At 44.6% G+C, this 142800-nt stretch overlaps 3 protein-coding genes across 16 annotated transcripts; 2 read left to right on the top strand and 1 right to left on the bottom strand.

The window, feature by feature from the left end:
• The first annotated feature begins 38256 nt into the window (after positions 1-38256).
• PRDM11 (PR/SET domain 11) lies at positions 38257-87106 on the top strand. 13 transcript variants are annotated; one of them, XM_064714370.1, is made up of 9 exons: positions 38257-38323; positions 56093-56211; positions 56586-56689; positions 57550-57812; positions 58611-58678; positions 69098-69217; positions 73072-73259; positions 76351-77001; positions 77836-87106. In XM_064714370.1, the coding sequence occupies exons 2-9, from the start codon at positions 56096-56098 to the stop codon at positions 79998-80000; spliced, it is 3675 nt and encodes a 1224-aa protein (XP_064570440.1). In that variant the 5' UTR covers positions 38257-38323; positions 56093-56095; the 3' UTR covers positions 80001-87106. The 13 variants fall into 13 exon arrangements, with proteins under 13 accessions (XP_064570440.1, XP_064570435.1, XP_064570441.1 ...); XM_064714365.1 differs by lacking the exon at positions 38257-38323 and adding an exon at positions 38653-38829; XM_064714368.1 differs by lacking the exon at positions 38257-38323 and adding an exon at positions 39241-39515.
• A 3929-nt stretch (positions 87107-91035) lies between these two features.
• SYT13 (synaptotagmin 13) lies at positions 91036-111658 on the bottom strand. Of its 2 annotated transcripts, none has more exons than XM_064714358.1 (6): positions 111138-111658; positions 105917-106139; positions 103856-103996; positions 102019-102332; positions 97624-97753; positions 91036-96900 (listed from the first exon to the last, which is right to left on the bottom strand). In XM_064714358.1, the coding sequence occupies exons 1-6, from the start codon at positions 111318-111320 to the stop codon at positions 96596-96598; spliced, it is 1296 nt and encodes a 431-aa protein (XP_064570428.1). In that variant the 5' UTR covers positions 111321-111658; the 3' UTR covers positions 91036-96595. The 2 variants fall into 2 exon arrangements, with proteins under 2 accessions (XP_064570428.1, XP_064570429.1); XM_064714359.1 differs by having other exon boundaries at positions 103856-103990.
• A 17318-nt stretch (positions 111659-128976) lies between these two features.
• Positions 128977-139284, top strand: LOC135448495 (astacin-like metalloendopeptidase). Its single transcript, XM_064714572.1, has 13 exons — positions 128977-129129; positions 129351-129375; positions 131622-131638; positions 132017-132041; positions 132895-132966; positions 133764-133898; positions 134524-134641; positions 135369-135547; positions 135673-135757; positions 136150-136277; positions 137260-137375; positions 137790-138015; positions 139003-139284. The coding sequence occupies exons 1-13, from the start codon at positions 129061-129063 to the stop codon at positions 139035-139037; spliced, it is 1230 nt and encodes a 409-aa protein (XP_064570642.1). The 5' UTR covers positions 128977-129060; the 3' UTR covers positions 139038-139284.
• Positions 139285-142800: the final 3516 nt, after the last annotated feature.

The following is a 142800-nucleotide window of genomic DNA, read 5'->3' as shown; positions in this document are numbered from 1 at the left end:
CAACATGTGGTGAAGTCTGCTAGCAAATACAATTAAAGCCCACTCTCACCCTTTCCTTTACCAATTTATCTGCTATTTACCAATAGCAGATATTCTGGTCCTCAGTACCTGCACTGGTGATATTGATCATCCCATCAGTCCTCGCAGGAGAGGCAGAGTTACCACTGGCTGAAACTAAGGGTTGTGCCACTGAAATTGGGGAGCAGCTTTGCCTCCCTTTTCAAAGGAGAACAACATTTCACTTTGTCTCTCTAAATTCCTGGTGGATTAATGGATGGATGGGCTTATCCCCACAATGGATCAGCCTTTCAGAAACTTCAGTGATATAGTGCTTACAGGCCTTCTGCAAGACCAAAATGCCTCATCCTCTTTGGACATGGAGGTAGGAACAGAAGGTCTGCAGAAAGTTTCAGAGCAGAAAGTGGAAGGCACCAGTGCCGTTACCAGCACGGCATCCAGCCTCCTCCCAAAATGATGCCTGACCAAGATCACAAGGATGGCATCATTAACAATGTGTTCAAGCAATCTTAGTAGAAAATCATCTTGCACTGACAATATTGTTTGCTGAGCACTTTGTTACTGCAATCCTGAGCATATTTAGAAAAGGTTTCCTGTCATCTGACAGTTGAGCAGGCTCTCATCTGCACCTGAATGCGGGAACAGTTCTTGCAACAAACTGAAGGGAAAAGAAAGCAATCAGAGGTGGTGGATCCTAAACAGATGTTACCCATCTAAAACTGCAATTGCTGGCAAGAAAGTCTGGCCAGCTTGCTAAGATAGGTGGTCAGGATGAATTGCCCAGTGCCTTCTGGGTTTAAAATCTGACTCTATAATTATAGAGCAGAAAACAGTGTCTCTCTCAAAATCAACAACAGTCTGTTTCAAAATAATGTGATAAAATTAATTATTCTTTTTCATATCTTTTCTGCCAGAGTCTAATAAGATTACTTGCCTAAGAAACTGCACAGACACAGGCATGCAGGACCCCACGTTTTATGGCACAATATGCACTCCAGCAGGCATTAGGGCTAGAGCCAAGCACTGTGATTGTTAATGCTGCCTTTACTTTTGCTGGACCTAAGAACCGGTCCAGCTCCAAGAAAAACAAACATGTCAGGGTTCATTTGAGCCCAGGTAAGAGACTGCTTTGACCTCCACTGCTATTTTCTGAAACAAATGACAGCAGATTCCAAAGAGATTTTCTTTGATTGGTCTTGGTTCAGTCCTGTTCAGTCATCTCTCTGCCTTGAGAAACCTCTCCCTGTGAAGCATTTCTTGCTTTATCACCTCAATCTGTTTCTGTTGCTATGGCTCTCCCAAGGCCCGTTGTGCTGCTTCACTCAGCACACTCCCTCTCCTCCTTCTTGATGCACTGTTAACTTGCCATGGTGCATTTCTCCCTCTACTTTCCTCGAGGTCAATGTTATCTTATGTTAATTTCTTTCATCTTTCTTTCAGCTTACCTGGCTCACTGATCTTTGCCATTGCTCCTCTCCAAGGAACATGAGGATTAATGTGTTTGCTGATGGTGCTGTTATGAGCTGCTGTGAAATTTATTATCTTTTTTTAAATCAAGACATAATTTTAATGATCTAATTTTTTTTATCGAAGCACCTTCCAAAATTAATGGTTGCAATCCCCTTGTCCATGCTTGGAGCAACCCAGACAGGGAGGAATTGCCCAGGCTGAGCAAGCAGCAAGCTGACATATGGTACCAAATTTTAAAGTTGCCTCCTTGCAACTCCACCCCAGCTCGCCAATTTGTGTCGCTTCCCACGCCTTGGCAGAATGTTCAGCACAGCCAAGTTGAGGCCTCATTAATCACCTGCTCAGCTGTTGCATCTCCCTGGATGTAAGGAGCTGCTTCAGCACATCTGATCTGCCTGGATTTAAAAATTATGTAGATGATCTCCTCATGCCCCTCCTTTACTCCCACATACACTTATTCCGTGCTCTATTGTATCATCCCTCCTGATGGATGTTGTTAGGACTTACAGGGGAGCCTTGTTCTTATTACACTGGAAGAGTTGTGCAGCTCTGGAAACAAGAAAAAATGCTTGTTATTTTGGGTGCTGTTTCACAAAATCCTCTGAAATTGTTGCTCCTTCTGTGCATGTAGCCAAGATCCTAAGGTCTCCTGAAGTTCAGCAGAATACCTGCCCCATCTGCAACCCACAGATGTGTACAGATGACCTATCCTCTGTGTTCACAGGCTGCCTAAAACTGTTCATCATGAGACAGTTCAGCATCTACTGGCAATTTAAAGAAGAGTCTTGCTTACTGCAACTGCTCTTTGACAGGGGACTTTAAAATGTCACCTTGGGTCTCTCTTGCTGTGGCTCTAATGGTAGGGCCCTTCTGTTGCATAAGAATGAGCTGCTTCTCTTCCTCATGCTGCCAAAAAGATCTTGCCCTTTAGGCAGCCATGCAGTAAACCCCCTCTATGTGTTCCCTCTAGGTCCAAGCAGAAGTTTGGCTGCTGGTGGGGTGAGGAGAAGGATCTGGCCCCAGAGTGCCCCTGGAGCCAGCACAGAATTTGTTTCAAGTTCTTCCCCTCTCCTCCCATTGCTAGTTCTCAAAGGCTGTCAAATGCTCCAGGGCAGGAAGCAGAATTTAAGGAAAATTTTAATTAAGAAACTAAAGAAAACAGGGCTCCTTAGTGGTAACACACACGGAAGGTGCAGGCGATTTTTTCCTAACTACAGTAGCAGTGAGTGCCATTCCTGTAATTATTTTATTCCCATTAAATACAGCATTTGCTGAGCCTGGAGGCTGTGCCCAGGTTGCTGTGCTTATCCAGAGCCAGGCCCTGCTGAGCTCTCCAGCTGAAGCAGGGCCAGCATTGCATTGCTCCAGGTTGACAGGCTTGTGCGTGGCTGCTGCCTCCCTGTGCAGGCTCCTGGCACAGGCAGGGCTGGCAGCAGGCTGCTGGGCTGCCAGGACTGCCCCAGGGAGCCTGGCCTGCTGCGATGCTGTGCTCTGTGGGGCTGGGCAGCTGCTGGCGTGAGCCAGGGCTGCAGCAGAGGCCGTGGGGCTCTCCTGGTTTAGGGGAGCAGAGACGTGAAGAGGAGCGGTGTGGTGGGAGGGTGGGGCTGGTATCTGAATGAAACCTTCTCTGCACAGCACTGAAAAATGCAGGCAATCTCATTGGAATAGGGGTCCAAAAAGACAGGAACATGCCAGAAAGGAGATGAAGCAGAAGCAGCCTCCATAAATGTTTCCACAAAGGGAGTGGGAGAATGGGTCCCCCAGGGCAGGCTGGAGTTGCATTACTGCCTTCCCCCAGGGCAGGGAGATGCATTACTGCCTTCCAAAGCACCAAAGCCAAGGCTGCTGCCCACTCACCCATGGCTCACACTCTGTTCTGCGTGGGTGAAAAAATTCCTCTGCTTTTTCTTACATTTCCTGGGGCCTAGTAAGTCCCTATGTCAGGGAACTTTACCATTGGACAGGAGATTTCATTAAACAAGTTCTCTCAGATCAGGGCATCCAGAAGGGCACAGAGTTACTGAGTACAAAAGAGCAGAAGCCTCAGCTCCAGAGGCTGTATGCGGGAAAGGAGGCCAGCCCCAGTGAGATGGTGTTTTCTAACCTTAATCAAACAAGAGAGAAGAGAAATTCATGCTTAATTCCCAGATATTTAATTCCTCAAAAGTAATGGTGCATATGAGGTTTGTCTGCCTCCTGCACCAGGCACCGTCTTGGTGCAGGAGTACCAAGGCTGAGTGCTTGGAAGCAGCAGCACATCCACCCTGGCCAGCCCTGCTGCAGCAGCCCTGCCTCTGATGGCACGGGCAGAACAGAGGGGGGACATGGTACTCTGGGAGGGAAAGAGATCAAACCTCTCAAGGATCAGCCTAGGGAAGCCAAAGTAAATGACCTGCATTCCTTGGAATGCAAACAACAAAATGGAGGGCAGCAAAAGAGCAATTCCAAGCTGAGCTGCTGAGTCACTCCTGGAAGGATACACCTCCACAGGAGAGCTGGGCCAGAAAAAAATGTTTTGCTTTTTTTCTCTTCCAGCAGGTAGCGGCTAACATTTGCCAGCTAGAAGGCATCCCCCCAGATAATACCACAGCCTGAATTCACACAGAGTGGAAGCCCAGCTGGGTGGTTTCCCTTTGCAGTAGATTTTTTTAGAACATGGATATTTTTTCACCATTATCATCACTGTTTAGCAAATGCCAGATCTGCTGGAAAGCCTCACAGACAGTTTTGATTCACTCAGGGCCCAGCCCTGTTTCCCAGAACTGTAGCTTCTAGGGACAGAAAATTCCATTTTCTCCATCTGTCAGGCCCAGAAGGGCTTTCTTTGCTACAAAGGATATAGTTTCCCAACATTCAATTGCTTTGTTTCACAAGCTTGAGGTGATGAGGATGTCCCTGCTCCCATATGGTCTGCTGCCAACACCAGAGACACATCTGGTTTTGTCTGATCCTAAAGCTGTAGAGGGATAGAACATAAGTAAATAAAGGTAGTATAGAAAGTAATTGTACCCCCTAAAGAGTTGCAGCTGAGCCAATTATTGAGGATTAGGAGCAGGCCTGTGTTAACAGGCCACAGCTGCAGCCAATCAGAAGAGTGTTACAAAAGAGTGGATTGGGTGGTTGAGGGGAACTGGAGTCAGCTGGCTGCTGGGAGGACAAGGAAGAGTCAGTGCTTAGAGGAGCTACCTATGAGGAACATCAAGGAGGTGTGAAACTCTAGTAATATGGGACCCTTGCCGTGTAATGACAATAGAACTCTTGCACTATAATGACAATATAAAGTTTCTGACTTTGGGGATGTTCCTGAGCTCCTTCAACCAGTGCCTCTCTCATCTGGTGCTAACACCTTCAAGTTGTCTATCTCTAATGTTTTTGCATCCACTAAGGCTTTAAAGCATTTTCTGAACTCTAATGTATGAGGATCCCTTGTGGATTGTTAAAATAAAAGGATATCTCAGCTCTTCCACAAAAAACTCTGTTCTGTGTCCTACCTCAATTTCAAAGAAGTGAGGAGGCTAGCCCTGTCTGGTAGGTGCTGAAGCTGATGCATAAAGACACACAATTATTTTCCTGAAACCTCATTTCCTTGTCAAAAGCAGAATCTGAGTCCTCTGAATCCTTTGGTCATGTGCTGTTTCTCTGGCCTCTACCCCCCCCCCCCCCCCCCGCCCCAAGCTTTGGGGAGTCTTCTCATGTTTCGTGCTAGACATTGACACTCCTCCATTTCCTCACTCTGTGACAAATGGTGCTGATCTCTGGCACCACCCTTGCCCATGTCACGCTTAAATTTGTCCCAGCACCAAGCCTGCTGTTTGCACAGGCCATTCATTAGGGATAAATAGAGCAGGGAGCAATGAATGTTGCTAACTGCTAATTACAGATCCAAATGATCTTATACTGCATGTGTGTATCTGTTTATAGGGCAATTACACTGTAATTAGAGTGATCTGTGCTGGAGGGCTGCACTTGTCTCTGGGTGCTGAACTGAATGAACTCCAATTGGGGATGCCATTTCCTTTCACTGGAGTTGCTCCCCAAATCGAGATATTGTCAGGTTCTTCAGTTTCAAGCCTGACCATTGAAGGCAATTTTCACAAGTCTGCCTTGTTCTGCTGCCCCTGTGGCAAGCAGATGTCTCAGTAATGCACTGTTTCTACTAACTATCCCCTTGTCTTAGTTTTCCTTCTGCTGTTTTTCTTCTTTTGGCTGGAGCATATGTACTACTCAGAAACAAATCACAGCTTTGGGTCAGGGTCCTCCTAAACCAGGGTTTTGATGGCAGCCTAAGCAGATGGTGAGTGATTAGGTGATGCCAGGTGTTCACACTTGTTCCGTGCATAAAATGAGTCTGAGTAACGGGTCTTGGTCTGGGCAGGGAAAATCCACAGAGTGTAGCTGTTGTTTCATTGGAAATCTTATGCGAGTGAAAAGTGCTTTACTATCCTGGTCCTGCTTGATGGAATGGAAGAAGTTGTCTATTTCTACAGTGCTCAGCAGCAGGAGCTGCTGGTTGGAGCTCCAAAAATCTGCTTTGGTACAAAAGTTAGGTAACAAGAATAAAGTTGGCAGGGAGTGCTGGGAAGGAAGCATTCCCTGCTGCTGTTTTCTTTTCTCAGTGAGTAAACAAACCTCAAGTCCCCACAGTTGTCAGTGCAGCACTTTTTACCAGAACTGGCATCTTAAGCAATACGGATGATGTTGGGTCAATAAAATCTCTGCTAAGAATAGCTGTGCAAAGAGGGCTTTGGGCTTTCTGTAACATTTACCTGTGAGCTTCTCACATCCTGTCTACAGAGGTTACTCAAACAGGCACATTGTTGAACACAAAACTCTTTTGGAAAGCAAAACTCAAATTCAAGTTGGACTTTGGATGCATCAAAAAAATGTGTCAGACGAACTCTGACTGTGAAAACTTCCTGGCTGTTCCTGAGGTTGGATAAAATCATGATACAGTCTGAAGGGTTTTTGTTTTCCACTCAGAGCTTTTGCTGTATAAATCAGTATCCCAGTTTAGTTTTTAGCACAGTGGTGCTACTGCTGGCAAACTGAGTGGCACTGACATTTGGAAAGCTAACTGTGACAAAAAAAATAAAAAGTCAAGCATCGATAGTTTTCACCCACAGGTTTCTAGTTTCCCAGAGAAGTCTTTGGGTTGTTCAGTGCAGTCACTTTGATATTGCTCGGCACAAACTGTTCTTTCATTTCCTCCATGAGGAGGAGGAGGACTTCCCAGTTTACAACATCCCTTGAGTCAAAACTAGCCTAGAAGGTCATTCAAAACAAAGATCAGAGCTTAAAAGGCCTTTAGGCAGGTCTGTCCCTCACCTCTTTTTCCAAAAATGTGCAATTCATACCAACATGGGCAAAAGGGTGGTGGACATGTAGGTATTGCTGCTTCTTGGGTACATTCATGCTCACCAGGCAAAAGGAGTTCAGAGTTTTAGGTTTTTCAACTTTATACCTTAAAATTAAAAAAAAAAAATCAAATTTTCCCTTGAACCTCTCACCATGCATGAAAGACCTCTGCTCAAGCAACCTGAATGTCCTTCCCTGTCAGTGGCAATGGGAGTGGGACAATGCTGTGCCGATTTCCTTGCGGTGATCTTGTGGAGTCTTCCGCCTTTCCATCTCCCTTCATGGGAAAGCACATGGGAAGGTGAGAGCTTCCAGCCCTGATAATGACTGTCAGACTGACCTGCATTTGGTCTGCTGAGGAAACAAAATGAAAATGCTTGGCAGGGCACACATAGTCACAGAAAAATCCAAGACTGAAGCAAAACAGCTCTTCTGTGAGATATGTGAGTGGTGTCCACCTCATTATTCATTGAAAAAAATACCTGAATTCTGGAGACTTGTCCAAAACCATTTAAAACCCAGAGATGAGCTGCAGAGGTAAGAAGGGCAGGTTGGAGAAGAAAGAGCTGCAGTATGTCTGTGACACTGTTTTCCTCTAAAAAGAGTTCATTCCCTACCATACATTCCTGATGCATTTATCTATTTCCCACAAATATTTGAAGAAAACACATAAAGTAAATCTGGTCTAGATAAAAATGTCATGCAGCTATTTGTGCAGGGCACATTCTCACAGCTCTTCCAAAAACCTTGGAAGGGGTGTTGAGTGATGTGGACATCATGCTTGCCTGGGAAGAAAAACAATAGCACTCCCACATTCCCACAGTGCAAATATTTGAGAGTCATTAATCGCACAGTTAGAGACTGTCCATGTTGAGAGTGTCCATGTCAATATGTTTGCAGGACCATTTGGCAAGCATTTAAAAGCAAGGGGGGGGAAACCTTTAAAATTAAATCCTGCCAGTGAAGGGATATTGTAAATTAGCTTAGGCTGTTCTAAGTCCGTTCAGCTTCCTGGGTTTTTGACACCAGGGGGGTCGGAAATGCCTAAGAGTTTCTCCATTTTGGAGATAACTTAAAGGATGTGGATTTGACAGGAAAGGGCTGAACACAACCATCCTGAAAGTGAAGTCCTGCACAATGAACAAGGGCAGCAGCACTTGCACTGCAGAGCAAGCTTCAGAGCCAGCTCTCTGAGGAGTGAGAAAGGCAGTCCTGTGACACCCAGGAACAGCCCTGCCAGGGGCTCGCATCTGGATAGCAAAACCCCTGCTTAGAAATGACTGGTGAAAACTCCCTCCAGCCGATATCACCTCTTCAAACTATCTTCTCACAGATTTTCCTTTGCCCTGGCACTGGTGCTGGCAATTGATCATGTCCTATCTCTCAAGTGCTGGCCCTTTGATAATTTTAACTCTTTTAGCAGGTCTATAAGTAGTCAAGCAGCTCTGTATTAGAGAGGAAATTGTTTATAATCACTAGAAATAGAATGTGATATGAATATCAGTAGTGGTTTACCAGAAATGAGTAATTGTAACAGGCATCTTATGCCATCCTTGCTTTAGTTAAGCTAAGTGGAATATAGGTGATGGACAAATATTGGAGGTGAGAGAAAGAGATGAGTCAAGATTTTCCGTAGAAAAATGTCAAAAGATCCAGCTTGCTGGCAAGTACCAGCAGACATACTCTTCACATTACTTAGACTAAGGTAAGATGACAGGAACGCACTTAATTAGATCATCTGGAGTTCAAAATTTAGTGTTACTTCTTAAGAACATAAAAAACCCAGTCTCGCATTAAGGCTGAGTTCCTCTGACTGATGTCCCTGAACAGTTTCTCATCTGCAACGTCTGATCCCTTTCTAAAACCTGCTTTCTGAGTTTAACCAAGGCTTTCCTCTTTTGCAAGTATTCACTTTCATGTCTTTACTTGTGATTATTTTCACCTTTCTTATTTTCACTGCTGTGCTGCACAGCCTCCCTCTGTCCTGGTTCCGACGGCCCAGCCCATGAACTGGCTGTGCCCTGCGTGCCCCTCTGCTCCTCAGAGTGCTCTGCTGCTGGGCCATTCACTGATCTTCTACTCACCCGTGTCCATCAAAGCCAGCCCTGCCGGAGGGGGCCCACGTGGACTTCCCTGCCTTTCCAGCTAATGTCTGGGAGTTAACACATCTCTCCTCTTGAATGCCAACTTCCTTGAGGCAGGAGACAGTCTTTAAACACCGAGTCTGAGATGAGCACACAGCTGCATGTCTCTATTCATACAGACATGCCTGTCTGTCAGATACAGATAATTGGATATTTATCCATATATTTGCATGAGAAATCAGAGAAACTGTCTACAGAGGCAGAGCCCTTGCTTTTCAGGGGCTAGCTCAGATCCCTTCTGCCTTTAAAATGTCAGCCTCCAGTAGCTTCCCAGACAGTGGCACTGTACCCAGAGCGGTTACGGCCGCAGGTTTGAGCAAAAAAGTTAATTATAAACAATAAAGAGAATAGAGGAAATAACCCTGTGCTTTGTCTTTTTGACATTAGGCAATTACTGCTCAGGTAATTTCAGAGATTTATGCTTTTTTTTTCATTTAGCAATGTCTGACTAATTTCTCCTTCTGGAACCAGAGAGCATTATTTACCACCTGTATTTACCTTTTATCTCAGGAGTCCTCTCTTAAACCTGGTGCTTTATGGCTGCCTCTGGTACATATGTTTAATAAATATTTGAATTCGGTATGAACTTAATACTCTCTGCACTTAATCTTTTTAAATCATGTTGCTGTCTGAATGCCCCTCCCATGAAGTGCTGGTGGCAAAGTGCCTTATCTCCTCTGAAAGCTTTTTTGACTCCCAGCTGTACTCTCTCTTGTTCTTTAGCCAGGCTTTCAAAGTGACATACACAAATAACCAGCTGCTAGATATTTATGTGGAACATTAGCCCTGCAATTAAAGGAAGAGAAAAAGAAGCTCTGCTTTGGGGTTCTTCAGAGTTTCATTACTGCCTGTTCTACTCCATTACTGCATCTCTTTGAAAAGTGAACAGCATTAGGGGCCCAGCTGCAAGCAGGTCCCATTGATCACCAGATGCCTAAGGAATTATCCATGCTAAATCAAGCAAGTTAAGTCATACTGGAGGTTATAGGTGACTCCCCAGTCCTACCCTTCTTCCTTCTGGTCAAATGAGCATGCTGAAAATAATGGTCCTCTGCAGATGCAGAGGCTGCATTGTCCTCATCATCCTGCTAGCAGGTTACTTGCTATGTCCTAGGCAGGAAAAGGCTCCAGTGGTGGTGCTTTCTGGATAAAACTGATCCAAATCCAGACTGTCCTGCCATTTCAGCCTGTATCTATCCTGAACAGGATTTAGCCTGCCAAATTTCAGTCCATGCTGCTGGAAGCACTTTTTAAACATTTATCAGTCAATCCTAAGTTCTTGTGAGCTCAGCAAACAGAGGTGGAAGGAATGAACTTTGAGGAGCAATTACTATCAACAAAGTGCAGAGCACCGAAAATCATATCTTCTATCAAGTAACTAGGTAAGACTGTTTTAAAGAAAAAGAATGTAATAACTAAGAGAGTTTTCAAGAATCTTGTGGTAACCATATTTGCTGTGAGGCTGTAGCTGAGGGCTCAGGAGTGAACATGTCTCTGAATAATGGTGTATGTTCTGATTTCACAGAAAGCTGTTGTGGGAGAGAGTGCCACTGCTCGGCTCAATACACTGTCCCCAGCTGCTGAGCCGCCAGATCTTCGCTCTCCCACCCAAAGGATGCTTGGAAGACTCAGTGAGGGTGCCCTTGTAGCTGTGAGGGGTTCATGGCACCCAGTCAGTGTCAGAAATGCAAATGACACATTTCCTTAGGACACAAGACTTGAGTGTCTGCTACTGCTCACTGTGGTAGACAGAGAAGGGAAGCCAGCACAGAGCTACATGTGGGGAAGGAAATGTTTTCCCTCCAACCTTCCAAATACTCCCAGCACTCCCATGATAATTTCATTGTTTCTCTTTCCCAAAGGAGGAGAATGGATGATCTTGTTGTGCACAGAGTGAAAAATAAGTTTCCTGGTTTCTATTTCTAGCTCTGGATCTAGCTATCTGTCTGATCTCCAAACCAGATACTTATGCGATCCATAGCACCTCATTTTATCTCTCTGTAAAACAAGAGTGAAAAAGGGCTGCTCTACAGGGGCACTGTGAGTACTCCCTTTACTGCTTTTAAAGCAAATTTTTATACCACTTTAAAATGATTATATAATTTATATATATATATATGAAAATAATTTAATTGCAATCAATTTATAATTTGTAAAGAGAGAGCTCATATTGCAAGCAAATACACTCAGCAATCCCCACACCTGCACTTGAGATCTCACATACTCTGATGGAATGCTGTCTGCCTAGATGGAGAAGTAGTTGGTGTTTGGACTCTAAGAGTTTTGCCATATGACAAGATTTAATTAAAATCTGCTTCTGCACATCAGGGTGGCTGTCCCCACCCTGCCAGCACCAGCCCAGGCCACAGTGCTGGTGGCAGAGCTCACTGAGCAGCTCCTTGGCTTCCCTTCCTCCCTTGGTCCAGGGCCAAGACATGTCCCAAGTGCCAGACAGCTGCTGAGGAGGTTCTTGCCTTGCAGCAAGGCTGGCAGCGCTGGCTGGGCTGGCTGCTGAGCTGCGGATGGACCAGCAGAGCTGACAGCACAGCATCAGAAGGTGCTGCCTCATGAAAGCTGAGATGTCTTGTGGGAACTCTTTGTATCACTTTTAAGAATAATGCAGATGGAGAAGGGTTTCTTAAGCAACTTTCAGATTTCACTGTGTTTTGATTTTTGTGAACTACCTTGCTGTGTTTTCAAAAGGTTTTAGCTAGTAATTCACTTTAATTGTGTGCACTTATAGAAAACCTTTGAGAGTTTGTTAAGAATGAATGTCATGTTTTTAATCCATACTGTGATCTGTGCTAAAATTATGGAGACACAGTATTTTTAAATTTTAAAATGTAATTATCAATTAAAGCTATTTATGTGTTAAAGTCAGAAGATTGAACAGCTGGGCTTTGCCTTTTCACAATAGTTTTTGAAAATACCTTTTGCTCCAACTTGGAAGTCCAGGTCTCCAGCCAGAGCAGCTTCCTCTGTTCCAGGCAGCTCTGTCATCAACTGGTGGGGATTTCAAAAATGGGCTTTGAGTTTGAGGGTGTAACAAACCCACAGGTTTTACTTCTACCTGCCTGAGCTACCTTCCTGGCTGCAAAACATTCTGTGGTGCTTCCACATCCCCAGACCGTTAGTCATTTAGTGGGACATGGAAAGATGAGAGTGTGGGGAAAAGCTGAAGGAGTTTTTAACAAGTGAGTGTCAGGACAGAAATTGTTCTGTTTGGTTTTCCTTCACTTTCTTTCAGAGCTGTTATCTCAAATTTGTGTGTGGAAGGCAAAGCTTCTAATTATACACTGCAAAGAGTGCATTTTTTATAAATAGCACCAATTGTTCTGCTGGGACATTCTCAACTGAATCAGCTCCTCTGCCGCTTTGCAGCCTGTCTTCCATGTACAAGGAGAATATTTTTACTAATGAAACCCAAGTGTATCATATATGACACAAAGGCTGAAGCAATACAATAGGATTTGGGCTTCTGCAGCCAGCCAACAGCTGTGCCACCCTGACTTCACTTCAGTTCCCTGCAATTCTGCCCCTTTGTCACTCCTGAGTCCCCAGTACAAAGGCCTCTGGAATAGGGTTGTTACTGCCATGAGCAGTCTCGCTGCACACGAGAGCATTGCTGCTCTCTGCAAGGCCTCAGTGGGTAAAATTGCTTTGTTTCTTTCTCTGAAGATTGTGCCTAAGGCGCAGAAAGCAAGCAGAAAGCCTGGCTGCACAGCAGTCAGCGTTAGTTACCCCCTCCCCATGGTCACCAGAGCATCATGTCAGCCATGGGGCCAAACCCTCCTGCCGGAGTGGGAGCCCATCTGCAGGCATGGAGCCACACTCCCTCCCTGAGAGACCATCCCAGCCTCCTGGCCAGCCACATCCCAGCCGTGGGGCTTGCCTGCAAACAGCCATGGCAAGAGACTGAGTGTGCAGGACAGGGGACACCAGCCCAGAGCCACCCAGAACATGTGACCTCCCGTGTCCCTGCAGCTTCTGCACCGTCAGACACTGGCTGTGCCTCTGCAGCCGAGGGCAGAGGGGATGGCCCAGCCTGGGGCCAAGCCCACCTCAAAGCAGCAGGTCCCCAGAGCTGCCCTGGAGAGCCCTGACTGCTGGAAAGCCGAATTACCCACTGATGCAGGCCAGTGTCAGAGGCTGTGTTTGTGTGGCAGTGAGTCTGTCATGGAGATGACATCTCCAGCGTGCTTGGGGCGAGCCATTCCCAGGCTGCTCAGTTTGTGACTGCAGCTCAGCCAGGAGCTGTGTTTAATTGCTCAATGTACTGAAACACCCGCTGCTCCCTGCATTATCCACTTGCCCCAGCACTAGAGCTGCCACCTTCTCAAAACAGTAATTTCATGAAGTGAATTGCCTGTCCGTAATTATCTTTTTATGCAATTAATATTTCCTCAGCAAATCACAGATCTCTCTGCCTCCTCGATAGGTAAAGCAACTAATGAGCCCCAGCTGCCAGCCATGGCTGAATGAGTCACTCTGCTGGAGAAAAAGATATTGCCAGTGCATATTGTTCCGTTGTGCTGTCATTTGCCACTTGCTGCCTTGGTCTGAGGGACCTTGTCTGTCAGTCCCACGATGGAGCTGCAGCAGCCCTCCAACCCTCCCAGGTCTGCATGTTCACAGGACTCAGTCCCATCTCCCTGCTCATCCTGACCATCACCCCTGCCTCAGCCATGACTCGTGAGAAAACACTGATGAAGCTCACTCCTTGACAAGAAATAGATGGAGAAGGTGCCTTCTATAAAATGTTAGCCCATTTGACTTCTCTAATGGAGCTTATGAAGTTCAGAAAGCTACTTCATGCCCCAAGCACTATGAAATGAAAACAGGTTTACAGCCTTCTTCATAGAAAACAAACTGAGATATCCCTGGGGCAATTTCTAGGTAATTTTTTAAACATATATGTCAAGTTTTCAGTATGTATGTCCAAGAAATGTTTTAGAACATGCTTCCTTTCCATTCCTTTCACAGTCTACAAGAGTTAGCTTTACTGACCAAGGTCAAAAAGGCTTTTCTGAACTCTCTCTGCCATGATATGTTGCTATCTCTCCTATCTGACAGAGCTAATGTGGAAACCTTTACAGTGAAAAATACTTGAAGTGCCTTCCTGCAATGAGTTTTAGAAAGAAAATAATAGCACTGAATATTTTTTGTTGCCATTTACCTGTCTGATTCTACAAGAAGTTGCTTTGAGTCTCCTTTCATCTCTACTGACTAAAGCTAAAGCTTTGCCATCAGTGTGTTGTTTGGTCTTCTTGTTCACTTGCTGTTTCTCCAAACAGAAAGAAATGTGGTTTGTTGGGGGCATATTTGGGGAGATGAAGGCTCCTGGCTTAGCTCAGGAAAACAGCTGTGTACATATCTCAAGAGAGCTGGAAACCTGCAAGAAGCAGACAAGCACAGTGTTTGGACAGAAAAAGGACAGACAGCCCAAGTGGGATAAACAGAAGCATCAAAAGTCCTGGAGAAACAAAACAGGGAACAGACAGCAAAACAGGACAGGATGGAGAGTAAGTGTGGATGGAGAATTTGGGTAAAGCATCATGCAGACATTAGCAAAACCCAAGAATGAAATACAGCCAGGAGAGGTTACTTGGATAGCAATTTAGCTGACAAGCAGAAGAAAATCCAGTACTAGGATAAATTAACAACAGAGGGAAAAAACACCCAAAACTCAAAAAACCCAGTAAAAATCCAAGTATTGATGATTCAAACTCCTTTACTGACTCAGTTTTGCATATTTTTTCTCCTAAGACTGTAGTGTTTTCTCTCCAAAGTAAAAATTGAAGAAAAACATATAAGAAGGAGGTAGCAATGAGCAAGGGGCCCTCAAAATCCACTGAGTCATGACATTCATGTGTTGTGGCTTTGATTTCTCACAAGAATGCTCCAGGTCTGCCCAATTGTTACTCTGAAGCTGTTAGTCATTATTTTAGGCAGTGAGCACAGAAATAGCTGTGGATAATTGGAAGATGGTGTTTGTGCATGGAATTAGTGATGAGTCCAGTTACACTGTGGTTTCCCCGTTCAGGAAGCTCTCCTACAGATTGTGTCCCTCCCTATAAAAAGTAGGGCTCAGGAGGCCTCGTGATGCCCTCCCCTGGATGCCTTTATTGCTGCCTATTGAACCAAAGACATGTAAGAAAGACACAGACCATACTTCTGCTTCCTCCTTTCCCCAGCATTGGACAAGATCCAGAGAACAATATAGACTTGTACTTTCCACATGGCTCTTTCAATAATGTTTCTTTTGGGAGGAGGGAAAATCAACCCACAGTTATTGTTTTTTAAAATTTTCCTCACATGAGATCATGGATTTCTGACCTATATTGTGCTTGAGCAAAGAGCTCATGGAAGGGGAATTTTGCCTAGAGCAAGGAGTTCCAGTTTAAGTCTATTAATTATGAATTTATCTATTTATTTATTCAAAAGCTCAGGTGAAATGGGAATATCAACTATTTTCCTTCCTCATGAATGAATTCTTTTGCCTGGGCTCATCTGGCTTTGTATATGTTTTTTCCCAAATAAACATGTCAAAAACTGTGTGTTTGTGGAGGGAGAGTGTCCGACTTTTTGTGAGGCAGGTCAGGGCCCAGTCACATTTACTCTTCTCACACACTGCTTTGTAGAACAAGCTGACAGATAAAATGAAATATTAGCTTAATTTCCTGCAGATCCTTTTTTTTTTAAGTTAAGGATGGAAGAGACTGAATTTAGAACAACAAACACCAAAGCTACAGAGATTCTGCCAGTCAAAGAAAATCTTTCACTGCAGTGATTTACTAATTTGGAAGATGCTATAGAAGATCCTCTTCCATCATGACAGTTCACCTCAAAGCCTGTTCGGTTGCCAAGGTTTGGAGGAGGCATCTGTGCCAATCAGTGACAGTCTTGTGTCTTCCCAGTATATTCTGCCTCTCCTGTGCTTCCAGTTACTTGATAACCCAAACCAGCAGCAGCGCATAACCTTCCCTGTTGTGCTGTCCCTCACACCATCTGCAGCAGGCTGCTGTGTGTCCTACAGCCACTGCAGGGAGGCAAGGCTGGGGCTGGGAAAACAAGCCTGCTTTGTGCTGCAGAGAACAGCCACAGAGAAAGAGCTCAGGTGGGACAGGGAACTTGCACTGGTTGACACCTCTGTGAGCTCAGGGCTCCTGCAGAAAGAGCCTCTGCTGTGCCCCTTGCACTGAACAGAAGAAATGGCTGCTTCTGAGACAGGGCTTCAGGGACTGCTCCAAGCACACAAAATAAAATAAAATAAGACCTGCCAAGCACTCAGGTGGGATGTTCAGATGGAACATATTAATGTTTGATAATTTAGACACTTGAGATCCTCAGACATTTCCTGGGATATGAGAAAGTTGTATTCTTGTACTGCTTAGTGTTACCCACCAATGCAGGAAGAGTAAGGAAACCTTCTTTATCTGCCTGAGTGTAACTTGGTTTATTTGTGAGTCAGAATACCCAGCTGCAGGCTGCTGGCCTTCTGGGAATTGTGAGGTTGCAGACATCAATGTAAATAACTTTCATCTCTCTCCTCCAAATCATTTCTGAAACATCATCTGGCGTTTCAGCTCAGCATCACATATACTGTTTTTTTTTTTGTTCAGGAGGGAAAAATTTAGAGCATAGACTTTATTTGAGTGCACTATATTTCCCTTCCTGTGAAGGTCTAGATATTGCTGCTGCATAAATACTGCCCCACAGGCTCTTTCTAGCAGCTTCTGGGATTAAGTTAGTTTCTTCTTCATGGGGGTTCCCATACTGAGGAAATAAATACGAGGTTTCTATCCAGAATGCTTTGCTTTTGAAGATGTTGCATTTTGTCAACCCAGGACAGAAAGGGAAATGGAATCTTGTGGAACAGAAACGAAAGGCTTACAAACACACACAAAAGGAGATAGGATCAAATGAAATACAACAGAAAAAAATGCAAAAACCCAGAAAAATTGGCACCTTTACTGACAACAGGAAAAGGCTCTTGGAGGAAATGAAGTGCAGTGCAAAGGACAAAAACAAGCCAAAACTCACCTCAAACATGCTGTAAAATCACTGGAAAAAAATCAAGGAGGAAGACGCAACTTTGATGGAGAAGATATCACTGAGATAGCAGGGATACTGAAATACACACAAAAAAACCAAAAAAAAACAAAAAAAACCAAAAAAAAAAACAAAAAAAAAAAACCCAAAACCAAACTAGAAAAAATTCTCCACCAAACTGAAAGCACTCAAAAGGCAGGCTATACGCCATTAGGTAATGGGACATGCACGAAAGGTTGCAAGAAAAAAACAGCATTGCACTGCTGGAAAAAGGAAACATAAACTTACAAACACTCTGGAATGGAGATACCATCAAAAGAATTGCAATTGCAGGAGAAATAAATATTTGGGAAATTAAGTGACTGCAAGAAAATGGACTGCGATTATATCAGGTGCAGTGCAAAGGACAAAACAGGCCAAAACTAAGCTTACAGATGCTGAAAAAGCAAGGGCAAAAGTCAAGGAGGAAGACCCAACTTGGAGGGGAAGATATCAGGGACATGGCAGAGATACGTAAAAAAAAAAGTATTGAGTTGCCAAACTCAAAAATATCCAAAGGCATGGCATGTCATCAAGTGCAAGGACATGCAAGAAACCTTGCCCAAACTGATCCCCACTGAAAGCCAAAACAGAAAAGAAGGACTTACAAACATGCTGGAATGGAGACACCATCAAAGGAACGGCAATTGGAGGAGAAAAAAACAAATTTGGGAAATTTAGGGACTATAAGAAGATGGACCAAGATTGTATCAGGTCCACTTCAAATGACCAAAACAGGCCAAAACTAAGCTCACAGATGCCGCAAAAGCAAGGGAAAAAGTCAGAGGAAGACAAAACTTGGAGGGGAGGAGAACTCTTTCCCAAAATCTAGGACTTGTGAATCTGAAAACAAAGGCTTACAAACACCCAGGAAAGGAGATAGGATCAAATGAAATGCAATTAAAAACTCCAAAAAAACAAGAAAATCAGGAGGTTTCATGTCTTCTAGAAATAGTCTCTGAGGAAATGAGCTACATTGCAAAGGACCAAAACATGCCAAAACTAAGCTTACAGATGTTGCAAAAGCAGGGGAAAAAGTCACAAGGAAGACAAAACTTGGAGGGGAAGAAATGAGGGACATGCTATGGATACTTTAAAAAAAAAAAAAAAAAAAAAAAGACAAAAAAATGTTTCCCTAAGTCAAAGGCGTCAAAAGGCATGGCATGCCATCAAGGGCAGGGACATGCACCAGAGATTCCTCTAATGGTCCCATTTGAAATCACAAGATAAGGAAATTACATTTTTTCTTTTTTTTTTTTTTTTTTTTTTAAATTCATGCCATGTCCCTCATATCTTCCCCTCCAAGTTTTGTCTTCTTTTCCTCTCACTAATTGTGGGCTTGAAATGTTTAAACTAAATAATAATGGCAAACAGAAGATGAATATTAAATCTCTTGCCTCTGGTATCATCTTCCAGGCAAGAATTAACTCCTGCTAGATATATTCTCAGAGTTTTTGAATATTTTCACCACATTTTGCTCAAAGATAGTATTGCTTGGGCTTTGGGGATTTTGATGCAGTGTTTTAGTTGTTGGTTTGTTGGGTTTTATTCTGAAGGGTCCATGTTTCATTCAGTAGGATTTGGAGTGGAAAATGGGTTTGGAGTTTTCCTCACCACATCTAATGGATGCACATCTAATGGAAGGTGCATCCATCCACAAGATTGAATGCACCTTCCACAAACTAAATACAGAAAGTTTCTGGATGAAAATAAATTTCTTTCATGGCATTTAAAACACACATTTAAGAGCTGTTCTCCATGTGTATGCATGCTTGTGTGCAAAGAGGCAGGGCAGAGGCCAGCAGGCAGAGCTGTGGCCCATGTCTGCACGCCATGGTCCATGTGTAACCATGCAGGAAAGCAGATATGGGAGGGCAAGGGAGATCAGCTTGCTGCACATCAAGGGTCATTCCTGGTGGACAGGGGTTTTCAGGATCCAGTGTCAGCTACAGGGAGGGGGTAGCCAAGGAGAGGGGTAGTCTGCCTCTGGGGAGCATCAGCAGCCCATGGGAAACTGGGCCCTGACAGGGGCAGGGGGAGGTGCACCCTGGAGCAGAATGGGGTTTCCTCCCTCATGGCACTGGCTCCCAGCTTTGCTTCTGCAGCTTTGCCTTTAAGGAGAAGCTACAGGATTTCCCACAGCAACCTTTTTTAATAACAAGCAAAAAGAGCATCAGCTGCCCCTAAAGACACCAAAAGTAGGTCACATTGCAGAAAGTCTTCACATTTCACCAACGCCCCCTGTAACTCACTTGTGTTCTCACAACAACCATGGCCCAGTTCTGTCTCTTGTCCCAGCTCTCATTGCATCCCCTTACACCACACTCTGTCAGTGCTGCTGTGGGGGGAGTGAGGAGAGCCCCTCACAGTGACCTTCTGCAGCCCCAGCAGTGAGGAGAGCCCCTCACAGTGACCTTCTGCAGCCCCACAGTGCCATCATTGCCACACAACATTTATGAAGGCAAGTTTTATTGTCTTTGCCCAGAGGTGATGGCAGTTGCCGAGGGAGGACAAATGGCAACCTGTAAGAAGGACAATTGCCCCAACCCCCATCTGCCACCCCCTCACATGTCCACTTCCTTTTCCCCAGGGAAACATTGGGGAATGACACTCAGAATGCCAGAGTGGATGCAAGACCACACAAACAAGAGGGAGCCTCGTGCAGGGTGGTGTTGTTAGACACAAAGAAGTTTCTTGTGGTGGCTTTAAGAACTCTTAGATGAATATATAATCACAAGGCTGTCAGGGCTTGATTTATTTTGGTTATCTGCCTGATGCTAAAAACATGTACATCTGTGCCTAAAATCTCCACATGGTAAAATGTGATTGCATTCACCTCTGATCTTATGGGAAAACGGATTGACTTCAAAAAAGAAACTCAAGGCAGAGCAGAGACTGTGTCTCACAAACTCCCTCCCTCTAAACTGCAGTGGGAGGCAAGGGACATAAGGGTACTGGCAGGCAGTCCCCTACATGTACCCCGGGCCAATGGGGTTGTCAGCATGGGTTGGAGGACATGTTTTTTCCTCAAAGTCCTAGCCTGTGTGGGGCCCTCCTCTGCATTCAGCTCCTGATGGTAGGGCAGGGTAGGACCCCTGAGGTTTAGAGTCCATTATACATATTATATTTAGATCCACTATATTGTATGTGTCGACTGGGAATGGGAAAACCTCCATCTATATTCCCCAGAGGAAACCTATTGCATTGGCATAGAATCTCCTTTTGTCAGGGGATGAAAATGAAACAGCCCTAGGAGGCTCCTTCTGGGTGATCTCCCTCAAAAGACAGAGGGAGATTCTTTCTTCCAGCTCATTTTTTCTGACACTCAGTTATACTTGAAGTCTGGCTTCCCACTTTATCCCTGTGATACCGTCTCACAACCACACATCCATATGTTCCTCCCTAAATCTTCCCTGTATTCCCCTGCTTTAATGCTGTCATTCCCAGATGGAGGTTCCCATTCCATTCAGCTGGATGCTCTCCCTCCTCCCCTACTGTCCCATAAGCTGATGGATGCTATACTGGTGCTCAGACATAGCTCACACAAGCGTTGTGACTGGGCTTCTCTTCATCTCACCTCATATGTCTGTAAGAGGGAAAGCTGGGAAAGAAATGCTTTGTGGACCAGAGGCTTCTCTCTTAGCCTGTGTGATCTGCTCAGTACCATGGGATCCTGCAGACACACCACTTCTTTCTCATCACCTAATGCTCACAGCACACATGGGCAGTTGCTGTTTTGGGCAGGAGCCCAGAGCCTCCCTGCACTTTGAGGAAAGTGTGTGTTTCTCCCCATGGGACATTGCCTCTTAATTACCTCTGTAAAAATGACTGAAATGAGCTCTGCAGCTTGTAGAGTCAAGAAGCTCCTAAGGATGCAGCGGTGCAGATGTGGTCAGAGAAATATTAAGACAGCAGCAAGAAGAGATGGCACATTCCTGCCTGGAAGACAGAGAAGAAAACAAGGGGACAGAGCCCCTGGCGGCAGCTGAGATGCAGAGAGGGCACCGACTGTGGGCACACAGCCCCCACTGCAGGCAGGCTCCGGCACCCCTCTGAGGGCACAGCACCTTCAGTCCTGTCAGCCCGGCGGGGCACACCGACAGCCAGGCTGTCACCTGTCACACCTCCCCACCACCGGCCTCGCTGTCAGATGCTGCTGGGCACAGAACTGGATGTGACTCACCGGCACAGGGAGGGAGGTGGAAATGCATCTTTGATGAGTTGGCCCCAAGCACAGCAAAGGGGATGGGGCAGGTACCACTGCTGGCAGGGCTCCTCCCACAGCACCTACTCACTGTGGGCTGCCCAGCATGGGTTTTTCATTTTTTGGATTAAACAAGGCCTGAAAATTTCAAAGCAGCTTGGGAATTGCAATTGTGTTTCATGCAGCAGGTTTAATGGTATCTGTGTGGATAAATCCCTTGGACCACTTCAAATATCATCAAAATGATCTGGAATAATAGTCATCAAAGGGCTTATTACATTTCCCACAAGAAGTGATTGCCTGACCAGAAATCCAGATCAAGAAACCACGTTTTAATTTCATTTCTCGTATCAGCCACAGGCAAGATCTAACTCCTGCTCTGCTCTGAAGCTCTGTCGAGTATTGTTAGCCAGCCTCCATGATGCGCTCCAGCTGCAGAGGATGAAACTGTGCCGGTGCATCTCCTGCTTTCCCTCTGGGACAGCAAGGCTTTGCTCTGGCATGCTTTCCCTGCCGGTGAGCAGACCACTGAAGTCACTCCTGCCGCCCGACTGTGGCGGGGATGCCCGTGAGGCTCAGCCCAGCTCAGCAAACGGCTCTGATCCTCTTCAGGCCAAAAACTGCTCAGGAGGGAGTAAAGTGCCTTGCTGCAGGAATTTTTACCAGTTGCTTCCTGCTAGAGCCCCATCCCCCCCTATTAGTCTCCAGACCAATGTCAGCAATAGATGTCTTCCCTTTCTTCCACTTTCTGTAGGAATTTTCCCGGTAGGAGCCAGGTGAAAGTGCTTCTAAATCCCTTTAGTGATCATGAAAGTGGATCAGATAAAAGATAACCTTCCCCTCCATTCCTGAGAAGGAAATGGTATCACTCTGCAGACTGGCTCCTCCTTACAGTTCTTTAAATCCTCAAAGAATGGGCCATTTTGCAACGTTTTCCACACTGTGTTTTGCGCTTTTCCAGCAGTCTTCCAGCAGTCCTGATCTGTGGCCCCTAAATATCTTCAGTTGCTGGGGTGGAGAGTTACGTAGAGAATTTAGGCACTTCCTTGGCAGAGTTTACCTTTGCTTTCTTCCAAGAGTCCTACCATGGTTTTCCATATACCTGCAGACAGAAGTCATTCCAGGGCATAAAAAATGCTCTTTTGTGTCGTATATTAGCAGGCTCCTTCTCACAGTATATCCAAGCTTCCCTTTACAAGGAACTGTAAAGACAAAAATTTGTGTCCATTTTAATCCCAGAATATTTCCAGTAGAAAACTGTGGAGCAGAACAGAATGACTTGCTTTACATTAGAGAAAGCTGAATTATTCAGACATCTTCTTCAGGCCTCCTCATCTCTTCCCAAGGTAATAATCATCTGACTTTTTTGCCTTACAACAAAACCAGCCACCCAGGACTTTATTGTATTCTCTAGGCTTGGTACTGACAGGAGGAAAAAGCACAGATCCTCTTGCCATTGGAGTGAAAAGAGAATTTTATTGAATTGCTGGAACCTGAGGCTTGTGATGCAGTTGTGCATTTCTGGCTGCCTTGGAGGATGGGGAGTGGCAGGCGCCCGCATGTGCAGATATCTGCTCACACATTAGGAAGGATGTTTGTGCAGCCCAAGGCTGGGGACTCAGTTTGATGGGAAAAAAACTTGCTTCAGATTTCCTCTGTGGTTTTGGCCACATCACTTTGTGTGCGACTCATTCCACCACCTGCAAAGAGCAGTAAAAGCAGTATCCCACCTGATTAATGCATTACTCTACTCTGTTCTACATAAACAACAATAATTATTGAATATACTTTACTAAAGATAAATATTTTTAAATCAGGACACCTAAATAGTATTCAAAAGCGTTTTTTTTTTTTTTGAAAAAAAAAATCTCTGAAGACCTCTCTAAACAGTTAATGTCAATTTTTAATAAATTTTGGGAAAACTGAGATTTGTCTGCAAAATGTAACGGAGGCATCATTCCATTAGCACTTTTAAATTATAAAAGGGACACAAAGAAGAGAGGGAGATGGAGGAGAGAGAGGCAGAGGAAAGCTGTCTCCAGCTCAGCCCCATGGCCCCTAGCCCACTGTTGGGGAGAGGGGTACAAGGAAGAGGTATGTGAAGCTGGGTTGTTATTGCTCAGAGCAGGGTACTTTGTGTCTGGAGACATTCGGGTAAAGGAGAATCACAAATGTGCTTTTTTCCTGGGACAGTGCCTGTCACTAAACTGGCTAAATTATACCCCATCACTTCTCACATTGCAACCCAACTAACTGATAGACTTCAAAGCCTTTTCACCAACCAGGAATGACTAATATGATGTCCACTTTCTCAAGGTGTTTCAAGGAAGGTGTGTCCCTGACCTGCTGCTCTCCCATACCCCAGCAGCAATCCAGAAAGGAATTTAGCATCTGCAAAGTTTTCAGCTCTCACTGCCTGAAAGGCTGGTAAATAATGATTTACACACATAAATTCTGGTTAAATTGGCAGAGAAAAGACTGTACTCTGGCAAACAGCATTTGTGGATATCATGGTGAGAGCATGAACAGACACAGTGATGGGCTTCCAGAGCACTGCTATGACCAGTGGAAAGGCACAGGCTTTGATACACAGGAATGATCCTGCCAAGAGGGTGCCCTTGCTGGGTCATCCTGCACGTGTTTGTGCAAGATAACAGCCAGACCTGCAATTACTGGAAAACGTGGGCTGCTGAAAAGATGGAATTTTTTTGTGCCTGAGCCACTCTTCAAAAGGTTCTCACTATTTAGAGGGGTTGCTGAAGTGAATTTGAAGAGGGCAGAGTTTTTTAAGCATTTTATGATATGAGCCAGCAGAAGAAGCAGTCCATGCTCATGCAAGGATATGGGCATGGTGGCAGCTTGGGATTTTGGGTTTCTATTAGAAAGTAAAGCCTAAGTGGCCCATGTCAATATGCACAGTCCCTGCTGGAAGAACAGTTTGTGCACAAGCACCTCTGGGATCTGCCAGAAATTTGGTGTCCCATCTTCCTTCAGTATTAAGACTTGCTCTGATTATTGAGACTGGCAGTCTCTCAAGCCACTTAGGGGTCCTCATGCTTCCCTATGATCTTTTTCTTCCAGTTACCTTTACCACAGGTATCTGACTTAGCAGATTCCCTCAAAGTGGAATGTCTGGACCCGAGTCAAGTGATTAAACGGAAGATAAATACAGCTAAACCCATCACCTTCAGTTTCACTGCCTAGCCTGCAGCTTCAGACAGGTGAGATTAACCCTTGCCTACCTCTACTCCACTGCTTGAGTTGAATCTGCACCGACAACCTCCTCTTCTTGCTCAAAGTTTCTGAGGTAGCATATGCCACAGAAAAGGCAGAGTTGTAGACTCAGACATGAAAAAGAAGATAGTCCTCTCCTCATTTTTCCATGATAACAGAAATGGCTACATATAGAGGTACGTTAAAACACTTGCACAGAAAAGAGAAAACCTTAAATCTCCTAAGCATTGGGAATGGTGCAAGCAAATCATGTATGTGTGCGTGTGACTGCAAAAAGAAGATGCATTGCTCTCTTTCATGTATGTGTACACTTACTGTTTCTTTTGATACTTGCTCTTGTCAAGCTCCAAATATATTTTTTTCTCTTGAATGCAGTTTCCCTGCTCCATCCTAAGAGGAATGACTTATCTACCTTTTACATCAGCTTCTCCAGGTGGAGAGATAAACATGGGCCTAGGGAAAAAGCTTTGTCAGCTTTTGACAGAAAGACTAAATGCAAGATGTTGCTGAACTAAAGACGGTGCCATTGCCCAGCATATGAATCTCAGTAAACAACACAAATCTCTCAATTTCAGAGGCACCAGCAGCATGAGAAATGTGTCCCACTCAGCTGTGGCAATCGGTGTGATCCCAAAGCTCAGTCAGTCCCAGCACTCCTTACTGTTGCCAGCAGTACTGTTTGCACAGTCCCTCCTCTCTCAGCAGTTGGGCAGCACCTCCCCCTTTTTGGGGCTATAGAAAAGCAAACAGTTGGCCCAAGCTATCTCACCATGTGGGGAAGTGCAGTATGAATTCAGAGAGGATTTATGCTGTCATTGCAAAAGTTCTATACCTTCTCAGTGATTTCTCATGGCAACTTTTCAAAGCACTAACCCCTTCTTCTGCAGAGCCAACAAACTCCAACTCTCTTCACAGCACAACCAACAAACTCCAACTCTCCCCTCACCCAGCTAACTCACTCTTTTGTAGCGCTCCTCTTCTTATTGAACACAGCTGTAGCCTATTAAGGGCAGGCCTGTTCCTAATCTTTGGTGATTAGTACAGCTGCAAATCCTCAGGTGTGAGACTACCTTCTGCACTATTTTCTTACATTCTATCCCTCCACAGATTTACATCTTGCAAAGGGTAGGTTGAGCTTCTCCATCCAAGTTTGAATAGTTTTGATGAAAAAGCATCATAACAGAAAATTTCTCCCTATACTGGAAAAGGGCTGGTGTGAAGTGATAACACAGTCACAACCACAGACATGTCAGCTTTGCCATTGGCTCAATCCTTCTGCTTTCCACTGCACAGACTTACAGGGTAGCGTGGATCAGAATTTGTTTACATGTTTACACACATGTTTACACACATGTTTTGGATACCATAGCTAGGAGTAGAAATGCAGAAGTTTAACACCCTGGTTCTGCCTTAGTCATCAGGTTCTGGGTCAGCCCTCACTCAGCAACACTGCACCAGCAACTCACAATATGGCTTGAGGCTGTACCTTCCCTGCCACACATCCTGGTACTTCCAGCTGCTCAGCAGAAACATGCCTCACCCTTTCACAGTCCCCTTGTCACCCATCACCACTGCACCAGCATCCAGGTTTGAACTATACACCATAAAATCTGTTGTTGAGGGTGCCTCCAGTAAGCATGCCTGCATCCTTGGATTTGGTGATGATTTTTTCCAGCACATGTGTGTCACTGGAGTGCTGGAAGGACACAAAGGAAAATCTGAAACAAACCTCCCATGACATGTTGATCAGAGCAGAAACATTCAGGGCTTTTGCTGTATTCACTGACATCCCCCTGAGAAAGACTGAGGCTGCTTTGAGGCTACAAGTTTGCGGCTCAGAACGTGAGAGGAAAGATTCCATCTTTCAGTTCCCCTGTCTGTGAAATTGTGCTTTCAGATACACACTCACAAAACGGAATGTGTTGTATCCCCACAAGTACTGAGGAAGCCTCTAAATGCATCAACAAACATGAAAGAGGAATATTTTACTTTCACACCTCCTCCAAATCTGATGTTCTTTGACCCAAGAATCATAGGGATAGCATCAGAGAGCAGACTGCCAGCAGACCTTGAGCATTCATTTCATTCAGTCTTGCTAGGTGGCTCAGGGATACACAGAAACATGCTATCTCTGGACTTGAAGAAATAGTTTTGCCAAGAACCTAGCAAGCCCCATTGAAGTAGCTTCAGGCTTCAGCTAAAGATCTTCCATGCCCCTTGCTGGAGAAACAGTGTCATAACAGAGCTCGGGACAGCAAAGATTGAAACTGGTAAAGTGGAGAATTAAAGCCAAGTACATCATGAATCTGTATTTCCATGGATAAAGAAGTTTCCTAAAACTCATTTCCAGTAGTAAAAAGTTAACAAACAAACCATGCAACTCAAACTGCAAAATAGCACAGGCCTGGCATATACTGGCACTATTTGTCTGATGTAGTACAGTGCATGTTTTTAAAACCAGAATGACCATTCAGAGGCTGTGGTATGTGAGAAAACATAACAAATTTTCATACGGCATAAAGAAAGATGGCATAGAAGTGACTATGTTGTAGTACAAAGGCACTGGAAATAACTAAAATAGTTAGCGAGTGTTAGTCCTGATACTGGTGGACCACCATGTAGTGGTCAACTCTGGGATCAGCATTGCCACGGGCTGTTTCCATTGCTCAAGTTAACCAGCTTCAGAACAGCTCAGGAGTCTCCACTTGGCAGCATCTGTAGGGCTGTGACTGCATTGTGGAGAGCCCCAAACCTTCTGGGCAGTTCTTGCACACATCCAATTAAAAGCAGACGAAGAGTAGAGAACAAATCAAATGGAACAAAGACAGGTGTAAGGTCTTGTACCTGGGAAAAGATCATTCTGAAGGGCAGCACAGGCTGACGTCCGCCTGAGGTCTGTGGGAAGGGACCTGGGTCCGGGGGGACAAACTCAGTATGGGTGAACAGTGTGATGATGTAACACAGCATCCAATGGGATGCTGGGCTGCATCAACAAGGGCATCGCAAGCAGAGATAAAGAAATCATCCCACTCTACTCAGTCCTTGCGAGGCCACACCTGGAAAAATGGCTTCAGTTTTGGTCCCTGCTACAATAAAAAAAAGAAGTGGAGATGCTGGAGAAGGTCCAGAAAAGGGCCATGACAATGATCAAAGGACTGGGAAGCCTGCCATGTGAGGAAAGGCTGAGAGAACTGCGTTTGGTCAGCCCTGAGAATATAAAGCTTAGGGGAGAGTTTATGACCACATTCCAATATTTAAAGGGTGGGTACAAAAAGGATGGAGACTGCCTTTTAATGAGGAGTCACATTGCAAAGATGAGGGATAATGTGCACAAGTAACTCCTGAGAAAGTTCTGACTGGACACAAGAGGACAAATTTTTAACAATGAAAACAGTCAGCCATTGGAATAATCTCCCCAGGGAAGTGTTGCATTCCCCAATATTGAACAACTTAAAATTTTGGTAGAGCAGGATTCTGGACTGTCTTGTCTAGGTCATGCTTTTGCCAGATGATCTTGTATGATTCTATGATCCTCTGGACTTACAAAGAGAAGTGATTTTGGATTGCTTCAATTATGTAGAAAAGGTTAATGCTGTATTAACAAGAGCTGTATGCCCATCTAGGCAGTTAAAGCTGTGAGACGGCCACCCAGAAGACTTTGAGGTTGTTTGAGAGATTGGCAGTGCTGGGTGCACAGGAGTTTCACAGCATTCAACATTACTGTGAGATGTGGTATTGGTATTTCCACACCCCACAGCTTCCTGTCTGGGCTTTGCTTTCCCCTCCCCTTCACTCCACATTGTTCTCTCTCTGATACAGGCTGTGCCAGTCCCAAAATACCTTCCCAAAAATTCCATGTTGCTCTGGCTTGGTCTTGATCCTCAGGGAGCTATCTTCCTTAAAAATTATCTTCAGCATGAAAAATACGGAAAACTCCACATTTAGAGGCACAGCTTTATTCAGAAATCAATTTGCACTTACTGATTCATCAAAGGTAAAAGAAACAATGCTGTCCTTTTTGGGCAGAATACTACAATTTGCTTGCTTTACTTACAGATGAAGAAGGAGCTTCATGGAAAGACTTGTAACATTCCCTCTCTTAAGCTTCTGTTCTGCCTGCATAGTTTCCATGAAAGCTGAAGATCAGTTTCAGAAAACCTGAAGAAAATAGTTTTTAAAAAAATATTGGGGTTTTTAAATTATTTGGCAAACTTTTAATGTGTTTCTAATGGAGCATAAAGTGAGTGGACTCATCTTCTAACACTTCATTACCTCCTTTATGCTTTGTTTATTGGTAGTGATGGCAACTGACTGGCCTAGAGGGAATTGGCATTTAAATTTCTGTAGCAGCCCAAAACAAAATTGGTTTTAATCTAGGTCGTGTACAAATGAATTGCTGATTTTCACAGAAACACGGAATCATAGAATGGCTTGGGTTGGAAGAGACCTTAAAGATCATTTAGTTCCAATCCCATGGCCATGGGTGGGACACTTTCCCCTAGACCAGGTTGCTGAGTTACATCTAATCTGCCTTTGAACACTTCCAGGGATGGGGCATCCACAGCTTGTCTGAGCAACCTGTTCCAGTGTCTCATCTACCTCACAATGAAAAATTTCTTCCTAAGAACTAATCTAAAGCTGCTCTCTTTTCAGTTTAAAGTCATGCCCCCTCCCTCTGTCACTGCCGGTCCTTCTGAGCAGTCCATGTCCTTGCCCCCAGACATCAGGAGGTGGCGATGGGGCGGGGAGCGTCTCTCCCGGCCCGAGGGCGGCCGGGTCGCGGTGTCCCCGCACAGCGCGGGGCCGCCTGGCAGAGGGCGGGGGGCGGCAGGACATCCATCCCGCCGGGAAAGGCAGGGCGGGCTGGGGAACAGGCACCACGGGCAAGGGCCTGGGCAGCCGGGGCGGGCTGCGGCGGAGCCGGACCTGGAGCCGGAGACGGAGCTGGAGCCGGAGCCGGAGCCGGAGCTGGAGCTGGAGCTGGAGCCGGAGCCGGAGCTGGAGCTGGAGCCGGAGCTGGAGCTGGAGCCGGAGCCGGAGCCGGAGCTGGAGCCGGAGCCGGAGCTGGAGCCGGAGCCGGAGCTGGAGCTGGAGCGGGAGCCGGAGCCGCACCGGGGCTGCCCCGCCGGGAGAGCGGCCCGGGCGGAGCCGGCCCAAAGCGGCTCCTCCGCCGCCGCACGGCCCGAGGAGAGTGTTCCCATTCCTTCCCACCGGACAGCGGGAAAACCTGATCTGATGCCAATAGAGACTTCAAACTGCCGGGTTTGCGGGGCGGCTTGGGCATTCTCTCAGTTCGCCTCTAAAGCCCCGCACCAACAGGTGAAGGTGCCCATAAAAGCCACCCAAGCAAAGGGAATACACACAATACACCAACTCAGTCACAAAGGAAATTGAGGGGAAAAAACATCCTCCAATTTACTTTTTCCTCCTACTGGAAGAGATCATGACACGAATGATATTCGGACAAGTCTGGAGGAAACTGTTAGTAAAAGTTTAAAATAAAAACATTCTTAGCAGGAAAATCCATGGAATCTACTCCATGTTTTAAGGTATTCCTTTGTCCCAAATGTTCTTACAACTGGATCAAGATAGGAAAATCCATTCCGGTAAAATTTTTGTAAGTGTTGGATCTGTTTTATTCTTCAGACAGTAGAAAAGAAAAATCCAGAGCTTTTACAGTTTCCTTTTCAGCTTGTATGTATTTTATTGAAATTATTCTCTAAAACAATTTTGACACTTTGTATTAACCAAATGGCCTTTTCTTTGATAAGCTTAAGTCGTTAACGATGTTACTAAAGCAAAATTGCATACAACCTTTGGGGGAAACTAAAGCTTCCACTGGGCAAACACATGATATTTTACCTCTGCCTAAAAGATGAAGCTTTCATCATAAAAAGGAAAAGGCAAAGAAAATGAGAAAATAAACTTTTCTCATTCACAAACAAAAAAAATGTAGTTTTAAAATCTCTTACCAATGCAAGTTGTACCCACAAAAACATTGTTTTCAGCACAGTGGGGCTTTTTTGATGCTTTTCTTCACCTTGAACAATTTTGGTGTTCATGCTTTTCTTAAAGTAATTTGCCTGGTTTGAAACTACCCTGCATCATAGTCATTGTTGTCACTTGTATTAGTCCTTGGTATTAATGGAAGATGTAGAGACTCTAAGATTACCCAAGTGCTAATCAAATGCAGAACATTAAAAAAACAAACCAAAAAGTGGTTCTTGACTTAAAAACGCCATGATTAGGCAGGAGACCTGGCAGACTGCAGAGTTCAGGAACAACAACAACAACACAAAAAAAAAGATAGCTAGCCACTAAACAGCCAGAATTAGTTTTACAATCATGACATTCAAAGCAATAATAAAAATGTGGCTGCCTTTTATTTACTTCTGTCTTAGGTATCTTCAAATATTTTGTCCAGAAGCCCAGGCTTTCTGCAGCCTCTTAGCCAGAGGACAAGAAAGCACTATTTTAAAAATGAAAGTCGAGAAACCCATGTAATCAGAAGCTTTAAAGAAAATACCAAATGTCATGAGAGTAGGCAACACTGTAGTTTCCTACCACAGTTTTCCTTCAGAATCTGTTTTTGATGTAAAATTTAAGGCTCTTTCCCCTTTACATTCTTCAATGCTATGGTTAAGTGCTGTATTTTGCCCTTTAAGTGAATGGTCTTTTTATAAAGCAATTTGATTATCTTCAATTATGCTGTTATCAGCAGCTGAGGTTAAGGAAAAAAATCAAAGCTATACAATTATATCCAGTTTTCTTCTCCTAACAGACCAGGATAGTTGTTTTACTTTTTGATTATTATTAGCTCCCATTCATTATAATTTTTAGACTCTGATGCGTTAGAACAACATGAAACGATTTGGACTGCAACAGAACAAGCAACAAGTTACTTGGTATAAAAATCTCTTTTTTTGCCCTTCAAGACTTCAAAACCACATGGAAGCATCTATTTGATGTAGATTAATCAGTTACTTTAATTAAAATTTTGATTCAGAGTTAAATTTGATCTACATGTCTCTAATTTGGAAGAGAGAATCCTGAGATTTATAGATCATGTCCTCATGATGCAGAGCCCGTAACATAATATGCCAGTGCAGCAGTGAATGGCGGAGGCTCTGCCTGCAGAAATCTGCTGGAACTACGTGCTTTGGAGCTCTCTGCTCTGGCTGAGCATTTGTGTTGACTTATTTTACAAAATAGCCTGCTAAGGAAAACATCAGCTAGTGGGGAACTGTTGCACAGATTGTCTGTAGCATACCGTGTTAGTGTTTCTGGAAGAGCAACACTCTTGCCCTTCCAATAAAATGAAATAGTAACAAATGATGTGTGCAGGAGGCATTCCAGATGGCTGTCCTAAGGCTGAACTGGAAGAGCTGCCTGACAAGGGCCACCCTCTGGTAATGCAGCGAGCACCACGAGAGCCGACCCCGGCCTTCCCAAGAGCAGCAGCGAGCAGCTCCCTGGTAAGAAGAGTGGGTAGAGAGACAATGTAGAGTCAGAGTCAGCTGCAAGGCTTGGGCTGAAGTGACAACAACCTCTCTCAAATAATGTCCCCTGATCAGGAACTCGGCCTCCAGGTACTGCAATAGATGAACAACTGGCAATAAATGGGCTTTCTAAGTATTTACATCTCACCAATGCAGTATTAAACCAGAAGGTTAAATATAAAACTACTGATGATAAAATTCACAGGTGACATCAAGACTAGAAAATGAGGGAAGAGAAGGTGTTATTCTATCTGATCTGAGAGTGCTTGATGTCAGAGACATGGGCCCATTCCCAGAAAGGGATTTTGCAGGCAGTGCCATGCATGGCACTGCGGGCACAGGCCATTCCCAAGGAGTGATGGAACACCCTCTGGGTAACAGCAGCTCTGGAAAGGGTAACAGGACAGTTTCATGGGCAACCTGGAGTGTCCTGACTCAGTGACATACCGTGGTGGTCCTGAAAGCACAGCTGTAAAGATAGTTCTGTATAAATACGTACATGTATTTTTTGGTTAAGTGAATCCTATATTGCCAGGGGCAGTTCACACAACTGCATTGAAAGACGGAGTGGAGTTCACAGGAAAAGCAGGAAAATAATATAGGAACTGAAAAAATATATTTTATTCAGAGACTTAAAGAGAAATTTCATTAACTAACTCAGAAGGAAATATTTTGAATTGGCTAGATAACAGCATAGATAATATCTTCCCAGGAAAAAAACATCAAGAATGTATCTAAACAAAAAGAAAAGCATAAAAATAACCAGTGGCTAGAAGGTGGATGCTACAGAGAATTCAAGCCCATGTTTATAATGTGGAGAGGACAAAGGGAAAGATAAATTCTTTATCTCTTGATTTCTGAAGATCAGAACTCAGTGTCTTTCTTAAAGACAACTTCAGAGTTAAGTAAAAGTTATTTGGCTCAAGACAGGGTAGCTGCTTGTGATATATAGAAGTGCACATTCCTATGGACTGCCAAAACATGTGACGGGTGCCTAGAAACAAACCACCGAGTTTTGAAGTGCTTGTGAGCAGAGACATTCCTCGCTTTCCAGTCTTTGGGCCAACTACAGAGAGACCATTTCATATGGAAAAGCAGTTCTGGTTATTCATTAAAAACATACCAGTGCAAATTCTCAGACCCTAGTGTTTGAAAAAGGCTCTGTATATGCCTCCTATAGTCCAAAATATTTCAGGATTGGTCTTGGGCAAGTGATTTAATTTCTGTGTTTCTGGCTGCAGTTTGACTGCTCATTCCTGCTGCCATCCCTGCAGGCCGAGGCATGGGCACCAATCTGGGTAGAATGCTATCCACTATATTGTAGTATTAGTCCATCCACATGCATGGACTAATACTACAATAATTAAGCATCTTTCTTCTTTTTTTTGGTGGATTATTTTTAATCCAGTTCAGCTTTCTTCTTCAGCTCATGGCCTATGAACAGCCTTGTCAGCACAGCTAGGACTGAGTGGCCATGGCAGCACCCACTCACCACAGAACAGGAAATCCTAAAGACACCACTGCCTTGGAGGTGGAGATTGCCAAGGCTGATTCCCTGGCTCATTGCTGCCAAGGGAAAGGCCTGGCTTTCCTCCTCTCCCCTGACAGCATGGTCCCACTACCTCCTTTTGCTGATGTTGGCAATTGCAGGGTTAGGTAAGCGCAAGGGACTGCGACTGCTGGAGCGGCTCTAGCTACCTGCAGCATTGTGACATCTCTACCATCAGACCATACCCTTAATTGCCTGTACAGCTCTACAGCATTCCCAGGAAGGGCTCCATCCGCTATTCTAAACCCCAGACAGGATCATCCCTCCCTTCCCACTGTCCCTGACAGTGGTTTTGCCTGCTCTCTTGCTAGCACCAGAGCTGCTGTGGACACAGATGGGCAGGCTCAGCCCTCCAGGCAGTGGCACAACTGCCAAGCCTGGAGAAGAGAGTAAAGGGTAGAAGGTTGCACCCAGAAGTTTCTTGCTTACCAGTTGAACTCAGCACTATTCATCAGCCTCCTTGGAGAATTGTTCATTAGGCTTAACCCTGTGAAATCCATAACTTCAAGGAGAGCACTGCATTGCTAAAGGATTCATATTCTTCTGCCAATAAAAGTGGAAGACCCATATGGCATGATGAGGAAAAACACCCAGCACTACTGGGTGAAGGTCATCACCACTTCTATTGAACAGCAGAAATAAAAACACAAGCTGCAGCTCTGCACAGTTAATTGCTCTTCAAAGTGCTCTTCCCCCGCCCCTCATTCAGGGCCTGTCCCACCCTGCTACAGTAATTTGTAACTATGGGCTTCTGGCCGAGTTTCCTTCTCAGTCATGTAATTTCCTTCTCTTTTGTGGGCCATTCTCAGATTTTCAAAGGGAATATGCTTCACTATCCAATAACCTAGGAATGTGGAAATGTCCCTGATTTTGGTGTGGCTTATTAAAAGAATTTTTAATGCTAAAAGATGTTTATCAGCTAGCGATACGCTGACTGAGAGCATCAGCACTGTGGTCCTGTAAATTTGAATCTTTTCTGTGTGGTGGAGAAATGTGGCCTGGGTAATAGCAGTAGGATTTACCTTTCTGCTGGCAACTGAGCAGCCTTTCCTGGAGGAAGATGAAGTTTGGCCCCAAGCAACTAGTTTCTCAGAGCTTGGGAAGCAGTTGCCTCTTGGTATTGATGTGGTTACATATGATGTTGACAATGTTAAATGATAGAACACTCAGTAATGTCAAGGCTGCTGTGTGCTACAGCTTGCAGAAGAACCCCAACACCTTCCTACCTTTCCTTAAGCACCCTGTTGAAGATAGCCAGGCATGCCCCACCACTCCACCTCCAGCACAGGTCCTGACTTCCACCCTCTTTGCAGTGTTATTCCTAAGACACTGGGTGGTTTTAGGTAAGCTCATTCCACAAAATACATCCAGACTCTCTGGTGCAGGGATCAGATTTTGCAGTTGACAGATGTACCTGCCAGCTCCCAGCACCTGGAGTTTTGAAGACCATTTAACTGAAGCTTGATTCAGTTTTACCCACTTTTGCAAGCATTATTTTTTATACCACTGGCTAAAACTTCAGTGTCAGCAGAGGAAACTTTTTGTCTCCGCAGGAGAATATCCAGCATTTCATGGAGGAATGGATTTGACAGTATAATACTGGAAAGTCAACACCTAATTAGACAGTCATTCTGTCAACACCTAATCAGACAGTCATTCTGAACTAATGTTGCCATTTGTAAAGTTTTATTCTGAGAGCCTGTCAGACAGAGGAGAATTGCTGTGGGTGGTGGACTGGGGGCTGAATGTACTTATTAGAAAAAATATTAATCCTACGTCTTCTTAATAAGTGAGGAGGCAGCTTGTTGAAGAAGGGAAGCCTTTTCAAGCCCCAAAGGTAATATTTTTGCAGAGAGCACAAATTGCACTCTCTTCCTTCCATAATTTGTTGTTTTATAGAAAAGATGCAAAATCTTCTTTATGGGGATTTTATCTCCTGATGGGATGGGCTGACCTTGGCTGGACACCAGGTGTCCACCAGAGCGGTCTTATCACTCCCCTCCTCAACCACAAAATGGAAAGAAAATACAACAACTAAAAGCTCATGGGTTGAAATAAGACAAGGAAGGATGACTCACCAATTACCATCCTGGGAACCAACTTGATAAAATGAGCTTATTACCAATCAAATCAGAGAAGGATAATGGGAAATAAAAACTAAATATTAAAACACCTTCCCCCACCCCTCCCTTCTTCTGGGCTGAATTTTACTCCTGAGCTCTCTAACTTCTCTAACTTCTCCCCTCCAGCAGTTCAGGGGGACAGGGAATGGGGGCTGCAGTCAGTTCATCATGCTTTTTCTCTTCTGCTCCTCCTTCTTAGGGGGAGTACTCCCCACTTCCTTCTCCTGCTGCTGTGTGGGGTCCCTCCCACAGGCTCCAGTTCTTCACAAACTGCTCTTGTGCAGGCGTCCTGCAGGGTCTCAAGTCCTGTCAGCATGCCTGCTTCAGTGTGGATTCTTCTCTCCACAGGTCCACAGGTCTTGCCAGGAGCCTGTTTCCAGCATGGGCTTCCCAAAGGGTCACAGCCTAAATGAGCATCCACCCACTCTGGTGTGGGGTCCTTCAGAGGGCAAAAGTAGACATCTGCTACACCATGGACCACCATGGGCTGAAGGGACACACCTTTGCCTCACCATGGTGTTCTCCTCAGGCTGCCAGGGAATCTGTGCTCTGGCACCTGGAGCACCTCCTCCCCTCCTTCTTCCACTGACTATGGTGTCTGGAGAGCTGTTTATCCTTCCCTTTTAAATGTGTTATCACAGTGGTGCTTCCACAGTCGCAGATGGGCTTGGCCTTGGCCAGCAGTGAGTTTAGCTTGGATCTGGCTGGAGTTGGCTCTGTCAGACACAGGGGGCATTTCTGTCAGCCTCTCACAGAAGACACCCCTGTAGCCTCCCCACTACCCACACCTTGCCACACAAACCCAACACACCTGACTATTAAACATATAAAGGCGACTGCACACATTAAAACAAGGCAACTCCTTCTCAATAAATTAGCATGCCTGTGTTAACAGGAAGACATAATAGCTGTTATTTATATTGCACTTGCATATTTAATTTTCTTTACAAATAAAAGCTTTATGCCTCCCTTTGAGCCTCCCCTTCAGCCTTTCACTACAATAGCTATAACTAAACTATTACTCCAAATTAGCCTGGCATTCAGCGTGCATTTGTATTACTCGCATGATTTTTATTGGTTTTTTTAGTAATTATTTTTCCTCTTGGTTCATTCATCAATCATATTTACAAACCCATTGTTGCACTTAATGCCAGTTGAGTGTTCTCACACATTTCAGCACACAGACAGAAACTGCAAACTAGGGTAGCTCTATGAGGATCTCTAATATTTCTGAGGAGTCTGAAGGTGCTGACAGCTTATGGTCTTTCCAAGGCAAGTGCAAGTGCCTCGAAGTCCATCTATCTGCAATTACTGGAAGGGGTAAAATGACACTGCACTCTTTTCCTCTGAGAACGAATCCTCTCCCCAGAGGTTAGAAATGGGGAACAAAAAAGCAAACTACAGTTGGAGATCTGAGGACTGGTACTCATTTGAACTCCCGAATAATCATCTGTGCCACACTGGCTGCTTTTGCAAAGAGCTTATTTTGAAGCTGAGTTGATTACCTTCCTTGTTGTTTTGCCAATTTAAATTAAGTGGTAGGTCAAGACCTAACTCTGAAGCTCTGCCACACCTCAACGCCCAGTGAGAGCAGTGGAAGCAGCTCCAGGATGGCAGAAGCAGGCCTCTATTTTGCTTGGGCTATAAACGTTTCTGAGTTTTGTCCTCACTCAATTTTTCTCTTCTTTACAGCAACTTTGTGTAGTAGGCACTTCAGAGTGGAGAGTATCAAGAGAGAATTTATTTCTCAGGACCGCAGAAAATGGTGTTTCTCAGGGCTACAGAAAATGGGAAGTAGTTCCAAGAATCCAATCGGGCACACTGTCACCACAACCCTGTTTGCATATGAGTCCATTGTCAACTGAAGGAACTGGAAAATTATGGCTATTTATCCATTCCTCTCTTTACCCCCCGTTGTGCCTCTTTTGGCAAAGCAGCTGAAGAGTTTGCATTGTTTCAAATTTAATGCTTGCAGATGGTTTTTATTTAGATTTTGTTTTATTGGTGAGACACGCTTCCTCTGTTTATTAAATTGTGCCTACTTTTTGTCATCCGTCATGTTGCCCGCAATTTCTGCGCAGAGCTCGAGGGTAGGGTTTGTTGTTACTGTTGCTGTTGGGTGGGTTACTTTTTGGGGGGGTAATCTGAAATATGATCGAGCTCCGAGGAAACAGCGCGTCTTCTCATTCACTTTTTCCCGCGGAGGAGCATGAGGCTCCCGCCGGGCGGGCAGGGGCGCGGGGTGCTGCCGGGGGAACGGGCGCCCGCCCCGGGGCAACTCCGCCTCCGGCCGCGGCCGGCGGGGGAGCCCCGGGGCACGGCCGCGGGCGGGGGTCACGTCTGGCCGCCGTGCCCCGGAGGCGGGCGGCCCCGAGGGCGCGGGCGGGCGGCCGGGTCCCGCTCCGCGGGGCGCCGCGGCGGCAGCCGGGCGGCGGCAGGTGGTGGCCGCGGCAGCGCCCGGGGGTAGCCCGGCGGCTCCGCCGGGACGGGCCCCCTCGGTCGGCGGCTCCCCCCGCGCGGTGCCCGCGGGCCGTCCGGGCGGGTTTTGTCCTCCAGAGCCCCCCCGAGCCCCCGGCCGGCCGCGGGCGCTGATCGCCGGCGGCTCCGCGCGGAACTCGCAGGCTCCGGAGCAGGAGGTGGGAACCGCGGGCGGTTTGGGCTTGCTCGGCTTCTTCTGCGTTTGTTTTTTGGTGCTTTTTTTCCCCCCAGCTGTATGCGGCTTTTGGGGTTTTTTTTTTGTTATTTTTTCCCCTCCTCTTTTCCCACCGCGGGTATTTGGAAGGAAAGCGGGAATGCCGCGGCCCCGGGAGAGCCTCGGCGGGCCGGGCCGGGCCGGGCCGGGCGGGCCGGCGGCGCCTCCCCCCGGTTCGGGGGGTCCCCGGGCTCGGCCCCCGAACGCCCCTCTCTTCCGTTCTCCATGTCATTTCCTGTGCTAATAAGATGGTGGTCACGGCCGGGAGGGAGGGAGCCGCCGCTGCCGCCTCCGCCGAGCCCGGCCCGGCCCCGGGACCCGTCCTCGCCTGGGACTAGCCAGCGGGGCCGGCGGGGTGGGAGGGCGCAGCCAGCCGGGCTCCCCCCGCCCCTCCCGGGCGGAGCGGGCCCCCCGACGCCGAGGCGGGCTCCCCGCGCCCGCAGTGCCGAGGTGAGTCAGCCTCGCTGGTAGCCAAGGTGGCCACGAAAATGGCTGCGGAGCGCGGGGGGAAACCCGGCCCAGCCCGGGGGGGAGGTCCGGCCGAGGGGTGCCCGCAGCGGGTGGGGCGGCGGCGAAGACCCGCGGGCACAGGTATCGCCCCCCCTTCCCCGCCCGCCCTGCTTTTCCCCCCTCGGGGCGGGCTGCGCGGGGCCCGGCCCGTCCCCGCCGCTCCCGCCGTGCCGCTCCCGCCCGCGCCGCGGCTGCGCCCGCCCGGCCCCCCCGCCCCGCCCGCGGCCGCCAGCGGGGCCGCGACTGACGCGGCCGGCGGCCAATGGGCGGCGGGGGCGGGCGGGCGCGCGCCACATTGGAACGCGGGGGCGGGGCGCTCCCGGGCGGTGGCGGCCGCGGGACACGGGCACCTCCACCCGCGGGACACGGGCACACCCCCGGGGACACGGGCACCCCGCCTGCAGGACACGGGCACAACCCCGGGGACACGGGCACCTCCACCCCCGAAGACACGGGCACCGCATCCCCACCCGCGGGACAGGGGCACCGCATCCCCACCCGCGGGACACGGGCACCCCGACCCGCGGGACACAGGCACCCCCCCAGGAACACGGGCACCCCGCCTGCGGGACACGGGCACACCCCGTGGGACACTGGCACGGCCCCTGCAGCATTGCTCGCACCCGGTGCGCAGAGCTCGGGCAGAGCTGCCCTTGCACCTCTCAGCCGGGATGCTCTCTTAACTCGCGCTGAAAAACTCCAGATGAACCTTCTTGGGCCTTCTTCCCTCTGTGGGTTTGGGGATTTTTTTAAAGTTACAGAATTTCTCAAGTTTCTATGCAAAGGGTGCTATAGCGCTTATATTTCAGAGGGAAATGGAAGATGCCTCCAGAGTCCCTTTTTCAGATCCTTTAAAAAAAAAGAAAAGCTGGCCTGTGGGCAAAACTGTTGGCTCACTGTTGCTTCCTCTTTTTCCTGTGATTAATGCCTCTCATTAGTGGGAGGAGAACTGGCAGAACCAGCTTAAAAAAACACCAGCCTAACTGTAAGATAGGATTGTTTTCCAGCTCTGCAGGTGTGTGCAGCGGTTTGTTGAGCAGCAGAGGAGCCCCAGCCCGAAATATCCAGCAGCCCCTTGGATCCAGTCCTGCCAGCAAGGTTTAACTCCCTGTGAGACTGGTAGAGCACAAGGTCACTGCCTGGGTTGGGCTTCACACCCCCTAAATTTCCGTTTGTCTAATGACCCAGATTATAAGCAGTGAAAGTGGAAAGGGAAATGAGTCTCCTGACTTTCTAATGAATTGTGTATAAACTGCTATTGCTTTTCAAGTGCAAGCTGCAGTCAGAAACAAAAGTATTGAGATGATGGGTGTTTGCTTCTTGCAAGGCGTGCTTTTGGACCAAGGAAGGAATAGTTTAGCACAGAGCTGAGTGGCAGGAGCTCTTGCAATACATGCAGCCTGCAAAGAGCTCAAATGTTGATATGGCCAAGGACTGTGTTGGCAGAGGAGGGGTTGGCTGCTGGAACCACTCACGAGAGAGGAGTTGAGGTAGCCATGGGAGATGCCGAAGTTTGGCTCTTGGCTGGACTGACTGATCTCACTGTGGCGTGGAGCAGCAGGACCAGGACACGTTGTTTTTCTCTCCTGCCCAGGAGTCATGTCAAAGGCTGCTGCTCCTTCCAGCTGTTTGTGGAGCATGAAGGAGGTCCTGAGGCTCCTGACTCAGTGCTGGCTTTGGTGCAGACTCTAGGGTTTTGGGATACTGGGCTGTTGTTCCTCTGGCATCTTTGTGGACCATGCATGAAGCATGGTGCATTCTAGTGCAGTTTGTGGGGGATTCTTATTGTGAGCCTTATGGCACTGATAGCAATTACTTCCACTTTTTTAACAAGTTATTGTGAGGATAGTACCTGATTTTAAATAATGAGGGCAAAAGCAAGAACTTCTTTAAAACCTGGTATTTTATGAACTGATGCAAGGTCCATCTTACTGGGATGGGCTGGGGGCAGCTTGTTTCTCGTATTCCTTGCTGGAAAGTGATGGAACTGCTGGAAATTGATAGGAGCGATGTAAAGGTTGTGAACACTGCATGAGGAGCCTGAAGCAGGAGGGCTCCTGCTCTGCAGCTGGCTGGCTTTGCAATCAGCGGGATACAGGCATTGTGGGGAGTGAAGTTGCCACTCTGAGTCAGGAATCAAAGTGTCTGTATTTCTCATATCAATGAGAAATACAAGCCCAGGCAAGAGAGGTGTTTGGTCGTTTTATGGATAGTGCCATGTACACTTAATCTTTCAGTGTTTTTTTTAAATATTCTTTTTTGTTTCTCATGCTGGTTAATTCCCAAATGGAGTGTGGGGCTTTAAGGTTGTTTTTTTTTTTCCCATGTCCGTTTATGCAAGAGAAGTGTATGCTTTTACCTAACTCTCTGTTTTTAAAGTTGCTGTTAGCAGGGCCTGTCCCTTGGTGCTACTAAACCATTCCCAGAGTTCTTAAAATGCTGCCTAATATTTGTGACATTTTGGGGTAGCATATTTAAAATCATTACTGCCAATCCAGTGGTGTTGGGTGTGAAGATTTGCATGAAGAAAGTCCCAAAGAAAGAATGGTCTGCGTTTGTTTTTTTGTTTGATAACGAAATAGTAATGGTATAGGTTGGGGACTTTCAGAACAATGAGATAAGGTGCTAAAACTTGATCTGAAGACTGGACCAGTGAGAAGTAGTGACTGTTGTTTCCAGAGAGTGGGAACTTCTGATGCTTCCTCTGAACTGGGAATATGTATACCTGAGATCTGTGATATTCCTAAGTAAAGCAAAAACAAGCAAATATCACTTTTATTCTTCAGTTTGCATTGCAGCTTTCTGGCATTTTAAGAAATCTGGAGTCAGCTGGATACGCATCAGGGTTTGCTTGATTGCATCAGTGCTGAGTTGTCTGACCTGTTCTCTCACCTGGGCACAGAGCCTTCAGACCCCGGGGCTGGGAGCTTGAGGCACAGGCATAGCCATAGAAGGGCAGTCAGCACGTGCAGTATCCTCTGGCATTGAGCAAGTGGCAGATTTCCTGCTGGCCTGCAAGTGGGCAGCCCTGCTGTGGGATGCTGGCTTTACTGCTTCACATTTCACCCCTTGTCATGCTTGTGGCGTTTCCCATTGTAATTGTGGCTGTACAATGCTCCTGCCTGAGGCATGCTCATAGCGGGTGACGTTTCTTGGAGCTGAGCTCTTGTGCAGCTGCAGACAATTCTAGTGCCTCCTCTTGCACTGATGCCTCTGCAGCAGTGGAGTAAAGAAGGCTTTAATTTCACAGGGTTTTCTGTTCTCCCTATGACCTCTTCTCTGCTACCAAAGGTGTTTTTAAATAAAGTCTCTAGAGAAATGTTCCTTCTAAAGCTACACAGTAAAATGTGGCTTTTCAGGAATTCCTGCTAGTTAAACTTGTCTGTGCAAGTGGATTCCAGTAGCAAGTCCAACCACCCTAAGAAAAGCAGAGGACAAGGTGAGAGGTTCATGCAGTCCTGTATGGCATCTTAGGAAAGAAGATGAGGAAAAAGTGCTTTGGAAGGGGAAGACTTTTGCAGGTACAGGAGGCCAAAGAGCAATGGAAAATAGAGCAATCATGTGGCATATTTGAAAAGTAGAGGTAACCAAGGTGGATGGAAAGGAAACCTGGTGAGGGGAACAGGACAAGTATCCCATGCTGGAGAAGTTTTTCTTTTTAATGCCCACCACATGAGGGACAATACTGATGGAAAAGTCGGGGAGAATTGAGAGTAAAAAAGCAGAGATGAAAAGGAACATTTTGACTTGGCAACTAGAAAGACATTTTCCATTTGGTTTTTTAGATGTCTGGTCACTGTCCTCTGCACTTAGGCTTTGAAGTTCAGCTAGAATTGAAGGTGGTGGTACTAGCACAGGCATTTTTCCAACTTCCATCCCAAGCTCTTCACATAACTCCAAGAACATATGTTTTTGCAGAGACAGTCAAACAATTCAAAATACTGACACTTAAAGCTTTGCTGTTGTGTTTCTTGGTCATGGCTCCATTTGTGGGGGCAGGATAATTGTATCCTTCAGAGCTGTTGCTGAAAGGGCACTTCTCTCTGCAAGGCTGGGAGGCAGTACTCAGGCTCAGAACAGTTCCTCAGCAGTCAGAAGGTAAAAGCATTATAGATATAATTTAAGGTTTAAGCTGCAGAAACTGGCAGCCTGCAGCAGTCAATCAGTAATGTGTACTGCAGAACTGTTTCAATGCAGTCCCTCGCTCATGGACAGCCGTCAGTAAGGGGCCCATCAGAAGGGTGTGTCATAAGCCACGTTGTCCAATTTGAGCATGCTCTGATAAATGGATTCCTTTCTCTAGCCCCTTTCTTCTCCCTTCCTCGGGCTTTGGCTTTTCAGCAAGGCTGGTTTTCCTTCGCCTGTAGTGACTTGTCCCAGAGGAGCGGCTGCTGTTCTAAAGCCTTGGCATCAAGCCCTGCTGGGGCTGCCACTCCCAGCACTTGCCTTGCTGCCTGTGCGGCTGTCAGCTGGGGCTGGTTTCTGCCCCTGAAAACCTGGCTGTGGGTAGTGGGCGAGATGTATAAGGACAGAGTGGTAAAAGTTCATGGGAGGTGATGTGGGGGATTAACTCATGGAGCAGCTCTAGGGTTGCTGTAATTAGCTTGCCTGAGAGCCAGCAGTGCTCCTGCTTTGCGCAGTGGGAGCTGAAGCACTGAGCATCCTGTGCTGGTCTCCCAGCCAGGTCATCTCTGTGGGCTACAGGCACTGGTTCCAGGCTCCTGACTATGGATCAGGGCGTCTGGGACACACAACTCCAGTGGTCCTCCATTAACACCCTTTCAGAGTGTTGAAGGCTGCTAATTGGAGCTGGTACTGGTCAGGGCCATCAGTCATTTGCAGGCTGATAATCAATATGAAATATTTTCTAGTGCTTTCCTCTTTTAGTACAATGAAGCTTTATTTTGAAAATGTATCATATAAACTGCATCATAATATTCTGGGTGGAGTTAAATGTGTACCTTCAACTGCAGACTTGAAACTAAGTAAGTCTTCACAGCATCTTCCTTGAAAGACGTGCTAAGTTTGACCCAGTATGTTCCTCTTTACACCTTTCATTTATATAAACCTTGATTTCCTCATGTCTATATGTCAAGGGGATTTGCTGTTGTTTGGGTTTTTTAAATTTGTTTTCTTCTGATGCTGCTGGAGTACTTCATGTGGTCTGCTCTTTTTTTGACTTGGAGACTCCTTGCTTGGAAATGCTAATGAGAATGCTAAATACACCACAGTTTACAGAGTATAGTCCTCTTATCAATTCAGGGGAAATTAATGAAAACACTTGGAAACTGACTGAGGAAAAAATCCATACTGATGACACAGAAGCATGCTTTTATGAGCAATAAAATATATTCTATAGTTGTCATGTTTCACACCTAGGCTTGCTGATTATCTTTTCCAAGACCAAATTAGTTCAATCAGCTTTTGAAGACTAGAAGCTTTTAAATTACTAATTTTCTCTTCCCTTTGTGACTGTAAAGACAACATTATTATGAATTGTATGTTTGTAAGCTGCTTTTTTCCTCGAAAATTCTACCACATGTCAGCAGCAGGGCCGGCCGCTCTGTGGGTGTAGAGGTGCCTGACCCTCAGCGCAAAGTCCCAGCAGCTAATGCTGCATTGCATTCTAAAGGTGGTAGCTCCAGAACAGCAGATGCACTTATTGCATCTCCTGGATGTGCTGAGACATGCTAATGTGCCCTCTCTAGCTGTGATGGAGTTAACTAGTGATTTGCTGGCTGTTTTTATTAACCAGCTCTCCTTACTAGTCAGGTGTTGAGGTGTTGCTTTTGAACTCTTTTAGGATAGCTGGTGAATGTTTGTAGTCCCTTAGTGACTTGCACATGTGAAGTCATTCTGACATGCTCCCTCTGCTTTTTGTACTGGAATTGAATGAGTTCTTGGGCTCTTTCCGTGCTTCTGCTAATCAGTGTTTTAAAAATGTCTGTAGTGTGAAGGACCAGGTATTTCTGTGTAACCCAGTACCTTTATGTAGAAGACTGCACGTATAGACCAGAAGTGCTTGGCCCCTGCTGAAATGTTTTTCTGGTTAGCTGTGTTAGGATATACACAGTCTGAACATCCCTCTCTCTGTATGGAAGGGAATGTGCAGATCAAATTGTGGTGGTGGTGAATTCAGCACACGGATATCTGGTTTCTTGGCAGATCTGACACTGGGAGTATCTGGCCTGCTGCCTGCCCCAAGGAAAAGGGGGTCGGTGTGACCCATGCTCAACCACTGCTCATCCGAGCCATGTAACATGAATCCCTAACCTGTAGACAGATTTACCAGCTCTGAATAATGTCTGTTGTGCTGTGAGATCTTATCTTCCTAATGGCCTGCAAGAGGGTACAAATGAGGAGAAATAAATACTGCTCTTGCTTTTGCTTCCTCTGCATTTTGTGGAGCAGTTGATGAGTTCTCATTTTGCCTGCTGTGTTTGTTAGTGCTTTTAAAGGACTGAGCTAGTTGGTCAGAATTTTGGGAACGAGTGAAAGTAAGATCTGCTCCTACCTTTTCATTTTCTCCAACATACTCTTTCTCTATTTGCTGAACAAGTAAAAATAAAGGAGCTGCCTGTTGTGTCCTGAAGTCTAAATAGAGTGAAACCATTGTAACAAGCAAAGAGGAACTGTCCTGTAACATCCTTTCACAGAAACAGACGCCAACTAGATAAATGGTGCCAAAGCAGGATTTTAGCTTTATTTTACATCTGTACTCATAGGTCCCGATGGAATGGGGATTCCCCTGTGCCTGAAACTGCCTGCCTAGAGATATTGGTGCTCCAGAAGCTTTACAATTTCACCTTCGATTCCTGAAGCTTTTGAGTTGGGTGGTGAGAGGGAGCATTGTCCAATAACCAGCTGCCTTCTGGAAGTCCAGAGGTCTCTTGTAGGAGTGGAAGTTTCTCATCAGCCTTTGGGGTAAAGAGCTTTGGGTTGTGATTTGTAAGTAACAGTATGCTCAAGAAACTTTCTGTCATGTGACTGTATCAAGAGTGAAATCGTGTTTTGTGATTCCTGACAGAGTTTAGCAGCAGTCTTATAAAAAAACACTGGTGTATGTAAAGGCAGACCAGCATTTGGTTGTTGCTGCTGACTGGGTTGTTGGTTTTGTGCAGGAGAAAGGAGCTCTGGCAAAATGCGCTGAATTTTCTGAGTTGCTGGGGCTGTTTGATTTTAGTGGATAGCTTGGCCGTGGCTCATAGACGTGTGCACAAGCCTGTTCATCCATTTGGTCTTCTGACACCACTAAACATTCACCAGTGGAAGAAAGAGACAGCATACTGCAAGTAATCTTTCTTTTTAAAAGAAAGGAAAAGCTGGAACTTCTGGAAAAGTGTTGAGTGAAAGGCCATCTTGTTAGAAGATGGATGTGCTTTCAGAGGGGCTAATTTTGACACTAAGGAAATAGATGTAGAGCTGATTGCTGGCCAGGTGCCAGTGACTGAAGGGCAACAGAGGCTGAAATGCCAGGTAGTGCTGGCACTTCAGCCCATGACGGTTGGGTTGCATGAATTATCCCTCTGCCTTCCAGCTAATTTTATCCTGTTGATTTTTCATGAATCATTTCCCATCTCTGTGGGTTAGAAATTAAAGTGGAAGTTTGCTAGCCAGAATAGCCACATCTGCTATTTAGAAACTAATGTCTGGGGTTTGTTTCCTGCCCACCCCCACACCTTCCCTTTCCCTTTTTACCTCCATCATTGTTGAAATACATGAATCACTACTGTTGCTCATCTACAACAATTTTTAGGCTGACCAGCCTGCACAGGTGCAGGGGTCTTCTGGGTGCATGTGACCTCCCTGTGGGCAGTGGGGTGGCAAGCAGATGCTCAGTGCTATGTGGCAGGGTCCCAGGTGCACAGTGATGCTGGCAGGACCTCACCAGGGCATTTTGAATTTCCTACATGTGCTTTATAAAACATTAAAGACACTCCAGTGCCGTTTCCCTCTCCCAGCACAGCAGAAGAGAAGGAGTGTGACACTGGCTCACTCTGTTATGTGCCTACCAAACACTTCCTCTCTCCCAACTTTTTTATCTGTCCATGAATGAGAGTAAAAGGTCGTTTGGGCAGTAAATTCACATCTCTGCTTCCCTTTGTTGCTTCATCTTTGCTTCCCTTTGAACTGTGTGCCCTTGAGTGACAGCTAGGCCGGCAGCAAGGGAAGGATAAGTTCATTTTTCAGAAGTTGAGGGCTACAAGTCGGCTACAAGTCCCATCCAGGGACCCACATGGGAGTTGCGTAGCATGGGGTCCTGTTGGTGAGCAGTTTTGCTGGCAGCTGTGCTAAGGATAAAAGCACATTCCCTTGAAGTATAGTGAGCATTAGATGAGTGAGAGGAGGTCTCTAGCTTGCTCATGTTCACTTCTAATCAGTCTTGGTGGATCGCAGCAAGTACAGGAGACTGAATGAGTGATTGTGTTGGGACAGTTTTGAAGATTGCCAAGTGGATGGCCTGGGAAAATAAAAGCTGGGTAGCATGACCCCAATCCTGGGAAAATATAAAGTTGTTCATGCCTGAAAATTGGTGTCGAGGAAAGTGTTTTGTACTTCTTAAAAAGGTTTGATTTTGTTCTTGGAGAAGTTTACTGTTGGTTTAAAGACATGTCTCTATATGTGATATATATAATTACATATAAAAGGCAGCTAATTCAGTGTGTGAGAACCCAATTAATATCCAATGCCAGAGAATATCAATAAAATATATGTGGCTTAGGAAGTGAAGTTAGTGACTGACAGAGAACCAGCATACAATAAATAAGCTGAAGTGGCAGTATAAAGAGTAAGGGGGATGAAGGATACTATAAGCTGAAGGACAGTACTAGCACACTAATAAATCAACTGTTTTGAGAATTGACTTTAAGATGAATGTAGAAAATACCTTCTCAACATCAAAAGATCATGGTTCTGGCATTGCCAGCTTAGATGAGGGGAGCAAATAATCCAGCTATTTTAAGCTAGAGCTTGATCATTTTACAGAAGAGTCTCTGCAATATGATATGAGGAGGCTGTGTTTTCAAAGAAGTAGAGTTGATGACCCTTCTCTTCAGATAAGGGGAAGGGAGAAGCCAGTTCTGCCTGACACTTACTCAGTGATGCAGAAGACATGACTCATCACTGGCAAACTGGGTAGATGAAACATGCTTGGTGAATTGTAGCTGTTGATAGGGGCAGGACAGTGTAATACAGTTTGTTTGGTAAATGAGATTATTTAAACCAAGTCATTTTCATGCAGACAAGTGGAGATTTATGAACCTGGAAAGGCATGTCCTGAACGTGATCTGTGAAGGGAGGCTGTGTCCTGAGCAGTCCCATGTGAGAGCGTGGGGATCAGAATGGGCAGGCAGCCCTGGGGAGCTTTCTCTGCCAGGTCCTAGCGGGAAAAGACAGCCATGATTTCGGACACAAGCAGGGTGGAAATGAATCAGGGTAAGGAGGTAGTTTTACATCTGTAAATTTTATATTTACTTCAGAATCAGTATTACATCAGCATGGCTTTCTAGTGCCAGCATCTTGAAGTAATACAGAGAAAACTGGAAGAGTTACACAGAGGAATGATACAAATTGTTGGAAAGCTGAGAAGATACTGCATGGCTACATATCTAGGGCTCAGCTCTGTATGTGGTTTTATTCAGTCCTTATCACTATTGCTATCCAAACACCTTTCACTAGTGCCTTAAGGAAGAAGGCTCACAGCTGCCACTTAGTTGTACTCTTATTCTGTCCTTAGGGAGAAAAATGGTAAAATAACATCTAGTTTTAGTACTGGGGCTTTGTGTCTGTTTGTTTTAACTTTATAAATGTAGGTATATATTTATGTTGAAGCCAGAGGCAAAGAAGTGCAACTGGTGGTTCTGACCAAAGATGGTGAAGTTTATTACAGCCATTAACCTGGGAAGCAATTCTTTCCAGTTGCTCAAAGCAGTGTCCCAGCATGCTGGGTATTTCACCCTTTCCCATCAGGTTCCAGGGCCCTTTGGAAGAACTCTTGCCTGGTGCCCAGAACTAAAAAGTATCACATATGACTTGTCTGTGATGAGGATTAACAACTGAGATAAATTTATGGAACATTGGCTTCTCTTCCTCTTGCTAGTCTCAGATGGAGATTTTGTCCTTTTTGAGGGCTAAAAGGAAAGGAGTGGGACATAAGGGGTGTCAGTCAGATTGTCCTAATTCTCATTTCTATCCTGAAACTGTGATTCTGTGAGATCCTGAGTACAGGAAAAATGAGGGGTTTCCATGTATTTTAAAAATGCAAGTCACTTATGTATTATTTCAACTGCAGTAACTACCTGCCTTGGTTCTGTGGCATGTTGCACTGTTTCAGAGGCTTTTAGGCTGCATGGGGGCTTTACATTGTCAGCATCGTGCTTGTTTGAGTCCTTACTCAATACTTAACATGGAGAAGTTGCATCAAGTTATACCTGCTTTGCGTAGGCTGTGCTGATCTGTGACAGTGCATGGACCCACACATGGATCCTTTTCTTACGCTCTCTGAGATCAACAAAGGGCAAATGCTCTGAGACCACAACACAGAATTTTGTGACAAATCTTGTAAAGTTATCAGTATGTTCATCTTCACTAGAAGCCATCATAAAACAAACTAAGATTGGTTCAGGGGTTATTTCAGAGGTTTTCTGTCTTCTTCCCCCTCTGAAAATTCTGTCATGAAGCAGATCATGGAGGGTTTTGATAACATGTTTTCCCAATGAATCATGTAAGAGTGACAGTGTGAACTCAGCTCACGTCCATTAGAGACTACAGGAGGAGTTCCAGGTTGGCAAACCAGAATTTCCCTCTTCCCAACTTATCTGCAGTAAGGATGGCAGTGGGAATTTGGTGTTGTGGCACCGCATTCTGTTTGTCATGTCAGTTGCTGGTGTTGGGCAAGTTGGAACCAACGGAAACTCTCAGCCTTCCCTGCTGTATAACAGGTTTAGGTTTCGTTGTTTTGAAGCTTACTCTCCAAGCTTCTTCACAAAGCTGCAGAAAAACTGGTGGCGTTTGCAGGTATCTATCTTGTAGTCCTGACCTTCTTCAAGTGTTTTCAGAATCTGAAACTCAAACAAAATATTTCATACTTCTGGTAAATTTATGGCTTCTGAGTGTAGTGGAGTAATTGACAATGAGTTAAACAAGTCTTGGTCACAGTCCATGGCTGCTCAAATCCTACGTCATGCGTGACCTATAACTTTCACTAATTAGGTGTGAATTTGTGACTGCTTCAGCTTGTTGTCAGATGTGCTGGCTGCATTCAGCCTTGCTCTGTGGCCATCAGAGAAGAGCCCTGGCCTTGCAGCAGGCTGGCGGACAGGTCATGGGGTCTTGCCGTGCTGCCGCCAACCTTTGCTGTGCCCGGACAATACTCCCCTGCACCCCTGGGTGGAGGACAGCCTCACCCACAAAAATGTTGTACTTTTGTAGGGAAAGTGCTGTGGCAGCCATCTAGGCAAAACAAATTTGCCCAGTGGAGCATTGGCTTATATCTGTCTGTGAACAGTGGTCATCCTCTGAGCAAGCTGGTTCTCCCTCTTGCTTTGTGGGATCTTTGATCTTTCAGTTTGTGCTGGCTGTAAGCATGAACTGCATGGCCAACTGGTGCTTCATAAAGTGACCTGAAGTGGTTGGCATGGCCGAGGACCTTGGTAAGGGCATTCACCTCCAGGAGAACGGTCAGCCTGGGTCTTCCGTGGCTGTGTGGGGGGCAGCTCAGAGCTTGAATGCTGTGCTTTATTCCCTGTTCTCAGCTTGTCAGTAGCTGACTGTTCTGGATTACTATTTCTGGTAATAATATGCAGCTGTAGAAAAAGCATATGAACTCATGTCCATTTTTCACCATGGGCCTTTAAAATGTGGTGCTAGCTATGCAAGATCTGCCTTAAAAGAAGAGGGGATGACCTCCAGAAGGTCAGCAGTGAGAAGCTGAGTGAAGGAGCTGTGTGCTGAGGAGGGGACGGATTCCTATATGGCTGTTTCACATGAAAGAATGTCCCAGTCTGGGAAACCTGCCAGTAAAATGTAAAATTAAAGCTCTGTTTTGGAGGCTGATCCATGCAGATAAGAGCCTGTGACTGTTAACTAATAACTACAAGAGTGGCAGTGATAAAGGCAGCATACTTGAGGACAGGAATTCACAGGTTTGTTCATGCTTAACCCCATTTGGAGGTTTTGTCCTGCATTGGAGATTAATAGCTTAGATGTTCTTGTGTTTTCTACTTCCCCGATTTTGAGCAATATGGCAGAGCCACTGGAGATCTTAATGTGTGTCATCCAGAAATGTGCCTGCTTTGAAAAGAAAACAGGAGGGGTTGTGTGGTACTGCCTGTTAACCCAGGGATGATCCAGGAATGCCTCTTGGGATTTGTAGCAGTCACAATGATGTCCTGGATTTGCCAAGGACCACTGTGCACAACTGCCTTTGCTGTCCAAAGCACTTGATGTTTGTGCAGACAGCACCTGGGTCATCACAGCATCTCTGACCAGGGATTGGCCTTGCTGACATGCTGCTAGGATGTTGCAGTAGGCTGTGTGCCCCCTGAACATTGAAAAGGCTTAGTGTCCTGGTAGGCACAGGGACATGCACAGGTGAGGCCACGTACGCCCTGGGAATACCCTCAGCAGTAACCAAGGAGCTGTTGCTCTTATGCTTACCTGGCGCTTCTTCTCATCATCTGAAATCTTCAGAGGCTCTTGATATTTAGGTGCTAGAACAAACACAGTTGTAAAAAATGCCAAGAAAACCCCAAAACAATGAAGTGGAGGGAGTGAAAACTGCAGAATGTGTACTAAACTCTTATAGCTGTAGAAAGCTAAAGGAGGTGGAGAAATGACAATAAAGAGAAACTAATGAGCAGTGAAATTGAGAAAAATTAAACACCACTTTGAATACATCAGAAGCTAAGAGTCCTAAAAGCACAGTCATTTGCTGAGGTCTGGAACTGGAGAAATGTCATATTTTTTTTCCTGGAAGAAAAGCTGGAAGGTGTTACCAGTTAGAGCAGCAGTGTAATGCTCTGTGTTGTAGCAGTAGCTTGGGAAATTAGCAAATAGCAGCTACTACAGCAGTACATTTTAAAGTTTGCTATTCTGGCTTGCTTGCGTCCAGGGATTTTAAAAGGCCCGGCTGAGCAGTGCTCTCTGAGCCATGAATGCTAATTTAAAAATAAATTAAAAAAATAAATAAAAGCATGTATAACGAGTTAGACTTAAAAAAAAATGTTGTGTGTTACTCATAAGCAAGTAGGCCAATGTTAAGTTTAACTGGGCAAATTAAGCTAGGCTACCTGCAGTCTGATGTTTGCTTCTGGAAAATAACGTAACAGCTGATATGGATCAGATTGGTCGTGAGTTAAGGGGCATTAATTGTAATAGTCAGTCTGTACAGGTTTTTTTTAAATAGTTCTTTTCTAATGTAATATGATTTTCTGGTGTTGCTATAATTTTACTAAAGGTAAAACTGTTGGTAAGTCTGGCATGTTTAATGCACTGAAATTGTGCAAAAAGTCACGGGAATAAATAGGTGGTATGATTCATTGTGTCACACACGCAGTGGAGTGAGTCCAGAGGAGGGAGGGCCATGAAGATGATCAGAGGGCTGGAGCACCTCTCCTGTGAAGACAGGCTTAGAGACTTGGGATTGTTCAGCCTGAAGAAGAGAAGGCTCCAGGGAGAGCTGATGGCTGCCTTTCAGTACTTGAAGGGAACTTTTAAGAAAGCTAGGGACAGACTAACTGGGCTTGTGACAGTAGTACAAGGGGGAATGGAATGGCTTTAAACTGAAAGAGGGTAGATTTAGATTAGATATTAGAAAAAATTTATTTACTGTCAGGGTGTTGTGGCACTGGAACGCAGAGAAGCTGTGGCTGGCCCATCCCTGGAAATGTTCAAGGCCAAATTGGATGATACTTTGAGCAGCTTGGTCTAATGGAAGCTGCCTCTGCAGTGGTATTGGAGCTAGATGATCTTTAAGGTCCCTTTCAACCCAAGCCATTCTGTGATTCAATACGTAAAAGGAAACCTGACTAAATAAAGGGTCACAGTGTGACAACAAAAGGAGCCCCATTGCTGGTAGTGTGGTAGTCTCAGCTGGGAGTTTTTGGGTTTTTGGCTCAATGCTAATCAAGAGGCAGAAATTGGTCTCTTCTGCCTATTAACAAGTGATGGGATGAGAGGAAATGCCTCCAGGTTGCAACAGGGTAAGTTTAGATTGCAAATTACAAAAGAGTTATCAAGTGTTAAAACAAATTGCCCAGAGAAGTAGTAGAGTCCCCAGCTCTGGGACATGTAAAGACATGTAGCTATGGCACTTGGGGATATGGTTTAGGGATGGACTTGGCAGTGCTAAGTTTATGGTTGGACTTTATGATTTTAAAGGTCGTTTTCTGCCTGAATTATTCTATGATTTAGTGGTGGACTTGGCAGAGCTAGATTTGTGTTGGACATGATGATCTTAAAGGTCACTTGCAGCCTAAATGATTCTCTTGGTTCTAAGATAGTTGGTGTCCTGGGAAAAAAAGCACAAAGTTAATTTGGATTGTGTTTGTGGGCAACATAAAATCTGAGCAAGTTACAAGTAGTGAAAAGAGGTGAGTTAGTGGTGAACTTGTTTTGTGTGTGTTTGCTGGGTGGGACAAGGAGTTGTGTGACACTCTTAAATCAGTCACCTACTCTCAGAGCGTGTGGGAGGGCTGGCAGATGCATGGTGGCCTGGGAGCTCCTGCAGGAGCAAGGGCTCTTACAGCAGCAAGGTGGTTCGCTGAAAACAGAGCCCCAGCTGAAAACAGAACCCCAGCTGGGCACGGTGACCAGAAAGTAAATGCAGCACTTGGACACGAACACGGAAATCCTGAGCAGGGGCAGGGAGGGCGTTATCTCGGTGCAAGGTGCTGCTCCTGCCAGTGTGCTGCACAGGAATGTTGCTGATAAGTAGGAGGGAGTCCAGGGAGGACCAGGAGAGGGGCAGGCTGCATAATTTGCTATACAGTAAAACACAGAGCTTCATGTGTGAAGTAAATATAGTGTTTCTTTCTTCTTTTTTCCCCTTTATTTGGAGCTATGCAGTAGTTTAACCAGAGCTGAAGGAAGCACGGTGACCTTCCTTGGCAGGAGGTCAGACTGTATCATCACAGGGTTTCTCACCCTGTAAGACTCCATGGGGCAAGAATGGGAAAGGAAAAGTCATTTTATCTTCAGAAACAAATATACACATCTCTTCCTACGGAATGATTGGGTGATACAGGTGTTTTAACTTGAGGTGTCCTGTCTGCCAGGCTTCCAACACAGGTGGTTGTTCTGACTGAGAGCATCTGCCCCACAGGCAGCATCCACCTTTCCTGTGACAGTGCCAGCCCCACAGCTAACCAGCTCTGAGGCAGCACTATCTCTTCTTGTCTTTTAACATTTTCCTGCTCCCCAAGATTTCTTCCTCTTCAGCTGCTGTACTGCAGACTTTGCAGAAAAGACTTTTTCTTCTCTGAGAAGGCCAGGTAGGCCATGATTGCAGCACTTGCTGGTAAATGGGTACAGGATTGCAGAGCTTTCCTCTTGCTCCAGAGAGCGCAGACAAGGGGACTCAGCTTGCCAAAATAATGAGCCCTTCTTTGGCGTTACTATCGCTTTCCTTCTGAATGGCTGTGGTAATTCTGAAAGAAAATCTGTCTTGTTTTGGATGTCCTGTAAAGGCTTAAAAGTGCATGTGTTTGCTTGTGTCTAGTTGTACTTATGCTGGGGCTTTGCTTTCAGACCACTGTATGAGTATTAAGTAACACTCCTTGATAAAGGCTTGATAAACGTCTTTCAGGCTGCACATTGGCATGTGAGAAGTTTGATTGGAAAAATGAATCATTTGTCCCCTGGCACAAAGCAGAGCCAGAGAGGTTGGGAATGGCATTCCTTCTTGTGGTAAATAGGGCAGAAATGCAGACCAGACTTCTATGGTGTTCAGGCCCATACAAGCATGCGTGGAATAAGAAAAATTCCTGTCTTCAGGGGTTTGTGAACATGAATTTAGAAATGCCCTGAACCAAGCCATGATGGGGATGGGCTCTTCCACCAGATTCCCTGACAAAAGCGATCTGATGAGCTTTGGAGGCCCCTCTGTCAGCACTGCAAGTATGCAGCATAACAGAGCATGTCATTGAGCAGTGGACATGGAAGGGGCCATCACAGGGGATTTTTGGGGAGCAGCTGTGAAATCTGTCCAATCTGGAGTGGTACCTGAGAGCAGACAGTTTGTGTGCCTTAGAGGAAGTCTTAAGATGAATGCAAATTAAGAGATGAGCAGCACGCTAATTTATTCCTTTTCTCAAACTGAGATGCTCTTATGCTTAGCAGCCCTTCAAAAAATCTAAATTAAATCCATTCCAAATTATTATCACTAGGCATATGTATATTTTCTCTTCAGCACCACCCCACAAGGGGAGGGGGAGGGAAGTGTTATTGTTTTGGAGCTTGCTGTCCTTAAACATCATTAAGTGATTGATGATTCTGTGAAGTGTCTCCTGGCTCTTGTGTTGAGCAGAGGGAGAGGCATTTTCACTATGGCAGCCTTGCATGCCAGAAGGGTGGTGGTGGCTCAGCTCTGGCTGCTGTAAAGGAACATCACCAGCATGATTTGTGTAGTCTTATGAGTCTTGGTGGAGTCCTGAAGGGTGCTGTGGGCACTTACTTGTTCCTCAGAGGTGTCCAGAGCACATAGAAAGCTCTGTCTGCAGGTGTGTAGTACATTATATTCTGTTCTCAGATGGAGACTGGCATATGTCAGGTCTGTAGGCAGATCCTGGTTCAACGCTCCAATCTGCATTCCTCTTTCTTGTCCTTCTGCCCCCAAAGACTTGCTCTGAGGTAGTGGTGCTCCGTGTTCCCATAACATATCACACCCATCACTCATAAATTCCATGTGCATTGGAAATCCCATGTGTGTTTTTAGTGGGCTCTGTGAAGCATACTTCAGATTCTCCATGGCTCATGCTCTTCACCTGACCTGCAGGTGAACTGCTCTTCCCTCCCCAGTGCAGGAAGAGGTTTCCATGTGCACGTGTGGGTGCTGTGGTGTGTGATGGCAACTCTTGGTGCCAGAAGGGAGCCTGATCTACTGGCTGCATCCTGGTCTGGGGGAGAAGGCTGTGATTCCTGAGGGAACAAGGTTGTCATTTCTCAGCTGCTCATATTTCTATTCCCTTCCTTCATTCCTTTTCAGAACATGAGTGAGAACTTGAAAGACTGTTTGATCCAGACCCAGGCTTCCTTAGGGGAGATGGTGACAATAAAAACAGAGGCCTGCTCTCCACACCGGGACCAGGAGTATGGACAGCCTTGGTATGTGGCCAAGCTTTGATCTGATGTGCTCTAACCCCTTCTCTCCACCTTCCAGCTTAAAGGTGGTTTTGAGGAATATACTTGAGCTGCTTGAAGTTATTAAAGTTCTTCCTTATGAGGTCTGCCTTTGGGTGTTTGACAGGGGTGGTTGCCTACTCATGTGCACCTACTGTAGCTGAAGCCATTTCCTGCTGTGGGCTTTAGCCTTACGGATCTGATACAGCAGCTTTTGGCAGGTTGGGTGGCAAGTTTAGTTATTTCTCTGCTGCAGTGGTGGGACTGAAGGAGTTAGTCAGGCCCTGTTGCTTCAGCTTCTCTCTGTTTGCAGTCCCAGCATCTTGCTAGGTTAACATCATCTGTCGTTCCCTCCTCAGCTCTGGAAGACCTGACCCACAGTCCATGGAGATGGAACCCAAGAAACTGAAAGGGAAACGGGATGTAATCATGACCAAGAGCTTTCAGCAAGTGGATTTCTGGTGTAAGTGTCTTATGAGTGAGGGAAAAGAACCACTGCTGCTTGTGTAGACTTTGGTCTTCCCGTCAGGTGGGGGGAAAAAGCCAAGGGCAAATTTGCGTTCTTATCTGAAAAGACTGGCATGGTTGGTAGGGAAATTGTTGCACAGAAGCAGCTTGTCCCTGAAGGGGCTAGGCCGAAGTAGGGAGGTAGGAGGAAACATGAAAGTTGCAAATGAAAATGCACATTGGAAAACCCTGAGAGTCTGGAAAACACAATGACTTGAATTCAGAAACTGCAAAGGGAGCATTGGGCAGATGACAACTGTTTCCCTTCTATTCTGGAAAGAAAACTGGTGCCATTTATGTTGGCATACCCACAGATTATCAACTGGCAGACCTGCATCTCTGTCTGGGGACAGGACAGGTGCCTGGGATGCTGTCTCTCTCCCAAACACAGAATGAAGGCTATATGATGAGGGTACTTGTTTTCAGGGATGCTTGTTTTAGCTGCCCACTGGTGTGTGGGGAATCAAACCCTTTGGCTAGAAGACTTGTGCTAAGCAGGGATGTGCAGGGAGCCCTCAGCCTCTGTCTCTGCAGGTGGTGATGGGCCTTTCCACGTGTGTTCAGCCATCAGTGGCAAATGCATGCAGGGCACCAGGGCTCAGGCAGGTGCAGGTGTTGGTACGGGAGGTGTGGGTTGGGGCAGAGCCCGTGTTGAGAGGTGTGGCAGAACAAGGGAGCAGCAGTGAAACATCTGTGTGTGTGTAGGCTGCAGTCCGGGGAGGGGGCTCAGCTGGGCCAAGGAGAGGACAGGGAGCTGTCCTGAGTGCTGTGCATCGTGTCTGCCATACCTAACCCCTGTTTCCTTCACATCTGCAGTCTGTGAGTCCTGCCAGGAGTACTTTGTGGATGAGTGTCCAAACCATGGCCCCCCAGTGTTTGTGTCTGACACGCCAGTGCCCGTTGGCATTCCGGACCGGGCGGCGCTGACCATCCCGCCTGGAATGGAGGTGGTTAAAGAGCCCAGTGGGGAGAACGACGTGCGCTGTATGAACGAGGTGATCCCCAAAGGTCACATCTTTGGGCCCTATGAGGGGCAGATCTCTAGCCAGGACAGGTCTGCAGGATTCTTCTCGTGGCTGGTGAGTGACAAGTTTCCCCAACCAAGTGACACTTCAGCCATGCAGTTCAGAGCTGGGGGAGTCACAGGCTTGGGGAGCCAAACCTTAGCCATCTTCCCCCTTCTCTGAAGGTCTTTCGCTGGCCACATGGGCACTACATCAGCATCGGCCTGCCGTAAATATTAGCAGCTTAAGGGTATAGATAAATAATCTAGAGATTACAGAGTTCTCTCATGGGCCTCTAGCACTCCCTCCCAGCCTGCCTGAGCTGAGGAGGTGTCCAAGAAGCCAGAAAAAAGATCCAGTCCATCAGGAACTGATCTGCATGCAGATTCGAGCACCAAAACTCTTTTCCCCTCATACTGCATGACTTGATTAGCATATGAAATAGAGAGATCACTGGATCAACTCATGTTAAATACGAGACTTGCAATGTAGGACTTAAGTTATTAATGGGAAAAATTGAGACCTGCTGATGTGAAATGCTCCTCACAATTTTCTGTCTGTAAAATAAATGTGTGTCTCAGCCCTGTCCCAAAAGGGAAGTTAGTATTTTTTATCCCAGGATTGTTAATGATTTTGTCAACTGCATCCATAGTTACAGATATTTGTACATAGGAAAATGGCTCTCAGTCAGTTCAGAGTAGCCTCTATGCACTTCAGGTCAGCAGCCCGTAGTACTGGGATAGTGGAGATTCACATTACAGAATTTCACACCATGACACAAGGCTAGAACTGAAGCAGTGATTTGACATACATAGACCTTCTCCTGCCTGGACCAGCTTGTTGATGTGCTGCATCCATTCTCTTGTTCCACAGATCGTTGATAAGAACAATCGCTACAAATCCATTGATGGGACAGATGAAACCAAAGCAAACTGGATGAGGTGAGTCCAGTTCTCTTCTGCGTTCCCTTTTGGAACCCTGTCTTCCAGAGAGAGGCCATCAAATACTCCTTACTGTTTTGTGTGTTGGAATACCAAACCAAAATGTCACCTCATTTTGCAAATGGTATGCTTGTACTGTTTCAGTATTTATTGTAATTAGTATCTTTGACGTCAGATTCAAAGAAAGGGTCTGAAAAAAGACAAGAATGTGTACATGGAGGATTGCTGTTTTCTGGAATGAGAATAAATGTTAAAGATGATCCTATTTATCCACTCTTACAAGCACTGATAGGTCTCACTCCATTTTTTTTACTCATTTTTTTCTGTTATGTTCAAGTATTTGCAAAATGCTTTGCATTGCCCCCGAGGTAACATTTGATTCTGTTTGGATTTTTTTTCTTTTTGTCCCTACTCATTTGACAGATACTAAAAGAGTTGCTTTTTTTTTGCTTTCTTTCTGGGCCTCATTTGCAGCAGCTGTCGGTGCTGGCTGTGGGTTGGCAGTGCCAGCTGTCCTGTGCGAGGAGAAGGGCGAGCCGGGTGCCTGAGGCAGAGCTGAGGCGTGTGCTTGCGCTCCCTCTGCTGGCCTCGCGCCTCGGCAGAGCAGCTGCGGCAGGGAGGGGCCGTGTGTGGCCGTGGGGCAGCGTTTCTGGGGTCGGCATAAATCTGCACAACGTCGGTCACGGAGGCCTCGTACGTGTGGCAAGTCACCAGCACGGGGCATTGCTGCACGGTGAGGCCCGTCAGACCAGTGCTGCTTCTGTGGGGAGCTTTGGAAGTGGTTATTATGAGGAAGGCATTTCCTGCAAGAGTAAGGCAGCGTGGGGTTAGCTGGTTTGTTGGCCTGGGTGTCTAGGATGTTCAGTTGTCCCTCGTTATGGGAATAAAAAGCATGAAGTGCAGGTAAATGCAAGATTGACCTATCTGGTCCTATCTGGTTGCACCACTTTTGGCCATTTTGGTCTTCACATGGATAGCAGCTGTTCTGACATTTATTTTCATAAAGTTCAGCAAAGGATTTCATTTTTCTGTAAGGATTCTAGCTGTTACAGTTGTTCACTGCTGGATGAGATAAAATACTAGACCAGGGCTGAGGCTGGAGTCATCACTTCAAAAAGAAGCAGTGATACACTGAAGAGATACAGGTATGCAGACATATCTCGAAGTAAAGTATGCAAAGTTCAAAAATCTGCATAGATTTGGATCTTTGTGATCTGCATGAGAGTGAAGCTGGGGAAAAACAGTCTTGGAAAGCAAAAATTCTATGATGAGCTCTTCTTCCTACTGCCATGAACATAAGTTTCATGTCTGGATTTAAATAGGCATTACTTGTGATGCTAACACCAAAGAGCAGATTATTCTTGCCTAAACTTGTATTTGCTATGGTTCAGTCTCAGTATGAGTGTGGTCTGGGCCATTGTGTACAACCTTGAAAGACATGGAGGTTATGGCTTTGTGGAAAGGGGATGTTTGTGACCCCTCATGGGAAGGGTGTATCAAAGAGTCTCAGCAGGCTATACCAGTCTTACTGACCTTCTGATTTTACTCTTGAAAAGTGCTTATAACCAGTGGTATTATATAGAGTCTGACAGTTCTAGTGGCAGTGGGAATCCTCAAAAAGCCTTGATTTTGTTTGTTAGCGCCTTTTAGACTAAGGTGTGCTCAATATTCTGTGCTAGAACATCACCTGACACTGAGATCACATACAGAAACCACACTTGACTTCCAGGACGCTGTAGACAGCGCTCTTTTTGTTTTTCAGATGGTGCTCTTTGCTATCACTCACAGATGGAGTGCTTTGCAAAGCTGATCTACTCACCTGCTGGGTAGGTGGGTATGGCATTGGGAGGGCAGCTTGGGCTGACTCCTCTCTCTTCTTATAGATCTGGCTATTGTTTCTGTTGTTTGAATACCACACCTGAGTCCATTTTCGTGTTGCCTGAGGACAATATATACACTGCAGCACTTGCTGGTTTAATTTCAAGTGCCTGTTTACCCAAGGCACTGGATGACAGGTAGGAAAGGAGTAACAAGTGCAGCAGATGGCATGGCAATGGTAACATCCTCTTGCCCTTTCCCTCATCAGTTAGTCAAGAGAAACTCCTGATGCTGGGAGTGTGTTCTCCTAAGCTGGCTGCTGGCACATGGCTAATGCACCCTTCATCTCTGTCCAGAGTAAATCCCTGCTGTTTGCAATACTTCAGGAACCTCCAACATATGCAAACATCTTCCTCCTTTTTTTTTTTTTTCTGGTGGCTGTTTACTGTGGATTGCAGCAAACAGAATAAATGCTGTCTTGGACACAAAGTGTAAATTGCTGCTGATGGCAGTTCTTGGGGATTCTGAAGGGTTGCAGAGAACCATCCATTTTCCTGGTAGCTTCTGAGGCAATTCTCTTAGTTGCCGGTGTCTTCTAAAAATAATGGATCTGACAAAAAAACAGAAGTAATTCAGAAAGTCCAGGAAAGTCCATCTTTCTGTGTTTGTATCACTTGGCAGATGTAGGATAGAAACTGGCAGTGCCTGACTGAACTGTTGAAGTGTAGGGCCTCATGTTTGAGGTTTCCAGGATATTTTGAGCATTTATAGTCAGTAACCCTTCTTGCATGTGAGTTTGTGAGGTCTTTGGTTTTTGACACAATATAAATTCATCGTTTGCCTTAGCCCCTGTGAAAAGGCTGAAGCAAGGCTTTCTCCTTTGCCTTCCTTTCTGCCCCCTTTCCTCTCCAAACATAGTGACAGAGATCATGGGGAGCCAGACTGTCCTGTAAATCTTCCTGTATCTCCTTATAATGGAGGCATCTCTGATTTGATTTTCATATAATAATATAGCTTGGAAGGGAGCTCTGGTCATGTGTTCCAGTAACCTGCCCAAAGCAGGACCAGCTGTGACTAGTAGATCTATTTAGTACGGAGCTCCTGTTTCAACTTTACAGGACCTTTTAAACATAAGCATTTAAAAAACAGGCAGGGTTACTGTGACTGCCCATGTGTTCAGGGTGAGTAAAAGCCACCAGCCTATGAACATCATTTTGTTGAACACCATAAACTGATTTCTGCTACCTTGCAGCAAGTGGAGCAAATATTCTTATCTATTACAGAGTCAAAGTTATGCAGAGTGAAGGAATCCTAAATTACTGTGAGGCTGTGATCCTCAGAAAGCCCTGGGAAAAATTATGTGCTTGTTTCTTAGAGGCCAAGAAAAGTGGAGTTGATTAATATATTTGTGGTGTTATCATTAAGCGCCTACTGTTCAGTGTGTCTTGAGCTTTCCGATTAACCTGGGCTGAAGTGTGAATTCACAACCTCACAGCTGGGGCTGCTCGGGAGCTTGCTGAAACCCTCATGGCATCACCAGAGAGGTACTTGCAGATATCAGTGACTGCCTCTAGGGACATATGGCATGCTAGAGGAGAAAAGGATCCCTCTGACAGTAACACTGTCTGCATTTTTATTAGGAGGAAGTTGATGTGCCTCTTAGGAACCTAAGGTTAATTGAATTTGTGATTAAAACTGGCCAGAGCTCATTACTCGATGTGTGGCAAGTTTGCTATTGGAACATGTAAGTAAGATTGTTTTGACCCAAGTTGTGCCAGAGCATATGAGTGGAAACACTAAAATCTGAATATCCAGGCCTACCATAAGCTGTGCTAAGTGCACTTGGTGAGATATCCTGTCTGCGGAGAGCAGACGGGGCTCTAATTCCCCATTGAGGCAGCTTTGCTGGTGACAGCAGCTGTGAGTTTGGCAGAGAAGAGGGGCACCAGGTTTTGTGACCCCCTGTCTCCAAAGAGTGCTGTTCTGTTCTGCAAGCTCACCCCTACCCAGAGCACTTTGCAGAATACTGTTACACTTTTTCACCAGAGCAGCTTGTCAGTGGTGGTTTGTTGCCACCTCATGGAGGCACTGATGATACTGTGCAGTCATGCTTACCTGATGAGGGCATACACCAAGCCCAGTGCTGAATGCCATTAAAGTCAAACTGTAAATATCCCCTTATTCAATGTTTCCTGTAGCCTTTTCCCTTTTTCTTGTGTTCAGCTGGGAGAACTCTTTTTTCCTTTTAAGTTTGGCAAGATTTCTGTTGGGGTTTTCTGAGATTCAGGATAACAAGTGCTTTGCTGGCTCTCCATCATTTCATTACCATCTCGAAACGCTCTTTCTTTCTCTCTATAAACGAAACTTCACCAAGAGAGTATCTCATGCATTCATTTATGTTTGTTCCTGTGAAATGGCTCTGTGGATTTGAGCAGCTTCTCCCAGTGGTTTTCCAGCTTTAACCAAACTGACACTTGCCCTGATGGCAGGCTGCAGTGTCAGTGAGATTGATTAAACAACAATTACGGGAATTAACGACACTAGGAAGGAACTAGAATGCCATGGGTCAGCACCTTTCTGTAGGTTCAGTCAGTCTGTTTTCTGTTTCCTTATTGAATAGATCTACTGCCTTCTTTTTTTTTCCCAATAACAAAACATAGTTAGCACTAATGTTTTGTTTATTTTGTAGTTTTCTTTGACTGTGGCTGGAGAAATTAACACAAATCTCCTTTGGACAAAACTGCTTGTTCTCAGGATAGCTGCCTCTTTTTCTCAATGGGCTGAGGCTACAAGTTGTTCATCTGAAGCATCAGAAACTGGATGCAGGCTCATGTTGGTGGCAGTGACAGAAAGCCTAGCCAGGAAAATCAAGTGGGTGGCCTCATTCCTTTTGAGAACAATGGGAAATGGCAGCCATTTCTGGGTGAAACAAGAGCTTGCTGTGAAGCAGATAAATGCTGGATGTAGAGTACCCCAGTGCTGAAAAAAGAGGTTTCTCCTTAGGGAAAGCAAGTTGCAGAAATTGCCCACCAGTCTAGTCAAAAGTCCTATGTACTGTAAAAAAAATCCAAATTTGATATAGCCTTTTCATGATATCCTGCAAGTTGTAACAGAGAAGATGGTGTAAAAATTTCTATTGCATGTTGTGCCAGATAGAACAATAAGATATGTTTCAGGCCTCTAAATTTTCTCTAAGTTTCAAGCAGTGTCACATTAGAAGCTAATTCACTGCTCTGATTGCAAGTTGTCATGGTTTTTTTCTGTGCACAAAATGTGGCAAGTGATGTGAGGCTGAACTGAAAATCTTATGCATAAGTCAGGGCATCAGATGATGTGTAAAATTTGTTTTTACCTTTAAAGCTGAGAAGGCTCCTTCACACTAGTGTTGCTTGGTATTTTTTTTCCTAAGCTTGAAAATTGCCTTCTAGAAACAAAACAGCTGCCTTTTCCTGGTGAGAGGTTGTTGTGGGTTGGGGTAGCTGGATCCCACCAAACTCCTCTGCCCCAGTACTGCACTGGCCAAGTGGTTGGATGCAGGAGGTTGCTTTGCGCTGATTTCCTTTTACCCAATTATGCTTTGCGGGATGTTCAACCCAAGGAACATGGCTGAGCGAAAGAGGAAGCCCAAGTTTTCCAAGGAAGAACTGGACATTCTGGTCACTGAGGTGACCCGAAATGAAGCCATGCTGTTTGGGAGGGAGACAATGCGTCTGTCCCATGCTGACAGGGACAAGATCTGGGAAGGCATAGCCAGGCAGATCACATCAGTCAGCCAGGTCCCCAGGTCTGTAAAAGACATTAAACACAGATGGGACGACATGAAGAGAAGGACCAAGGACAAACTGGCACTCATGCAGAGGTCCCTCTCCAGCCCCAGCAGTGCGGGGCAGCCCTCAGCCATCGTCCTGACCGCCCATGAGAGAGCCATCCAGTCGGCGCTGCATTCCTCCCACCAGAGGCACGACCGCAGGAGAGTGGATGTGGACGTGGTTGACAGCGTGACAACGAGCTGTAAGTATCACTGCCTTAACACCTCTTTGTCTCATGCTTGCATATCTCAGCTTGACACCAGAAGAGCACTGTGTGTTGTGTGAGATGGCTGGGTTGCCTGTCCTTCTGCTGTGGTTGTTTTCTGCTCTGGTGATTGTGGATTGTTGAGATGGATTGTTTCCAAGTTAAAGTCATCTTTATGTGTTTGTTAGTTCTTTACCATACTGTCATCTGAGAGTACATAATAGATTTATAAGTATGAATTAATCCTACAAGTGAGGGAGAATCTGTAGTTGGAGTATGACTGCCTCCAGTCTGCAGAAAAAGTACTTGTAAAGGATTGGAGTATCTTCACCCTGATAAAACAGCAATGCTACCAAACTGAAAGGCAACTGCCTGTTGCCGATGGATCACTTCCAAGAGAGCTTTGGGGGTCTCAGTGATCACTGGTGTTAATTGCTGAGGTTGGGCCACTAATGATTTCTCAGTAGTGGTCTGAAGGATCAGCACGAACACTGTGAAAAAGGTAGACAATAATGACTCCTTCTTCACTGGTTCTAAAGAAACTGCTGGCCCTGCTTTTGAAGTTAATCTTCTTAGACCACAATTCTCAGACACCTTCCAGTGCTAAACCACAAGCTGCTTTGTGCAGGTCCTTTCCATAGTTTTTTACACAGTTTGCTTTTGTGGTGGTGCGGCTTCTTCTTTGTGAGCTTTTAGGGATACAAAGAAGAGAAGGAGATGATAGCTTCTTGGGAAGTGAGTCCACTGACACCTCATGGGTGGCGCTGTCGTACCACACTAGGTCTGATCCTATATCTGAAATTGTTAGTGGGAAAGCAAGAACAAAATCTTCCAGAACTGACAAGGTGGGACTTGGTCATTCTTTGCATCTATCTTGGAAGCCAGTTGCACTATTTCAGGGGTAAAAAGAATACAGGTTATACAAGGAAATAGTGGGCAGCTGCACCAGGTGAAACCTTGTCTCTTCTTACTCTTCACATGCCTGTACCTGTGAACTGGCACATCACTAGATATTTATCAGACTGATTATAGTTTTCCTGTGGCATTTTGCTTTAGTTTTGATTTTGCATCAAGTGTATTTGCCTGATTAACATAAAAAGTCTTTTGCTGCTTTGTCTGGTTGCCTCGTTGTCTTAGTGATGCCAAGCCACGTAGTGGCTTTGCAGAACACACTTTGAGAGAAACAAATACAACATCTAGTCTTCTAAGTGCAGAGGATGTAAGAAGTGATGGGGGAGCAGGATTTTTACATGTGAAGTCTGTGTCCCTCCAGAATATTTGTGCTAGCTACCTATGGTTTGGGGAAGAGAAGTCATTGCTGCTGTCCGAAATGGATTCATATTCTAGTAATGAACAGTGCGCTGTACAGAATACCACAATAGCTTGGGTTCACCCACTCTCAGGTTTCTCATGGCTAAGCTTGTCAGATTCTAACATTGCATGTTGAGTTACGCATCAGAAGCTACAGGCTTGTCTGAACTGGCAGGCTGGGGGAAGGGGAAAACCCTTTTTCCATATTCTTTGAGATATCTTGAAACAGAAACCAGTGTTGAGAGGGATTTCACTTTAATAATTCATGCTTCCTCTTCTGTTTAAGCTGATGAAGATGAAGGGATGCCAGGCACTTCTCAGGAACACCACTTCTCTTCGCTGCCGAGGGCTGGTGCAGGTGTCAATCCATTCTCCAGGCCCTCCTTCCTTCGCTCCTCTTCCTCATCAGAGCCCTCGGAAGCTGCCAGCCAAAGGCAGGACCTGCGCTGTCCATCCCCACGCGCCACCTCGGCCTGCAGACCCCCGCACCCCCGCACAAGGAGCCCGCCCCTCGCCAGCTTCGACCACCAGCTTCTCCATTCCCATGCACAGCAAACAGACCTGTTCAGGCAGTTCTGCCAGGAGCTGGTGGCCATTCACAGGGACATGGCACATAGCATGCATGCCGTCAGCCAGAGCGTGGCTGACCTCACCAGCCAGGTCGGCCAGATGTGTCAGACACTGACAGAAATATGTGATGGGGTCCGTGCTTTCCAGAGGATACGAGATCCTAGTGCCATGCCAGGGTCCTGTCTGCAAGCAGCTTGCTCTAAACAGCCCCCCAGGCCCAGTGCAGAGTCTAACCAAAACTCTCTAAAACTTACTCCTGCACGGGCCACCAGGTCACGAAAAAGAAAACATCATTTTTAGTCTGTTTCACATAAAGTAAAGAAGGATGCCCCTTCCTGAGCTGCTGCATGTTCACCTGGCTTCCCATGTGTATCAGTATTCTGTGGAGAAGGTCAACAGCTGACCCAACCCATCCATCCCCCCTGTTGGCTAACAGCAGTATGAATATGGCAGCTAATTGTAGGACTGGCCCTCTGCAATGGCAAGGAGGAATCTCAGATACTATAGAGCTTGGAATGTAGGACATCTTTGGGTTCATAGAGATTAAGAGTTTTCACTGTCTTCCCCATACTTTAAATGCTGTATAAACTAAGAGATGCAATAGAAGTCATTATCTGGATATCTTCCCATGCCTGTGAAATATTTTTTACTGAAACAGCATGCTACAGAGATCCCTTTGTAATCAACTCACAAATTTATCCTACTACTGCATTTGCATTATCTTCCTCAATATTAGTATATGCAGTATGTGCAGAAATACAGACTTATGGCGATAAAAACTCTTATTGATCATTGCCTTTATCTTTCATTCAGAAATAGTGGGCTGTCTGGAGCTTACTGTGACTAATACACAGGTTTGGGAAGAGGAGTGTAAAAGCAGAGCTTGTGCAGGGAAGGGAAGAAGGCATGATTCTGAGGACAGATCTGAGCACCATGGGGTTTTAGACTGCTGAAAAGGGTTGCAAAGGCGTAGGCCTTTGCAAGGATCCTGCAGTGCCACATGCATTTGTGTTAAAGAGTTCAACTTTTGTTTGCTCCAGTCTGAAACCCCTACCTTTCACAATTGCAGTTAAAATACAATTATTTCATCATATGACAACATTTAAATATAATTGTATCATATTATTTTCTTGAATGTTGTCAAATCTTTAGTTTTGAATGACCTCACCTCTTCAAAATGTGGGAGACTGAACAGAAACCAGAAAAGACGTAGGGCCTGCTACTTACATCAAACCAATTTGGTTTTGTTTTACTGTAATTCTGTCAGCTTCAGTACAGTTACTTTGCACTTAGTTTTATTTAGGGTGGGATCTGTACTGTGTTTTCCAGTCATGAAGAGTTTACAGTCTAAATTCACAGCTACATAGGTTAAAATCTTAAACATCTTGATTTTATACTGCTTTTTTTCCCATATGCATGCAAGAAAGAACTATGTTATTTGAATTGCTCTAGAGCTGTGTGAGGTTCCCATGTAAAACACTGATTCTGAAACTAAGCTTTAATAGTGTCACTTCAGGTGGCGATCATGTATGTGGTAGCTCTTTTATAATATGTCTGTTTTCTCCTTAATTTTCACCTCTGCATCTAGCATGCTGCCCCCATGTCTGGAAAAACCTAGACCATTATCCTGATAAGTTTCAGCAGGGAAAAGGGTCAAGGTGTTAAACACACAGCACACTGTGTTCTCCAGGCTCTTCTACTGTATTTGGAGGTTGGTTGCAGGACACTATTCCAGTTAAAATGAGTGTGCATCATCGTGCCATGGGTGGGCTACAGACTTGGTAAAAAAGTTACGGAAACTTCTGTGGAATTCAAGATAGGCAGCGAAGTGTAGCAGAAGGATGGCTCGTTTTGTGTGATCTTCAAGGGCCATCTTTAGCCTGTCTGGCCTCCTTTCAACGTATAGTGCACTAGCTTCTTTCCTGAAACGTCCATTGTATATCTGCTGTGTCAGGCATTCATTACATGCTTTTCCTTTTTTGTTTTTTGGGGTTTTTTTAAGCTATTCCGTAATTCTAATTCAACTAATTTATTTTTAGTGGTGCAATAAAAGATTGCTCAAGGAAGTAGTGGTCTGGCAAGGAAAAAAGCCTCATTCCTGAGGAATGACCCAACTGGTTTCATGCAGATGACATTCTCTTTAGTGCTGGTGCCAGACCAGGGCAGAACTTGCTCACCTTCCACTGAGGATTGCCTTTTACTTCTTTTGAAACTTTCATATTTTGCAAAAGTCACAGCCTCTCTCCAGATGAAGGGCAGGTTGGGAAATCTGACAGAAGTGGATCTAATTTATGAATCAGTGAGAGCTGAAAGGGTGATATGTTTTAAAGGCTTTCTGAGTCAATATAGTGCTGCTGCTATATATTAATATTAGTATTTTATATTTTTATAATATTTGGTCCCTACTGATGCTCTCCCATGGGTATAGCAGTAAGATTAGCTCCTTTGATGTTGTCCAGGGGGATCCCTTGTGGGAACCCTCAGGTCTGCAAAGGAGGAGACTTCTGCAGGTGCTGGGCACTGGAGGGAGTTAACATTATTACTGCCATCAGTTTGACCACACAGATGTATTTACAGAGAGTATCCTGGTGCAGGATGCACAGCCCTTAATGCAAATCCCCAAAGGCTGGGTACTGGTCAGGAGAAAGGACTTTTTACTATAAACTGCCTGATGTCTCCCCTAGTTTCCTCTGTGGACTATTACAGATTGGCCAGATCTGGGGACATGTCTCCTGCCCTGTGTAGACCCCTCGGTGGAGTGGCTTTTCTGTACTGGCTCGCAAAGGATACTTCTACCTGCACCTATCATGTTAACTGGCTGTTGAAGTAAGTGTCTGTGTCAAAGCAAACTACTGTGCTCAACCCTCATATCTCCATGTCTTGTACATGCTGAAAAAATTCTCTCTTTAAAAGTATTTTTATTAAGAATGCAATAAATATATAACACTTTTAACACAGCTGCTGTTGAGTCGTTTGTTTCTCTCTACAATTTTTGCCTGAGCTGGTAACTCGCCTGTCACAGGTGTGGCTCTCCTGGAGACACTTGGCATCAGAGCACGGAGGCAGGGTTTACAGGTGTGGCATCCCATGGCATCAGCTGGGCTGGTGGCTGCTGTCTTGCATGGGATCTCCTGCCCTGGCTCTGTACCCAGAGTCGGTTTGGGAAAGCCCAGTGGCTGTGGAGTGGCAGCAGAAAGCCATGAGGCAAGTCCAGGGCAATAGTGGTGAGGAAAAGGGGTGAAGCCTGAGCCTTCCTCCAGCTGCAGAGGTCTCCTCCATCCTCACCATCTCTTTGGATCCTCACCAGAGGCTCTGTTCCCTCCTGGGGAGGAATGATCCCAGCTGCAGAAAAATAACTTGACTTTTTTTCTGGGTATGCTTACTTCCCATCCCAGAACTTGGGAATTTGGTGTCCTGAGTGGGCTGGGCCTTAGTAAAAATGAAACAATGATTTTTATTTGCTGCTATCTAGAGAGCCTGTGGGAAAGGTGGTCCTGCAGAGCAAGGAGCTCTGTCTGACAGCTGTGGGGGTGATGCCAGCCCCAATAGCTGCAGGTGGGTCAGAAGTAGTCTCCATTGGTGCCATGCTTGGTCCTGAGTAGCCTGGTCAGGAACTGTGGTATTCTGGAGGCTGGCCTGTCCCAAGGACTAGCCAGGACATGAAATGATGGATTTGTGACTGGTGGCAATGCCTCTCTGCAGGACCAGGTGCAGCTGAGGATGTCTGGGTCTGCTGAAGGAGGAGTATGATTGCTTTTCCTCTCAGGATCGCAGGATCCTCCCTTGGGAAACCTGCTCTGCAAGCAGGGCCTTGCCCATCAGTATGCAGTGCTTGGGTCAGCCTAACCATGCCTGTCCTGGGTGTCCAAACCAAGGCAGCCTCCTTGCTTCAATCCAAATGGAGTATTTGGCATTGGGAAGGGGACTAGACACTATGCAGCCTTTGCAGGAAGGGCTGGGTTTTTCAGGGTGTGAGCACCTTGGCCTTGGGATGTATGTCAGTGAAGGCTCATCATGCAGTCTCTCCTCAGCAGGTGGTTTGTGCCCCTGGGTCACCAAGCTGGCTGGACTTTTGTGGAATGATTTTCTCCATCCTTGGAAAGTATCTGCCTCTTAGCTGTGGTGTGTGGTGGCACTAAGTGTCTCAGACCAACAGCTGGAATGTAGGGTTTATGCAGTCCTTTGTAACCTGTATCTTTTGTGCCTCTGGAGAAACTGGAGCCTGGGGCTGGGCAGCACTGATTCAAAACTGTGTCTTCTGTGTGGATGATCTCATCCCATTTACCTTACCTCAGGGAAGTATCATGGATGGAAAGCTTCCTCACTAGGAGTGTAAACCACTTGCTAGCTGGGTGCAGCTGAGAAGAAACGTGTTTGTGACTGGATTATCCCAGAAATCTCTGTTGGGGGCTTCTGATGAGAGTGGCTGTGCCAGTGGCTGCAGGAGGCTGGATGAGCAGCCAGGCAGCATTTGCTGCAGTGTTGCAGCAGTGCTGCAGCTCATGCCCTCCTGCCTGCACTCTCCTCCCAGCCCCTTGCTGCTCCAGCAGGTGGCCAGAGCCACCGGATGCGGGCAGCAGAACTGAGGGATACTCAGGCAGAAGTGTGTAGGGCTATAGAAGCAGAAGGAGAACAGTGAACAGAAAAAGCTCATGCTTAACAAAATACTTCATAATAAAAGTGAGCCCTGGTGGGAATAGTTAACTTCCCATTCAAAGTATTTTCTACATCTCACTGTCAAATACAGTTTACTGAAAATGCACTATACCATCCTGTCACTGCTGCTTGAATTCCTTGGTGCCACTGGCTGTGGATGTAAAGGTCATGTGTGTTATATTAAGGATCTCTGAGTGACTTCAGGTTAGTAAATCTTCACAGGGGCAGCCTGATCTGTTGTGGATGGTGGGATGCAAAGCAGGGTCTCTCCTTAGCTGGTGCTAGGAAGCATCCTAACATTTTGCTTGGACTGGAGAGAGCATCCTCTGGGATCTCCTGTGCTGCAAGGCATCAGCACACTGGTCAGTCTCAAGGGTTGTGGATCTCGTGGCTGGCTGAAGGCATGCATACACCTTTTGAATAGTGATAGCTAACACACAAAAGCAATAGCCTGACAGCTGTGTGCTGTTGCAGGACCTCCTTCCCACCCCACTGGTCCAGGTCTCTCATCCTTCTCAAATACACAAACAAGTTCCTTTGTTTTGTGATCAGAAGTAAATAAAGGTTAAGAAAAGCCAATGTTGGCGATACCAGTCTGCTGTTTAAATAATTACTGAAGATGGCAGAGAATCCTGGGTAGCAGACATTAGGAAAAATACAACTGCTTGCAGGCACATGCACAGTTGCTTAACATTAAAACCAGAGCCTCGGGCAGTCTGAGACACTGCCACTGCAGACTTCTTTTCTGTGTTTTGTGGGAAGTTTCACCAAGTTTGTGACCTTATATGTGTGGGTTAGTGGGATCACGTGCAGGTGGACTTGTGTCTTTATCTATGCATTCACATGGCTAGAGAAGGTAGAATATTCAAAACATTTGACAGATTTCTTAAGCCAAAGAAATACCTGTATATACATTAGGGAACTTAGGCAAGGACTAATTGCAGCAGATGTCAGAGGAGCCATATGCTCCCCTGCAGCCTCCTTGCCTTTGCTGAGGTTGCTGCAGCAGGGTGTGCTGAGCAACAGGGGCAAATAGCATAATAGAAAAATAAGTTTTAGGTATGAGCTGTTCATGTCTGATTTGGGGTCTACACATGCTGTGATGGGGCCTCTTTCCTGGGTAGCTGTTGTGAGCTCATGCTGGTGGCAACTGAAACCAGTATTACCAAGCCTTTTTCATGTCCTCTAGCAGGAATATGAGGAGTGTGAGAGCAAGTAATATGACATTACTGATAGATCGTTGTCTTAGCAAATTGCACAGAGGGGCCAGTTGCTTGGAGTAGGAATAAATACGTTTCTGCTGAGCTGACATGAAGCTGTTTTAAATCAGAAAAAGAAATCCCATGCCCTGGAAGTGATCTTTTTGTCAGCACTGCCAGGAGATCCCCACAATGTGGTGTTGGGGTTTCCACTTGCAGAGCTGAATTTTTTGTCGCACCCTGATGAACTCTGAAGTGCAAAACCTTCCTATACTGGTATGTCCTTGGACAACCAGCACATACTCCCGTGCCCATTAGGTATCCATGTTTCTGACCTTAGAATCTTAATTCTGATTGCCTGAAAGGACAGAAGCAAGCAAATCTGTTACCAACGAAAAAAGGAAGGCAGTGTTTTTGGGAAGCAGGCAGGCAGCGGAACCCTTCTGTATTCCAGGTATTCCTGAGAACAAGGGAGGGAGCCCTGGGACGTGAAGTGATGGTAGGAGTCCAGAAGTCCTTGTTTCCATCACTAGGCAAAGATATTTCTGACTGGTAGAGTCTGTCACCCTTGCTGGCAGACATCCCTTCAGACTGGATGTGCATTTGTGTCATCCCTTCCCCAGCAAAAAACAGCCCCACTGGCTTAGTGTTCCCTGGGTGTCCATGCTCGTTTGCACACCATTGCTTATAATTCCATGCTTTCCAGCCTGGCTGTGTTGATGTCTCTCTCCAAAGGTCATTCTGGCTTCTTCATGGTTGTCATTCTGATGCAAGGGGGGGCACAGAAGTTTGTGCTTCACACCTGCCTTGTCCCCTTGCCCTCAGGTACGTCATCATCTCCCGGGAGGAGAGGGAGCAGAACCTGATGGCCTTCCAGCACAGTGAGAGGATTTACTTCCGTGCCTGCCGTGACATCCACCCTGGGGAGAAGCTGCGGGTCTGGTACAGTGAGGATTACATGAAGCGGTTGCACAGTATGTCCCAGGAAACCATGAACAGAAATTGCACAAGTGGTGAGTCCCTTCCCTTTCCATCCTCTCTCCTGATCCCCTCAGGCTGCCCCACAGCTGGGCCAAGTGTGGTGGGTGAAGTAGGTTTTGCAGAGGCTGTGTGAGGAGAGCTGCATTTGTAGAAGCAGAGCACCTCCAGGTGAGAGCCCCCAGCTCTGTCTGGCACAGATGGATGGGTGTACAAGAAGACTAAGATACCCACAGTCATGGAGATAATGAAAGAAAGATTTGTGCTGTGATGTGTCACGTCATGTGTTGTGTTGCGCCATGCTGTGTGTGTGTGTGTGCGCTGGAAGGGCCTGATGCAATGCCCAATCACAGAGCACCCCTGCCACAAGACTTTTTGGCCCAAAGATTGCCAAGCTGACGATCCTACAAGACAGAGTTAGGTTTTTCCTCTGAACATGCTGCTCTCTCTGGCTCCTGTGAGCAGCCTGTTTGAGGGAGCTGTGGCTGGTTTTCTGTCCATATGAATGAGATTTCCTTGGTGTGTTTGTATGTCCATTTTCCTCGTTTAATTTATCTCCTCTTTCTTCAGAAAGATAATTTGGGATCAGCGCGACATCAGCTCCTTAGTCTCACAACCTTAGAATGTGTGTACAACGTACAGGAGGCTTTGTACTTGTCAGACTGATTCTTCCTTGGATAAAAATTGTTATCTTGTCTAAAATGTAGCAATGTTGAATCAAACCCAGCAGTCCTTTGGGCCCACGTATTGTCAGCAATACAGGAAGCTTTAGAGGAAAGCAAAAATTCTTAATGCATCTGTTCATCTGTGCAGTACTGATACCTGAAGTTAATTAGGAACATTTCTTTCCAGGCTAGATGCAGAATGGCAGGGCCTCAGAGGGGCAGCCACACTAAATATAATTTGTAATTATCATTCCTGAGTATATTATTACACAGCTGCTGTTGCTGCCTTGACTTGGTAAAAGGTGTCTCCTCTTCAGTCATGGGGTGGACAAGTTGTCCTGAAAAAGCTGGTTATCTCTATCACCTTAGGGTTGTTATGCACTTGCAGTGTTACATCGTGGTGGCTGTACTTGGGTAATTCCCACTTCTGAATCAACATTGGTATGAATTTGCTTTTTTATGTTAATCAACACCAGTGAGTGATTAGGTACAGGCTGCAGTGATTTTGCTGCTGTAACATGCACACATTAGTCATCCAGATGGCCTAGTGCTTTCTGAAAGTACAGCAAGAGACAGTCTGTGCCCTTGAAGCAGCTGCTCTACAGGGGCACCAAGGCTATGAGCTATTGCCCTGTCATGCAGACATGCCTTTAGTCCTGGATTGTCATGGTGTCATGGTTTGTGGGAGCTGAAACGGTAACTCACAGCCTGCTCTGTGCTACGAGTGTGGTGAAGATCTGCCTCAGGACTCTCCAGAACCTGCCACAGCCTAATGCACCTTCAGGTAGAGACTCATGTGGCTACAGAGACCATTCCAGAAACCCCCTGACATCTTGGTGAGCTCATCCTGCTGCAAGCTGGGCTCAGCCTGCATTCACAGAAGGGGCACAGAGATGTTAAAATGGAGCATCACCTGGGCCATTGCTAGACTTGCAAGAGACATCAAAGCCTACACTGGGAGGGCACTGGGAAGTGGTCAGAAAGCAGCACAAAAATCTGCTGAGTCACTTTCTATTTAAAAGATTTCAAATCCCTGCAGATGAGTCTGTCAAAGGAAGTGGCACACTTTACGAACTCACAGAAAAATAACATGGTTCCTGGGTTTTGCTTCTGCTGATTGTTTCTGAGCCGCCTCATCATTGGAGTTGAGACCAGTAATATGAGGGATCATCATTTCTAGCTTTTCAATAGGGCTGGAGCACTCACCTGGCTGGGGGACAAAATCACCAAGAAAGAAGAACCAGTTCTCTAAATCACTACCTCTCACAATAGTTGCTGTGGTCCATAACAGGGGAAATACTAAGACAGAGAGTAAAAGCTTTGTACATAGAAATTCTCATCAGTGTGTTGAAAATGAGATCTGTTGTTATGGATTCCCTAAAGAAGTGTCTGGGTTTCCCAGCCAGCATCCAAACCCAGTGTAAAATCCCATCCATTCAGGCCAGCCCTTTTTACAGTGCCTTACTCTGTTTCGAGTCTTGCATCTTTACTGCATTCTTAGCATTGCTCTCCTTAGAGAGGGAATGGTAGCTTTTGCTCCATAACTCTTATGAAAGCATGAATACACTTTGGGCAAACAAAACCAAAAATCAGCATAAAGCAGCGTCTTGTTTGGGAAGCCATCAATGCTTGAAGTTATTTACAAGATAGAAGAGTGATGGAAATTGAGCCAAACGTATCGTCTTTTGAATTTCCAGGTAAGGAAATCTGGCTATTCCCTTTATTATAAGCAATTAATAATTTATATGAGGTTACTTTTGATATTTTTTTTTCAATTACTGAATGGTCATGCTCTCAGGCTCCACCAGGACAAGCTAGATGTCCCATCCTTGGAGGGCATTCACCTGTTGTAGCTCAGTTGGCAATGTGTACCTTAGGTTTTAAGTGTGCAAGTTGTTTTTACTCCTTTACCTTTGCATTTCTGGAGCAGCCTCCAAACTGAACAAGAGTAAAGGGGCTTGCAAACTTTGTGCCATGGCGTGCACAGACACTGGGGTTGTCATGAAATGGTGTAAATCTCTCGCTGCACTGCTGTACGCTTGATACCTTTTACCAAGTCAAAACAGGCACAGGACTTCCAGCCAGCCAAAATAGCACTTAGGCTCTGGGTATAGTTTCCACCATGATCAGTCATTCACCTCATAGTCCTCTTCCAACGCAGGTTGGTTATACCTTTAGGTTAAACAAGCTGCCTGTAGTTTCTCTTCTCTGAAGTGTGTGGGTTCTACTCTGCTGTGGTTACCCAGGACTGTCTCTGTTTTTGCAGACAAGCCCATTAGCAGGGCTTCTCCTCTTGCAAGCCTCAATTTCCACTGAGTTGTGTCAGTTCCCTGGCTTGTAACATAATATGCAGACCTGCAGGGATTCAGTCTGCCTTTTTGTTCTTTTTTGTTTGAGTTTTAGATTGAGGGATGTTGCTCCGTTCCCAGTGATAATCCCCACCCCTCATTTTCCATTCTAGGAGAGAAAATGTTACAGAATGAAAACTCAGAAAAGAATGTAGAAAACCAAGAGGATGCAAGAGGAGCACTCCAGTTCACTACCTTAAAGCAGGGGAAGAGCCCCTACAAGCGCAGCTGTGACGAAGGGGAATCCCACCCCCAAACAAAGAAAAAAAAAATTGACCTCATCTTCAAAGATGTCTTGGAGGCTTCTTTGGAGTCTGCCAAGTTTGAAGACAACCAGTTAACAACAAGTACACCACTTCCCCTCAGAAGAGCATCTAAATACCAGGCTGAAGACATCTTTGAGCAGTGTGGCAGTGCCATGCAGCACGGCTCCCTGAGCCTTAGCAGAAGCCAGAGGGAGAGCGAATGGAGGGTCCCTCACAGTTCCTCTTTTATCTCAGCCAAGGAGATGAGCATCCTTGAAGACGAGGAAGAAGAGCCCCTGTCACTTAAAGCAGACAGCCCCACTGAGCTGTCACTGGCCTCTGCACAAGGCAATTCCCATGAAATCCCCACCACGTCCTTCTGCCCCAACTGCATCCGGCTGAAGAAGAAAATCCGGGAGCTTCAGGCTGAGTTAGACATGCTGAGATCTGGGAAGTTACCCGAGGCACCCGTGTTACCGCCCCAGGTACCCGAGCTCCAAGAGTTCTCAGACCCCACAGGTAAGCCTTGCCGAGTTAGAGCATTCTCCAAACCCTGCCTAAGGAGAGTAGTGAGATGCCTGTGTGCTGTGTACCCATCTAAAGCATTTTGCTCTGAGTATTCAGGTGAACCTGTGGTTCCATGGAAGGTTCTTTGTCAGGTTTTGTGACTGGGTGGGCCAGGAGCTGATGCTGTGGGTACAGTGGAAAACTGTTTGGGAAAGACTCTGTATGACAATTTGCTCTATTTGTTGCCATTGTAATTGATAATGCACTGCCAATAAAAAAGACATTCCATTGCAGACAGTTTGTTTGCTGTATTTTTGATGCATTCTCTTTCAGCGGAAGACCTTCCACAATGCCTCATATGCTACCAAGAAAGTATGAATGACTGTTGTATTGCTGAAATGTGCTCTCTTTGTGTATGAAATTATGTCCTGCTGTGTCCCTTGTTGGAAATCACTCTTTGTTTCCTCCACTGCCTTAACACAACTACGTGTGCCTTTTTGAAGATACATTTAATTTCCTCCAGGAACATGCTGTCAAGCAGCCAGGAGCCTTCAGTAAAAGGAATATTTGGGTCACACAGTGTATTGTTCAAGTGGCCAGGATCTAGTGTCCTTTTTTGCTGTTCATTGTGGCATGTTGGAGACAAAGTTCTTAATGCAGAGATACTGATTTCTTTTCCTTTCAAAGTCATTATTAACATTCTATCTATAATGTATTGTGGGAAGGAGAAGAGACGTTGTGGCCAGCTCTTTGGGCAGTGCTCTTACTGTCACCTATAGGATGCTTCTCTAGCTCAGCAACTTTGTAAATACCATATTTTTTCCTTTATTTCCTTTTTTGTTACAGCTTCAGAAAGTATCATCTCAGTTCCCACCATCATGGAGGATGATGACCAAGAGGTGGATTCTGCTGATGAATCAGTTTCCAATGATATGATTGCTGCTACAGATGAGCCTTCTAAGATGTCTTCTGCAACAGGACGGAGGATACGGCGGTTCAAGCAAGAGTGGCTTAAAAAGTTTTGGTTTCTGCGGTACTCCCCGACACTGAATGAGATGTGGTGCCATGTCTGTAGGCAGTACACAGTGCAATCTTCTCGGACTTCAGCCTTCATCATTGGCTCTAAGCAGTTCAAGATACACACGATAAAGCTTCACAGCCAGAGCAACCTCCACAAGAAGTGCCTGCAGCTTTACAAGCTCAGGATGCACCCAGAGAAGACAGAAGAGATGTGCCGAAATATGACCCTGCTCTTCAACACAGCCTACCACCTGGCCCTGGAGGGCAGGCCCTACTACGACTTTCGGCCTCTGGCAGAACTACTGAGAAAGTGTGAACTCAAGGTGGTGGATCAGTACATGAATGAGGGAGACTGCCAGATCTTAATTCACCATATCGCCCGCGCTCTCCGAGAGGACCTGGTTGAGCGCATCCGGCAGTCTCCCTTCCTCAGCATCATTCTGGATGGGCAGAGCGACGACTTGCTTGCAGATACAGTTGCAGTTTATGTGCAGTACACCAGCAGTGATGGGCCTCCAGCAACTGAATTCCTGTCTCTTCAGGAGCTCGGCTTTTCTACAACAGACAGTTACCTTCAAGCATTAGATCGGGCTTTTTCCAGCCTGGGAATACGATTGCAGGATGAGAAGCCAACTATCGGCTTGGGAGTTGATGGTGCTAACATTACCGCCAGCCTGAGAGCCAACTTGTTCATGACAATCAGAAAGACCTTGCCCTGGCTTCTCTGTCTTCCCTTTATGGTGCATAGGCCCCACTTGGAAATTTTGGATGCCATTAGTGGGAAGGAACTACCATGTCTGGAGGAGCTAGAAAACAATTTGAAGCAACTGCTCAGTTTCTATCGTTATTCTCCCCGACTCATGTGCGAGTTAAGGGTCACTGCTGCCACTCTGTGTGAGGAGACTGAGTTCCTGGGGGACATTCGAGCAGTGAAGTGGATCATTGGGGAGCAGAACGTGCTCAACGCTCTCATCAAGGATTACCTTGAGGTTGTGGCCCATCTCAAAGATGTCAGTGGCCAAACCCAAAGGGCAGATGCTTCTGCCATTGCCTTGGCCCTCCTGCAGTTCCTGATGGACTACCAGTCGATTAAACTCATCTACTTCCTGCTGGATGTGATCGCTGTGCTTTCACGCCTTGCCTACGTCTTCCAAGGGGAGTACCTTCTTGTGTCACAGGTGGATGATAAAATAGAGGAGGCCATCCAGGAGATCAGCCGGCTAGCCGACTCCCCTGGGGAGTACTTGCAGGAGTTTGAGGAAAACTTCCGTGAAAGCTTTAATGGCATTGCTGTGAAAAATCTACGGGTGGCTGAAGCCAAATTCCAGTCGATCAGAGAAAAGATCTGCCAGAAGACCCAGGTGATCCTAGCCCAAAGGTTTGATTCCCGCAGCCGGACATTTGTGAAGGCCTGTCAGGTATTTGACCTTGCAGCTTGGCCCAGAAGCACTGATGAGCTCATGAGCTATGGGAAGGAGGATATGGTACAAATATTTGAACACCTGGAGACAGTCCCATCATTTTCCAGAGAAGTTTGCCGAGAAGGGATGGACACTCGAGGGAGTCTGCTGATGGAGTGGCGGGAACTCAAGGTGGATTATTATACCAAAAATGGTTTTAAAGATTTGCTCAGTCACATTTGTAAATACAAACAGAGATTTCCCCTCCTAAATAAAATAGTTCAGATCCTCAAAGTCCTTCCCACCTCTTCGGCTTGCTGTGAGAAGGGGCGCACCGCCCTGCAGAGAGTGCGCAAGAACAACCGCTCCCGGCTGACGCTGGAGCAGCTCAGTGACCTGTTGACGATTGCTGTTAACGGGCCGCCCATTGCCAACTTCGATTGCAAAAGGGCTCTCGATAGCTGGTTCGAGGAGAAGTCAGGCAACAGTTACGCGCTCTCGGCCGAAATGCTGAGCAGGATGTCATCTCTTGACCAGAAGCCGATGTTGCAGAGCATGGACCACGGCTCTGAGTTTTACCCTGATATTTAGGAAGGAATGCCTCAGATCAGATAATTTTTTTAATCTATACTCTAAACTTTGATATATTATATAAAATATATATATTATCTATATTAAGGAAAAACCCACACTGAAAATTTAAGACGATGTGCGTCTGATAGAAGCTAAGCAGAATTTTAAAGATTGAGACAATGTTTAGACATTTACTGGTGTCTCCAACCATGGCAGCTGCAATGTAGGTGGCAACATTTCATTCTTTAGAAGCATGTGCTGGGGCCATACTCTACATGTTCAAACCTAACAACCTATAAGCTAGACAACGGGTCTTTGTCAGCCTCATCCTCCCAGCAGTTTCCTTTGTATGTGTGTTGCCAGTTTGCTGGGTTGTTTTTTGTTTTGTTTTGTTTCGTTTTGGGGTTGTTTGTTTGTTTGTTTGTTTGTTTTCCCCTCGGTTTCAATCTCTGCCTCTCTTTCCATTGTTCAGCCCAGTTATTGAGCCATTTGAGCCTTTTGTTGGCAACCATCAGATTTCTAATTTCTGACAGAGCAACCCGTGTGTTTTGTTGCCCCCAGTTCTCTTCAGCTGAGTGGAAGCTTTTTTCACTCAAAAAATTACCGACAGGAGAGGAGGGCTGGGGGCATTATTTTGGGTTTTTATTCTGATTTAGAAACAAATGCCTCCACTAAACTGTGATGCCCCTTTCTCAGTTCTCCCTACCTTTGGGCTGTAGAGTAATACTTGGCTTTCAGCTCCTTTTATGATAACCGTAGTACCAGTCTATCATACATATGTTATAACATGATGTCATGTGCAGACTATAAAATAGCAAAATAGAGAAGGCAGGGGGAAATTTTTGCATTTATATTTTTATATTGTATGAGATAAATATATATATATATATACAACTATTCATTCAAAACCAGGGCTGCTGTGAAAGCTAGACAGCCAATGAGTCGAGAGCCATCTCTGGGCGGAGATTCAAAGGCTGAAAAATTATATTCTAATTTACATTATTTATACCATGTCTCTATAATCCTAGATTGTTGTGGGGTTTTTGTTTTGTTTTGTTTTGTTTTGTTTGGAATGACTGAAAGAAAAACCTGCTGCAGTTTGGTGGCAGGAGCTATCAATGCAAGATTATCTTGGATTATAATCATGTGTGATGTCCTACAAAGGTTCACTTACTCTCTTGTGACCAAGGTAACATGTTCCACAGCACAGCAGACTGATGACAGCAGGAGGAAGGAATGCTCTGCTTCTTCCTGCAAAATATTTCTTCCTTTCTTGAAGGAATGCAGAGTCCAGCTGAAATGTGAATTGGGGGACTTGCACCTACCATCACAAAGAGATTGTTCTGTGGGCTTGGGGCTCTTCTTTGTTTTATTTTTTTGAAGTAAACAAGCTCCATCCACACTATATCACTTCAGGTCAGAAAAGAGAAAAAAAAAACACAAAAAACACAAAAAAACCCCATCCTACCAAAAAAAACCCACACAAACAAAAAAGGTGCAAAAACTCCACAGATGCTAGTGCCTTGCCCTGCTGATGTGGCATGGACAGCACCAACCTGACCAGACCATTGTGGGAGTGAGACGTGTTGTCCAAAAGGTGTCCAAGCCAACATGTTCTCATTTCCCAGAGGGATGAGCTTTGTGCCAAGCTGTGTTGTTTGGAAACATGATGGTGGTATCAGCAACACTGAACCTTTCCTTTCTCCTGTTACCCCCCTGCCCTTGGTCTTGGTGCTAAGATATCTCTAGAACCGTTGCTGCTAGTTAATAGCTTTTCATTTATATAAATATATATATATATATATATATATAATATTATTTTATTTTTTAAACTTTTTTGTTTGTTTTCAATGGAGATGTAGCATGTTTGGAACTGATCTTTCTCTGAGTCACTTTCACTGCCAGGGTTCACGCACTGTCTTCCCCAGGAAAACACACACTTCTACCTAGGTCTCACTCACCTCCTGCTAACCCCTTTGCCTTCAGCAGAACTTCACAGCCAGCACTGGCAGAGGTGTGCAGCCAAGCCACTATGGCCTGGTTCAACTTTCAGACCACACAGGAACAGCCAGGCTGGTGTTGGTCAGGGTTTTGGAAGTGTTTGCCTCTGTCCCTGTCGGACTGTGGGGGGACTGAGCCCACCCAAAACATGAGTGGTGGCCTGTCCTTGTGTCCTGACACTGGCCCTTCACTGTAAAACCGGGCCTTTCAGTCAGATGGTCCAAGTGGAGCAGAGTGGACCCTGTGAATGTAGCAGTGAGGGCTGGTCAGCACCCTCTGTAGCACTTACCCCTTGCCTTACCTCTGACAGCACGTGCAGCCTGAGGCTGGCTCGGGCAGGAGAGGGCAGCTGCACCAGAGCCACCCAGCTGCTGCCAAACTGCCGCCAGGGGTGCAGGCACTGGGTGCTCTTCCTTGTGGTCCTCATGGAAATGGCACAAGCTAGGTCAGGGCATCGCACAGTTGCAACACAGGGGCATTGATATGACACACCTAGGAAGCATGAAAAATGGCTTTGTTTTCATGTTTTCCTGTATTTTCTTACAAATTTTATGATCAAGTTGATCCATTCATCCAGAGCAGTGAAAATTAAACTGGAAACCCCCTGCTAGCTGTACAGCCTTGGGTGGTTGTTTGCCTGACCATGAAGTAGGGATCTCTCCACACAAGGGGCTCGTAGCTCTCCAGATATGGTTTGAATTGGCTCTGCTCAGGGTGCTGCCACAAAGCTCTGGAGCTGCTGCCTACTAAGGAGGTGGCAGGCTTCCTTCCTTTTTAAACTTGAGATGTAAAAACTGCTGCTCCTTTAGTTTCTGACTGGAGATGGGCAAGGTGAACATAGGTCACAGAATCCATAGAACTCCATAGCTCTTTGTGGGTAGAGAGGAAAAATCACCTGCCTTTCTGTTTGCAGCAGCAAAAGCTCCTTGGCATAGAGGCCCATCAAAGTGCCTGGCCCACATGGAGGGAAGGAACATTTGGGGACAGTCTCCAGTCTCCAGACACCTTTGGAGAGAGGAATGCTCCCCCAGGGCTTGTGTTGAGCAGCCCAAGAGGCCTGTTTACAACTCTCGATCCAAGCCTCCTAACTTTTGCTACTGGGGAGGAAATGGCAAAGTGAAAGTTGCCAGTGGCCTGTTCAGAACTTATTCTTCCAATTTGTCACTCCTTCCCTTTGGTTCACTTGCAAATCCTGCTTTCATCAGTGACACCTTTCGCTGGCAGCTTTTATTTCTAATGGTGCAGTGAAATGTGCAGCATGTGGTGATATTCTCTGGCATCCAGCAGACACAGGCAGAGCACTTGTTCCTTTAGCAAATAACTGCTTGCAAACAGTGATTTCCTGCCACTGGATGTTGTGATTACCCACGACAGGAAAGGTCAGAGACCCTTTACCTTGGTAATGAGGATAGACAAGAGCTTGGTAGAGCAGCTGGCCCAGCCCAGCCCAGCCAGGCCAGGCCTGCCCAGCCCAGCCCAGCCCAGCCCATCCCATCCCATCCCATCCCATCCCATCCCAGCTCCTCCAACACAATTCCCTGTTACCCACACATCAGAAAATAAACCTGGCCTTTGTCCTAGGGTAATGCAGGTGCTTTGCAAGCTTTTTTTCCAGGTTAACGTGCCTATCTCAGATCTGTAGCTCTTTCTTTCATGGGTAGTCTCATAGCGTGGATGGAAACATGACTACCAGCATAGACAAGATAGGGAGGAGGGAGGAATATCAATGCAGAGCACCCCTGGCTTCCTAGGGCTCCCAAGCCTTTCCCAGGTGCAACTCTGTGCCTGTATTTCTGGGCCCAGCCTGGTGGCAGTGAGGCCAGGAGGCAGCAGCAGGCATGGGGAGGGCTTACCAGGGTGCTGAGGGAGGCCTCCGTGGCTCCAAGTTTGCCATGCCTCGAGTTTAATCAATGCCTTTCCTGCTGTGCTGAGAGAGCGAGAGGAGCTGTTTTGGATGTGTTGCTCACAGTGTCTTGAACTGGTTAGGCTTCAAAGACAGAGGATTCAGTTTTTCTTGAATGAGCTCTTTTTTGTCTCCTTTCCCTGCATCTTAGCTATGGCATCTGACTGTGAATAATGCACACTTCTCCAAACCCTCGGGTATGTATTTCTAGCCCGTGGGATTTTTGGTTGCCAATTTCCCTTCCCCACTTTTTGCTCAGGCTCCTTGCCTCTTTTACCCTGCTGTGAAGCAGAAATCTGTGAAGCACATTTAGACGTGTCATTCTGCAGGGCTCACCTTGTGTCCACAGGGATCCAGGCCCTCCAGCCACGAGACCGACCTCAGCAGGGATAATCCTCACAGGAAACCAAAGCTCTTCCCATGCCAGCAAAAGCACACGGAAGTTACAGGGGCTGTGAGGGGCACAGTGGGCAGGGTCCTCGTGTGGTGTTTGCCTTGGGTCTTGAGCCAACTGCACCCATGTCCCCTGTACTGGTGATGCTCTTGCTGGTATGATTGTTCAGACATGATTCAGGCTCAGTCCATCTCTTACTCACAGCACAAACTCAACCAGATGGCCTGCAGGGTCTTTATAGTTCCCCTCCTTTCTTATGTCATGAGGATTGCTGTTTGTTTGACCATTGCCTAGACAGCTGGCTTGCAAATAAGCAGCAACAGCCTCTGCTTTTGCAGATTCCCCTTTCACCCCTGTTAAAAGAGGTCTTAAAAGCAGAGAAATGGTACGTTAATCCCCCAGCCATTGTATCCAATGCAGTAATGCCTATGCAATTCCTGTCTCCCTTGGAGACACGTATGATGTGTGTGCATGTAAGCTAGTGTATGTATACAGTACATATGCATATGGTCTATATATTGTATATACGCACATCCCAGTACATATACACACCGTACAAAAGATTAAAATCACATGCTTATATATCTATAAATGAAATCCTATATATTTATATATTTCTATGTTTTCAATAGATATAAAAATATAATATAGAGATAGACTCAACCACCCTTGTGTAAGGCTGGCCCTGTGTTCTAGCACAAGGCACGTAACACTGAAGACTTTGGACTATGGGATGGTTTTAGCCATACACTGAGGCCTACATTTACATGTATAGCACTCTATGGAGAGTGGCTTGGCTGTGTTTAGGCCAAGGGGTTTCCTTGCTGGCATGTTAACCGAGTGATAAATAAGGTTTGTTTAATAATGGAATGTCTTGGTAGGGGAAAATGCTTGAGTGTACTCCCAAGAAAGCCTCTTGCTGGGAGCCTGTGTGTTCACACTTAGACACATATCCACCCTCACATGCACTTTTGTCTCTCTGCATGGACACGGTTGGCAACTGCGGGCACTGGTGCTGAGGAAACGTGGCTTTTTGCAGTTCCTCCTGGCATTCTTCAGCAGTTGCCAGCACTCTGCCAGGGAGACCCTGCGCTGGCCAGCACTCATGTGGCCCCAGCGAGAGTGGGTGCACTTGCAGGCGACGGTCAGCGACACAGCCGTGGTGCTGGGATAAAGGCAGCAGGAGAGCCAAGGCAGTTTTGAGCAGAGGAAAGGTTACAGCCACACAGGTGGTGCTGGCAGGGATAGTGTATGGAGCTGGAACAGTGCAAACGAGAAGGAATCGTGAAGTCGGAGCAATAGGGATAAGAGTGCCTGATCCCAGTTGGGAAGGCACACCCAGCTCTGTTGGGTCAGGCTGGCTGCTGTTCTGCTGCTGGAGCCACTCTGCTCCCTCAGGTCTCCCAGCCGCTCCTCAGCCTGTGAGCAGCCTGCCTGGCCAGGGGCCCAGGGAGGCTTTCTGGAGGAAGGGGAATGATGTGATTGTATGGAAGACATGGTCAGTGTCACACGTGTGCCTTTCGGCCCCAGGACACAGCGTTCGGACCTTGCCAGGCTGAAGCACCAAAGGGTGCAGCCCTCTTACCCTGCCCCTGCAAAGAGACACCTGCTTTCCCATGACCAGCATTTCTGTGCTGGGGTGGGGGTGGATCAGCCGTCCCTGAATATCTGCTGATGCCTGTGGGATGGGCAGCTCTCTCATCCCTCCATCCCTCCCTTCACTCAGCCACACGTAGGACTCTGGCCCTGCTGCATCCTGAAGCCTTTGGCTGACACCTGAGAGGATCTGAGAGGTGCCTCTGGCCGGTCCAACAGCAGGTGGTCAGTCAGCAAGCTGCTTCCCCACAAGGGTTGGAGGGAAAGCATGGAGGTTTGCCTTTGCAGCTCCACACCAGGCCTGGCAGCCACTGCACTCCTTGCCGTTTGTTTTATTTGTTGACTTTGGTTGGGAGGAGGGTGAGTTGTAATTCCAACATCCGAATGGATCATTACACTGGTTTTGCATGAGCAGATGCTGTGCAAGCTGTCCCCAGGCCCTGTCACACACCTCAGTGCCCTCTCCCAGGCCTCTCTCCTCCACACAACTGGTAATCCACCTCAGCCGCCCCTGCCCGGCGGCGGCTCCCTGCTCTGCCGCAGCCCCTCAGCAGCAGGGAGCTCTCAGCACCTGTTCCTCACAAACCTCAGAGACAGTTTTCTCGCTCCAGCCCCCTCCTTCCGAAGCCACTGACACCCGCGCCAGCCCAGCCCGCGGCCTCGCCTCCCAGCCGCCCTGCTGGTGGTGCTGCCGCCCGGCGAGGGGCTCCCATGCACTGCACCTCATGTCGAATAAGCTCGCTGGGCTACGCGGGGAACCACGTCTCATATGCTGTAATGTCCCAAATGCTACGGGAGGGCTACGGAGTTTTCTGCCAGTCATGGCATCCTCATAGACTCACCCGACAGTTAGCAAAAATGCATTTCTACTTCCAGAAAATGAGGTTTTGTCTCAAACCTCTCCGTATCCACATCCAAGCACAGCCCTGCTGAACTGTTTCAAGCGATCTCTCACCCACCCACTCACCCACCACACACACATATGAAATGAGAGAAAAATATCTAGACGTCTATTACTATATATGTATTAATATGTTAATATCACTCTTTTGGAGATATTAAAATGTTATTACTTTACAGACTATGCTTTATAGTACCTGTGTGAAAGGACCTAGGACACTGGATACGAATAGAGCTATGTTGATATATCATGGTATGTACACAAGAACTTTCCTTTTGTCATATTATCCTTGTAATGTAAAATGATTGTTAATAAAAAAAAAAAAAGCATTTAAATTTATCAAGTTGGGTTGCCAGTTCTTTGAATTGTTCTTGGAGGTTAATGTCATTTTGCCAGATGAAGGGCATCTAAGCTGATGCACTCCCGTTTCCCTCAGCCCAGGGCTATAAAGAGCAGATCCAGTGCTGATTAATCCAGAAGGGTCAGTTGCCGCCCCCTGAGGTGCTGCTGGTAGTTCTCCCTCCTGAGTGACTGGCTCCTGACATGGTGAGCGCCACTGCGGCCCTTTGAAGTCCTCACCTTGGTGAGCAGGTCCAGCATGTCCTGTGATGGAGCTGCCTTGTTTCCCCGTGGGCTGGGTTATCCCAGTGCTGTGCCAGGGCTGCTGCAGGCAGCCTCCCAGCAGCTCAGGGCTGCTCTGGGTCAGCACTGCAGCTACATCAGCACATGCTCTTTTTGGGTAGGGATGCAGAGTGGGTGCCCTTGAGGCTTCTCACACCCTTTCTAGTCAGCTACAGTGGTATTACCTTTAGCTTTGCTGTGGTGGGCTGGGCTTGTCAAGTGGATTGATAAAGCTGTATGTATGTGCCTGGTTTGGATTGAAGGATGGGGAGACTTTTCTTGAGCTCTAAATGCTCTAAATCCAGGGGAAGCTGGGCTTTTTCTATCCTTAAAAGAGAGGGCTGACTTTGAATTTTTTTGACACTGGGCTTTTAAAAGTGCAACTTTTAAAACAGTTCAGTGTATTAAGAGTATTTTTGTACATGGAAGATCTTATATCTGCTAAACCATTGTGGGCAAGAGAGCCAATATCTGAAATGAGTACCTGGGTCCATGGGTTCGTCCTGGGCTGTGGATTGTGTTTGCTGTCCAAACAGCTGAAAACATTGCTTCCATGGGCTGAGTCTGGCTGCTGTTCAGCAAAGGATACACCTTGCAGCAAAGGCACCATAGGGACTATGGTTCAGATTTGCATGGCAGTACAAGCAGGGACAACCTTGCAAAGGTTTAGTCCATCCCTGGGTGACAGGTATAGCTAGAGAGAAACATAGGCAGAAAACAAAGCCATTCCAGCACAAACAGTTGCTGGCTCAGCTGTAAATGCGTCCATGTGGCAGTGGAGGGAAGCAGGAAACAAGGAGCAAGCTGTGCAGCTGAGGGTGTAGATCCTGGGTGTGGCACTGCATACTGTGAGTGTTGATACTGATAGTATTGCTGAGCTTCAGTGTGTAGGGATGGAACTATCAACAGGACTGGCTCTTTAATCCTGTCTGAAGGAATTCTGGTTTTCCAATTAGCACAGGGGAAGCGTGCATGTAGACCCATCAATCCCCACAAGTGAAGGGCTGTGCAGAAATTTTGGGTTCAGAGTGAATGCCTCCAAATTTTAATGGAGAGTAGACCCTGGGGCTGGAAGTGAGTGGCAGTTTCTCATCTGAGAAGTGAAAATAGCCCCAAATTAGTCATCCAATAGGTCTAATAGGAAAGGCTGTTTTAGTGACTTCCTCAAAGTCCACTTCATTGAGCAGACCACATGTTACACACAGTGTAATTACACACAGTTTGTAATTTTCTGGTAGCTTTCACTGTAGTGATTTGAAATTGCTTATTTTGAGCAGTAAGCAAGCCCAGCAAAATCCTGGTGGTTGCTGGGGCTTAGCTTCAGTTGGGCACCTGGGCACCTGTCAGTCAGCAGTGAAAACCTCATCTCTGGGGCTTTTGCTTTTGCTAGTCAACTGACAGCATGAAGGCAGGACAATACTTCACTTTCAGCAGCTCAACCATGTGTAAAGAGTCAGAACTGCTTGTGAAATGCATTGCTGCATTGTAATTCATTTCCTACAGGCAATTTTGTGCTGTGGACTCTAGTTAGTCACCCTTGGCAGTGATCGGCCTCCTTGCTGGTAACTTCAAACCAACAACTAAAAAGCAAGATCCCTGCAAGCAAAGTGCACTATCTGAGCTTTTATCAGGAATGGAAGCTTGCACAAAATTCATCTGATCTAGGCCTAAAGGTGCCCTTCACTTTTAGGAGCAGTGATTCTCATGTCAATATGAGTGAAAAGGAAATTGAAAAATTCCTCAGTGATGGTTGTCATAGCATTAAAGCCTGCCACGCACTTCCCCAGCTCTGTTGGTGTCCTGGATATGCTCCATGGAGCTGACTGTTGTTAGCAGCTGGTGCTAGAAACTTCATTTAGCAAAAAAACTGGACATGTTTCTTCCTGGAAGCAGGAATTGTGGGGCCCATGATGCCAAGAGCAGGTTTGCAGCACTTCCAGGGGTCCATCTTCCCTATCTTACTCTCCTGAGGCAGAGGGAAAAGCACAGGCAGCGGAGCACATGGGTGGGTTTAAACAGGTGGCCCCCAAGATGTTTAAATCATAGGGCAGATATCTGGGCAGTGCCAGGTCCAGCTCTGCAGTGGCACAGGGCACCAGAGGCTGTTTCTGGCAGAGCTGTTGCCATACGCCACACAAATGGAGCCACAGCTCATTTACAAAGGGCTCTAAAAATATCTGCTGGATAATCAAAGGCTCCCACAGCACAGCATATGTGCTAGCTAGACTTTTTGGTTCTCTGAAGTCCTCTATTTGAAGTTGTTTTGATCAAGGAGAAAAACAAGTGTGCTGTCTGCACGGCTGCCAGACACCCTGTTTCTGGGGACACTGGTGGTACCTCTGCAGACACACGGCGGGGAGGGCCTCGCAGAGGTGCCAGGTCTGGGATGGGGAGCCATGTGCAGCAGAGTGTCAGGAGTGGCAGAGCTGCACTCCAGGCCACCACTGCACTTTGTTGGTGTCCAGGAGAGCTGTCTGGAGAACTGGGTAGTGTGTTGGATTTAGGTGTGACTTGTTTTCTCAGGGGCATCTTGGAGCTCTGTCCTCGCTGGGTTCATTCCACATTCAGTGATCACTAAGGGTTCAGGGAAGTGGAGGAGCCAACTGCTAGCACTGGCAATACTGTGATACAGATGCTGGATTAGGTGCTACTCTCTCTTGTCAGACAGAGGATTACAGGACAATCCAAGTTTAATTTTAAATACTGTAGGGAGAAAAAAAGCTTCTAATAAATCTGAAGTGACAATGAACAGCAGGGTTAAGAGAAGAATGGTTCTGTGGCAGTTATTGCTGCTGTTCAATATGCTGAGCTGGGAATTACTGAGTAACCCTGTGCAAATCCCCCAGGTGGGAAGGATGGTCCCTGGCAGATGCACCACCCGTATTCAGCTCACTGTGCAGCAAAAATACAGCTTTTGCCTTCGTCTCTACAGTAAATTCTTCAGTGCCATCTGCCTCGATGTGCAGCTGACAGGCACCCCTCTTTGCAAAGCTAGCAACAGCCTGGGGCTCTGCAGACTGGCTTTGTTTTCTCTCCTTGTGCTTTAAAGCTGACACTGATGGGTGAGAGTGCCCCCAAACTGTCAGTGAGGTAAATACTTCCTGCTCCTGCTCCAAAAATCTCTTTTCTTTTACTTTTATGTGCAGGTTTTGATCTGTGTGTCTTGTTAGGAACCAGCTAATTCTGGTGATGGTATTAGGTCAGCCAAGCATGTTTTCCTCCTAATGAATGCATGGTTTACAGAGTATCATCAACACCAACTTGAAAGTACTGAGACTGGCAAAAAAACAAAATAATAATTTTTAAAAAACCCCTCTAAATTCACTTCTTAGTTTTGTTTCAGAGATGGAGCCAGTGTCTGGGAAGAAACTGGTTCCCAGATCCCATTCTCTAATCTTCTTGTAGCTCCTTTAGAGCTTTGTTTTGCTGCCACCTTGCTGAAAAGGCCAATAGATTTCTTGTGCTTGCCCAGGACAGGACTCTATTGCTGACTCCTCCTCTTCTCTTCGTACACCCATCCTTTGATGACACCCTTCAGAGCATCTTCTGTAGACTCATGCCAGCACTCCGTGACCCTGACATGAGCTGCAAGCAGAGGGGACTTACTGTAGAGTAAACAATGCAGACACAGCACTGGTACAGCTTGGAATTATTTACTTGCAGTGTTTTACATGTTGTGCTGTAATATAAGACAAAATGGCTGAGCATCATGCTCTGATTTTGTGCATTGGATTGTGAGAAGAATAATATAAAGTCTTGACAAACAATATCTGGCCTTGTACAATAAACACACTGGGACACCAAAGGAACAAGTAAGCAGAAAAGCCCCCTCATGCTGGAAGGCCACAAATCACTATTTCACTTTGCTACTTTTCTTGTGCACATTGAAAACAGAAGAAATAATATTATGTGTTGAGTGTTACTATTTACTCATCATGCTTATCTTTCAACAAATTAACCAAATACATTTTAATACCTAGTTAAATTCTGAAACACATAAAAATGCTGTCAAAGCTCTGTCCTTTAATTCAATCAGACTTCAAACTGACCTTCAAAAGAGTTCAAGAAGCATGGTCCAAGCCACTTTAGCTGCCAGTTCTTAATAAATCTCATTGTAGTCAACTCACCTTAGACATTAGGAAAATTTGGGCAAACCTTGTGCTATAATTCTAGGGCCCAAATGACAACCTACTTTATTCTGGGGAAAAAAAAGAGTGGTTTTGAATGCTACTGCCAGATAATACTGAAGACAGATGCTAGCAAAATACAAGGTACAACCGTTCAAGGTATTGAAAGCCCATCAGTACCTGGCAGAAAATAATTGAGCCTGAAAATTTTCCCAGTCCTGCTGAAAGGAATTTTCCATTGCTTTCTGATGTATTACCTCTTTGCAAAGCAAACATGTTTCTTATTAGCATGCAAGGATATTTGGGACAACAATTGAGGAGAAAACCCTGCACGGAAAAAATATTACCCTTACAGGGCACCAGCTGTAACCACTCCCCTTACAACTGGGGAAGGGTGCTGAGGGTAGTAATGAGTCTAAAACATCCCAGATATTTTAGTGACTATTGATGATTTGTGCTTATTAATCCTTCTACTGTAGGACAAATTGCTTAAAATCAAACTAGATCGTTTTTAGGGAGGAAGATCTAGCTCTGAGGGCAGGTTGAGGCAAAACAACAGATGACTACAGTCTATATTTTAACAAAGGAACTACACGTAGTCACAAGTCATTTCCTCTGGCCTCTTAGCCCCCTCCTCTGAGCAGAGGTCACCTTTCCCAGGCAAAGCTGGATAATATACTGGGAGCTGCATTTCTCAGGCTTTTTTACAGTAATCTGGTTGCTTGTGCTTTGTCACTGGATGAGGGACTGTGAATTCCTGTCCTTAAACTCACAATTCTGACCTTTAGTGAAAAGGATCATTCATTCTAACCAGGTAGACTGCCTCCCACCATGGTTTTTTGTTTGTTTGTTTGTTTGTTTTCTCCTTCCCTATTCCCTACAGTCTCTTGGCTTCCAGCTTCATGTTAATTCTTATAACAGGCAAAATAATCAGTCCAGCCACTAACTAGCCACTGGGGACTCTCGTGGCTGCTTTTGGTCACACATATGTCTTAGGAACATTAATTGCCATAACTGGGGTTTTTTTGCTTCTTCTCTTATGACACAATTTATAAGCAGCATCCTTTAACTTAATGCACAGTGGTGCTTGCTGATGCTCCTGCATTTTCAGCTTCAGGAGCTGAAAACAGAGGGTCTATCTGGCTCTGTCCTTAGTGCACTTCAGTGATACTTTGACAGCTCAAGTTGCTGAAGCTGCTTGATACAATGGCATTTCCGAATACTTCGGATTTATCTTCATGCCTTTGTCAGCTACCACAACCATTCCAGCCCTTTGTCTGCTGGGACAGTGTCGCACGTCGGCCCTTGGGGTGCTGAGGCTCAGGCACAGCCAGGTACTGCTGCTCAGGCTGTTGGGAGGGATGAGGGCAGGGCCCGGGGCAGACGCTGGAATGCGATGGGTGACACACAGCCCCTGTTAGCAGAGTTCAAAGGGCCGGGCTGGGCGCCCCTGCCCCTCGGGTACCACACGTACACAGCATTCCCCGTCCCGTTACCTGCCCGCTGTCAGCCCCGGCGAGCGGCCGCCTCTTCCCAGGGGCTCCTGGCAGCCTTTGTTCGGGCTGTGCTGATGGCCAGGAGCATTCTTTGCAGGCTAAAATGCCAGACAAGGAGAATGATCCATCCGGGGCAGATGTATGCATTTTCATTCTTTCTCTCTTTCCCATTAAATCCCACTGGGGCAAAGGAGGAAGCAATGCCGTTCATTAACACTGATGGCACCACTTGGCTCCTAAGACAGATTCGTGGTTAAGTAGTGTGTATACACAGTATTTGTCTGCTGTAAAAGAGGACATTGTTTTGCACAGCTAAGTCAGATTCTGAGGAGCTATTCTTTTAAATGCCGTAGGATTGATTGATATCTATTACAGGGTGTGCCAGAATCACCAGGGCACAGGCAGATAATGCTGTTTACATTCAGTCATCAAGATGTTATAAAAGGCTCAGTGAAACAAGCAGGATGCAGAACTAGAGGAGTTGGCAGCAAGGCAAATATTTGACCCTTCAGGCTTCCCATTGCCAGCCAAATAGCATCATTGTGTGAAGTTATCCTTCTTATCATTAGCCTTCAAAAATCACAGTGCTGCCTGGAACCTATATGTGAATTAGGCCAACATTCCAATAATTTCTGCACTTATATGATTACTCCATACCTATAGGTACATCTACAAATCAGGATCACAGTAAGCATTAAGAATTCACTATCAACTAGACCCCTGTTTACTCACAGTCCAGTTTACTCACAGTGTCCTACAGCTTTTTGTTCGTAAACAAAACCCTATACAAGAAGAGCAAAACAAGAAACCAATTTTCTTTTCATTTGCATGCCCTCTAGCCAACAGATCAATATCAGAGATTAAAAAATTGGGTGCAAGACTCGTGGGCATACTTAGCTTTTCTGTCTCTCTGGTTGCTCAAAGAAGATTTTATTGCTCTCTTCAAAATGATCCTGTAACTCCTGGCTACACCACCCACAAAAGAAATAGTAGTGTAAAGACAACAGTTTTCAGTGTGCATCAACCTTGTCAGTTTCTTCACAGAATCATAGCATTGCTGAGGATATAAAGGGCCTCTGGAGATCATATTGTCCAAACTCACCCCTGCTCAAAGTGGGATAAACTAAAGCAGGTTGTTCACGCTGTATCTCATCAAATTTTCACTGTCTCCAAGCATGGGGACCCCCAACAACCTCTTCTTGTTCCAGTATTTGATTATACTCACAGTAAAAAAGCGGGTTTATTCTTGGTATTTTTCATGTGTTCAAATGAAATTACCTACATTGCAGCTTGTGATCTTGACTCTTGTCCTGTCACTGGCCACCAGTGAAGAGTCTCTCTCCGTCTTCTTTTGTCCTCTCCCAGATCAGGTATCTGTACTCATTGATCTAAACAGTCTCTCCCTCAGACTCTTGTTGTATAGAAGATGATCCAGTCTCTTAAACATCTTCATGGCCATTTGCTGCACTCTTCCCAGAATCTCCGTATCTTTTTGCCCTGGGGAGTCCAGCAACAGACACAGCATTCCAGAAGTGCCCTCAATGGTGCTCACCCTCCTTTGACCTGCTGGCATTGCTTAATGCAGCACAAGACACTGTTGTCCTTCTCTGCTGCAAGACCACACTGCTGGCTCATGTTCAACTTGGTGTCCACCAGGACACCCAGGTCCTTTTCTGGAAAGCTCCTTTGCAGATTGTCAGCCTTCACCCCTGCACTGCAAGGTTGTTCTTCTTCAGGTGCCACTTCTCCTTGTTGAATTTCAGGAGGTTCCTGTTAGCCCAGCATTTCTCCAGCATTTCTCTCAGCATCCTGCTGAATGTCAGCACAACTGCCTTGAGTATCAATCACTACTCCAAGTTTTGCATGGTGTACAAACCTGCCGAGGCCATGCTCTGCACCATTGTCTAGGTCATATATGAAGGTGCTAAACTCTGTCAGTCTCCCGACCAGTCCCAGTCACCCCTAGTTACTGACTTCCAGCTGAACTTCATTTCCCAGTTCATAACCCATTGTGCCTGGGCTTCAGCCAGTTTTCAGACACTGGTTCTGTTGTTTTCTCTTTGCCAACAGGACGGCAGCCTTCCCTTGACAAGCTGCTAGACTTGTTAGACTGCACCATCAGAATGGGATGGATACTAGTTAAAGGTTAGCTTAATATTTTGATTTAAACAAGGAGCAATCTGACCCTACAAATATGAAGCTCTCTGAGATTTTCAGGGCTACAAATTATATGGTTTTGTTTCCAGATTTTTGGATGCCTTGTCCCCATGGAAGTCCCCTATAGTTGTGTCTACTACTTGAAAAAAAGTAGTAAGACAAGCAGTGTGCTTATAGGGTCATGACATTATCACTGCCAGTGTCAGACTTTCAGTCCATCTGGAAACACAAAAAAAAGGACAGTCAGAAGTAACATTTAAGCCACATCAAATCTTGAAACTGCACACAAAAAACAAGCCCTGGAGAGTCTGTCTGGTTGGTGAATTCCTTCTGTCTGGAAGTGATGAAATACATGGCAGTTAATAAGGGTTGTCTTTGAGTAATGCTGGTATGAGGATTTGATTGCAATAGTTAACTGTCAAACCAAAACCATCCATCAGTTGCTAAGGTATGGAATGATCCCACTTCTTTTGCCCAATTTTAGATGTTGCCTGGAATATAAATAGCATATTTGAAATTTGGGATAAACCCAGACAGAAAATATGGCAGTAAACAGAAAGATTTGGTCCAAGTTTTAGGAGGTAACATCAACAATAACTTTTTGTCCGTATTTAGGATCTTCCTGGATGACACCATAGAAAGATAAATGGTGCAGGTATTCTGATAAGGGGTCCTGAAACACTCATATTTTCAGCAGTTTTCATGAATCTTAAATACAAGGTATCAAACTCTCCAGGAAACTAAAGTAAAGTACTTGACTTCTTGCTCGGCAGTGTTTGCTTCAAAGACTACACAGGATGAGGGTGTTGACTGTCTCTCCCTTTCTTCTTCCTCTGTTCTCTCCCTTCATTCTGTGTATTTTTCTAGGAATTCATTTACTGCACTTTGGCTTCACTCTCTTTTTCATACTCATTCTTTGTGCCTGCCACGACAGTCAGTTCTCTGATTTTCATTTCTCAGTCTTGTGGAGCATTATGAAAAGCAGTGATTGATAAAACAGTTGTGTGTTTGTGATTATGGAGCCAACACTCATCAAGAGACTTGGGTGACAGCACTAGATGACAATGAAGGGCTTACATTTCCATGATAACTTTGCTCTTCTTTCCTTCCCTCTGCTCCTCTACAGAAACTGTGACCTCTCAGAAGAGAAAGTGGGCAGGTAAATAAAATGAATTCAAATCATCCAGGCAGCCAACCCATTGTTTGAGACAACCACTTGATTAGATGAGAGACTGTCCTTTAAATACATTTTCCAGACAGTTTCCTGGGCTAGAATGGTCAGGAAGATCAGCAAAGGGTGGTGTAGTAAGAATGCTGTGCTGAGCAATTTCATGGTGGTGAAGGTGGAAGAGGAAATCCAGCTTATTCTCCCAGGCTCCGAGGCCTGGTGAGAATCTTGTCAGTAATCATGATGAGCCTACATGTGGAGCTGGTGCCACATGGCTATCTGTTTCCTGGGGTTCCTCAGCATTTCTTCCCAGTGGCTCCTCTCTGTGCCTGTGACATGTAAGCCCAGACTGCACTTGCCAAGCACATGGCTCTGGCCAGCTCCATCCTGGCTCAGCATTTCCAGCTCCACGCTGGAGGCACGCAGGAGCTCATGAGGCACCTCAAACATGATCATCTCATTCCACACAGGGTTGATCTTGTGTTTTGCACGTTTGGTCTGCTTCTTCTTCAGCTTTAGTGACTGATGCCTCAGTGTCACCTTGACAGAAACATCTGTATAAGGAGGAGAGAGAGACATCATGTTAATGAACATGCAACAAATAGACTAGACTAGACTAGAAGAGGCTGAGTTGGAAGGGACTCATCAGGATCATGGAGTTCAACTCCAGACCCTGCACAGAACACCCCAAAAATCATGCCATGTGCCCAAGAGTGTTGTCCAAATCCTTTTTGAACTCAATCAGTCAGGCTGGTGCTGTGACCAAGCTAAGTCTCCCTTGACTCAGCTCCATGCTATGTCCTCAGGCCCTGTCCCTGTCCACAAGAGAGGAGATCAGTGCCTCCCCTCTCACTTCCCCTTGTGTGGATGTTGAAGACCATGAAGAGGGGCTCCCCTCCCTCTTCTCCAGACTGAACAGAGCAAGTGACCTCAGCCACTCTTCATAAGACTTCCACTCCAGGCCCTTCACCATCCTTATGGCCCCCCTTTGGACACTCTAATATCTTAATATTTTTTTATATTGTGATGCCTGAATCTGCACCCAAAAATCAAAAAAATTGCAAGAGAATTTACACTGGTGACATCAAACTGAGACAGCACAGTAGAAATATTGGTCAGGGGGCATTTGGTTTTCACTTTTTAGAAATTATTCAGATCTCTTTGGCTTTCTAAGCCAGACTTCTTTTTTTTTCCTGCTAGACTTCACCCTTCCCACTTTCTTTCTAGATTTACATAATAGCAGAACGAGCAGTATGTTTCCTTGCTATAACACTCACCACTTCCGAGGAGATCTTTCAGCTGCTTGGAATGGAGGTTTTTAGCCTTAATAATCACCACCAGCAGGCGGTTAGCTGCTGGCAGGTAGCTAATAGAGAGCAGAACCTCCCCATGGCCTGTGGATGGCTCCTGGAAATGGAGACACAGAAAGGGTTAATTTTTATATAATCTTGGCCAGAACATTAGGAAAGCAACTGATGGGTGGAAGGTCATGGACCAACCAAGTTTTCTCTATGTACAGGAGATCTTTCCAGTTACCCTGGGTGAGAATAAACCTGGCAAAGATGCCTGAGGCTCATAAGGCTCCCATAATGTGAGTTACTGAATCCTTATGGCACTGGAAGTAACGGCTTCTGGACATCAACTTTTAGTGCAATATTTAATCAGAAGAAGATCTGGGGCTGACATACAGTGCAAATAGTCAGAAATCCATATTTTGAGAGACCACCTAACTGCCCTGTATTTGTGTCTGACCTGGAGCTGGACTACATCTTCCCTGACACCCTATTTGGTATGAGAAAAAACCTAGCCCAGCTGAAATCCTCCACAAGCTGGGCACAGTACAAATCACGAACAGGACAGAACTGCTAGGAACGCGCCTTGAGCTGTTTTATTTTTCAGCATCAGTATCATTACATGACTATGACAATGGAAAGATGCCATCAACTCACATCCCAGGCAGCAGACCAAGAACTTAATGCTACAACTTACTTTAAAAGTTTTTTGACCAATCACACAAAGCAAAAGCACATTGACAGTAGTCCTATCCAACCACTATAAGAACATGTACCTTCAGTTAAAACAATGCTTCCTTATTTCAAATAAAATACCTGCTTGCAAGCCTTAAAACACAATGCACAGAGCTCCTTTATTAAGCTTAAAACTTCCTAATATCTTGCTGGATAAACTTTTCTGCACTTAGGGAGCTATTCTAGACAAGTGTTAATACACAGCCCATTCTATTTGTCCTTACTTTTCTATGTTTTACATAATTTTTCTGCTGACCTATCTCATGGCTATTGCTTAGCTCTAATCACAGTTCTACTGTCTCTGAGGCCTGCCTTTTGCAGCTTTCCCAAAACGCTCTGATTTTATGAATTCCCACACTCTTCCTTCCCACCTGCCTTCCATCAGGACTGTGAGCAGCTCTCCCTGCTTCCCCTGTGGGAGACTCTCTTTCCCTTTCCCTTTCCCTTTCCCTTTCCCTTTCCCTTTCCCTTTCCCTTTCCCTTTCCCTTTCCCCTTACTTCCATTTGCCCTGGATAAGCAGCCCTTGGGGGGAAAGCCTAGGGACACAGTCACACCACCGCTGCTCTCCTATAAGAGAGTAATGCCATTTCCTTCTCAGGAGCCAGCAGGGAAGGAGAAAAATCCCACACCATTGTGTGCAGAGCTGACAGACCATGGCAAGGAACAAAAAGGGAGTAGTTATTCTCTCAGTGAGTGGGAGCTTGTGACAGAAATCTGGTTTAATGTGAGGTTAATGACCCAGAAGAGTCCCAGAAAGCCAATGCCAATTCAACAGACTCATTCTGGGCTCCTTAGCGTGTTCTACATCCTCGAGGATAGACAGCCCTTCTCTCCAGGCTATTTCTGTGCTCTGCAGTGTCGCTACTAAGTGAGCCATAAATATTTCAAATTAAGTTTTCAACCAGTTTCTCGAAACAGGCAAGGACAGGCCCCTGCACGCTCTCCATGAGCTGATTGACTCTCCAGAAAACATGGCTGTCATCACTGTCTGGTTCGAATGACTAATTTGTCCTGCACAAATCAGGTGAAAGGGCATTAGCAAGGAAGTCTGAAATTCAATCCCAAGTCAGCCCAAGTAAATATGTTTTTCATGCACTCAGGTAGCAATGAAGGGCTTGTATGCATTTCACTTATATGAATCCTGTCTTAAACTGAAGTGGAACTTAGAAAAGCCCACACATTAAAAAAAAAAGCAGTTTCAAATGCCTGTATGCCCACTACAAAAGAATTGTACACTCAGGGACAAACCCAAACACCAGCTCAATGCAAACCCAGCGTTTAGGCTTGTCACAAGCTGATTTGTTTATTTACCCCCACTACATCTGAGCAGTTCCCATTCTGTAGCTCTTGGCTAGAATTTGGTTCCTGTAGCTGCAGGCACAGATAGATGCAATGGAGATTGGGAGGGGGTGGGGCTCTGTAGACATGCACACACACACAAACACACGCATTGTACTCGGATCACATCTTGTACCTATGACTTTCTAGCTCCTAATGTGCTGATCAAGTTTTTGGCCAGCCTGTACCCACATGAAAACAAAGCCTGCAATGGTTGGTCTCTGCTGGAGTTTTGTTTGAACAGACCAAACCAGAGGTACTTCCCCTTCTGGGCTTTGTTTTCTTTGTTTCTTTTTTCCTATTAAATACATAACCTACATTTTGTGCTGAAATCCTGAAAATTCATACAACCATCAGAGCTTCAGTCTTTCTTTCTATACAAAATGAATAAAAAGCAACAAGGGGTCATCAATGATTTACGTGCAGGGCACCACGAAATCACAAAAGGGAAGTTGCTATGCAAGGACACACTATCATCAAGCCACTATCATTACTGTCATTAAAAAAGCAGTGGGAGGGAAGGCAGACAAGATAAGGATATCAGTCTACAGTATCTACTCTTTGCATTGCTCACAGGACTCAATGAATTCCTGAATGCTAATTGCATTACCTGGTTAGCTGTAAGCTCCACTCTGGGCTCCTTCCCTTGTGTGTGGGAGAATTACTGGGAAGTAAGAACAAAATTTCTGCCCTTCCCGGCATTTCAAGGAAATGTCACACTTTTGACAAAGCTCAGTAACTTTGTTCCTGGATGAATGCTGTTGAAAATAGCTCCTCTTTTTTGATCAGCTCTTCCTCCCTCCCTCCCTCTCTGGTTCTCAACGAATGATTCAGGATCTGTATACATAAGCTATCTGTGCAATGGTTGGCTCTCTCAGGTCCCAGATGACGCAAATTCAGCTTTCACTGCACATCCTCAGCTCAAACTGGGGCACTGTTCAGCAGTACTGCTGGTGTTAACCTTCTGCTGTCAGCCTGGAGAGGAAATGAATGCTGTACTGTTTCTGTGTGTGGTTGTGAAGCTGGACCAAGGCAGAATTCCCTGTATACCAGGACTCCATCAGGTGCACTGGAGTAACAACTTATCATTGCTGTGAACAGGCTGTTCCTTGTGTATTGCTAAATAAGCAAATACTTCAGTATGGGGGGAGAGGGGGAGGGTTACAGCTATTAGACAAATAGTGAGTCCTGAAATAGTGAGTCCTGTGCTTGAAGTTTATTAAACTCATTCAGACCACCCGTTTGTTTCTGCTGCCTCTGTCCCTCACAGATGCTTTTTTAGAGTGGACAGTCCTGTTAATATTCAAGTGGTTATCAGATAAATCAGCCCTATTGGAAATCAGAAATGCTGACAGTGTACTCTGTGTCTGTGGCCAGCTCACAGTGGAGAGCACTCACCCCTGATGGTGACAGGCAATAATTTGTTTCATCGTGCTTAGTGGTGGTGCTGGTGTTGTTTTGCATTGCTCAGCCGCACCACAGCAGACTACAAGAGGTACCACTTGTTGTGATGAGTGAGCAGCAGCAGTAGCAGCATCCTGCTGCTATGTCAAGTGAATTGCTGCTGCTAGAAGAGCAACCTAGCTCATGGCTGGGAAAAGGCTCCTGAGGAAACGTGCAAGAAATTATAATGTACGCATGAAGCATCCCCTGTACCCACTTCAAGAAATGTTGGAATTCTTCCCTCCATTTTTTCCCATCTGTGCATCTGGCAAAATGTGGGTAAGGGAAGAAAGTAAGGTTTTGATGTTTAAGGAAACCAACATAATACAATGAATGATATTTTGATATCTCCCAGAACAAATAGCACTGGATTGATTCTGGTAAGTGTCCTTCAATCCAGCATTCCAGTCCCAACAATGGATTTCACTCCTAGATTAAGGCTCCGTGGGGTGCCACCAGGTGCCCTACCACACCCAGCTTTGCAGAGTTCCTCTGCAGGCACTCTGATATTTCAGCTCTTGCCACTCTGGTCCTGTATCAATAATTCTCAGAAGCTCACACACTTTTTCCTAGACATAGCATTACAAATGCCAATGTCAGATCGTCATGTACTTGAGGAGAAGTTGAGGGAGTTGTGACACATTAACAGGTGGGAGCATTAGGCAGAAGGGCTTCTGATATGATGAGCTACAGACCAGCACAGAGCTGTGCTGAGTGATCTCTGCAGTCACACATCACCCCTCTAAACCTGCTCCAAACAAATAAAGCCACCCACTCGCATGCAACTCTCTAGGAAAAGGGTTTCTCTTGTCCAAACTCTTAATCATTAGGGTTTCTGAACTACCGACAGATGGAGTCCATACCTTCTCTGGGCTCTTTAGCCTTTCCCACTGGGCCTTCCCAAAGGATTCCTCCATTTCAGCAAGGTTCAGTTTCAGTTCCCCCACAATGCTGTGCCTGGAGAACTTGTCACAGTTTCTCAGGGTGAGAGTCAGTGTTCCTCCTGGCATCTCCTCCTCTGTTAATGGGAATTGCAGCACCTCCTCCCAAAGGGTGTGAAGTACCTTCTTCTTCAGCTCTGTCTGGGCCTCAGCAATGCCAGACTTGCTCTCCAGGGTGCCCAGTATGTAGCAATGGCAGCCAGTGTCTTGGTCCCCGCTCATTCCGTCATGCATAGCTGGAAAAGATGGATAGTAAGGACCTCTCACAAAAGACAGCCCTGAAATATCTGTGGCTAAATTGCTTGCTTCATGACAGCCATAAAATAAAACAGCTGCATAGACATTGACCCCTGTTCCTGCATGGAGGCAGATTAAACTGTGAGTCCATGCTGGGGCGTTTTCCTCAGGCTGCACAATGTCCCTGTCCTAGTGCCAGTGCAGAAGGATGCTGCCAGTGCTTGGGACAGCAACAGCTGAGTTCAAGGAAACACATTCTGTTGAAAGATGCAGAACAGCACTGAAATGAGGCAGTGTGAAACAGGGGTTGGCAGTTCGCATTTACTTTTACCTTGGCATGCAAAAAAAGCTTCTTACAATGACTTTAAAAGCAGGAAGGTCAGTCACAGACATCAGAGATGTGATAGAGCTTCCCTTGGCACACATCCATCCCTCCAGGCCAATATCTAAAGGTTATTGCATTCTGTTGGCCCAACCTCTGGTAAATGAATCCATCAGAAGCCACCCCACAGCCCAAAAGACCTGCATCAAGAGACATCCATCCCTAATTTTATATCCCCTTTATTTTGAAAAGTCTAGAGTGAGAATGGCATTTCACACTCCTCTTCAGTTGCAGCAACAAAGCTGCAGTGCCTTCTCCAGCAGCAAGAGGAACACACCCTCCTGCAAGGGGTCATTGAATATCACAGCTTCAAGGGAAAAAGTGTTGTCCTTGCTGCAGACAGTCCAAGGACAGCTGCTCCTGAGGTGCCAGGACCTGTGGGTCACAGGGCTCTCCTGGCTTCTCAGGGGAGCAGCACTGGCAAGCAGGTCCTGTGCACAGGGGGCAGCCAGGGTGGCAGCCAGCCAGCGTGGGTGTCCATCCTGAGGGGCAGCTGTGGGCTTGCTGCTGGCAGGAGGCCTGCAGCAGTGGCTGCCATTCAGCACCCTTTCAATTCTCGCCTCAGAGGGTGTGATTTGATTAGGTTTCCACAGAGATCTACACTGTGCATGAATTATTCAGTCAGCTTATTTTACTCTCCCAGAGGAACCGATGATGCTCCAGCCCTGAGTGGAGAAGCTGTTGCAGTTGTTAGAGAGAGACACAGAGCCTGGCTGCCTGACCAGGCGCTGCCACAGGGACTTAAAATAAGTGTGGTATCTCCAGCTCAGGCTTTGACTTGACTTGAGGAAAGGGCAGTAGGGAGTGGACCAGGTTGAAGAATGAAAGGTATGGAGAGGAAGGAGATAGTAACCCCATTCCTCTTCCCCCCAAAGTAAAAAATAAAAAGAAGAGGTTGCTTTGTACCATGTCTTGGACTGGAGGAGCCCATCCTGCTTCCTGACAAAGCTGTGTGAACAACTGTCCCCAAGTACACCCTCTCTTCAAGCAGTGACATTGACAGCTATTCCTGTTCTGCAGGCCCAGCACCAGTGAAATCCCAGTGGTCCTGAGGGCACCTGTTGGCTTTCAGATAGGAGGGGAAGTGTCTCTAAGTGTCTCTAAGTGTAGTCCCCGTGTGTGTTGGGCCATGGCCCTTACCTTGGAGGAGGGCCACGCGCAGCTGTGCGTGCTGGGGCTCGTAGAGCAGGGAGTAGTGCAGCTCGGGGGCCTGCTGCCCACTGCCTGCCCGCTCGGGCCTCAGGGGCTCCGTGACACACACGTCCTTCACCACACCTGGAACTGAAATAAACCCTTTAGCGAGCAGCTCTTCCCCTTCCCAAGACAGCAAATCCACTTTCTCTTGACTTGACTTTTCAAAATGTCACACTTTTTCTGCACTTTGTATGCAGGACTATAATTTATTTTCCTTCTTCATCCATCATAATGCATCCTTTTTTTCTGTTTTCTTGCACTTTCAGCTCTTTCTACAGCATTTGGACAAGACTTTGCTCTCCACCACCTTGTGCTCTATGATGGTTTACACACTTGCTCTTTTACCTTATGACTAGGCCAAAGTGTCTGAACAACACCCATTACTTGTTATATTGTTTTATATTCTGTCGACTGGCATTATTAAATTAAATCTTATCTTCTCTGCAGTGAGACTGTGAGTCTGCTCTTGAACTGCTGTGCAACTCTGCATTAGGTCAGACTTCCCTAAACATTTCGTTTCGTTTCTCTTTTAATTTTAACAATGAAGTCTCTGTCATGCAAAAACCATCCATTTCCATAGCACCTGACCAGGTTAAAGGCAATGAATTTTGGAATCCATAAGGCAGTTTCTCTATGCATAAATTTGGAGCTGAGTGTGTATTTCATACTGAAATAAAGCAAGTTGCAAGACTAAAAGAAAGCCAGAGATTTTTGTCATCCAAAGCTGTTATCTGCAAGGTCAGTTCCAATTCACACAGAAAACAATAGTGGGATCAGCACACTTCCTCCTAAAAATCTCAGCCACAGTTCAGACCAGTTCACTGTGGCATCAAAAGGAGAACGCAACAATTCTTGTTTAATTTTAGCCACACTTGAGCTATATAATCAGGCAGAGCAGGAAGGAAACTTGCTTGTGCCATTAGCAGTGCAGAGAGGCTCTTACACCAACACTTATATAAAGCTTTAGCCTAAATGCAGCCATCATCTTTCATCCTTTCCACCCTTATAATCTTTTCCCTGACACCTAAGGATGTGGCTCAGACAGTCTCTTCCTCCAATGCATCTGCTTGCCATGGTACTTTCTTTTCTGTACTCACAAGCCTCAGGTTGGAGGGTCGAAGCTAGCAATTGTCCTTCCTGAAGGGCAAAAATGTAATCTCAAAAAATTAAAAACAACTAAAAATAATACTCTGCAAAAATAATGGCAGATGGCATTGTCTCTCTGGCAAATCTTCAGGAAGGTTTTATTAAAGTGGTAACCATAAGAGTAAATTACCCTGTAAGAATATGGCTGTGAAGCTAAAAATCAGTATGGAAGAAACCCAAACATGTTGCCAGATGCATATAATTAAGATTGCATTTTCTCTCAGGCTCTAGAAATCTTATGTTTCAGGATTGGGAGTGTTACCCTTTGGGCTGGCTGGGAAACAGGAATTCTGTTTGGCAAAAGCCTTTGAGGTGTCAGCCTTCAGTTTCACTGCACATTACAATAAGCCAAGAACATCTTACCAAACCAAGGAAATAAAGGAGGAGAGAAAATTAGAAGCTTTGAGCTCCACTATCCCTGAGGAGGACAGTTGTTGGACAGCTAGCATTTAACCTGGAGGAGATACTCTGCCTAATTTTGTCCAGATATTTCACACATACTCTAGCTATTGCTCTCAGCACAACTACACTAAATGTGCTTTTCTACAAAATGTCTGCTACCAGGGAGACAGATTTTTTCAAAACAAAAAATTTTTAGGTAAAAAAGAAAAAAAAAAAGAATCGAAAATTGCAACAAGATACAGCTACAGCTTTGTTATCAGAATGTCCTTATGAGCTCCATTACTACCTTCTACTAAATAAATGTGTTGAAAGCAAAACTCAGAATGCTTATGATAAGAAAGTGAAAAGCATCTGATAAATTCCACCTTATTTATCTGACAATAATCACATTATGCTTAGAAGTATTACAGATCCATACCCACTAAAGCAATTGTTAGTTTGAAGACCAAAAGCTCCTACCGTTTTGAGGGAGAACAAACAGCTCTTCATTGACTTGTATCTTCATCCTATTCTCATCCAAAGCAGTATGTTTCCCAGGAGCTGGTTCTTCAGTTGTCTTCAGAGAGTACTGCGTGTAGTTAACAATTTCAGGTGAAGTTACTTCTGGTTTGGGGCCATAAATGTTGGGAAACTTCAGAAGTGCTCGAGGCTGGACTGGCTCTGCAGTTTTCTTAATGTTGAACTGTAAATTTAAACTTTGTTTGTTACTTTGCACAAATTACATTAACTCCTCCAATCCTCTTAACGTTAGATGAGCTGAGACAGAAAAAAACCAGGGCCTCTGGTCAGTCCTACCATCATTTTTTTCTTGGCTTGTAGAAACCACTGCCTGAATGTCTGGAGACTTTCTTGCCAACACTGATACCTTGTACTTGGTGTGTTTTCTTTTCAGATTTATTCCTCTACAGATGTTTGATTACTATAAGAAAAAGATATGTTTCTTATAATTTAATTTTTCCTCTGTTCTGGTATCAGTTAATATTTTTGTAAGTTAATCCTTTCATTTTAGTAAAGAAATTGACCACAAAGTTAATTTTGCTTTGATTAAGATATGGCAATTTTTACTTGATGTTTGAATTCAAATCCAAGAGCAAGAGGCTACAGACATCTCCCAGAATCCAGAATATTTTATATGAGTATATAGTAAGCATTAAGAGTGCAAAGATATAAATCAAACATGGAGCAAGTATGACCATGATGCAACAAGACTAAGGAGAGCTGGTTGAACAAATGAGCCCTGAACTGGCAAACCAAGAGAAGTTGATTCAGTGGTCATCTCAGCCTCTTGGTTCTGTGGACCAGAGCTCCATCTGACCATCAGACACACATTCCTCCTTTATTATACCAGGACTGAAATTTGGATATATGTCTGATTTTGTTTTTAACACTTCAATTCCCTGCTGAATCATGAACATGGAATGAGCAGAAGAACCTGCAAGATGCTCGGGTAGTCCAAGCAAAGGCTGGCAGAAAAGGCATTACTGTTCTCCCACAACAAAAAAAAATATGTTAGTGTAATAGAACAGTTCTCTTCTGCTTATGTCCCAAGAAAGGATCCCGCCTTTCTTGAAATTGAAATAATTCATGATTCATTTATAGTTGGCTTCATTGATGGGGAAGAACAAAAGCTGACTAGCAAATGACCCCAGCCCTTGCAACAGATGTTATTAATGTTTCCAAAACATGGAAGACAAAAGCCACAAGTAAAATTGCCGTTTTGGTTGATTATTGTGCAGTGGGATTATCTCTAACCTACTGCCTGCTAACCTATTTTTGGTAAAGATTGAGGGCAAGACAGAAAAGGTGCATAACTGTAATTAAAGTTTTTAATTAGTCTTATTGTTTCCTATTAATAATGAATGTAGATGGTGCCCTGAATCTCTTGCCTGTGTTGGGATTTCCTGGTCCCAGCTTGTATGTCCAGAGGAAGCACACCTACCTCTCAAGAAACAGAGCTGAAGAAAGAGGGCTGTCTGGCATGTTAGCCTAGTCATATCCTGCTTATGGAGATCCTGGTTGCATACACTTGGCAGTGGTAGGGAACTAATTAGGTCAGTGACTCCATCTTCTCAAGGCAGCCAGTGCACCAGTGTTTAGGAAGTCTACTGTGCAACATAGCATCTTGTCTTGTCTAATTTTAAGGGCTTTGAAAGAGAAGTGGGCTGAGAAAGAAAGACGTCATTGTGTGCCATCCTCACCTAGCATTCAGTTGAGTTTAGCTATTATGTAAATTCCACGGTGTGGGGCTGTAAGTGAGAACCCTCTTATAGAGATGTGAGCCTCATCAGTCCTAAAATACCTAGGAAATGTGAAGTTACTCATCCAAACTTTAAATACAGTTTTCCATTCTTCTAAAATTAAGGCAAACCAACCAAGCAGAACACATGAGGAATCACTGACAGCAGCTAGAAAAGGCAGGTTGCTTTTGTTGTGCAGAAGCATTACAGCCAGCACACACACGGTGGGGGCAGCCTCTCCTGGAGCTGCTGTCCTACCACTCACTGGCCACACACTGGAGCTTCCTGTCTGTATTGCTCTGTGCTGACAGCACACAAAGCACTTCCAGATCCTTTGGGATGAAAAACACCACACAAATTTGAGCTATTTTTAGTACAATCTCTTCTTCCTCTTGCTAAATACCTTGCCAGGTAAATCCGTCAGCACACAGCATCTAAGAACTCTGTTGGGTCTAAATATTCCTCTTGTCTGTCTGCTCTGCAGAATTAGAGACGAGAGACATATGCAAGCACAGTGGGACTAGCCCACCCCCTCTTCCAACTGCATCTGCCTCTGTTTATTATGTTGCTGCCAGCTCTTTTCCCAAGTGCTGTGTGCTAATCCAGTTACATAGCAGTGCCCTATGGAAGCTTCCTTTGCAACTCAGCAGTTGTGTCTTAAATAAAGACAAGTGCAGAGGAGTTCAGAGAGTTCTGCAAAAATGCATGAAAGCAAGTGAACCAAAAGGAGCAAGGAGGCTGCAAATGATCCTTCTGTGTCGCTGCCCAGTGTCACTCAAAGCACCAGACTGTTGCCATTGTTAGATGTGTTTAGGAATCTTCATTATGCAGGCTTTGCTGAGACTTTGCAAATTTACAGCAATTTCTCATTGTTTTGCAGATTTTTGCGGATGTATGTTTGTGTTTGAACTTCTCCTCCTTATGTATGCAGGGCATGTCCATCGGGAGCCTCTGTCTATAGCAAATACAAGCATCACTGTCATGGGAGACATGCCAAGTGAATAAAATGCAGACTTGCTACATCTTTCTTTTGTCATCTGTGTTTATCAGAATCAGTGGCCCTGACAGGTTTCAATAATTAAATGTGTCCAACACTGACTAGGACATACTGTGTACTAAGGCAGTCAGAAAAAAAAGTCCCTACAGAAAAATTTATAAACATAGAGATAATAAAAATTTCACAAGCTCAGAACTCAAATTGAAATTCATTTCTTGGAGATATAGAGACTGATTCTGATTCAGTGACAGCATAGGAGAATATATGTTCCTGGCAAGAAAATTATTTTAATTGGAAAGAATTGCTAAACATATGGAATATGCAAACTAAGAACATTTTGCACTTTCTGTGAGAGAATGTTCACTCGGCTGCTATAATATGTCCAGATTTCTTTAAAAAAAAAACATAAAGCCAGTAACATTGGAAATAATACTTCAAATTAAACAGTCTACAATGCTGAAAGAATGCAATCACTCAGGTAATAATAGGGCAGATTGAATAATTTTATCCCCTGTTGGTCAAATACTGGATTAAGTCATGGCAAAACTTATGAATGTAGACATATTTTGAGGACCATAACTGTAAGCTGCTGAGTACTGGAGACTTAACTGAACAATATGGAGACACAGTGCTTATTTCAGTCCTACAAACAGGAAAGCACCCCCATGGACAAGATTCAGGATGGATTAACACTTTCCCAAGACGTTTCCCAAAAATCTGTATAAAAGAAAAAAGCCCAGTTTAAGAATTGAGTTAAAAGGAGGATTTGAGATGTTTCTGGGCTTGGAAATTACAACATCAAACTCTCATAGAAAGAGCCTGATGGTAAAGTTATCTGTGGGTTGCGTTGCTGCAGACAACAGCTAGGAAAATTGCTTTGGAAAGTGATGTGGCTGTCAAAGTTACACATTTTTCATTCACATTAACATTAAACTTGGAAAAATCTCTGCATCATTGTACATTCTTGTATACAGGTGTTAGCAAATGCCCTGTATGGTGTAGAAAAGACAAGAAAGGAGCACGAAAGGGACATGACTAAGCTATCAAACAGAATAGCAGATGAAATTCATCCTAGGAAAATGCAAACAGGTACTAGGAGTTATTCACCATGCTCATGGAGGGAGGCTCAGAATTAGCAGCAATCTCTTGTCCTAAACTCCATGCAGAAGTTAATCCATGGTCAGTGGAGCCATCGACAGCTCTCTTCCTCCCTCCAGCAACCACAAGGTCTGCTAATGCCATTCTCTGTATCTGACCCGGTTCTTACAATATTGTTTACAGATTTGGTCATCTTTCCTCAGCATAAACTGCAACAAGAACATGAGGATGCCAAGGTTCTTTTGTGCTTTGAGGGCAAGAGTGGAAGCCAGAGAAAGACTGAATATTTAATTACAAACATTACAGAGGAGTTCAATTAGGACTCCAGCTACACTCTTTAAGAATCCAAAAATAACAGTCAGCTCAAATAATTAAAAGGCAAACAAAGACTGTTATACAATGGAGCACGGGTCTTTGGAATGGGCTGCTATGGCACAACACTTGGTTGAATGGCTAGGTCAAAGTGGAAAGGACACAGGCACAAACAAATATCAGGAGCAACAGCAAACAGGTAATACTTTCAGAGACACTGACCAGGGCTATAGCTTATTCTAAAGACCACATTGAACCGAGGAAATCATCAAACACTTCCCTTTGAAGAAGAGATTCCCATTAATAAGTATATCCCCTATCTCCCTCTTGCCCTGGGCTCAGGAGTAAATCAGTCTGTTTGGATTCTAACAAAAATGAAAGAGCACACAGGGATGCCTGACACTATCCATACTCCACATTGTTTTTACAATAAGTGAAAAAGAAATTCACAATGTGATGAGACTGTCCAGTCATCACAATCTAGATTCTCATTTGCTTTTTATAATGATTTCAATGCCTTGTTTTAACTTCACACATAATTAATCCCCTCAGTTAGAAGGGCAGAAGGAGGAGGAGGCAAGGTTTTCACGAGAAACCAGCTGTTGACAGGGAACTATCCTGCAGGAACTATGAGATATTGTGAATAGAATTAAATAGCTGCTACATGAGATCTCAGCAGGAGCCATCTCCTCCTAACAATGCTGCGTGCCACCTGGTACAGTCCAGTCTTCTGTTCTTAGGAAATTATTTCTCTTTTGATCTATTTTAACAACTAAGCAGCATTTCCAGTCCTCATCCTCTGTTTCTGCCATTAGCAGCTTTCTCTCTGGCTCCGTGGCAGCTGCTCCGGTAATTCTCTGGTACCCAGCTCATTTCCTTCACTCCTCCTCCCACTGGCATGTTGTTATATCCCAAACACAGTAAGCAGATAAACAGGCAGCATAAATCACATGCTGAGTAGCCTAACAGGGAAGTTGCACTCCCACCCTCTGCCTTTAAAGAAAAATCACAGAGTAAATTAGAGACTGTGTCTTACTTGCTGGACTGGCTGAAGCACACTGGGCTTAGTATTTTCCGTCTCATCCTCTTGGTCCTTTTCTGAGAGTCCTTTCCCAGGTTGCTTGCATTTGCAGAAGCAGGTGAGGCCGCAGAGGGCAAGGATGCTAGTTGCAGTCCCTAAGGTAGCCCCCAGGGCTATAACTGGAGCAGACAAAACCATTGTCCTGTGCTGTACAGGAACAGAAAGCACAGAGACCCTGTGGCTTTCTACTCCCTGGGAGAGGAGCTCTCTCACATCCACTCCGAATTCTAGCCTGGTTTCATTCTCCTTGGAAATCTGAAAGCAATTCTCTTTGCAGCAAAGGGACCAATCTAGACACACAGATAAATCATCCCACCTTTGCTAGGCAACAAGGCTACCTTTCTATCCTGCTGATGGAGTTGCTGCTCCAGGTCAGGGAGAGGAAATAGTAATTGTGGTGCCTGCAATCTCCATATAGCTGCAAACAGGCAGTTTACATTGAAGCCTGTTCTCCAGCTCCACTGGGAAAAGTCTGATGTGTGATAGAGAGGAAAGACGTCAGCAGAAGGGGCTGGCCTTGCTAGCTAACTCACAGAAAGTGCATCCAAGTGTTTGATCATCTCTCTAGCAATATTTCTCGGGGTTGGCTTGCTGATATGCTCAAGAGGTTGCATTTTTCTGTCTTAAGGCAAAGATAGTGACTGCCAAAAGCTGCTGGCCTGAGAAGCTGTGTTATGATAGCACTGCACGATAACTCTGTAGTCACAGTAAAGCCTCTGTGCAAGTCAGGCAAAACTTTCTCATCCTTCAGAGGCTGCAGAACAAACACAGGCAAGAATTAAGCACTGTCCCATGCCTCACCACCTCAAAGCACAGGGTCTGAGCCTTTTGGAGCTGCTTCTGCAGGATAAATGCAGAGCAGCACCTCTGTTTAAAAAGAGAGCAGAAAATCCTACCAAACAAGATGCACTAGTGCATATGCTGCTTCCTCTGGAGAAAATGAGAAAGCAAACAACATATGCTAGATATTAGTCATAGTGCTTACCACACTGGTGTCAGGCAGTGGGCTGCTGAGCACAGAAGAACCTGCATGAATAGACTTAAAGAGCTAGATGTCCGTCCCAGTTTACTCTTGAGGTGATGGAGTGATTATCTTCCTCTGACTCATTTATTTTTGCCTTATTTCTCAGAATGCCCAGCTTGGGGAGGAGGATAATAAATGCCACCATTTGATGTATTTCTCATGGCATGTACTACCCTTTTCTGGGTACTTCACAGGGAGGATCTAGTGGCCAGAAGGTGATTATAATTCTGGTCACTATATTTCTCAGCCAGAGTGAAAACAGTCAGCAAAATGCAAAATATTCCAAAAATACCCAGTTCTACTTATTCTAATAGGAGTTTGTAATTCTATTTTGGAATATAGTTGATGCCCATGGATCAGGAAAACAAATTATCTATGTACAGAGAATTGTCTAGAAATTCAGGTGTTTTGATCCTTCTGTAGCTCAGGTTTTGCATACACTGTTCTTAACTTTTTCTTTCTTTGATGCTTCTCATCTTATTCATGACAACTCACGCAGCCTTTGTTCCTTGATGACATGTTCACCTCCCTGGAACAAAACTTCCCTCGCAGATCTTCCTTTACTTTAATTGTTAGATTCCTCTGTAGCGCTGCAGCATGCTAATGGCTGCAGTGAACATTCCCCTTCTCCTCAGCCTACCTGGCTTGTCAGACATGTCTCACCCCTCGCTTCCAAGCCCCCTGAGCCCCCATCAAGAATCAAATCCCAATGGACTCCTTAGGCAGAGGCAGTTCCCTAACAAACTGCTGAGCCTGTGGAAACTGGTCTCTCAGCTCAGCCCACAGAGGGAAAACCATGAGCTTTGTCCTCTGTCTACAAGAACAAAAGTTGTGTGCACCAGGCTGGACCACTGGCACACCTCTCCCTGTGCTCAGCAGTGGGAAGAACATCGCACAGAGGAGGCTGAGAAATCTGACTAAACAATCCCTTTGCTTCTTGTTTTTTGTATCTCAGGAGATTCCATAGCCTTAAGTAGCATCCTTGTGCTTACCTCTTCTCATGTGAATTACTCTGCCACAAGAAGACTGTTCCAACAATTTGCTGAGTTATCTAACAGCTGTTTCATTCGGCCCACAGTGAACAGTTGACATTGTAATCATGGTGCCATGAGGTCTCATCTAGAGTTTAGAGATTGAACCAAGCTGTTATGGACTTCTGCCACCACTCAACAGAAGCAGAAGTGAGAAGAGTCTGAAAGATGACAAAAAAGATGGACACACTCTTTAGATGCCTTTGATTTCCTCTACAGGATGGGTTTTTCTAGAAGCGCTGATGAAATTCACACAGCTACGTCAGAGACCCCCGAGATTTGGAAGCCACATGGAAAGGAAGAAGGTTCTGTTAAGGGTAGAATACAGTGAGAGAGATTTTGAGTGGAGAAGGCATTCAGTCCATTCATGAAATGCAATCTTGATGTGCTTCCCACAAGCTGTTCTGAGAATTATGCGAAGACTGCTTACAACATGTTGTAGAAGTAAGGTCACAGCAAAGTATCTCTGCAAGACAATAATTTAATAGCAAAATCTCTGAGATATTTTCTGCCTGCTTATATAGGCAGATTAAGTTTTCCTTCCCAGAAATTGTATTTGATGTGAAATGTAATAGATACAGAATCATTGTCAAATATCATTTTTTAATAGTAACAGACAGCCAACAGCCTTTTGCTGATATTGCTAGGAAAACAAAGAAGCTCTCCCCAGACATTGAATATTATCAGTATTATCAGCTTCTACAAGTGACAGGCCAAAGATTTCAGATTTTTGTGTGTGCACTGATGCATGTACAGATACATAATTTAACTGTAGCTTTGGCATGTACTGCCACTGCATGGTTGCTTATTTTTAGCACATTCTGTTCTAAAAAAAATGGGCCAGAAGTGTGTTTCAAAGTCATCTTTGCTTGTTTCAACAGCTAATAATTAAATTGCTTATTTTTCTTTAAAGCAGTAGTAGAATAAGATTGGAACAAGTAATGACCTTTCTCACTGGCCATTCACACTGATACTGTCCAGAATCACATAGCTTTTTTATCTGTCACATCTGCCATAAGAAAGAGACTTGCCAAGGTAGAAAGATGAAAGCTGGTTTCTGGAATCCAGGTTTTAGGGACAGGTTCAGGCCTGACAACATATTTCACAGTCATCCTATCCACATATTTTCTCTAGATTCTGATGTAAGGTATGTATAAGAATGACAAAAGCATATACATGGTTTTCAGCTTCTGGTATTTCAGACAGGAATACTCTGTGATGGCAAAATAGAAGGTATCAGTAAACCTTTGGTGCCTATAGATTCTTTGTTCCTGCTGTGAGCTCTTCTGCTGACATTTTGGGCCTTTCTGTTCATTGGCTGTATAAAAGAGGCTTACTCTGAATGAAGACTTGGTAGTAGAGATCACATGGAGAATTACAAGAGCTTTTGCATTGCCTAGCTGTAGTTCATGCTTTAATAGAATAAAAAAAAAGGAAAAAAAGAGAAGCCCTTTAATATAATTGCCAACCACTTGAATAAGCAGGTGGGATTTTCAACCTTTATTTTGACAACTGAAGACACAAATTAAAGTGCCAGAATCCCGAAGGAAAAGCTGATATACATCTGAATGAAAGATGTTTGCACACTACTTTCCCTGACTCAGCCTACTCCACTTCATCAGGGGATGGTATCAGAGATACTCTGTTTCTCACTGAGGCATTTCACCAGGCAGAAGTGTGAGTTAACAGATGGATATGGGAAAGTTGTTCAGGCTTTTTTTTTTTTTTTTGAGGGAAACCCTTGTGACAGCCAGATTTAGCCTGAAGGTGTAAGCTCATGTTTTCACTTGTATTGACTTGTTATGCGATTCTGTGCTTCAGAAATGGAACAGTTTGAACAGAACAGTGCTCTAAAATAACTTTCCAGATCATAGCAAGGTGTTTACCTCATCCACTTTGGGCACTGAAATAGTCAGTTAGTAAGCGAAGACCACATAAGGCTGCCATGCGTTTTGTATAAGGAAATGAAATATTGTGAAAATAAAAGTGAAGGTAAAGGGCTTGTGCTTGCAATGACTGCATCTGACTCCTTATGCTATTGTGTGCTGTTGCCCCAGGTCGTAAAATCTTTAAGAAAGAGATTCTGTCTTCCTCCAAGTGGTGAAGTGTTCCTCCCCCAGATGGTTAAGTATTAACAAACCGCTGAAATAATCCTTTGCAGCACTATTAAGACAAAGCAGCTGTCTCTACATATTCATATGCAAAAAGAAAATAAAGAAGGAAGATCTGAGAGAGGAATGTAGGCTTGGTCCCTCCATCACTGTCACAGAAGCAGACCTATAGATATAAATCAAGCAAATTAAGTAGTTAAGGGAAGAACAAAGACTCAGTGTCTAAAAGGAAGCTATAAGACAATCAGCCTCAACAAAATGAGCTTCAGGGTGTGGTGCTTCATCTGATGTTAAGGGATGTAGAACTCCTGGAACCTCCAGACTTACAGGAGCACCAGCCAGCTGTGTGTGTAGTCTTTTGCCACAGTTCTACCCTCAGGATGATGATAAGGATCTAGCACGGTGGAGGGTCCAGCTAGTGCAGTGTAGAGTTTGTTGTTAATGATTCTGTACTGGGACACCACACTGCCCTGAGATTAAAATCTGTGGATTCAGGAGATCTGTGGGAAAAATATGGCTGTCTACCTGTTTCAGGAGGCTGCCATGTACCTCCTGTCACCAGCAACCACTGTAAACCTGACTGTTGTACATCTCTTCCATCCCTTGCAGCAACATTGGATGAACACTGCCAGAGGGTGGAAGACTCAGTACTAGAAAGTAGAGAGAAAGGACCAAAAAGCAAAAACTGGGGAGGAATAGGAAGGGTCTGAAGTATGAGAATTGGGCATTGGTGTGACTGCTGTAGCAGGATGCTATTAGATGCTACACTATAAGAAAAGTAGGAAAATTAGACGGAGTTCAAGAAAGCACCACATGAATGAATTAAGGGGTGTGAGACAGTGGATCAAAGTGTGCCTCAAGAAGGAGAGTCTCTTTATTGTTGAAAAGGCTAAGGGGTGTCTTGGTCAAAATCCTTAAGCACCCAGTTGTGAAATAAACCTTTGATGATAGAGGTTCTCTCCTGCTGAACAAATACTGTGTTACCAGGAGTTAATGGCCAGAAGCTGATGCAGATAAACTCAGAGTGGAAACGTTGCAGATTTCCAACAGCCAGCATAATTTATGTGGGAGCAGTCTCTAGGGGATTGCGCAGGGTCGTCCACCACAGGTGGTTTTGAAATCAAGATTAGAGTTGTGCAGATTGTTTTTATTGGACTATTTTTGTTCAGTTGTGGTCTACACTGATGTTGAACCACCAGTTATACACCGATGTGCTATCCTGTGTTGTTCCATATGTATATGGGGGGCATGTGGGATGTGAAGAGAATATTATTGTATAAGGCAAGTTTTCAAAAAAATCACAGTTCCTCTGAGAGCATCAAGGGGCCAACTGCAAAGAGAAAAGTAGCTTTAGAAGGTCACATCATACCACATAGTCCAGCAAAAAAACAATATCTCTGCCTTACCATGTGAATTGCTTTAGGTGAGGTCTCAGCACCTCAGTAATGCAGATTCAGAAAGGAAATGTCAGCTCCAGCTCAGGACAGACCCAAGTGTAAGAAAGAAAGAAAAATGTATCACTGGAAATGCAACTGAAAGGAGTGTTGTTTGGTAAAGTGGCAGACAAAAGGTTAAGTGTGAGCCCAATTAGCAGGTGAAGTTAAGCAAATGAGTAAATGCTTTCCTATATGGGGAGGGTATCTTGCATAGAGCAGATAACACACAGATAGATATCCTGTTTCCCCATTGAACTCTGCTAATTTGCTATTGAAAATCCAGGAAAATAGAGCTTGTTTTGTGTCTAACTCATCTTAATGTGAGAACTGGCTCTTGATTGACTGGAGAAGCAGAGCTTATTTCTGGGCAGATAGTTCCACTGCAAATGTACGTTTATTTCCACTAGATTTTTTTTATATCCACAGAAGATTTGAGAAACTTCAAAGCTTTCCGAAGTGCCAGACAGCAGAGTGCACATTGTGTATTTGCAATATACGGCTGCCTCCTAGAGGTGACAATATTTTTCTTACAGTTTCTGTTTAGCGTTTATAATGTGCCAGAGTTTCAACCTTTTGCAACACCAACGCTGTAAAGGATACTTTGCAGAGAAAATCTTTGCATCTCGTACTATTAGTTAAAATTATATCTCCAGCTGTGTTAAGGCTGCAAAGCCAAAGAATTCAAGAATTATGGTTGCCTGTAAAGCCTTAGCTCTATCCACTTTCATGTCAGCCTTGTCTTTAAACCTTTAAGTACAGGATAACACCATTTCATTTGAAAACGAACTGTGAATAGTTTGCTGATAAGATGCACTCTGATAATGAATCAGGGTTATATACTGAACGCATCTGGGTTTTATATGTGTCTCCCAAAGAAGAAGTAGATAAAGAAAAATATTATACCAAATTACTGGCTGATATTACAGTTTAAGCAGCTAGAAATATGCACCGTAATTACATGGGGGTCTTCTAATTTAATTTACACCCAACCTGTCACTTGTGGCAAGATCTGTGTGCTCATTTCCATGGCAAAATTCCATGGAAGTTGCATAGGAACGTGAGCACCACTGTGTGGCATTAAGCCAAAAAAAAAAGTCACCTACAACTGTTCTTTAGGAGGTACCACTGTGTGAGAAAGCCCAAGCAGGCAAGCAGCCCTTCAGGACTGGCAGCAGAGCCTGGAGGCTCTGCCTCCCACATCTGGCTCATCCCACTGCCTCTCTGACTGCAGATTCCACTGTCACTGCAGAAATACTCCAGAGAAAGATAGGGAAGACCCATCAAAAAATGCTGTCATATCTTTCACTGCACTTCAAGAATCAAACCAGCAGCAAAATAGCCAAAGCAACATCTGCCTTTTGTGTCAGTTAATTCCAGTTCTAGAGCAGATTGCTTTTCCTTTTAGAGTTACATACAGCTCTTGCCTTTCCAGTCTAAAATAGGGTGTCATCAAACAAAATCAAGCTTATAGATGGATCAGAACAGATGACTCAAGGTGTGGAACTGGTTGTGTAAAGGAATGAAAGAGCAAATTACAGCTCCTCAGCCTGGAAAAGAGATACTGCAAGGGAAGAGGAAAGAGGTCTCTCAAATCCTGAGCGTTTGGGAGAAACTGGCTGGGGATCAGCTTCCCAATTCCAGTATAAGAACTACAGGGAAAATTAAAGTAGGACTCACATTCAAAACAAGGGGGAAGTATCCTACTTGTTTGCCCTTTTCTTATGTGCTTTTCTAGGCAGCCACTTTTGGCCCCTGCCAGACAGAGGCCACAGGGTCAGAGGGACCTGTGGTTATTCTAGCAGATGTTACATGCCATATAAATTTTATTTCCTACATCTTTTAGGAAAAACCTCGAGAATCAGCTTGGTTTTTGGAAGCATTTTGACTCACTGACTCATGTAAAGTTGGTCTCTTATTGTTTCCTTCCATGTTTCCTTTGAGTCTCGGCAAAAGTTTTCATGTATCCCCTCCATCTGCCAAAGAGGCACAGGCAGGAAGGCACAGTGAACTGGAAACTGGAGACTGGAAACTGAGCTGCTCCATGTAGTCACTCACTATGTTTATTGGCGTTTTCTGCTGGCTACCTCAATCAGTAGAAGCTGCAAGTACCTCAGCAGTGGTAATTCTTAACATCTAATGGTGAATCACTTTTAGTCCTTATAATATCAAGAACAGTACAGGAGTATTTTTCCCTAAGATGACGTTGTTTGATCCTGTTCCTTGACATAGAGACAGAGAACAAAGAGGAGGAAATAAATGAAGATAAGAAAGAATCACATCTTCTAGTTCTGAACTTGAGAAATTATATTCTGTTCATGTTCACCTCCAGCCATTCCTTGTGACCCATAAGATTTTGTCAGGGTTTGAAATATTTTCCATGACACTGCTATTATACAAATTTCAGCCAGTACTCTGATAAAATAAGTTGGCACAAAAGATCATGAAGCCAGACCTTCCAGTCAGAGAAAAACACCCTCTACAAAAACAGCCTTTTCAGAAAACAGCCTCCAGCTATCAGGATAGATGCCTTTCACCCAGTAAACTGCAGGAGTGGCATGGATCTGTGCTTACAGTATCCTTACTCCTCTACTGCTCTGATCCGTCTGGCCTCCATGCCTTCTTCCTTTGAAAGAGTTTAGGTAGGGAGTTGGTTTTCGTTTTTGCAGAAATATATGCTATGTTTAGCTTTTCAGATTGAGATCACAATGAGATCTGACTTCATCCTGGACAAGTTTGGTAGGTGTTTGCTGCTCATAATTCATGTTGTCCAGAGAGGAATAGAGCCATAGGTCTCTCACATTTCACACTACTGGCAGCATATTTATTGACAGCTTTGCAGTCAGGCCTAATCTAAATGATCTTGAGATAGCCACCACCTTCACTTCTGTGGTGGAAATCACAGGAACATTGACTGTGATTGCCCCAGAGGGCTGTACTTGCTTAGTACACACAATCTTCAAAGACATTGGGGCAAAACCTTCCCCTAACATAAGACTGAAAAAGTTACATCCAAATTTGAAAGGAGCCTTCTCATATATGCTCCTTTCAGTAGCTCTAGGAAATTGCTTCCTTAATTTTCTCAACTGCCGAAATTATGCTTCAGAAGACTGTCCTCTCCCCAGTGGGCTCACTGTCTTTTTTCCCTGAGCACAACTGTGGCATTCAAAACTCAGTTGCATCCTCCCTCTGCTTTTATAAACCTTTCCCCCCTCCTTCTCTCTTCCCTTTTATCTATTCATTTTGTAGGTCTTCCCTTTTCTTCACCATGTGAGATTCCACTATCTATTGAGAGGATAGATGATTCTTCTTTCTCTGTACCTTATCTCCACTTAGTCTTTTCCTGATCCATTCCCACTGTCATGTTTCATAAATAGATTTCAGATCCCATACCAACATTTGGTTGATCTATTTTCTTACAATCTGAAATCTCAGGCTGATGCTGATGTCTTTTCCCAAGAGACTTCAAATGAGCTTAAGCCTAACGTGGTCATTTTAAAACTCATGATTTTCCCATGCAAGTTGCCTTTACCACCCAACATCTTCTCTCACACCACTATGTAACAAAAGCCCCCATCACTCAAGCCCGTGCATCTTGGATGTCCCCAACACGGCACACACTTGTTGCATCAGCAGCGGTTTGCACTTTCTTCATCACTGTCAGGCTCTTGTCTGTACAGCCTAACTCCTCTGAAGTACCTCTGAAGTTCCACTGAAGGAGTTTCATGGCAATATCAGGCAAAAATAAAGTTGATAAAGTTTAAATCATGCTGAAGCTGTGCTTTAGAGACTTTAGAAGAGAAAGAGGTTTTGTTCCAATAAAGTTTAAATTTTGCATTTCACCTAAATTGTGGCAAAATACATGAATCTTGTGTCAAAATTTCTGTTCAAAGTTGTGACACACTTGGTACCAGACCGTAGGAGGGAAAGGTCAGCCCCTGTCTGTGGAACAGGGACAGTTGTGTAATCTTCAGCAGTTGCATGGCAGGTGTGTAGGAGAGATGGCTGCCTACAACATCTTACCCAGTCTGGCTTTCTCTGCACAGATCAGGAAATGATGAGGGCATGGAAATCACACTATGAGTCATATCTAACTTTTTTTTTATAACAACCATGTAGATGGTATAAACATCCTGAAAATCTAGGTAACTTTGTTCCAGACACAGTGGAATGCACAGAGCCTACTGGGTCATACTTATGGTCCCATGAGGAAGCTCCCAAACCCGCTTTGTGTCATGTCACAGCCAGGGAAAAGACAAGGCACATGACCCCAGTCCCTGCCAAATGTGGCGCCATAAACACACGCATTGCAATTTAGGAAATACTGCTTAATGAAAGGCTTCTTTAAATCACCCTAGGATAACCATGGGCTGCAGTAACCATACACTGGAGTATGGAAAAAACATCAGTGTCTCCTAAGGGCTCGTAATTTAGGACAAGTGTCTTCAGTGACAGCAAAGAACATCCCCATTCATTTCAGTTTGTGAGTGCTTTAATCAAATACACCCATGAGGAGAGACACATGTGGTCCTGCTCCTGTGAGGACCAGTAGGTCAGCTGCCCTCTTAGTTTAATGACTGGGCAAAGAATGAGAGTTTTTCTCATTTCTTGGATTAAAAGGTTGACTTGACTATTTGATATATGTATTTTTTTTCTATTTGCATTTTACTGTTCTTTTCAGTTATGTCATTGCACAAACCAGCACCATAGTCCTTTTTCTTTCAACAGATCTTAAGATATCAGAATTGCAATGGTACGAGGCTACAGCCATAATTCATTTAATGGCAGGCCACAGAGACTGCCTCTATGGCCCTCATAAATTCTTGGAGAGACGAGCTCTACATTCTCTTCTCCTTTTTATGATGGTCCAAAACAAGTATTACATGGGCCTCTCTCTCTTGAAGATCAAAAGAGATTATCAGAATAAAGAAAGTAATAAATACCCCAGCCTTCTCTCATTTGCAGAGACTAACCACTTTGAATATTTCACATCATTCACTACTTCAATTTCCTACAAAAAGAATATATTTAAAGGAGAAATACAAATATCCACACAGAACCTGTTCATGACATTCTTATCAGAGATAGAAGGCAAATACATGTGCAAAGGATGGAAGCAGACCTTTAAGTAGAAGATTTCTCAGAGTGCCTTGACCTTGATTTGTTGTATAACTCATACTGCATCATGTGCAGATTTACAACAGAACTATCCCTGTAAAAAAAAGAGCTGCAGTTCAAATCTTACAGTACAAATAAATGGTTTTCCTGCATACAAACCTATGAACTGAGAGTCAAATCTGAGTTCACTGAGGAGAATTTAAAAGATTACTCTAAAGCCAAAAGGCTAGGCTCGAAGGCCCTAACATGAAAGTTTGGCCATGCATGTTTCTATCAGCTAGTTAGATAAATTTAAAATAAATTATATATGAAAAGATAGTTAGGCTTTTCTCTTTAGTGGAAGATCTCAAGGCAGCCTCTCTAATTTGTTTCAACTGCACTTGCTCTGAGGAGAGGGATGTGTTCACTGAGCAACAAAGGGAACCCCAAAAAGGACTTCAGAAATTGTAATTGTAGGTAATGTGTCAATGTGCCTTTAATGTGTTCAGTAACTAATGGGATAGTCGCTGCAGATGAGTGGAAAAGAAAGGCCCCTGTGGAAGCTTTTTCTTTAATGTAATGGCAGCTGTGAGCCAAGGTTAATGTAGCCACAGCTCCCTTGGGAAGCATCATGGATAGATAATTCATGGGTTGGGTAGCAGCCCCCTCTGTTCCCTGTTAGGTCCGCTCTTCCCTGAAGGAAGGTGAAAGCAACAGACTGGCACCCTCATGCTCCAGGATCTTTTCAGACCCTATGGTAAAAATCCTGAAATTCCTGGAGACCCAAATAAAATCACTAGTGGAAGGGGGAGAGAGATGCAGACATAAATGTACACATTCAGCTCCCCCTGCTGCAAAATAGGGAAAAAAGTTATTTCCTTTCCAGATGGAATTGGTGGAAGGGTAAATCCATAATGGCACATTATTTTTGGATGTGCTTTTAACAGGAGCCCTAGCATGGAACAGAGAAAGAGGCAGAAATGGATATCCCTCAGAAACTGAGAGGGGATTAAGGGTGGTTTTCAGATTAAATGGTTAAATCATGAGTGGCAGTGGTAGATTGTTTTCCTTGTAAAAACTAAAGCCCAGCAATGAGAGGTGGCAGGGTGGTTAGCCCTGGCCGAGGCTGCTCTGTGCAAACCACCCAGTGAGTGTTTGACAGCACAAAGCAGGAAAGCCTTCGGCCTCCCACCCTTCCTGCCCACTGCAGCTCTGCTGGTGCTGGTCAGCATCCCCTGCATCAAACCTGCTTGTCCAGTCACTCTCCCTGCTATCCCCAGCTCTGCTGCTGTCCCACCTGGTGGGGTGGCAGACCCTGCTGGTCCAGTCTGGACCCTCGGCCCCCAGGCCAGACCATGCCCCTCAGCCCCTCAGTGTGGCTGTCTGAAGCCCACCAGGCTTTGGCTACATGCTCACAGCAGACATGGGACAAAACACACTGCTGGCTGTCCTGCATGCCCAGGAATCCTCCACACAGTTGTTCTGGTCAGAGCTTCAGAGATCATTGGCTGCTTCTTTGGAGGCAAATGCTCTCTTTGGCAAAAGACTCCTGGAACATGCAAGTGGATTCTTTGTTTAAATAACTTTAAGGTTTATTATTAATCTTTCCAATGTTAATATTTAGCCACTAGTATCTGCCTGGATAGGAGCTTGCTTAAAACAAGAGCCGAGCTTTAACTTTTCCTGAAGTACTTTTCTGTGGATCCAGATAAAGTCAGAAGTTGCAGTGTCCAAACTCACCTGCTCAGGAGACATGAGAGGAGCTACAAATTATCCTCCCAGAAGAGGAAGCAAATCCATCAGCTAACCTGGTGCATCAGAAAAGAACAGCATGAGTGAAACAGCCTTCTCAATACTCCCACTGAAATATTAAAAAATCCTGCTTAGAGGACAGTTGGGAAGCAAATATGTGGATAACAAGCAAAGGTATTGAGACAGGTACTGAGACAAGCAGGAAAGTCAGAGAGCACAGCCTTTCTGACGAGGGACAAAGGAAACAGAAGTCAGTGCAGTGATATTTGAGTGAGGGACAATGCCCATTCCCTAGTGGATTCTTTATCGCGCAGATCTGTGTACTGTAGAGGCAGAGATGTGTTTTCCACTTGCAGCACACACAGGCAGCTCCCATGCACTCATCTGAGAGGCAGACATGAGACATTTCTTCTGCCTTAGTTAAACTGCCAAGCAAGCACTCACAAGGGTAACTTTCATGGCATGGTTACTGTAAGCAAAATTTTCCCTGTAGGCAAAAGGACACTTCTGCTCCCAGGAGATCAAACCAAGCAGGGAAGCTGTCTGGCATTGCATAATCTGTCACAAGGAGATCTCCCCAACTGGGGCAGCACTGGGTGTCTCCCTTCAGAGGGCAGAGGGACCACAAATGACCCCAGGCACTGCTCAAACAGCTTGCACCTTACCCCATCACATGGATTCCTTTGTAATCAGCATAACATTGCTCTGCAGGCTGGAAACACAGGGTAAACCCTTTGATCCATCCTTTCTTCACCTAAGGGCAGCAGAAAAATCAGATGGCTTCTCCTGATAAAACAAAGGAATTTGTTTTTTTCAAGGCAATCAGAAGTTCATTATTAGAATTGTACAAATTAAAGTTCCTGTTTCCATTCTCCTTCCCTCAGCCTAAATAGCCATTGATTGATAGCCATTGAATTACATATCATTAAAAATGCTAGTTTAATTGCTAAATTATGCTTTGCTAAATTTGGCCTTGAAATCTGATTTTGAAATTAAAATCAACATGTTTTCAACTTTCATTTTAGAAGTTACAATATTTTTACTATTCCACCTTGTTTCTTTACTATTTTTTTTTCTATCTCCATATTTTTATTTTGAAAAGAGGAACCCGTCAAAAAAAAATCTTTTTCTTCACTGTCCTTCTTCTGACAACAGACTAAAGTTCAAAGTTTCTAAGTTTGGCTCTTTGAATAGAGAAGTGACGAACCAAGAGCAAGCCAATGTTCAACATTTTAGGTTTGAATTCTTTCAATAAACAGTCAGGGCTAGGAGTGCAGCTGGAGCTAGTCATTAATATCATGGAGGATGTGTCAGTGTTCTGCTAAAGAACCTGCAAATCATGTGGATTCATTGCTCCAGACGGTGTTGGCAATGACATGGAAACCCCCAAAAATGGGAAGCAAAACAGAAAGTGGAACGGGAACCCAAGCAACTCCAGGTCTCCTCTGGGAGGTAGGATCCAAAGAAGAAATGTGGAGAGGGACACGAAGGACAAGTAAATCTGTGAATGCAGCAAGTACGGTTGTGGGCACTGGGAAACAGCTTCTAACTCCACTTTGACTTGTCTAGAGCTGTCTTTTGTAACACACGTCAGTCTCCAGCACAGGGACTTGAAGTCTGTGCTGGTTACTTGTGAAACCCTCAGGAGCTGCCAGCACTTCAATAAACTCTCAACCAGCAAAGTGCAGTACTGGCTGGCATTAATTCCTCTGAAATTGCCCACTCCTAATCACTGCACTCCAAAAAGGTACAGGCAACTTGGAAGGAATGAAAATACAATTGCAGAATCAAGAAGAGTGGAATCATTAGACTAAAGGGCTGAAAGTCCTTTAAGCCAGCGCAGAGAAAGCTTGTGTGGGGACTGATTTATAACTGAAAAGTGTCAGATCATAAAGACAGTGCAGAAAAGGAAGTGATTTCTGTGTGATTAGGGAACTTGGAATTAGTGAGAGGAAGACAAAAAGCACTGAGCTGAAAGTACTGCACAGGAGCAGATTTACTGGACAGAGGATGGGAGTTCAGAATCCATGAACCAAGAGCTCAGTGGAAACCAGAATTCCTTTTCCAAATGAAAGTGAGCCAAAATACTGAAATGTTGCACAAAGCAGACATTCTTGGAAAATGATACTGAGCAATTGTACCTAAAATAATATATTCCTGGTTCAGATTTGTCATTAACCCCAGATTGCAGATGTAATTGTGTGGTGTTTATTCATGTGATGCCAATCCACAGCAATTTCAGTTATGTGTTGTGGTCTATACCATTGCTTCAATGGTTGGTTTTAGTAAAGCCAGATGATTTTAAACTTTCAAGATTAGTTAGTATATTACCACAAATCAGTTATGGTAGCTATCACATAATTTCCACATGCTGTTTGGCATAAAGGTTTCTATTAGTTCCTGGAATTATTTTTTCCCTGCATTTCATGGCACAGCAATTAGTAGCAATTAGTGCAATTTCTTTCCATAATTAAATCGTAATGGTTTACGTTATACTTTGGGAGCTGTTTACAGTGAAAGACTCCAAAGAGAATAACACATATGACTAAATGACATATGACTGAGCAAAATCTGAAAGATTTTTGCAGAGTTGTTGTATCTTTCATGCATCTGCTGTTTTGATTTTGACTATATATACTTGCAGTGAATTCCCATATCAAAAGAGAAAACATTTTTTTTTTAATTGGTGTGTCTGTATATTATTTTCTTGGTTATGCCTACAGATTTCTGCAAACAAGTCTAATAGGCATAACTCCAAGTTTTGTGGTGTTCATTTAGGAGCAGTGCTATTTTTTGCTGAGAGACTTCTTGTGGACTATGACACTGTTCAAGTACTTCTTGAGATTCTGATGTTGGTTTTGGACATCTGCTAATAATTATTCACATGTTCAAAATCTGTGGAATCCCTACTGTCCACCAGAAACTAAGATATACTAAGAAGAGAACTTGGGTCTGACAAAACTTCCCACATGCTTTTCTTGTATAAATTCAAAGACAGATTCTCTTTGCAAAGTCCTTGTTTTGCTCCTAAGGGTGCAAAACAATTTCTGTGGCATTTTCTTTACTAGAGATATCAGCTTCATTGAATCTAGTAAAACTGTGTCCTGTTAATGCAATATCTCAATAAATTAGTGTGTATTTTGATTAGTGAAAACAGGTCTGCTGACAATGCCTCCCCCATCAGTATTGGAAAATAACCAAATATTGAATCTAAATAAGAGGCACAAGGTGCTAAGATCTTCAGAACTGGTAGGAACCATGAGTACCAGTGCTCCCTCTCGTCCCTCTCGCTCTCTTATGTGTTTGTTTTTTTTGTTTTTTTTTTTTTTGCCAGCTGCAACATTTACAGCCACATTCTTAAACCCAAAAAGCCGCCTCCCCCCTCAGCACTATTTGTTAGGTTATGGAAAGCATGGCATGCAGCAATCTATTTCATGAGCTGTTTAGTTTGTCAGTGTAGTAACACACCCAGGATAAAACATGCTATAAAACATGCTGCATCCTTTTTGCCTCACTCTTTCCTGAGCACAGGCAGGCAATCACTCATTCAGGAGTAGTATCTTCCCAATAACATGCTACAAAGATGCTGAAGTTACCAACCTTCCTATCTTGCTTTTTAAGTTTGTTTAATCCCCTCACTACCTCTGATCCTTCCTTTTGCTCCTGGACTGGTTTTCCCACCTGAGAGTGGTCTGATTTTTTCTTTTTTTCCTCCTAAATTCTAATGAAAGCAGATTATATTCAAGTTCCATGTTGCAGTGTGGTTTTGGTATGGTTTTGCATGCCAAAGTATTTGGAATCATGGACCTTTGTTTTGTCCTTACATTGAGTGAGAAACATGGAGAAACATTCTCCTACTGCAGACCAGAGCTGCACCGCTTTGCTTTAGCAAAAGGAAGATTTTCATCCCTCTGAAAAACAAATATTAAAAAAAGACACTTAGCATTGCATATTGAGAACATTTATGTGCACAAAGGACACACAACAGGATTAACATGCTGACAATGGCTGATGTTGATGCTCATTCATGGTCTCAAGGGCCATGTGCCACCCTGCTGTTTATTAACCGGTGCCTGGGGCAGCCCTTCCTTCAGCCGGTGTGCAGACACAGAAAAGGAAATGTAACATCCCCCTGTGCTGCCTCCCTGTGGGGGTGCTCAAGGTTTACCCCTGGACTTTGCCAATCCAGACTTTCTTAAAAGTCAGCAGTGTGCACCACAACTTTCCATCACTAAAATAAAGAGTAATGGACGCCTCAAACACAATTCAGATTTCATTTATATCTAATTCCTACTCTTGACTGGGTATGATTTGGAGAAAAACAGACAGAAAGCCTTCTGCTGCTTCTTGATTGACCAATATGGAGAATATTTCTTATTCAGTACAGAAATAAGGAATAAGTGGGTTTAAAACTTACCCTGTGGGAATCTGAGCACCAACATGGTCTAGAGACAGAATCAGTGAGTTTTATAATTCAGTTTCCTTTTCCATGCATGGAAAATGTACTCTGACACAAACCAAAAGTGTGTCAGAGACCAGACGCTTTCCCAGCTACAGCAGCTTCAGCAAATGGTTCAGTAAGAGAGCTTTGCTGTGAGAAGAGGTTGCTGTGATAAGAGGCTCAGTTGCTGGTTTGCCTCCTACAAGCATTTCTTGCTACATCTGCTCACTGCTTCCTCTAGACAACGGCACTCTACTTCTGGACAAGTGCACTCCAGCAAAGCAAATTCTTTTAATCATTCTCAAAATGAGTAAGTGCTGCTTATGCTGCTGTTCTCTTTTTCCCTTCTCTGATTGCTGGTCACAAAACTCATAAGGACACCTATAATTGTCAGATTGCAGAAACAATGGAGCACAGGAAATGCTCCTAGCGTGATGAAACATCAAGAAACACACAGGAAAAAACAAAAATCTGTATGTATAGAACCATAAGCTGTCTCAGGGAAGACACATTGATAAGCTCACTGGGTAGACATATTCTATGTTTCAAAGCAACACAATAGTGTCATGGTCTTCTGTAATCTAAGCCACATAAAGAAAAAAGTCACCTACCCTCTGAAATCCTAACAGTCCAGTTCTCTGGAGAGTTATCCAGGAACAAGGGTGGTAACAGTCAAGCCGAACATTTCAGGAAAGCTCCTCTAAGAAGCAGAGGAAATGCGTGGCAGCACAAGCATGAGGCTGAGCCAGCTCTGCAGGGCAGCACGAATGGCCCTGGGCGGCCTAGGGATGCTCACTGCGGCGGCGATAGCGCAGCACCGGGAGATGCCCAGGGGCTAAACCTGCTGTTGAGGCAGCAAAAGAAGTTTGCTTCCTGCTGGGGCTCCCATTGGCTGGGGCAGGGCTCCCGGCCCGGGCCGAGCGGGCTGCGCCGCTATATCTGCCGGGGCAGGGAGCAGGGCCTGCACTCCGCTCTGCCCGCGCCGCGCCATGGGGCTCCAGGGCTGCCTGCTCCTCGCCGCGCTCCTGCTGCCCGCCGCCCTCGCCTTCCCCATTCAGGTGAGAGCAGCTCCCTGGCTGGGATGCTCTTCCTGGAGCCAAGCTGTGGAGGCCCACTTTGATAAATTTTGATAAATTTTCTGCAAGGAAATATTAGTAATATCATAATAAATAAAGGCAACATAGTGATTTGGCTCCTCCATTCATCCTGATTTTGATACTATTGTTGCTGTATTTGTCAGCTATGGAAGAATAATGCCTTTTACCTATTGGTTTTGCAGGACAACTATGAAAACAGCACAACAAGTAAGTAGGATTTATAGTGTATTTTAAAAGCACCTGTTATTTCTTGACTGTTTATTACATTCTTGGTTTTGACTTGTTTTTAGAGCATGTGAAAGCACTGACAGGCCTTTTGAATAAGGCTATGTTTCATAACTTGTTATTGAGCTGAATACAGATGTGTTTTTACAAAGATGTGCTTTACACAGACTTTGGGGCATGGTTTATTAGGTTAATTTGGATGTTCCTTCACAGGCTTGAAAATAAAATTTTAATTAGACATCCCGATACCTTTTCATTAAGTTGAATGTTATAATAAGACTGCTAATCATTTGCCTCCTTTTCTACCTGGGTTCAGCTGTATGACAAAGATGTCAGGCATCAAAGAAAGATTTGCTTTGTTCTGGTTTGGAACAGGCTTAGCTGAACAGCTTTTGTTAACTTGCAAAATACAAGGAGATAATTGCAGGCCTTCAGAGGTCAGTGGAAAGAAAACTGTAGGCAGACTTTAACTACAGCAAGAACAGGCTGAGTGTAATGTGTACAAAAAGAAGACACCTTGGAAAATTTTGCTTGACATAGAGCAAGTCAGTGACAAAAGAACATTGACAATTTCTGCTTTTGAACTGTCATTTATGGCATGGGGGAAAAGGGATGTTGTAAAATTACTGCTCAGTATATTTAGAAGGGACCAAGGGACACTCTTGCTCAAGTTCAAGGCAGTCACTTGCTCAGACTCAAAGTTGCAGGTTTATTGGGACAAATGCATGCAATGAATTTTAATTTATCATTGTTACTGCTTTTTGTGCCTTTTGAGACATCTTTCAGTATTTAGAGTGTAGGGAAAATGTGATCTGTATAATTTTGAGAGCCCTATCACACCAGATGTTCATTTCATCAAGGAGATGGCAGACGCCTTCTGTGGTGTCTCATTTGGGTTTTAAAAAGAAGTTGCAGGCTTTATGTGCCTAGGAATCTGGAGCCTAATTTCCACTGATTTTGACTACTCAATTAATCTAGTGCCTCTTGGGTACATAAATTCTGGATCTGGTCAACCCATCTCAAAAATGTTCTTCCCTGCAGAATGTTTTAGATGCCTTCGATCTCTCTGCTGCAGCTGGTGGGAACTGACCAAATTTTTCTATAATAAACCACCATCATTGCAGTGGACTTCCATTGCCATATAACTGAAGTAACAGCCTGAAAACACAGACTTGAAGTCTTTTTGGCTCAATAAAAGTGATTCTGTTGCGGGTGCTAGATGGAGTCTGAAAAGGAAGACATCTCCTCATTACCTTGGAGCAATAATTATGAAAAGGAATGGTGCTGCAAGGGGTGATAGAGCTTGGTATATCTTTTACTGAGAAAAATTATAGTAAAATTTGGGGCACAGATGGGTTTAGAAATAATGACTGTTTATATGAGTGTTCTCTGTTTCAGTGTTAACTAGGAAAAACAAAATTGTTTTGTACTTTGACAAGGAAGACTGCAATTATTAGGAAACTGGAAGAGATTGCCAGATAGGCTTGCAACATATCCATCATACTTAAGAACAGGTCAAACAAACTGTGGTCAGGAATAATACAGATAAAACTGTATCTGCCTTAGGGAAAGCAGACAAACTGATGACCTTTGAAGGCCCTTCCAACTTTTAAACTTTTTTTATATTATAAAAATGAAGATAAAAAGGTATACATCAGGTCAGATTTTCACTTCTGGTTTGTATCTAGAATCTCATATTTGGTAAAAATCAGAAGACATCACAGTAGAAAGGCACCTTAGAACTCAGAATGGTACCAAGCTGCTGTCAGGTGCATGCATACTAAAGCTGAGATTATTTTCCCCATGCTAAATTATAGTCCCCATCACATGTTATAACCTTATTGTTTGACACTTTGAAACCAGGGGATATTGTTGAGCTGATTAGCCTGCACCTGTTGCAGAGAAATCTTGGGACAAAGCATTTTTTTTTGTCACTGATTTCTTTTGCAATTTTCTACACTGAAACTGATAAAATGCTTTGCTGATTCTTAGATGGTAAATTCTTAGGATTCTGTTCCTCAGCACAATCTACTAGGAATTTTCATAGTTGTTTGATTAAATATCTTTTTAATTTCTGTGCCTATACATTAGCTGGTGCTCTCCATTCTCCTGCACTCCTCCCAGGGATCTGCCAAAGGCATTCCCATGGCTGAGGAGGTGCATCCATGCTGTTACACACTGAGCAGTTGCATTCAGAGTCTGATGCTTGTCTTTTTGTCTTTTTGCAGCAACAGAGCCTACTGAGGTAAGGAAAGCTAACTCAGCCCTTCTGATCACTTTGGGCTTCAATATTGTGGAAAGTAAGGCCAGGACTCTTGGACTCCCCTTGCATCTGCATCTGTGTAGCAAAGTTTTCTCTGCTCAACCGTGCATCAGGGTGTGTCTGAACCTTATTCCACACTTCATATTGCACTTGCCTTTATGATATCCCTAGTTGCCAGGGTACCAAAGAAGAGTATCTACCACCCCATGGTACTTCTTTGCACATGGCAAAGTATAGGAAAGTTGCATTGGTGAAAGATGACAATGGTAGCATGATGCTGTTGATAATTTATATGTTTTATTATTTAATGTAATGTTACATTATGAATTATGAGATAATATCAATATATTGTCTTTGCAGGTTACTACACAGGAGAATATATATGGTATGTACTACTCCATCTACAAATACCTATTTGAGGCGATATACTGATTGTTATCTACTCAGTTGCTTCAGAAAATAACACAGGTTTAATACAAATTAACCTTTATGAGGAATTTCAAATAAATGCACTCGCCACAATGTTTCATACAAAGCAAAGTCGCTTGGTTTTGGCCAATTGCTTGGCCTTGCTAAAAACCTCAGCTGTTGCTTTTGCTAAAAATAGCTCTGCTTAATTAATGTCCTGAACTAAGCCACTTCTAAAGGTTAGAAGCACAGAGGTCACGTGTTTCTGCTTTTTATTGATGTGAAGACTTGCTGCATAATGCACAGAGTTGGCTGATTTTGCTAGCAAGGCCTATGAGTCCCCAATGCTAGGCTGAGATGGGTACATCAGTCCGACCCGTGGAACAGGAATGCAGTTCCAGTTTCATTGATTTTGAGGGTTTTTCAGGAGGTCATCATGTCCAGCAAGAAGTAGCAGGACTGCTCTCCATCCATTTTTGTTTCTGGTATCTTATGTTGGGGATCTGAGTGTGAGTTGTTCATAAAGAAGTAAAACTGTGCAATCTCAGACCTAAAAATATGATGGCTAGGAAAAGAAAAAAGGAGAGAATTAAATAATTGAAGGAGAATGGCTCTTGGGACTAGATTAATGCCAAAATAACCACAGCTAGGAAGTTCTCAAGGTTGTCAGTGAACAAACATCTACATGAGTGAACATCCCTCCAGTCCCTAAATAGACTCTGTAAGCTTTACATGCGTCACTGGAAAAATCATGCATCATCAGGGTAAAAAAATCAGGATTCATATTTCCTCTGGGAATGAGAAAGTGATACTCTTGTGTTTCTGCACAGAATCTCCTTCACCTACAGAGACTGATGAGGAGGACGAAGATATTTTTAACAAAATTCTGAATGTTAACAAAGGTAATGCCACCAAATTCCTGTCTATAAGGGAGCTGTCCTTTTTGCTTTTTTAGGGTGATGTGGGAGGTACCATGTCTTACCACAATCTGTGCAGAAGTTTTTCCCATGTTACACACCACCATGTAAGAGATACCACTGGGATTTATGGTGTGGTCTGCTGAAGCCCTATAGAATCTCAAACTATTGAGTCAGTACTGATGCTCCCAGGTGTGGAGGCAACTGAAAACTTCAGACAGTTTCTTCAGCTTTAGCTTTCAACATCTTTGTCATTCTTTGGACATAAAGAGAAAATGTGGGTATTTGTATGCTTTTTTAACAGCCTTTTTTTGGAATGAAGAATGGCACTCAGCCATCGTATGGCTTTGCAGTGCAGTCTCCTAGATAAGCTGCAGTCAGTTCCATTCTCACTGCTCCCGACTTCCTCTTCCCTGATCCTTCCAAACATTCCCTGATCTATCAGCTTGTTTTCCTCACACTTTCTCCTCCAAGAGTCATTCAAGTGACTTTAAATAGTTGGCAGAGAGAGACACCAAATATTCTTACAGTTTTCTCCTGACAACTCTCCTCTTTTTGGTTTGCCCACCTTCTTGGGTTTCCTTATTGGCACCTTCTGATTTTGCCCAGCACCTTCCTGGGGAGATATTTGATGCCATTCACTCAGTGTCACATGATGGATAATTAAATAGTACCAGAATAAAACATCATTCTTACTATTGAGACTGCTTGTTTTTTCAAGTGTGCGTACCAGGTGTCCAGCAACTCATGGCTCAATGTTTCCACCCTTTCTCTGTCCCCAGACAGCTCCCGGTTCCTGCAGGAAGGTGACATAGTTCCACGGAGGAGTCGCAGTGCCATCAACTGTCGCCATTGCCACTGGCCCCAGTCCAGTGATGGGATTGTTCGTATTCCCTATGAACTGGATCCTGCTTACGGTGGGTTTGAATAGAAATGATTTTTTACATGGGTTTTGTCCAGTATTCTTCTGACAGAAACTTACATTGAGTGAGCACGCAAAAACAGCTGAATAAATCAGTTCTAAGGATTTACTTGTGCTGTGCAAGCATAGATAAATTTTAAGTTACAAGGATCTGAACCAGAAATATTCATTGAGGCATTTTGCCTGCATCATGTTTTGGAACTGATCTCTTGGAGACAACAATAACCATTCCCTCTAATGTTGTCTTCCAGAATGCCTTCCTTTATAAGGTTCATGGCTATTACAGTAGAGCTTCAATGATATGCTTTTCAAAAGCAAAACAGCTTCCCTTAATTGTCTCCAAGTGTCCAATGAGATACATCAAAATGGCCACTATAACTAAGAACAAGTCATTGAAAAAAGAGGCACCTGAATACATTTGGACAAATATCCGGAAAAAGAGGGTCTTGTGGCAGGCTGTTAAAATCTTAAACAAAATTCAGTACTGAGCAAAAAAGGAACCTAAGAACCTCGGCTAATGTTTCTGTCCCTCATTTATCCTGTTTTTGAGACTATGTGAGATTTTAATGGCATCTGCTAATCTGTGCTTGTGACCCCTAAATTAACCCTTTCTTCCCCAGAGGAGAGCCATGTAAAAGGGATTCATGATGCCATGGCAGAATTTGAAGCACTGACTTGTATTAATTTTGTGAAGCGCAAGGCAGAACGTGACTACCTCAGTATTAGATCTGTCGATGGGTGAGTTGAATGATAAATTAACAAGTTACTTCTACTCTATTTTTCAGTCCTTCCCTACACTGATTCAGTGTGACCTCAGAAAAAGCTTGTGTTTTATCACAGGGCCAAGGTATCTTCCTTGGGTACCTTACTAGGGCAAGGGCTCATCAGGTACATCAGGAACTCACTGCAGACACTGAAATAATACAAACCATGGAAAAGCACCATTAAGGGGGAAAGAATGTCTAAGCTCATGTTTTCTGTGTGGTACAGTGCATACTTCAGCACAACGTATATTGAATACTGTAGGTCCTATCTACAAAAGTAAACCAACATATGAAATAAACAGTTCTTTGAATCACACTATTGATCATCAAGCTCAGAATTAGAGCTTATGAGAAAGTTGTTCAACACTTAGCTTGAAAGTGTTATCTCTATCTTATCTCCAGCTCTGATACTGTCTTTAGTATTTTGAAAAAAAAAATAGAATTGTTATTTCAGGAGAGTTAAAGTGACGGTGAAGTCAGAATTTAGGGGCCTCTGTGCTAACAAAAGCCTTCCATTTAGCAATGATCATACACTTTGTTCCTTTATATGCCATGGTCACTTTTGCACTCTGACTATCACAGTGGAGAGAGGAATCCTTCCACTCCCACAAGAGGTGTGTGAAGTGAGGTTCTCTGTTCTGCCTCTTTGCCTGCCTGCCAATAAAAATCCCATAAGTATTGTTGTTCAATGCCTCTCTCAGCTGCTGGTCCAACTATGGGAGAGTAGGAGGTGGACAGACTGTCTCTGTGATGAAAGGAGGCTGCATGTGGAAAGGAGTAATTCAGCATGAACTGGAGCATGCTTTGGGCTTTTTGCATGAGCACTCTCGAAGTGACAGAGATGAACACGTAAAGATCATGTGGGAGTACATCAGTCCTCGTAAGTACTTTGAACTCCTCAATGTAGGAAGTGGTGTAGACACATCCTACTGCTCCCAGCTCTCCCTTTTCCCCTGAAGGGAGAAGGGAGGAAGCACACTCTAAGTACAATATCATATATTGCAGCTGACAGACCAGACTTCAAGAAATTTGAAAACTCCAATAACCTGGATCTTCCGTATGACTATTCCTCAGTAATGCACTATGGCCCGTAAGTAGCAGCATGGTATTACTATTTCAGGAACTCAAATCTTATACCAGAATTAGTTTCGATCATAACTCTTTCCTAACTATCAGTTTCCCCAATGCCCCTTCTGATAAAAACAGTGTGAGTCAGTTCAGACCAGCTGCTCCCTATGGCTGGGATACACTGTCCCTTGGCTTTCCATTAGGGAGCCCTCCACTGCTGGGCTTGGGAGCAAAGGAGGCCATCTGGACATTGACTCTGCTTACTGGTGGACATCTCAATAGGCCTGTTTAAACAGCACTATTAGTCACAGCAAGAGCTTATGTACAATCCTTGTTCTGCCTCCAAAGCATCCTACTGAATCCTGAAAGAAGTTATGGTGCTTAGAGAGCATTGTTTCTCATGGGTTTTTTCAGATACACATTCAGCAATACCACTGGGAAAGCAACTATTGTACCAATTCCTGATAGATCAGTACATATTGGACAGAGACAAGGGATGAGCAACTTGGATGTGGCCAAAATCAACAAACTTTACAACTGCAGTAAGTATCTCCAGACCTCCCTGTTATCTTCAATTCAGATCTGGGCACGTGGCAGAGACAGCAGTTTTTCATCAGACTGTGAGACTATTCTCATGAATTCCTGGTGCCCACTAGGGTTACTCCGGGAGGGAATGCAAAGGTGAAGCTGGAGGCACATTGTGATTAGTGAGAAAATAGAAACTGCCTCTAAATTAAATCAAACACATTTGCTATTAGCATGAGTGGCTGCTGTGCAACTAGACTAACTGCATACCACACTTTAAACTTAAATGGAATAATTTGATTTCTTACAGCTCAGCAGACAACTATAAATCCCAAAAGAGCCAGATATAGCCACTCCTCATGGCAGCTGGTATTTAAGACCTGATCCAAAACAAAACAGTTTTATGCTCCTTTTAACTTGAACAGTTTCATGTTAGCTTGTCCAGTTTTCAAAAGTTTGTCATTCTAAGTTTGTACGTTTAAACTCTTTATGTGTACCCTCTGCTAGAAGAATTTTTTATATACAATCACAGAAATTTATTCAATCAGAGGAAAAAAAATTATGAAAGTATTACCTCTTGCACCCCAAGTGCTCCTCCTAGGCTTAGAATTTGAGCATAACAGAAGCATCGTATTTGTGCTTGACTCTTCTGACATCTTCTTCTGACTCAACTTCCCCTTCTCAATGGAAAACAGTGGCACCATCTGCAGTGAATTGAAACCTCTCTTTACAGAGTTGCAGAAGGAGATCTCTTGCTAAATGACAGAGCTAATCAATAAATTGAATGATTTTCAGAGCACTACTTTACTTTCCTCTTTGATGCATTATGTGAAATTAGGACAACATGAATACTCCTTTTAATCAAGATGTACCAGTGCTCTGAAATGAATGCTGATAGACCAGAAAACAGAGATCAGTCCATTCTGAAGAGATTGTAGTTGTGAATGAACTACTACTATGAAATCTTCTGCAATCCTGAAGCAAGCATTTTTCCCTCAGGTCGCTGCAGCACTATTCTTGATGGACCTTCTGGGTCACTGAGATCAGCCAACTACCCAAGGAATTACTCAGATAACACCAACTGTGTCTGGCTCATCCGAACCCGATCCAGAAAGGTAAACACAGGTTAATAGTGGTCTGGAAAGATGGGTGAGCTTCTTTCAACGTTAAGCATCTTGTGCTCTGTACAACAGTTACCAGATTAGAAAAATTTCAGAATAGTTTCTACTTCTATAGAGGTATGTGCTAAAGCGAGGTATAAAAAAAGACAATTCAGAGTTGTGATTTTGAAAAATCTCCACGAGTTAGGCTTCAGGTTTGAAAAGTCAGGACAAAGCTCCTTGGGCATGGGAGCATTCAGTGATTAGATCTGAACCCTGCAACTTCAGGGGAAGAGAGACAAAGCTGGATAAGCAGCTCTGGTCTCTGAGTCTGTGCTTGGCTACAGTTTAGGTTCTGTCTGTTTTAAAGGACATTCCATGAAAGAAGTATACTTATATATTAAAAATTGATTTTCTCTTCCCTTCCAGGTTTCCCTGCACTTTCAAGCCTTTCAGCTGCAAATAACTAATGGCTGTCAGGGTGATTATGTTAAAGTTTATGATGGATCCAGCAAGTCTTCTCCAGTTCTAATGGACAAGACCTGTGGATCAAAGATCCCTAGTGGTATAGTTGCTTCCAGTAATCTTATGCTCGTAGAGTTCATCACAGATGGTGCCCAGACAGCTTCTGGTTTCCAAGCCACCTTTACTGCTGGTAAGTCTGAGAACAAGGCGAATGGCAAGGAAAATAGTCCATGCTAAATCAACCTTTCTATTCACTCAGGAAAAACATTGAAAAACTGCTCTCCATGAGGGTCATCACTTCCTTCCTTGCTTTTGACATAAGAGATTAGTTCTGCACTGACCCCATTCATTCATTCATGCAGATGGGGCCACACTCAGGATAAGTGGTATTAGCCAGGTGATGCACTGTTCCCCTTCCCTCTCAGATATGTGTCATTCCAAAGCATGTGTCAATAAGGGCAATCAATTTAATGACACTACAAGTGTTAGTAGCAGAGTAGAAAGAGAAGAAATTGTAATGCAGCACTTGAATATATCATTCCCCTGGAAAAGGAGCAGTTTTCAATCACAGTTCAGATGGTGAGACAGATCTACAGTGAATGAAGTCACCCAGGCCCTTGACAAGAAGAGAGGCAGCATTTCCATGGTCAGGATTCCTGGAACCTTTCCAGCTAGAACACATTTTCTTCAGTCCCATTTAATTAAGAACTAAGGCCACAACTAAACAATTATGTGACCACAGGCTTTCTAGTTAGCGTGTACCAGCTGGAATAAAGGAATTCCTGTGTGTGTGACTGCAGCCTATGGCAACTGCACAGCAGTGCAACTTGTGTTGGGGGGAAAGGAAGCTCAGCTGTGTCATGCAGCCTTGTGTCTGCCATGGGATAAGAACAAGCATGCAGAGTTTGCACGAATCCACTGAAATGCACTAACTTGACCATATAGCCAAACCAAACCAGAAATTTTGCATTGTCTCTTTGTAATATCTATATCTGTCCACTGTTGCTATGGAAGGAAAGAAAAATTAAGAAACTGCATGTGCCACTTTGCTGTGTCCACAAATATAAAGCAATCTTAGCTGCCAGATAATATGTGATTTAGCATATACGTATTACAGAGATGCTACAGTTTGTCCAGAGACTTCTGAAAGCTAAGTATTCCCTAATTTCTTTTACAGTGAGGACCCAAAGAAGATCTAGCATCCACAACTGACTTAATGAAGAAGAACCTATTCTGTGAATATTGAAATTATGTGTTTCCTACTTCGTTCCTGTCTTGGCTTGGATCAGTATGAAATTTAATTCTATTAAGAATCAAAGTTTTCATCTTCCTGAAAACGTTTATTCCCCAAGCCATACAAATGTACAAATTCTATACATCTGGTGTACTTCTCCTTTTGTCTGCACAGTTAAGTTATTACCTCTTTCTATTTAACAATTGAATAAAAAGCTTCATTAAAAAAGAAGTTTCCGCTTCTCTTTTCCAGTAGTCACCTCCAGCCAAACACAACATCAACGTGGTCTGACTTCTTAGCCCCTTTGTTCATTCGTAGGGATGTCTCTTAATTATACTGCTGACATCATCATGGGTTTAGTTAGTTGGCTGAAGAGAACAGCTCCAAACTTTAAAAAATCATTTTATGGTCTTCACAGTCTTGAGCATGAAAAGGTCTTGGACAGACTTAGGACAGACAGATTCCTACACCAGCCTAACATTTCTGCTTCCAAAAATGACTTCTCTCTTCCAAATCTGTTAAATCCTTAAATCACAAGAAAGGTGGACAAGACAAATCTACTTCCAGGGAAAGGACTGGTACTTCCTACTGCAGTTTTCCTTGTACAGTTCTGGCAGGCAGGGAACAGCTAAGGGTGCTCGTTTAGCCACAAGTCATTTTTGATGGCTCGTTTAGCCACAAGCCATGCCACAGAGATGATTAAGCCTATCACAGGACAAGGTAATACTGCCAGAGTTCACGCACATGTTCAGAGAAGAAATCTTTTGTCAAGAAAGTATCCAAGCTCTTCTCTTCTGATCTCATAAGAGATCTGCAAGAGTGTCACAATTCCTGGAGTGTTCATTTTATAGCCTTGCCTGCAATCACACTTTTAAAATTATATTCTCTTGACCAAGACAAGCCTGTAAGAGATCTGAGAAAAAAATAGACTGCTATTTTAATTTGTAGTATAGACAGATAGTTAAATATATTACTAACCTGAGTATTTAATACTTGTATTTTTAAGGCTGAAAAAAAGGAAACACTTTTCCTATTCTTACTTTGTAACACTAGAAATTCTTCTCGGAGAAATATATTTCTAGAAAAAAAAAAGGGAAATTAATTTGAATTTCAGAGTGAAATTTACATGGAAAATGAATTTTAAAAAAATTCTTTTATTTTGCTAAAGGAGGCACCAAAAAGACTTAATCTGAAAGAATTTGCTCAAAGGCCTGTCTGTGTTTTTACTGTAAGATGAAGAAGTAGTCAGCTCTTGAGAGAAGCTTTAACACCATTGAAGATTGTTTCCTTACCCACAGTGGCTGTGCAAATGCCTCTGAACACAGCAAGCCTGAAGCTGCTTTAGAAGAGGCATTTCTTCAGCTCTTCAGACACTGTAAGATGGGTTCAGCTTCTGATGTGTTGTTTGAGTTACTCTGAGCAATCAAGTGCTGCTATCAACACATCATTAAAGGAGTAGTCCTTCTAAAATGCTGTTAAAAATGCAGGTCTAGAAAAATTTTTTGCCATTTTTGATTCCTAAGTTCCTGCAAAACAAAATAGAGGAAATAATACTGCAAAGCCAGTGGGTGAGGACTAACATCCTAACATTATTTTTGAGAGGAATTTCAGTTGTGATTAAGGTGTTCCACACAACGGTGAAAAGGCAGGCTCGGGTGATTCAGGTACTTACCCTTGAAAGGAGAATAATGATTTTGATAAGAGTTCAGAAATATTGTTGGCAATGAATATAATGAAATTAATAAAGTTGTGATCATCTGTGTATTGCTGAAATTGCTACAATAGTTGAGAAGTATTTTTTTTTAGGAAAACCAGGCAATCTGTGTCAAGAAAATATTAGAGTCAGTTGATGTTAAGAGCCTGCAGTTTCTTCTTTTAATTCCACTGGAAGAGGAGGGACTTCCCTGCCAAGATGCAAAGTCCAGGTCTGTGTGAAGTTGGTCTGATCCTTATTGTACAGGCTGAAAAAGGCTAAAGGGGGTCACAGGGACAGAGCGAGGTTCAACCCAAGGATGTGGCCACTCAGTTGTCCCAGGACAACTCATGAAAGTCCATTAGCTCAGGGTGTGGTGAGCAGCCCAGGCAGTCACTTTTCAGACACTGTTTGTGTCTGAAAGCCATTTCTGTCCTGAGGACTTTAACATCCCCTTGCTGTGACCATAAATGCCCCTTGTCCAGATTCCAACCCGAGGGTAGAAGCCACCCTGTTCAGCAGGATCACATCTCTACTTACTGCCCTATAACAAAGTGTAGCATTTCCCTCATACAAGTAGGGGTCTCTCTCCAGCTCTAGGGACATGCAGAGCCCCACAGACAGGGCTGCAGGACACCTGAGTGTCAGCCTAGGCGTGGTTTCACAAGGCTACCACTGAACTGGCCCAGTTCACTCCAAACACTCATTGTCACACACACACAAACATACAGTTATACCTGCATCCTCTTCCTCATCCTTGGCTATCTCCAGAAGAAATACCAGATAATGCAGCACCAACATCTTCAGAGACACCATCTTGCTGAAGAAAAACACCTGCTGAGCAAGAGAATGTTTCAGCAGGGAGAGCAGCGTCACAAATCATGATCAGAATTGTCCTGGACCTATATGCAGATATGTGCTCAGTTTGCTCTGGGACATAAGTGGGCATCTCCCTCAGGGAGTCCTGGTCTGGAATCTATAGTGGCAGGACAGAGCCCTAGGCACACTTTGAGGCTCCTCTACAAGTTTATACTTCTGAGGTGCTACCCAGGAGATGTGAAGCTGAGACTTCTGAACCAAAACCACTTTGGGAATGTGGAAAACTTCATGTATGCAAAGCCTCCCAGGGATGCAGCAGAACCTCTCTTTTAGGACTCTGTCTTTCCCCCAAACTACATCCAGAAACTACACAGAAATCCAGCTGGGCCAGTCTTTGTGGAATGAAATACAAAGATTTCCAGGAATGCTGCAGGGATGGAAATGGGCACGTGTGGGAAATCACTGGAAGAAGCAGCCAAACAAGGGTTACAAGAACAGCCTGTATTGATAACAAAGGACATAATTCCCATGACACAGCACTCAGGAGGATCATGGAGGAATGTAGTGTTTATGGCATGACCACAGGGTCTATACCCCATTCAGCAGCAGCACAGAAGGCCTGTCAGTGGAAAATCCCACACTCACGTGCCAGCAACTTTGCAGCTGCTGTGTGTGCCTTCCCTTTTTCCCATAACCACAGCAGGAAAAGAGATGTATCCTTTCAGCAATGACAAACAGGTTGTTTGAACATGAGAGGTTTTTCTATGAGGAGGCAGAAGGCTCTAATTCCCATGCATTTTTCAGTATGTCTCCCCCTCATGGTCTGAATTCTTTTTCACTAGGCCACTGCACAGACTCAGGCAATTATATGAGGGATAACATTTTTTTTTTGTTTTAAAAAAAAGTAGTAACTTGTAGTCTGACTTTTTGACTACTTTGACTTGTAAAAAAAACAATCAAACCCCGCAACCTTCCCTTTTCCCCTTCAATTGTAGCACATACATTCATTCATAACAACTCTTCTGGATCTCATTCAAGGTTCAAAGCTATTGGCATCATCCTTCACCAGGAGAATCCAAGAAAATAGTTACAACTCAAAGCACAATGAGAAGTTCATTAAACAGTAATATCATTCTCCATCTTCAATGAATGCTTGTCCTTTTACACGAAGTGATGGATATAAGAGTGAGAGACCAAACAATGGAAATTAAAAGAAAGCATTTTTATTT

This window comes from Zonotrichia leucophrys, chromosome 5 (genome assembly GCF_028769735.1).
Source record: "Zonotrichia leucophrys gambelii isolate GWCS_2022_RI chromosome 5, RI_Zleu_2.0, whole genome shotgun sequence".
Classification (NCBI taxonomy): Eukaryota; Metazoa; Chordata; class Aves; order Passeriformes; family Passerellidae; genus Zonotrichia; species Zonotrichia leucophrys.
This window is presented reverse-complemented; position numbering and strand designations above follow the sequence as displayed.

What these genes read in the sequence shown, in the direction of transcription:
- LOC135448495 (XM_064714572.1), top strand. Translation starts at nt 129,061, where the DNA reads ATGGGGCTCCAGGGCTGCCTGCTCCTCGCCGCGCTCCTGCTGCCCGCC. An exon ending in AATTCTGAATGTTAACAAAG is followed by an intron (nt 132,967 to 133,763) that starts GTAATGCCACCA and finishes CTCTGTCCCCAG; the next exon opens with ACAGCTCCCGGTTCCTGCAG. An exon ending in TCAGTAATGCACTATGGCCC is followed by an intron (nt 135,758 to 136,149) that starts GTAAGTAGCAGC and finishes GGGTTTTTTCAG; the next exon opens with ATACACATTCAGCAATACCA.
- PRDM11 (XM_064714370.1), top strand. Translation starts at nt 56,096, where the DNA reads ATGAGTGAGAACTTGAAAGACTGTTTGATCCAGACCCAGGCTTCCTTA. An exon ending in TCAGCAAGTGGATTTCTGGT is followed by an intron (nt 56,690 to 57,549) that starts GTAAGTGTCTTA and finishes TCACATCTGCAG; the next exon opens with TCTGTGAGTCCTGCCAGGAG. An exon ending in CAGGATTCTTCTCGTGGCTG is followed by an intron (nt 57,813 to 58,610) that starts GTGAGTGACAAG and finishes CTTGTTCCACAG; the next exon opens with ATCGTTGATAAGAACAATCG.
- SYT13 (XM_064714358.1), bottom strand. Translation starts at nt 111,320, where the DNA reads ATGGTTTTGTCTGCTCCAGTTATAGCCCTGGGGGCTACCTTAGGGACT. An exon ending in GCGCGTGGCCCTCCTCCAAG is followed by an intron (nt 102,333 to 103,855) that starts GTAAGGGCCATG and finishes CATCTTTTCCAG; the next exon opens with CTATGCATGACGGAATGAGC. An exon ending in GGCTAAAGAGCCCAGAGAAG is followed by an intron (nt 97,754 to 102,018) that starts GTATGGACTCCA and finishes CTCCATTTCCAG; the next exon opens with GAGCCATCCACAGGCCATGG.